The following is a 144179-nucleotide window of genomic DNA, read 5'->3' on the forward strand; positions in this document are numbered from 1 at the left end:
TCTATATAAAATTAGATGCTGGCCTAGTTCAACATGTATTCAATGCCTAACATCTTCACAAGTTGCATCAACATGGGTTGAAAATGAAGATGTAGATCAATTGGGAGGACGGGACATTTTTGTCTTTAATCATACTGGTGGAAGTCATATAGTTCAATATTATTTTAACTGTTATGATCCATTTCAGCATCTGTAGTTATTTCCCTTCGGCGATACTGGTTGGCATCAAGGCATTCAAAGGGTTAATATAAGAAACACATTAATATGTAATGAAACAACCAGATTAATAGATCCTCAGCAATCAATGTCAGCCGAAAAATTACATAGAAAAGAACAACAAGGTTAGTTATAATCTTCCTATTTTGTATTTAGTTTGTAGATATCTAATTTTATAATAATTTATTCCCTCCAACTTTTGTAGCATTGAACAAAAAAAGAAAGGATATAATCGTTTCATATCATGAATATCATTACTACAAATTACAAATAAAAAAAATTGCAGATCAATTTTGTTACTATTTGGTCGTTTATTGCAATAATTTGTTGTTGATATAATTGTTAAAATTGAGACTTCAATATTAGGTTATTTTCATAGAAAACAACAACATATTCCATTTGAGTTATATCAAAATATTGTTGATATCATCATGCTTAAGGAAATTACTGCTTTTAATGTTGGAAAATGGATTATTCTGCATTTGTCTTTTATTGGAGGTCCAAGAGACATGCAAAATAGAAAAAGCAATGCTACATACAGTCTTCATTTGGGGACTGCAATACAGGCATATGTAATTTTATCTTTAAGATTTTTTAATATTACGAAAATATCCCTCCTAAAATAATGTTTTTCCTCATTTAATAAAGTGTCTACACATGTAATCCCTAAGTGGGAATTACAAATAGAATTTTTCAAAAAGATATATGGAAGTAATGACTTTAATTCAGTATTATGGTAAATCAGACATTTTCTTAATAATGACGTGCAATCCAAACTAGTAAGAAATTTCAAATGAATTACATCTGCATGAAGAGATTTAGAATCATCTTGATTTAATTGTTCGAGTCTTCCATACAAAATTATAAGAGTGAAATGATCAATTATTTAAGCGACAAATATTTAGAAAAGTCTCAACATATGTCTATGTTATTGAGCACCAAAAAATAAAGTTATCACATGCACAGTTTTTAGTTATATTACAGAGATTGGAAAATCTATATGCCTAAATCTTTGATATGATTGTATCAGCAAAACTACATGATAAAAATACGAATTCGCACTTGCATAACGCTGTTGTCAGGCATATGATGCTTGTACCGTGTTGAGTGTTGAATCCAACAAATATTTGCATAAAAAAAAAATAGTTGTTGCAAAAACCATTATCCAAAAAACTTTACATCAAATACAACTATTGGAAATGACTGCTTTTCAATATATAGATGTTCTGACAATATAATTACTGTTAAATTCAAATGCCATAATTTGGATAACCGTTAGGCCATTCCATATATTCGGTATTTGGTTGCAACATTTGATTGTCAATTTAATGTCAATATTTGTTCTACAATAAAAATTATCAAATATTTTTATAATTACATTTACAAAGGTCATGATCGTATTTCTTTTAATTTGGTTTCTGAATAAAGCAATTAATAAATTGATGAAATCTAACAATTCCAATCGACCCGATGAATTGCTCCACCTGAAGCTATATGGAATATATGTGATGACCCGTTTTTGAGTGTATTTTCGCTGGAATATTTGTTTTTATTTTAATTAATATATTAGCTATTTATTTTAATTTATTTGCGTTTTAAAAAAATTGGGTTTTAATTTAATTTATTTTATTTGAGGTTGTGTTTTATTTCTTTAAGTTGTTTTGTGGTTTTAATCTTTTTGGCGGTTTGTTTCGTTTTCCCGGAGTGAGGTTTGGACCTCATCTCTTTTCACATCTTTTTCCTTTTTTCTCTTTCTCCTTTTTCTTTTCCCTTCTTTTCCTTTTTTTCCTTCTTTTTCTTTTTTTTTCTTTTTCTTTCTCTCCTCTCCCGCTCGACCGAACCCCCCCGGTGCTCTCCCTCTCTCTCCTCCCTCTCCCCCGCGTCGTCCCTCTCTCTCCTCCAGCCCAGCGTCGTCCGGCCACCAACCGGACCCCCACCGGTCCCATTTTCTTCCCCTCCCTCCGGTGCGCCTCCCCACCGAAAACCACCCCCAACCGACCGGCCATTTGGCCGGAAAAAGCCCAACAAGCCTCCACGGATTTCACTCCGATCCGCCGCCGTCGCTCCACCTCCGGCCACCATTTCTTCACCACTTCATCACCGGTCCCTTGCCGTCCTAACCCACCCATTTCCGGCCTCCAACGACCACCGGAGCAGCTCCCACGAGCTTGTTTTCCGATTTGCTCTTTTTGGCCATTTCCGGCCATTCCGCCGCCACCCACGGCCGTCCGTCACTTCCATTAGCTTCACAATCATCCCTTGACCATCCCCCATCAATCTCGTGTCCTAGTTTGTCCCCGTTCAAAAGTGGGTTTTTCAGACCCACGGCCACAGTGAATTTTCACTGTGACGTTGCTGTTTTTCCGCCGCTTGCAACGCCGCTTGTTTTCTAAAATTGCCGTATAGCGCTGTAAGTATTTTCCAAACCCTATTTTCAGATTTTAATGTATATTGCTCATTCATATATTTTACTGTTGTTGGTTGTTGATTCCGGACTGAGTCCGAGGAGTTTCGGGGGTCGGATGGATGGAGGACGGAGTTGTCTGTTTAATTGATTTATGTTGGTTGGTTAATTTATTATGCATTGATATGGCATTTCATGGTGCATGCATGTGTGTTTTTGTTCATGTGTGAAAAGCCTGTGTATTGGCGTGAGTGGTTTTACGGGTGCGTGTGTATCACGAGCCCAAGCCGGGATGGGTTATTATCTCGGTGGAGCTCCTCTAGTCACTCGGGAGCGGAATAAACTGAGCGATGTCCCCTGAGTTGTCGAGAGAGATGACGGGAGCGGGGCTAGGGGATGCTTGGCTACGAACGCGCCGGGCGCGGAACCGGGCATCGCCCTACTCACCGACTCCATGGCCCTTCGCTGGCGAGGGCTAGAGGATGCTTGGCTACGCACGCGCGGGAGGCGCGGAACTGGGCATCGCTCGTTAGGTGTCACATGCGTGGTGGTACTCTACGGTGTGACACTGGAGCCAGGGTGTGCGGATGACCCCTAGGGGAGGTCATGGTGCATACGGTTAAAATTGGATAATGGTTTATGAGGCCAAATGGGACTTTTGGCGTGGGCCAGATGGACTTCTGGCGAGATATTGGGCCGGATGGACTTCCGGCGAGATATTGGGCCAAATGGACTTTTGGCGGCCAAATGTGACTTTTGGCGTGTTTTTTTGGAAAGGATATGCTTTTGGGCCAAATGGATTTTTTGGCGTGTGTGGAAAACTTGGGTTTTTGTGGGCTTTGTGCATTGGGCATGTTTCATGCATTTTGTATGAGTTTTATGTGTTTTTATCTGGTAGTGTTTGGGTTTTACTTACCTGCGGTACCATTCGTGGTTCCGTAGCTTTTGGTGCAGAGTTAGAGGACGAAGAGGAGGAGGCTGAGCCCGAGGATGCGGCTCCGCCGGGTTGCTGATGCTATCTTTTATACTTGTTTAAAACTGTATTTGTGTTTTGTAATATTTTATCTATGTACGTTTTAAACAGCTTGTATTACGTTAAGAAAAATTCTGGTACTTAATTATGACTTTCTTTATCCGCTGCGTGTTTCTCTGTACACATCTGTTGCCTTGCACACACTCGGCACCCGACGATGGGATGGTGACCCGGGTTGTCACCATCCGGACGTCTCAATTTCCCCGTGTTCGGGCGTGGGGATTTTGGGGGCGTCACAATATATATAGATTTGTTATTCATGAAATGTTTTCAACAGTGTATAACTTATATTTACATCTTGAGGATCAACACCAAGTGGATTTTCGAGCGTATGAAAACTTAATCAATGTTCTCAACTCTAATTTGTCTGCAAAATCGATGTTAACTAAACTCTTTCCATTAAATCAAGTGGATGACAATGTCAAGATGTTTTTGTACAAAAAGTTCACCGAATTTTATGTTTAAAGCCAACAATACAAAATGTGAATTCCTCAAAAAAAGAAAATTGTTATAGGTTGAATTATTACGATAAATCCATTTGAATGTGAGAGATATTATTTGAGGATATTACTAAATCATGTAAAATACGCTTTGTCATTTGAAGATCTTAGAATAGTTGATAGTGTTGTGACTCCAACATTTCGTGAAACAACAAATTTGAGAGAGTTTTGGGAACGTTTTGAACAAGATATGTCAATTAATTTAAGTCAACTGAAGATTCTTCGTTGAATATAAAAAATACAAGTTTTGCGCTCTATGTCTTCTGCACTTCAATCAATGGGAAAAAATATTAATTCATTCCATCTTGTTGATGACAACATTTATTTTAATAAAGATGAGTTTGAATTTAAGAAAATTGATGATGAATTGGTTTTCCAAATTCCAGAAGAAGATATTGGTATATCATAAGCCATGAATAGTGAACAACGACAAGTCTATAATTCAATATTAGAAAAGATTTTTTCAAACCGAACTGCTACATTCTTTCTTGATGGCCCTGGTGGGACAAGAAATACATTCCTGTACAAGGCATTTCTCGTCTCAGTAGTATCAAAAAAATTATTAGAACTTGCAACTGTTTCATTTGGTGTTGCTACATCTATACTACTTAGAGGTTGAACAATACACTCGCGCTTTAAGATTCGTTTGGATACTGATAAAAATAGCAGAGGCTATGTCAGTAAACAAAGTGCTACTGCAAAACTATTGTGTGTAATAAGGTTAATTATATGAGATGAAACTCCTATGTCAAGAAAACAAATCATCAAAGCATTAGATAAAATGGTCCGAGACATCAATGATTCAGAATTAACATTCGGCGGAAAAGTTGTTATTTTTTGTGGAGATTTTTGCTAGATTTTACCTATAGTTCGTAAAGGAAAAAAACAAAAACAAATTGATTCCAGGTTGGTTTCTTCCTATTTGTGGCCTACATTGATCTTATTTTTTCAGATTATGTGTTAGAATTGGACAACGAAATATCACCAATCACAGTTGATGAAATCCTAAAAATGCTTGTTCCCTATGAAAATGACTATACTTCTTTGGATCATTTAACAAGTGTTGTTTTTCATGATATTCAATAAATATTTTAACTATGATGAATCGAGTTATATTAACACCAAAGTACAGTTATTTTGATGAAATAAATGTATTACTAATTCATAGATTTCCTGGTGAGCTTAGGCGACATTATAGCTTTGATAAAACAATAGATGCATTTGAGCAATCAGTTATGAATGATTTTTTAAATACTCTAATTCCAAATAGACTTCCTCCTCATAAATTGTTATTCAAAAAAAACTATCACATCATTTTTCTTAGAAACATTAATCTTTCTAAATGACTATGCAATGAAACACGTCTAATTTGCCGAGATTTTGATAGAAATATCATTGATGCAGAAATTGCAATTGAGCACCATAGTGGAAAAGGAGTGTTTATTCTAAGGATCACATTCTTACCAAATGTTGATGAATATAGTATATTCTCATTTAAACAAACTCAAATTCCTATCAAATTAAACTTTGCAATGAGTATAAATAAGTTACAAGGGCAAATATTAGATTTTGTTGGGATATATTTACCTCAATCTGTTTTCTCGCATCGTCAGTTATATAGGGCTTTACCAACAGCTAAGACTGCATCTATAGTAAAGATTTTAATACAGCCAATTTCGATTGAACAATCTAAAAAAACTAGATAAAAAATATTGTGTATATAATAATATTATTAAGATTAACATGTTTAGATTAATGTTATACAGGTAACTAAATTCAGTTGTATAATTTGAGTTCAACTATTTAAACAAAATTGTGCATTTAATACAATTCTCTTTTCTGTATATTTAGTATTGTGTTATTTAATTTATTGTGTTGTTTAATTCTCTTTGTAATTTTTTATTTAGTATTGGGTTTACTATAATTATACATTTAATATCTTTGTATGTGAATAATTTTAAAGATGCCGACAGTTTATACATCGACAAAAGATATCACTCTAAGGACAACGAATTGAAAAATCAAAATGATCATGGTAGACAAGTCACCCAAACGAACAGACCAACGCTCACCAGTGAAATACCAAAGTCTAATATTGATTGATCCAGAGGTATAATATTTATTTTTATCTATTGTCTTTTGTTATTTTTAATGTAATAAAAATTAGGAATGGATTCTGTTATTTTTGCATCCTATTTTTTTTTTTTTTACTATTGATTTTTCGTGTCTTTTGATGTTAGATTTTTAAATCTTTTCAACTATATAAATGTTGATGATGTTTCATTCATTTAGTTCTTTTCTTGTAACACATTTTAAAAAATATTATTCTTTTAAAACTGAAAAATCATTTAAAATCAAACAAAATTATTATACTTAAAGGTAAAATTATTTTTTGGTTGTTTGCTCTTTTACAATTATGTTTCAGTCTTAATTTCTTACATAATATGTTAATTTTCTTTTTATTCCAATTTTGTAGCTTAAACTTCATATATTTAACTATGTGAGATCGATTTATGCAAAATGAAATATAAAAAAATCTCGAAAATAATTGGGACTAGTTATACTTGGAACAAGCATAAAAGCTGATTCTTATAATGACATTTTTAATAATTAACAATCTGATATTTTCTTTTATATCGTATATGCTTGCATTAATCATGATCTCTATTTCCAATGAATGATTATCTCTTTCATTACGTCCAAAGAGTATATTTATGATCAATCTTCTTGTTCCTGAGGTAACTTCATTGCAAGAGTGATAATTATCACAAATAAGTCATTATTTCTTCATACATTTATGTTACATACTTAAAATATAAGTTTCAGACCACTTGAATATTGAAATCTCCATTTTTTCTTTATTATGTTGCCTTTGTTTTATGAATTTTAAGGACAGTGATTAATGATTTATTACTTGAATGTATTATTGCAAAATGCTTAAAATACCCATCTACATCTCTATCTTTTGTTGGTATTCGGGAAATAATCAAGAATTATGATATTGCTAAATTGATCAAAAGTTTGCAATCCATGGCAGTAAACTCCTATTCTTAATAACAAATTCAAATATTTATACAATCACTTTATCTAAAAAATTGTTTCTAATATAATGTAAAAAGCAAATTTTTAGATAAAGACAAAGATAATTGTGGTTGTCTTGCGCCAACTATTTTTTTACATGTCTTATATTAGCAGTAATAAGGGAACTGTGTATGATTATAATGATAGCTTCTTTTATTACCATTGCAAATACCAAAGCATTTTCCAACCATAGTATATATCTTTCAAATTTTTTATTTGATAATTTATGTGACAAATTTAATGTATACTTTTTATTGATTCTAACTTAAAATAATATTTTTATCAAATTTATAGTTGTCGAGTATATATTGAACTCGACAATGGTATATGAATACTATCTACTATTATGTTTGGTGAAGTTATAGAAGAATTATTCGATTATTCGGTAGTTGAGCTTATGAATCATACTAGCAAGATATGTTTTCTTATTTTCCATTGTTTTATTGTTGCAAGTGAAAAAGTCTATATTAAAATCTTTGACATATTTACTACGTTATCTATAGGTACATTGAGGTTTAAATTAGAAAAAAAAAACTATTAAAAGCAAATTATAACAAAAATCATTTTAATTGATTTTTATATACTTGTTTGTTATGCTAGTTTTATTTTTATTTATAACATGCCAATTTAATTAAAAACATTGCATTTTAAGATTTGTGTTAATTTATAATATGTCAATTTCCAGCATATAAGTTTTTTAAGTTTTTATTAATCATGCAAGACTATTAAAAATTTACTTTGCAAGAACATTTGTCAAATATGAAATATATGTTGTACAAGTTTCACAAAAAGAGTGGATGATTATGAACTTCATGGTTTGTTCTGTGCACTATGTTTTTAGAGAGGAAAATAAAGTGGTAGATTGGTTGGCGAAGATAAGGGCTTCAGGATCAAATTTGATATGTATTCGCTTGGCAGAGACTCCCTAAGTGCTGAGAGGTTTAATTCATATAAACTATTCAGGGATGCTTTCGTTACGTATAAGATAGTTTTTGTCTTTATTTTATTGTTCAGATTTTTGTATAGGGTTGTTTATTTTGGTTATTGTCTTTTATGTTTAGATTATGATTCGGTTATTGTTTAAGTTGTTTTTTGATGTTTGGAATGTTTTTTATTGAATATGTGTAAATATCAAGTGTTCTGTTTATTACCACGGTATTCCTCTGCCATAAGTGAGGACTATCAATAAAATTGAGGTACCATCCTCTCCTCTAAAGAAAGAGTTGATGATTCAACTTTTACCCTGACCGACTCAACCAATAATAGCACAAGAATTTAAATTTCGTCTCTATTGATCTTGTACAGGATGACACAAAATAATGGATTATAATATAAAAATCAAGTGACTAATATTTTGAACTAATGTTTTTGTTAGACTTGTATTAAACTTATCACATGCAACTTTGCTAAAACTATCGATATTATAAATATATATTGTACTATGTTATATTTTGAACTAATGTTTTTATCTTGTAATCTATACAAGCATGTAATTATTGTACTCTACTTAACTATCATTATTTTCAAATATTTGCTAAAATTCACATTTTTTTCCTCTATGCCTTAAATTGTAAATTAAAATCAATTTTTTTATGAAATATATATTATCTTTTTAAAATAATCATTTCACCCAACTAGGCAATCCTATCCTAGTATGTATATGTGTGTATATATATATGGGTCCCAAACACTTGCGTGCCCGAATAGAAATTATATTCACCAGATCAAAACAAAAAAGGTCCTAAATGCATGGATTTCACGATGTGAAAAATAAGTAAAATAATTTCTTTTTTCTTTTGTGGAAGGTGAGAATGATTGTACAATTTGTACTCAAAAGATCAAGTAGTGCTTGGTGATCTAGGCCAGATGCTCTAAATTTTTGTTCTCTCAACTATATATATATGTGTGTGTACACTATTAAGAAAGGTGATGAGGATGATCATCCTGTAGGTAGGATTAGTGGGATATTACAGCATGCACACATGCCTAAAGCTGGGCAGTACAAGGAGCCCAACCCAATTGGATGGCCCATTGGCCAATTAGTGGCCCCCGGCCCAAAACTGAGGTCGACCCCTAGAGACAATCGAGCAGGAAATCCCAAAAAGCAAGGTAGGAGGAGACACGTTGCTCCAGCACTCCCCTATGACACTTAGCCTCAAAGAACCTATGTAGGCACGTGGGTGGAAAATGCGGGGAACCCATGATTTATTGACAGCAAGTAAGGAGGAACCTAACGATGTGCACCTATAAGATAAAAGGGACAAGAAGCCATGTTGCATTAATGACTTCGATCCCATGACTACACACGGTATTAATTGTGCCACCCCAGAAGCCATGACGCATTAAATAATTCTAAATAAATGAAAAGTTGATGGGACATATACTCCTAACACAAGGTATAGATGGTTCCCCCTAAAACCTAGTATAAAAGCAAATCCTCAGGTATGAAGAGCTCTTTCTCTTATTCCTCTACACTTTGATGCAAACTACTTAGGATATACTAACTTAAGTATCGGAGACTTCCAGGCCTCCACCAAGGCCCCTGACTCTTTGTATTTCTCTATGTGTACAGGTGACATACCAAAGACCTGAGTTGCTAGAATCAGGCCCAAAGGTATATGAAACATGACGTTAATGGCACCGTTTGTGGGATCCTTATATACTTCAAGTGTCCTTTGTATATTTGTGACAATCCGTTCTCAGACAACTCGAGGACAAGAAGAAGAAATATCAACAAACATGAAAGTAAGGCTCGCATTAATGGAGTAGCTGGTAGGGAAGCTAACTACCAAGGTGGAGACCTTCCAAAAAGAGAATGAGACTCTCAAATGAGCCACTAACGAACTAGAGAATGATGCAAAACCAAGCAACAACGAGCGCGTGGGGTCCCGAAATGCTAGAAGGGGAGGCAACGCGAAGGAAGAAAGAAAGAGCATGCAGGACGAGCTGCGTAACCTCAAAGGAAAATATGAATAAATGAGAAACATTGGTACATCGTCTTTACTAGACCAACCGCTCACTAGCATGGGCCTACCCTATAGCAAGGAGTTGGTGGTTGTTCCTTGACCACCAAAGTTCCAAGTTCGCCTCGTGGAGATGTACGATGGGACCAGAAACCCCCTTGAACACCTAGAAACAGTCAGAGCATACATGACCTTGCACGACTTCTCAGGAGAGGTGGCTTGTGGAGCTTTCTCACTAACCTTGAAGGGGCCAACAAAAGTATGGTTTGGATCCCTGGCACCTGGGTCCATAGACAGCTTTGGGGAACTAGTTCACCTATTCCTCACACAATTTATGGCGAGTAAGAAAAGAAGACGCCTCACGGCGTATCTCCTAACCATTAAGCAGAGGGAGATGAAAGTCTGAAGACATACCTGACCAGGTTCAACAATGAACGCATGACTACAGTGACCAAGACGAGAAGATAACTTTGGCAGTGCTTCTAGGAGAAGTGTGACTCCGATCCCAGTTCATGGCAAAATTGGAAAGGAGAACTCCCACCACGCTACGAAATTCATAGACCAAGCCGACAACTTTATTAACACCGAGGACACACTTTGGGCCTTAACCAAGCCAAGAAGGGAAGAAATGGAGTAGGCGAAAAAGAAAAGGAAGGCATCAACTAAAAGCTAGAGAAAGGACCACGTGACAACAGGGGAGAATAAGCCCTTACGAGAGACCTGGGGTTTCAATTTGACCGGCCGACGCTTACCATCCAAAAAGACGACCATCAACCCACCCAAGAAAACAACTACCAGATTACCAGTTGCTGCTATTGCACCTAACATAAGTTTGTCATTCATAACATGGAAGATTGTCTTTCCTTTAAAGATGAGAGAGAACAGACTGATCTACTGATGCAACGGTACCCACCCGCTCAAAGGCCAAAGCAGGAGTGGAGAAGGAGACGATAGGAAAGAAGTGTTGATAAGACCAACAGGCCAAGGAGGGAAAGGAGCTCGAGACAAAGGGGAGATGTGCGAGGACCTCAGCACGACTGCCCTTGAGCGCCACATTAGTAAGGGCTACCGTTGGGGGACACAGAATCATTGTAGGTGGATTTTCTGGGGGGGTACAACCTCATCTAGTCAGAAGGCCCACGCCAGGCAAGTGAAGTATCAAGAAGTGTATTCGACTGAGTTTTGCCCCACCCCGAACTGACCCCCATTAATTCCTTTAGCGAAGACGATGAGGAGGGACTCCTCTATCCACACATGACAACCTGGTGGTGAATATGCCAATCACCAACTTCACCATTAAGAGGATCCTTATCGGCAACAGCAGCTCGGCAGACATTTTGTTTTAGGAAGCCTTCACCCAAATGGGGATAGATGTCGCCTGACTCCAACCAGGCCCCATGCCGCTGAAGGGCTTTTTTGGGGGCATGGTCCAACCAGTTGGGACCATCATACTGTTTGTCTTGGAGGACAATGCCCCCTATACAGCTTCTGCCATGGTCGACTTCTTGGTGGCAAAGGCTCATTCATCATACAACATCATAATCAGAAAACCCACTCTCAACTATTTAAGGGCAATGACGTCAACCTACCACATAAAGATGAATTTTCTAACCTCTCAGGGAGTGGGAGAAATTCGAGGAGAATAGGTCTTAGCATGAGAGTGTTACATGTAGGAACTGAAGCCCAAGGGTAGTGGGGTGCATGACCTCTGTCCTCTGGCCGCTTAAGAAGGCGAAGCCGAATGAGCCACTGGGGGTGATCCCTTCGAGCCTGAGCTTCCTGGAAGGGGTTAAACATGCACCTCCCATGAAGCCTTGGCAATTCTTCATCAACAACTCATCCTGCTAAGCTGCAAGGGGAGTAGGGGCGCATATCATTACCGACGGAGGGAATCTAGGCCCTTGATGGGAAGGCCCCTAGGTGGTCATCGCCAACAACCGCCCAGGCTCCTATTGGCTTCAAGACTTCCAAGGGAACGAGCTGCCATACCCCTAGAATGCCAAGCCCCTACGAAAGTTTTATTGCTAAAAGTTTTATGATTTTTAATTTACATTTCCATATCAACGACATAAATCCTATTAATGAAAGTAGGACTTTTTAGTAATAAGACATGTAAACTCCCCATCACCATTAAGGTAACCTCCACAAATGTTATCACCATCAACGTAATCTCCACCAACGTTATCGCCATCAACGTAATCTCCACCAACATTATCTCCATTAACGTAATCTTTATAAATGTAAATCTCCATCAGTGAAATCTCCAACAACTACTTACCTCCCTGCGAGGCACCAGAGGGATGAGTTAAGCCAAAGGTTGCTTTATCCCTTTCGCAGTGGATTGCAAGCCAACCCTCGGCTGCCCGATACCTACCTCCCTCGTGAGTGTCAATAGGCAGGAGCGAGTCCAGTCTCAAACTGCCCGGTAACTTATCTCCCTGCGAAGGGCGATAGGTGAGTCCAACTCTTGCGACAGCCTGACCTCCTTCACAGATGAGAGCGAGTCCAGCCTCTCAGCTATCCGAGAACTTACCCCGACATCTACCATGACGAAGAGTGAGATCAACGCTAGCCTGACCCAATATTTACCTTTCTTGTGATGTTAACAAGCGGGAGCAGGTTCAATCCCAAACTACCCGAACAACTTTCCTCCCTGTGAGGATCAATAGGCAAGTCCAACCCCCGTGGAAAGGGATAAGTGTAACACCTATGGTTGCTTTATCCCTCACGCTGTGGAGTGTGGGCCAGCCCTTGGCTACCTGATAACTTACCTTCCTCGTGAGCGTCAATGGGCAATAGCAGATCCAGTCCCAAACTATTATGTAACTTACGTCCCCGTGGGGCTCTAAAGGACGAGATGAGCCTTAAGGCCATCTTTTCCATCCCGTGAAGAAGAGTGGGTCCAGCCCCTTGGCTACCCAACAACATATCTCAACCTCCACCATGATAATAAAAAAAAAAAAAAAAAGGATGAGCACCAGCTTGACTCAACACTTACCTTCCATGTGATGTCAATAGGCGGCAGCGGGCAAATAGGTGGGCAAACAACCCAACCTTCCTCATGTGGGAGAGCAAGTCTAACCTCTTGGCTGCTCGATCACTCACCCTGCCCCCATCTTAGTGAAGTGTGGACCTGTTCCGCAGCCGTCCTACAAATTACCTCCCCGAAAGGACCAAATGGGTGGGCTTAGCCTAAGGCATCCCTACCCCTCCCCCAGCGTAGTGTGAGTTTAGTCCTTCAACTACCTAACACTACTCTGAGAATGCCAACTCCCACAATAGAACGTCATCTCCAACAATGGAACGCCATCTTCAACAATGAAACGCCAAACAATTAATGCCTCACATCTCTAACAAAGCAGTCTAGGTTTGAAAATATGGCACTAAAGATGAGTTGTCTTAACTTGTTTATTTTTTCCAGTGATGCGTTAAACTCCTCGGCCATGTGAGGACTCATCCCTCCTCGAGGAGGCCAAAGAAAAGGGTTTAGCCCAAGGCATCCAAGTCTCTCCTTGTGGGATTTGGGCCCAATCTCTCAACAACATGGCTTAACTCCCTAAGAGCTCCACTAGATCAGGATTGTAAGACTAACTTGAAGGGTTAATCCTGCTTATGGATTGTTCATACTATAAACGATGTCACCCCTCACCCGATACACTCCCCCAAAGCACATGGACAAAAAAAGTCACAAAGCAAAGAAGAAAATGAACTCGAGAAGAGGTGAGGAATACGCATGAAAAATTTCATTAATATTATCATAGAGTACAAGTAAAGAAAAGCAAAAAATGCATTAGCATGAGGGGGGAGATATTTAGCTAGCGAGTTTACATTGGAGGGGTTGTTTGAGAACATGCTTGGGATCAGCTCTTTCCCTATAAAAGCACCTCGCTTCAATGACGTCAAGTCAGGAGGGAGATCTCTCATTTCCAATGCCCTCAGGTCATTCTGGAGCCGAGTTCAGCAACACGTGATCCCTCATTCTCTCCAAACCCTCCAAAAATGTCTTGACCACATAAGTAGGGAATCCCTACAGCCTTCCATAGAAGAAAGTTATCCCAACCAAGCTTGACAAGAATGTATTAGGTTTTTTAGATGGTTAAGGGATTGCTATAGGTTTTTGAGAAATCCATGGAGATGTTGGTCATAGGTTCTTCGATACCATAATGAGAATAGAAGAGGCGATGAAAATATTATTATCTTGTTGCCAAGTTTAACATGCTTGTCATCTAGTTTATATGCACGTGAACTGAGAACAATTTGGGCAAGGAGGATATAATATATGCATTAAATGATGTACAATTTGGTGTCAAATATTACTTTCATGTAGATATTGTGTTATTCTGTGGTCAATGTAAAGATTGGATTTCCTTTTACTGGTAGTCCTTCTTTGTTAGATTTTTTATTTGTGGGATATTGGGTTGGCCCGTGAATCATGGGATGTAAAGAGATTTTCAACATTGGTTGTCCACCCCGCCATTGTTGTCAGAACCAACCCAGTCCATGCCAAGGTTGCCAAAATCACGCTGGAGTACTGAGTTTTTGACTACCTAGCAGCACCGATCATCACTGAAAGATATTGGCCAGAACTTTTTATTTTAAGACTTGTTCATTCGGGGGGCCGGTCATACTGGTGGCTTGGGGTGGAGGATAAAAATAGTTTTAGGTTTTGGAAGGTGTAAAATTAAGCTTTACACAGCATATGATCATATCAAAAAGGTCTCTACGATCTATTATGCAATAGAGAGTAGAAATCATTTTTCTGAGATGGTAGAATTTTGTATGCATTTGTCTACGATCTATTATACAATAGAGTGAAGGCAAGGGTTCAAGATACCTCTTTCTTGGCTTGGCTCGCAACTCCTTGGACGGTTGAAGGCAACCATCCTGAAAGAATATTGTTTACCACCTGCCAACTTTTTTCAATCCTCCTCATTCTTTACCAACAATCTAAACATGACTTTGATGAATATAGATATAATTAGCTTCATCATTGTTAGTGAAACAAGTCAAAACAATATCTTGGAGGAAGCAACGTGATTGTAGGTTGCCTTAACTATTACGATTTCTCTTGACTTTGGTGCACTGATTCGGTGCCATCTAATTTGCACATAGTTGGACTTCTTCCCTTCTTTATTTCTTTCCCTTTTAATTGTATTCTTTCCTTTCTTGTCAATATTCATTCTTTGTACATACGATGTAATCAAATGTATCAGTATATAAATGAAAGATTACCAACAGGATTTGGTAAGTTGAACCAATGCCATTTTTACAAACTCTTTCATGGTACCAGAGCACCTACAGCTCATGCCTCCAACATTCCTTTTTTTTTTTTTCTTTATTCTTCATCAATGGCTTCTGCTAACTCTACTGCTCCTTTGGCCATCTCTCAACCAAACTTTTCTCAGTTAGTTTCGATTAAGATGGACGGTACAAATTACCTCAATTGGATCTCCCAATTGCTACATGTTTTGCACAGCAATGTCTTGCTTGGATTTGTGGATGGTTCTGAGCCATGTCCTGAGCAATTTGCTTGTGACTCTGAAGGAAAGCCGACCAAGGCTAACAATTCTGAGTATACTCTTTCGAATAAGAAAAACCAGTTGTTTTAGGCTGGCTAAATGCCACACTGACCGATAAGGTCCTCCATTCTGTTTTTGCATAACTTCAGCCAAACAAGTATGAGATTCCCTGGCCAAAAGATATGCATCGCACTCGCCAGCACATGTCAACCGTCTCAAACGTCAACTACAAACTCTTCAACAAGGGAGTGCCACTTGCACCGACTATTTGGCCTCAGCTAAGTCTACTATCGATCAACTTGCTGTTGTCGGCAAGCCAGTGGGTGAGGATGATCTTCTTTCTTATGTCTTGAGTGGATTAAATCCTGTTTTCAATCATTTTGTCACTTCCGTCTCTTTCGCCTTACGTTACAGTCCCATGAGTTTTGATGATTTTCAATCAGAATTATTGTCTTATAAACTCATGATTGAAAGCCAAATAAAGGCCACGAAGCAACCAGTTTTTGCAATGCTCTAGAAAGAATCACAACCAAGGAAGTCCATTTCGCTATAAGTTAAATTTTTCTTCAACTCCCCTCCTAGAAATGGACCACGGCCAGGCCAGCACAAGCCACCTTATTCTAAGCCACAACAATAACCTGTCAATCCTAATGAATCCTCTTCAAACTCTATGTCCAATGGCAACTCCTCTAATCGTACTCCATGTCAAACTTTTGGAAAGACAAGCCACCAGGCCTTGGATTGTTATCATCGTATGGACTATAGTTATTAAGGACGACATCTGCTAGCGCAACTTTCTGCCATGGTTGCTCAAAACAACATTGTCCATGAAGACGAGACCTTGTGGTATGCTGACTCAGGCGCAAATCAGCACATTACTAATGACATTGCTAATTTGTCTTTGTAAGAAACATGTGATGACCCGCTTTTACGTGTATTTTCACTGAAGTGTTGTTTTTATTTTGATTAATATATTGGTTCATTTATTTTAAATTAATGTATTTTAATTAGTTTTTATTTATTTGATGCGGTGTTTAATTTATTTAGTTGTTTTACAGTTTTTAAAATCATTTTCGGCTTATCAGTTTTGGTTTCCGGAGTGAGGACTGGACCTCATTTCTTTTCCCTCATCTTTTCTTTTTCTTTTCTCTCTTTCCTTTTTCTTTTTCCTTTTTCCTTCTTTTTCTTTCTTTTTCTTTCTTTTCTTCTTCTTTCTTCTCCTTTCTCTCCCGCGTACGCCGAACAGTTTCTTTTTCTCCTTCCCGTTGCCGCCCCTTTGACTGCCCAATTCTCCGCCGTCCGACCACCGTTTAGTGCACCACCACCACCTTTCTTTTTCCCTTCCACCAAAGATCATCCCAACCAATTTTTAGAGCCATCGGACCAGCCGTTAGCCACCGCAAGCCGCCGGAAGTCACTGCACCTGCTCTGTTTTTGCCCCTGTCGCCGGTTGCTTTCGCAGCCTAGAACCGCCGCTCGCCGGTGGCGTGGCCTACACCACCCACCCAGTTTTCTTCCCCTCTCACCGGTGAACATCCCCACCAAGTTTCACCTCCATCCGAGCCACCGTTAGCCGCCACGAGCTCCTCCAAGCCATACGATTTTTCACCATTTTCGGCGCCGTCACACAACCTCCGGCCACCATCTCTTCACAGCTTCTTCCCCTACCTCTTGCCGACCTAAACCACCCATTTTCGACCTCGATCCGTTGCCGGAGCAGCTCCCACGAGCTCAACTCCGTTCAACCCCTTTTTGGCCTTCGACCGCCATTTCCACCACCACCCACAGCCAAACTTCACTTCCACTAGCTTCATAAATATCCTTAGACCATTCCCTATCAATTCCAAGCCTTGGTTTTTCCTCGTTCAAAAGTGGGTATTTTACAACCCACGGCCACAGTGAAATTTCACTGTTACCTTGCTTTCCTTCCTCCGTTTCTAACGCCGCGTGTTTTCTAAAAATACCATATAGCGCTGTAAGTATTTTCCAAACCCTACTTTTAGATTTAAATATATTTTGCTCTTTCAATAATTAATTATTGTTGGTTGGCTGATTCCGGACTGAGTCCGAGGAGTTCGGGGTTCGGATGGATCGAGGACGGAGTGCTTGGTTTTGCTTGTTTGTGTTTTCTTGTTTATTTGGGCCATGAGGCGTGAGTTGCATATTGTGTTTATGTGCATTTTGTTTTAATCGCGAAAATCCCGTTTTATTGGCGTAAATGGTTTTGGGTGCGTATGTCTCACGAGCCCAAGCCGGGATGGGTTATTATCTCGGTGGAGCTCCTCTGGTCACTCGGGAGTGGATAATACTGAGTGACATCCCCTGAGTTGACGCAGGGCGACGACCGGATCGCACAATACGGTAACGCTGTCGTGATGACTCCGCGGTCCCTAGAGTGGCGGGGACTAGAGGATGGCCTGGCCAGGTACACGCGGGGCGCGAGTCTGGGCATCACTCGTTTAGGTGTCACATGCGTAGTCGTTACCTACAGTGTGGCATAGAGTCAGGGTGTGCGGGTGATCCCTAGGGGAGATCATGGTACATGCATAACCGGATTGTTTTTATGGTTTTCGGATGTGGGCCATTTTCTGGGAAAATGGCGATGTTTGGTTTTCGAGGCTTTTGATCCATTTTCTGGGAAAATGGTGGTTTGGGCCATTATCTGGGATAATGGCGAGGCTTGGTTTTAAGGATATGTTTTTGTAGGCCAAATGGGTTTTTGGCGTGCGTGGAAAAATATAATTTTATGGGTTTTGTGCATTGGCATCCTTTCATGCATATTGTTTGAGTTTTATATGTTTTTATCTAGTAGTGTTTGGAGTTTACTTACCTGCGGCACCATTTTTGGTACTGTAAATTTTGGTATAGAGATCGAGGATGAGGAGGAGGAGGCTGAGCCCGAGGATGCGGCTCTGCCGGGATGCTGATGTTATGCTTTGTATTTGGTTTAAATTTATATTTGTGTTTTGTAATATTTATTTAAGTATGTGTTGAACAGTTTTGTATTAAACAAGAAAAATTCTGGTACTTAGTTATTGACTTGCTTTTCGCTGCGTATTTCTCGTGCACATTCGTCGCTTATACACACACTTGGCATACGTCGATAGGATGATGACCCGTGATGTCATCATCCGGACATCTCGATTTTCCCGTATTCGTGCGTGGGGATTTGGGGGCGTCACAAAACATATACTAGTAAAGATTCGGTGGCTGTAGGTAACAGATCTGGCCTTTCCATGCCACTGAGTATCGACAGATTGTTGGTGTACTTCAATATTGCACCCTTACACGTCCAGAGATTGCTTACTCCATTAATCAACTTTGCCATAATCTTCACTCTCCCACCACTACTCACTGGACGATAGCTAAATGTGTTCTTCACTATCTCAAAGGTACGGTTGATCATGGTCTCACGTTCTCCAAAGGCACTATCCAATTAAATACTTTTAGTGACTCTAATTAGGCAGGTGATCCTGATGATTGCCGCTCCACCACTGGTTTTGGTATCTTCTTTGGTCCTTGCTTAATATCTTGGTATGCTAAGAAACAACCTGTGGTGGCTCGCTCTAACACTGAAACTGAATATCGAGCTTTAGCAATGACCATGGCCGAGCTCTATTGGATTCGAATGGTCCTTAAAGATCTTCATATCTATCTTACTATGGTTCCTCACATTTGGTGTGATAATCTTGGTGCTATTGCTCTTGCTTCCAATCTCGTTTTCCATGCTCGTACAAAGCATGTTAAAGTGGATGTTCATTTTATTTGAGAGAAAGTTATTAACAAGGATGTGGTGATTAAATTTCTCTTCACGTATGATCAGATACCCGATATCTTCACTAAGGGCCTCACTTCTTCTCAGTTTCTATTTCTCAAATCCAAGCTCTTGGTTGGCCTTACCCCCATTTGTTTGAGTGGGGATGTTAGTGAAACAAGTCAAAACAATATCTTGGAGGAAGCAACGTGATTGCAGGTTGCCTTAACTATTGCGATTTCTCTTGACTTCAGTGCACTGATTCGGTGCCTTCTAATTTGCACATAGTTGGACTTCTTCCCTTCTTTATTTCTTTTCCTTTTAATTGTATTCTTTCATTTCTTGTCAATATTCATTCTTTGTACGATGTAATCATATGTATCAGTGTATAAATGAAAAATTGCCAACGGATTTTGGTAAGTTGAACCAATAACTTTTTTACAAACTCTTTCAATCATCTCATCAAGCATACTTTTTTTTTTTTTTTTAACAATTGAAATCATATAAAATCGTTTGATTGAATGCATTGATCATTTAAATTATACTTGACCAAAAAATGATTAAAATGAACCAGAAAAAAGGAAGTAATTTCACACTCTCCTTTTCTTTTGCAACTTCTGTAATTCGTCCTAATTCCCCCTTCCTCCTCTCCCATCTCAACAGACATAGAAAAAATTATAAAATAAACAAAAATAAAATCCCATTTACGACAAATACTTTAGTATGATGTGATCAGTTGTGTGGTGGTCCAAGCAAAACCAATAGGCTCTCAGAGAGTAAAAGATTCAGCAGGAAGCTGTTGAGTGAAATGAGGACTTTGGAGAGCCTCTTGAAGAAGCTCATGATCATCCCACGAATCACGATATGTCTCTAAGTTGACATCGGCATTTATTAAAGCCGAAATGCAGAGCTGCTTTCTCCATTCTTCTAGGTGTGGGAATCCAACATTATCTCCATATTTATCGCAATACTGCAAGAGACAGCAAAAAGGAATCACATTGCTACTTGGAATGCAAGCTAAAGATAAAGAACCATTACAATTTAAAAATCTTATGAAATCTTAAACGATTCTATCTTGAGTGAAGTCTACATCATGACCTTATAAGACAAGGGTGAAGACTTTTTACCTCAAACTCTGCAATATCGTGAGTATTATGTTTTGGAATGCAAGCTGCATCCCTTGAGCGATAGAACTCCTTAATGGACTGCATCATTTCATCCCTTGATGGCAATGTTCTTTTCCCAGATAGCAGCTGAGATATCCATTTTGCTTGTGATTCAAAGAAAGGGAATCCTATAAGCTGCACTATCACCACACATCACACAAAAGCCAAAATATATAACTCTTTTGAAGGCTTTTGAAACATATGATCGATTATAAAATATAAATATTATGTTTTATCCCATAAAAGTATCAGATCTTTACCTTTCTAGGAACACCTATAAAAGAGAGGGAGGGAGCAAGAGAAGGAGGGAAGGTGTGCTCATACAAAGGACCCACTCTGTCATCATCTACATCAACTATCCCTTTGGTGTCAAGAAATGGGAACGTGTATGAATACCTACACACACAGCCCATTCGGAGCTTTTATTATTACAGAAACAGTGCAACAATTAAGCTTTTTTCTTTCCTTTTCCATGATAATATCTTGAATATGGTCATATTATATATGATAAGGGACCACACAAAATTTTCAGCAGTTTGGTCATGGCACAATATAACTCATCATGACCATTAACATGAAGGTTGAGTAGAAAAGGCTACATAAAAACTTTGAAGTAGGTTGGTCATTGTACAAATATAACTCATGATCACCATTAATTAATGGTGGGTGTCTTACCCTGTGCAGTATAAAATAGAATGGGCAATAACCCAAGAGCCGTCTACAAATAGAACCCTTCCATCTTCATGAAGTGTGTCTATCTGCATACGAAAAATACAATTTTAGATGTTGTTTGTTAACATGTAAAACAAAAAACTTGATCGAGGAAGATGATCAAGTTAAGCAAGGCCAAACGAAAACTTTGGAAGGCAAGCACGGATACCTGTGGATGAAGATGCAAATTGCCATTTTTGGAGATGACTTTTGATAAACCTTCTGAAATTTTAAGAGATCTGGAGCTGAGGTGGACTTCCTTTGCCACTTCTAAAAGCTCCATTGATATATCTTGTCCACTTAAGGAATTTCCAACCACCACCACAACCTGAAAAAAATAATATGCTTTTTGTGGTCATTTAAGTGAGCTACATGAATTAAAATCTCCTACTCTTAAGCCTTTTAAACGATCGAGCAATGATCTACGATAAGAAAAAAAAAAAAAAAAAAAAAAGGCATTACCTCATTGCGATATGGCTCGGGAGTCCTGTAGATGTGACTATGCATCTGCTTCCTTTTCCACGCATCCATTCCTGTTAATGTCGATAAAAGCACGTAAAAAGACAAAGAAACAAAAGAACATAACAAGAACCTGTAATATTGTCTCGGGAATTTCTTTTACTGTTTATTGACATGATGAGCGTGAAACAAATCATGAGTAGATTTTCTTTCCGTGAAAACTGACCCAGCTTTGACCATTTTGATCCTTTGGTTTGTGCATGTGTAAATGTGCTTTTGTGCAGAAGAGACAGAACGAGAAAACATTTCTCACATCGTGCAAACGCACACCTTTTATGGTAGGCAACCTAGGCTTAGAGTAATGGCCAGTGGCCACAACCACTGCATCAAAAACCTCTTCCACCACCTTCTCTGTCTTCTTGATCTCTTTACTTTTAACAACCCATTTCAGATCTTTGCCAATAACACCAGAATAATCCAACATCCCCACATACTCCACCCTTGTGTTAAACCTTATCATATCCCTTAACCCAAACCAGTCACAGAAATCTTTTAGGTACAGAAAAAGTTCTCCATGGCCAGGGAACCTTCTCATGTCCCTACCTTTCTTGACCAAAAATGGAAAATCAGTAAACCCCATGATTTCCCTTGGAGATACGAGCCTCAAAGATCCATAGATACTGCTGTGCACCTTTAGAAAAGTGTTCCTTCCTAGAGGATCCTCGCCCTCCACGTTTGGTTCATACAGCCATTGCCCTCCAACATCATGGTTCTGTTCCAAAACCACCACAACATGCCCTTCTTTTCTGAGCTCCCTGGCTGCGACCAGCCCCGACGGTCCGGCTCCGATCACGCACACATTTTTGGATTGGTTCCTCTCAGAAACCATGGCGGTCCGGTCGAGAAGGTTGTTGGAATATATTTTGAGTAGTTGGGGGAGGGTTAAAGATCGATCGAGCTTTGGTTGGAGATGTTTTTGGAGGTGTAGGAAATGTGTGGGGAGTGATGGGTGGATTTTATAGAGGAATTTTTCACTCAATCTAAGGCAAAGAACAAAATAAATAATAATTTTGGAAATAGAGATGGTTTGCTGACTTGAAGACACACGTGACAGATTATAATCATGGTTTTTTGTCTTTTTGTTTTTATTTATTTATTTTTTTTACGGATTTGTCGAGGTTGAACTAAAAGAGACATTTGGAACATTTAATGCTGAATTTCATTTACGATTTCAAAATCTTATGAGTTGTGATCTTAATGGCAGTTTGATCTACATGCTGCATGGGCAGGGAACCACTTTCACGATGCCCCCCATAGTCGCCCTAGCTGCCTGATCGGTACTCCTAGACAACAACATTGATATTGAAACTGAGAAATTATTTCTTCCGTAGCAAAAGTCTATGCATGGAATAAAAGTGGACACTTTTAAGCATCAAATGTCAAGAATACAACTTTAAGTAAAAATTAGAAAATATTTTAGACAAATGAATTACATAAAAATAAATTTATAAATTGATGTATCTTAATAAATTGTAAAATTATTTTTATTATAAATTAAATTTAACGGATCTCATGAAACTATATTAATTTATGAATTTATTTTGTACGTGTAATATCTTTGTGTATGTAGTAGTTTTCTAAGTAAATTACCTCTTGTCATCAGTTTAGATTTTTTAAACAAACGATAATTTAACATTATATCAAAATAGAAGTCTTGAATCTAAAAAAAAAATCAATTTTATTGGATTTTATTTTCATTAATATTACCCTGTTGTACATTAATATTTCTTAATTTCTACCATCACTATAAGAATTAATAGGTCGAATGATATGATATGAGCTGTCATAATAGATCATGAGTTGAATATGTGATCTTTTGCAATAAGAGATAATTTTAGGTCGAAGTATGGGTCATAATTAAGCTCAATAGAGACAATTAAGTCTTAATTAAGAAAACCAACACCAAATCCATAATTAGATCGTTGCCCTTTATATCATGTCCTATATAAAGTAGTAGTGGAGGTTTCTTTGTTTTTCATTTACCATGAAAGTCAAAAAGATTATGATCTCGAGAATCTTATTATATATTTAAATTAATGTTTAAAACATGGATTAATACGCAGCTTAATTTTTATGTATCACTATAAAATAAAAGAGTTTTATAATTAAAATGACTAATTTTGACGAAAACGTGTTACGTCGGACTTAGTGATATAACAGTATTTTCATGCCAAAAGGGATCGGAGCGAGAATATATATATATATATATATAAATAAATATAAATATAATAATACCACCCACGGGCCACAGCTAGCAGCTTTTTGGATTCCAACGGTGGGAGAATGCCACTTCTTCAAGTCAAGGAACATGAGCAATCATGGAACAGTTTGCATATTCATTCATGATTCAACACATACAATATTTTCCTGTTATCATCTCGACATTTTCCTGTCAAATGGTATGCCTCCTTTTCCTTTCTCTTCCGACACGATGTTGCTTCTGGATTACAACACATGAGAACAAAAAAAGGTGAAAAAGAATCAAAGAGAAAATGAATATATAATATGATTTTGAGAAAAATCATGTTCTTTTTTTTTTTTTTTTTTTTGTTATATATATATATATATATATGATTCAAAAACACCCCCAAAAAAAAAACCCATTTTATATATATTTACTAAATAAATTATATATATATATAGGATGATCTTTGATGATCAATAGCCAATTAAAATGCATTTGTTAATAGCTAGGATGGTAAACTTGCACGACAAATGAAATTGATGATGACCGTACATGGCGATCAATATCTCTCTATCTGAATATATTAATGGAATATAGAATATTATAAATAATTATATATATATATATATAAATCCAACAACTTTCAATTAATAAATTAGTAATCGCAGTAATGATTTGTTGGTCAATCATATAAGAATATGGTTGGAAGTTGGTATAAATTTCAGACCCCAATTCATAACAATGATGGATACTTAATTAATTACTGTACCCTTTTTTAGGTGCATGTGGCTTTCAAATTCATCTAATCCGTCGGCCGGGCAGGCATGCTTTATTTAGTAATTTATAATCAAGGCTACTTTTGCAGATCACAAAGAATTAAATGAGCTAGCTAGCTGGCTGGCTGGCCTGGCCACGTAAACATACATAGAACGTACGTCCAGATCACTTCAAACAATTAATATATATAGATATTTCCTTAATTAATCAACTACCGGCCAGCAGAAAATGGCAGATTATTAATTAAGGCTTCGGGAATCAGTACGTGTGCAAATCTGTACACTAAAATCATTAATTTGCATGGCTATGAGAATGAATTTGTACGTGGGAGATTTTGAACCTTACGTACTTACAGTAGGCGTCCTGATCATGATCTCGATCCACGTACATTAATTAAAGAAATCTTGTAATTTGGGCAGTACGTAGTAGTACTAGTATTGCTTGGCTCACATACATGCATGCTGTATTGCAAGGTATAATCCTATTCATTATCTTCAATATTGATTATACTAGCTATAATGTGTCTCAAAATTATGCTCAATTGCATGCATGGACGTGCATGCAGAATCTATAGATTAATTGGCTGCATGCACGGTCGGTCTTATAAGTAATTGATCATATTAGCATGAAGTAGATGATGATCATCATATATATATATGATATATTAAAAGATCAAACATTAATCTGTGATTAAGTAATTAATTAAGTTCGATCGGCCAAGCTAGCTGTTAATTATATATATCATATAAAATAAAAAAACGCGGCATTGAGTATGAATCAAGCAATATGAGTTTATATGATCAAATTAAGCAGCTGGGAGGGAGGGAGGGCTAGCTAGCTAGGTCGACATTGATGATGATGTGCACTCATGGAATTAGCTAGCCGGCGTTGCATGCCCAATCATGCATGTTTGTTTACCAAACATATTACATATATATATATATATATATATGGTACTACTACTACGACCACGTTTGATCTATATATATATATATAGTCTCATATATAGTCCATCTCATGCATGTACCCTAAAATTTGTTTAATCTATGAAATAATACTCTCTCTCTCTCTCTCTCTCTCTCTCTCTCTCTCTCTCTCTCTCTCTCTCTCTCTCTCTCTCATTTGACGTTATTTTAAACTGCATTCGACTTTTGCATGCGGATCATGACATTTGATCCTCTACTTGGTTGATGATCAGATCTTGTTCAAAAAGGTTGAAAAAACCCATGATATACATAGATCTCAAAGTATCATGCATCCGGATGATGGAAAGAGTGTCACAAACAGTATTAATTGTTTGAACGGATTATTAAACCGTTCAAATGTCAAAGAAAAATTTCCACGAAATATCATGATTTTGATCATCCTTATACATTAAGTACTCTTTGGACAAACAGGACTGCCATCATGCATATTGCATGCATTCATGCCTCTAGCTCGATCCCTAACTAATAATAATAATTAAATGGATGGTATTAATCAAGATCGATCTTGATATATATATATATATAATTTCCATGCAATTAATGAAGTTAATTTAGATGATCAAAGTCCACGAACCTGAATTCATATAATTATAATATATAATAGCTTTAATTATTTATTCTCTTATTATTGGATGATGTATCGTAAATCATAATTAAGATCATGTACTGACCATGAAGACAAGCTATAGCTAGCTAGCTAGCTGTAATATTGGGTATATATATATATTATATGTAGGTAGATATATAAAGTACTGCTTATAATTTGAGTAAAGTATTCTTCCAAGCAAATCATGCAATATTACTTTTTTACTTTACGCTTAGTACTACTATATATATACATGATATATATATAAATTAATACACGTACTTACTCCTCATTCAAAGCCAAATTAATTAATTCGACTTACTCTCTTTGCGTTAAAACTTCTGGTATATATAATATTCATATAAGACGTACAGACGTAGCAATTAATAAAATTAAGGAAGCAGCAACACCACCTTTTTAAGTTTCGATTCATCATGATCCACGCAACTAGCGGCATGTACGTGTATGCTGCAGCCCGCGTACGTGTATGCTGCAGGCCGGGCTGCTTGGGTATGTGTGCATGATGTTTTTTATTTTAGAAAAATAAAGAGCTTATTTTGAGTACAAAAATTAATCAGGCAGTATTGGCTACGTACGTGAAAAGGAATTAATTATGGCCAGGTGAGGTGGTATTATGAAAGGAAAACCTAAAAGCCAGCTAGCTAGCTGTGGATTATATATTAATTAGTTAATGGTAGTGATCATCATGAGATTAATGGAGGTAATTGAAAGTCATGATATATATTTATATATATATATATGGAAAATGATAGTAGACTACTGGCCTATCAAATATGTCCATGCACCACATGTGCCTATTCATATATATATATATATATATATATATTTTTGTCTTAATAATTAAAGAAATAATTATTAGTGAATTTATATTTTTATTTAATGGTTAAAAATGTTTAAAAAATGCTTAAAAAAGAAAAAAATTCATTTGTATTTGGTGAAGACTTTTCGTAGGCACCCTAGCTAGCATTGTCCTATATATATATGTGTGTAGTAATTAGTTGTTTATATGGAGGCTGGCTGGCCATATATAATCATTTAGTTTTCTTCCTCATCATATTTAAAAAGAGTACTAACTACGTTACTTAACTTACTTTTCCCTCACCAAATTAAAAGATCACAAGGTCGATTAATTTGGTAGACCGATCGAGAGCTAGCTAGATTATACACACACACACACGTATATATATATATATATATATATGTGTGTGTGTGTGGCAATTACCTATAGCTAGCTAGCTAGCTGTTAGCAACTTAGCGTAATGAACATACATGATCGATGCTTGAGATTTAATATATATATGATGTTGATGTAGTACAAAAGCGGTAATTTTTAACTGTAAAATATAAATCGATCGATCGATCAAATAGATCACTGGGTCACGAATATACATATAATCATCATATTTTGGATATTGTGAAATACATTTTGTTTTTGTTTTTTGAGGAAGAAATACAATGTTAATGTTGATTACGAATGTTTATGATTTTACGTATAGTACTATATATACTCTTTAATTACTGTATATTAATCCCAAACTAATTAATTAGCTCAATACAAGAAATTAAATTGCTTATTTGTGGTCGACGTTTCAATTATGTGTAAATTAATTTGCCAAGAAGTACTTCAAATCTTGGCACTCAAGTTCAAAGCTGGTCATGATTAATTGGCCCGAGCTTAACAACATTAATTTTTCTCTTTTAATCATGTTGGTCAATGGGCATGCAATGGTCATATATAGTTCATGATCTCTCACAGACCTTTCAACTTACAAACGTGCAGATGGTCAACAAGGAAAATGAAACCAACATCTTCATTTCCAGCCTTTGCCAGCTGGATGCAATGTGTTGTAAACCCAAATTGATATGGTGTATCAGTTATTTTTCCCTCAAATCATATATTTATGCTCATTCTTGTCTTATTTGTGGATATTTGGTTTCAAGTTTGAAAATGATTTTGATTTCGATTTTAACCAATTTTTTTGTAAAATTCTTGTTTCTTTATGTATTTATTTCTAATATAATAATTTAGGTTTTTCCATTTTTTAAAAAAATTCATAATTTCGAATTTTGCAGCTATTTAAGTCTGGCTTACGAGCTTTCAAATTTTACTATTAATCAATATTATTCTTTATGTTTTGGACGAATCTCTTGTCTTCTCTATTTTGATTATCTGTTGAAATTAGTCACAAAAATTAATCTAAATTTTGTCTGACATCACAATTACAAGGACAAATTCTTTGCCCTCACTATATATAAAAACAAATGATTCATTTATCTAATTATCATTTAATCATTTTTCCACTTATCCCACTCCTTCAACTCAAACCATTGAAGATTCGCACATGAACTATCGCAACCTATTTAGATTCGAGACTTTTTGGACCCGAGATCAAGTAGTTTAAGCCCATTTAGATTTGGTGTATTGGAAAGTGTATGAGTACGATCTCCTTGACTTCATATATAGTATGTTCTCATGAATCGATCATCTTAATTAGAGAATTTAGATGATCATCATCACACTCTGAAGAACATTAATTATCTCGGATGATAATCTTATCAGGTCATCATGTACGAAAGATGAACATCTCATGTATGAAAGATGAAGATCATGATGAAATTAATCAAGTAACTTATAATTATCATAGTGGTTCAACTAAAACCCCAAGCCAAGATGGCATCACGATTCACGACTCACTTCTTGAAACACTATAAGGTATTCATCATGATTAAACACCACCAAGATCATAATAAAAGATCTTCATAATCTGTGGATGGTAAGTAACTTAGAAACCTAAGATTGACCTTATATAGGAGGTTAGTTGGATCCCTAAATGGAACTTAAGTGAATTGTTCACGAGATGAAAATGCAAACCCTAGTTTGCGTTTATGGTCTGGTCACTAAGGCAAAAGGTACCGATCAATTGTGGACAGAGAATATTTCAATATTACATTTGGTTTCGGCACTTTCCTTATCATTAACTTGGTTGCTTATTAGATAAGAAAATTGGCATGATCGCATGGTATTGCTTGCTATTTTTTTACCCTTTCAGCTAGACTATTTGCCAAAATTACACCGGCAAGAAATGCAACTATTCGCAGCCTTCCATATTGCCACAAACTAGTTTTTTCGTCCATTTAGGAATGTTAGGAATGAAGATTTGAGAGTGACAGCTAGCAACAAGTTCTTTGTCGAGAATGATTATATATGAATATTTGCTTAATGTGGTGAATATAGCGAAGGAGCTGAAACTATCAAAGCCTCAAAGACAATAGAAGGACATGATGAATGAATGAACTACAAGTCTTATTGTTTAATACATGACTCTCCATGAATTGGATGGGTTCCCACTTAATTTGTTGCTTTACCTTTAATTTTCACAAATTTCTTATCTTCTGATCTACTTTCTCTACTTAGGTTTATCTAATAGTGCCTTTTTATTATTAATAAAATATTTTAGTTGGGGGGAAAAAAAAAAACCCTAGAAAAATGAGAGAGATATTAATGTTACATCTGTGGGAAGAGATGAGCTTTATGTGATCATGATCCAAGAGGGGAAAAAGTTAAAATTCAGACATCGCTTACAAAACACTCTAGAATTTAGGCTCATTTAATTTTCTTCCATTAGTGGCAGTCCAAAGATAAAGTGGCCTACTTGCTTCCATGCAAGTGGGAATGGTGAACAGTGCTGATCACTTTGGCCAGCATGTGAATGCATGGGGTCCAAAGAAAGGTTATAATTCAGCTTTATCAGCAAGAGAAGGCAGTTCATTATTCATTATATATAGTACTCAAATTCCCAGGGAAAGATGTCATTGAGTTTGCTGTCAAATTAAACTAAAAGTTTACATGCATGCAGTACATGATTGTATTTTTCAAGTAATTCTATGTTCTAGTTACTCAAAGATGGTCAAAAGGACTAATAGTAATCTTTATATTAAATCGTCTGGATTTAATTAATTATATTATATTCTGACACTCCTATATATCATATGTGGCTCAGACTCTCATGAATTAAATCAGTTGGCCTGACTCATATTATGGACTAGCTAGTTAAAGTTCAAACCGATCAAGACCTGCTCTACTCGATCTAATACCATGTTAAATCGTTATTAATTCTAAAAATTTAAGCTAGCTAGCTTATGAAAAGACATTTCTAAGACTTTCTACCAAAGTAGATGAAGTACTCTTAGGGTCCTTAATTTATTATCAGTTCTGTATTTGGTACCTGATTAAGAGGGGATTAGCTCTATTGATCAAATAATTACACAATAATGCACACAATATTCTCCGCCCATGCAGATAGATCATGATCGATCAAAGTGTGAAAGAATCTAATAGAATACATAATCCAATACTGGTTAATATATATTCTTTATCATCGTATGAATAGCTAGCCTGAGTTTAACCCCTTCCATTAATGGCATGATGGTTTAACCAGCGTCGATCGATGCTGCCAGCCACTATAGGCAATATATATATATGCATGTTTGTGCTTTCACCGTAAATACTACTGCTGTTTGTTTTCTACACACAAAAAAAAAGGACTAGTGTCACAAAAAGCTTTTAAAAAGAGAAGTGTTAGACCTGCAAGTACAGATCCAGATCTTACAAAAAACAAAACTTGCACAATAATGTAGTTTCATATAATATGTTAGATTTACTTTTATATGCCACATCAATTTTATCAATTTTTAAGTTTGCTTTTGTAAATCTCTGATCATGTCTAGACCAAACATTTTTCTTTTCCTTAATTAATTTGCACTGCTAATATGCTTGTTCTCCTGATCATGTCAATGATCGCCTTGAACTTGGTGTGATTGTAATGGGTTGCTCATTGCCTGTGTCGTATGACTGACTTGTTGGCGGTAGAGGGCTGCAGACATCTTGTTGTAAAGGTCCATATTCACTGGCTGCAGCAAAATATTTTTCTGATTAATACAATCATATATATATGCATGCATATACGTACTGATCATGTGTGGAAATTAGACAACAAACATAAGTGCTTGGGACTTAATTTAATTAGAATCTCCAGAATCTCAAGTAGAATTAGTAGAGATAACGGCATTGCAAAGAGATTTCATCTTAATAAATCTATGTATATCTGACAAGAATCACTTATGATACATGCTTAATTACGAAGTTGAATGCGTCCGTTATAAAATCATGTATGTGTGGTACTTGAAATTCTGTGCACAAAATACTTGTCCTTAATCTTTTATGCGAAAAGAGTGGTGGAATGTTCTTGTGATCATCGGGATATATGATGCAGCCCTGATCTCCGAGCCCAGATTTTATAAAATTTAAAATTTAAAGTTACATGTGAAGGATATTCATATATATATATATAGACACACACACAGTACATATGGACCCTACATGAGCATCGAATTAATACTATATTGCCATGCATCTCTCTAGCTATATTGAGGTTCCTCCTGCATGCAATTCAGTCAAGCAAGTAAAAAGAGGATCCCAATTGATCTATATATTCAACGTACTTGTGCATAAAATGTGCAATATGGATGTGGGAAAGATACAGGAGTAGCATTCATGTTGCCAGGTGGGTTGGGCTTTGCCTGAGCTACAGCTTGTGTTGGAATCAAAGATGGCACCACAAATGGAGGGGAAACAAATGTTGGAGCTGTGGCAGCAACTGAAGCAGCTGGATGGATGAGCGAAGGTGGAAGACCATGAGTTTGAGGTGAATTTCGTGACACAGTACTCAGGTCAAACATACCCATCCCTAGCCCAACGCCCATGCCCATACGTGCTAGGAGAGACATTTGCAGGTGTTGCTGCATGCCCAAAGGCATCATCATTTGAGGCATATTATAATTTCTTACAGTACTCATCATTTGAATTTGTGCTTGAAGTTGTTTCAAGTACTCAATCACCTCATCAAGCATTGAAGCCTTATCAGTCTGCATTAATTTTGATACCCAAATTAATTCAAACCTATACCTTATCAGATCGGTAAGTACTATATATTTATGCAGAAAAATGCATGCATGTAGCAGCTTCAAGATATATAGTACACTAACCTTACTGGCATTTGGCACTAACCTCTGTAGGGCTTTCATTTTCTCATTAATCCTATCTCTTCGTCTCTACAGCAATAATATCAATCATATTTCAGTCATTAGCTATAATTAGCTTGCAATACAAATGAAGATCATTTCATATATGCATGTTTTTTTTTGCTAATAACCATGTTAATTATAAGATCAATTGCCTTGCTAGCTAGCTTTTTCATGTTCTTGAAAGCAATTAATCATGATAATGATAATTAATTAACAGTTTATCATATCACTTCATCTAGGAGGAGGAGCTTAAAATGTCACCCTTTCAGACTGATTATGCATGACAGCAGCTCTATTTCTCCTTGTTGAGTGGGAGCGTTCTGTTTTGTTATTCGTCTCACGCTCTTCATCTCGGTTTCCCTACACAAAGTAAACATAAACTTTACTCGATCCATGCAGAGTACCTCAAGAAATAATTAATTGCTAGTGTTCGAGCTAAAATTAATAGATCAAAAGCAAAATCATCTTTGACTCACTAAAAAATTACATTATAAACTAGAGTTCGATGGCATGGCATACATATATGTTAAACTATGACGTTTGGTTATTGTAAATAAGCAGATGATCTGACATACAACATCAAGACACATTAGTTTTTATTTTATTTTTTTATAGAACCAGCTACGTACTGCTGTTTGAATTGGAATGCTTTTCATCCATGGCATTAATCATGTAGTGACTTCTTTCTACTTGAAGCTAGAAATTAACAAGACATTGATACTTTTACTATCTACTAATCAAAGGTTTCTAGCTGTAAATAAACAAAAACACTGTATATATGCATGAGGAATTTATACCGAGCCACCGTGACAAGACGAATAGTCTTCATCAGTAGTTTTGGTCTTCAAGCTCCGAGTCGATTCAAGGGAAGCCCATGTCATCATAGTTGCATCAGAGTTCCTGCAAAAGGCGGCACTGACATCACTAGCACTAGCACATGCACTTCGATCCACAATGTCTTCATATACATTAGTACTGCCACAAACATGTCTGCCATCCCATTGTTCTGAATCGGATGGTGTCCTTTTCCTCGTCAAGGCCACCGGCAGCTCTTTTACTTGGCCGGAACTCTCAGGACCCCATTTCTTTCCGGAGGAAGCAACACCATTAATGGAGGATGTCTTGGGTGGATCAGGAGTAGCATAGTCTTGTTTGTTGCATGTGGCTTGCTGGACTATTGATTCTAGTGTATCGCCGTCGGCTTTACCCCACCTGGGTTTTGTAGGAGAGGTACTGGAGAGGAGCCCACCAAGCCCATGCATGGCTAGTTGGCCATTTTCCCATGTTAGCTCTGCAACTTGATAATTATTAGCCCTGCATTTCAAAAAATATATATATACATATCCATGAATTCGAGAAGTTCTAAGATGAAATTAAAAGAAATCATAAAATGTTTTGATTTCTCGGAATACCTTGTCAAGGACAAGATCAAAGAAAGATTTAGGATACTTGGGCAACGAGGTGATTTTAAATGGTAGTGAAAAAATAGTTAAAAAGAAATGATAAAATATTAAATAGTAGTAAAAATATGTAAAAAGTAATGATAAAATATTAAATAGTAATAGAGTATTTCCACTGCCCAAACACAGTCTAACCCCTTGCAAAAACATTCTTTAGCCTAGATTTATTTGCAATCTCGTGAGTTAAAACTCGTTACAAATAACAAATCTTTTCTATATGCCAGTGTCACAAATTATTGGTAAGGTACGTATATAGTAGTTGTTTACTTCTTTTATGGAAAAATCTTTTCTGGTAGAACAGTATTTTAAAATAATAGTTTTTGTTGAAGATCAGTGGTTTTGGGCAATCGGGTCAGGTTGAGCCAGAAAGCTGGTTTTGATGACTCAAAGATCATCAGATATTTGAGGGAGGAGATCATGAGTCAGGGGAAGAACGCCGGGGGGCATGCAGCCCTCGATCGGCCGATCAATATCTAATTCGATCGCTCCAACAGACTAGCATGGTTCCGTAGTCAAAGCAACATATATGATATTCGGAATTCTTTTTTTTTTTTTTTTTTTTAAAAAAAAAAAAGAAAAAGAAAAAACGTGAACATGCAGTTATTTTTTCGAGGTTTTATTATAAAGGAAATTCTATAAAAATTAATTTTGGTCCCTTAAGGGTAGATAGCTCGATCAAGCTTCAGAACTACATGATAGGTATATAGAGTTACTACAAAGCCCAAAACGCATTAATCAACATGACTTCCAAAAAGCAAAAACAAAACAAAACTTATGTAATGATGAACTGAATATCAAAAATAAGTACTAAAGATACAGCCAATTGTTCAGCCACACAGAGAGAGAGAGAGAGAGAGAGAGAGATCAGAGGCCGGAGTAATGGAACAACCGATTCTAAAATGAAGAATGAAACATACGAGAAAGAAACAGAAGGAAAACATGATGATACTCCTCGACCAAAAAGAAGACATGATGAGTATATATACTTGTAAAGTACTAAGGCTAGATATGTTGTTTTACATTGGAAACGAATCAAATAATTAGTTATATATCTTGTATGCAAATAACCAGACGAAACTGAATACAAATTTAAAAAATGTGGGTCTCTTATGCTGCATGCTGCCCTCTATATTCTTCTACTGTTTTTTCTTTTGAAAGTACTACATGCAAGACAGGCAACACTCCTTAGATTCCTAATTTTCAGTTGATGAAATCCTCTCTCAATATGCCATTATAAGCAGAAACAATAATGAAAACAAACACGATTAGAAAGAAAGAATTACAAGTTCAAAGGAATTAGAAGCAAATATATATGCATGCTAAGATAGATCTAGGAGATTATACATATATCATGTGCACCAGAGGAGAACCACCAGCAGCAGCAGCAGCAACAGTAGTACTAGTATTTCGATTATGGCCGGACGTTGTACTACTGCACGTGAGATCGATCGAAGATGTGTTTCTCTCGTCTACAGCTTAATTGGACTTGTTCTTGTCTTTGGTGCCTTAGATTGATAATGCATCCAGTCATATATATACAAGAGATTACTCCTGCACACAGCTGAGTACTACTGATCATATATAATAATCCATGATGAATCTCTATCAGAATGAACAGGAGCTTCGGATTTTGGATACGCTCTTATAATTAGGAAGAGGAGGACTTTGTTGGGTCCCTTTCTTTTCGATTGTAATGCCACGTTGGTTTGATAGAGATCTTACACAATATATGTGGTGTCTAGTTAATATATATTTATATATATATATATATATGTATATATATGACCATGAGGGACTCGGATATCTATGCTTTTTTTGCCCTCGGCTGGCCTCCTTCGATGATCCATCTTCATCCCCGGCCATATATGCACTTGTATTTATGTCTTTAATTAATGCTTTGATGCATGCATAACATATATACCTCATGGGTATATTATACGTATGATCAGGGTTATTTATTTAAAGTCTACGTGCAGGCTAGCTTCATCAAATTTGTCGAGCTAGCCAATTACAAATTATTTAAGGCCCCATTTCACTACAAGAAAAACGGTTTTTTGGTTGCTAATAGTCTTTTCGCCGCTATTAATTGGCCGCAAAAGGCCATTTTTCTTATAGTGAATTTGAAGGTTAAGCTCATGAGTTGAGTTCTTTATAAATAGTAATGAAGTGAGATGATAAAATGAGTTTTGTAAAAGCCTACCTAAGATGAGTTTATATGTATTTGAATGTTAACATGAGTTTAGATATTTATAAAGATGTGTTAAATTGAAAAAGGTTGTGGGTCACACGTGTAAAGAAGTTTTGAGTTGGGATGAGTTTAGTGATTTGAGGGTTGAGTGTTTAGATATTAGATTCAGTTTAAAATTATACTAAATTGAATTGATCTCAATTCAGTTCAAGTTCCAAATTAGGCTTCTTAATTTCTAAGTTTCTAAATAGAGAAATGTTTGATTAGGAAGAGATCTCACTCATCCAAATTAAAGGTTAAATTTACAAACTAATATGGTTATAGTTATGAAAAGAATCTAGTTGCAAGTATAATTGTGCACTAATTTGCGTACCAATTTAATGTGATCGGTCAAAAAGTAGATTTTATTAAAAACGGTTTTAATTTAAATTTTAAGTATAAATGAATCAATATCGATACACAGATTAGTACATAACTTTGATTGTATGTAGCAAAACTCTATAATTATATATCATATTGCAATGTTTCTACTATAAAATAAATTAACATACTGTATCAATTCACGTCAACTTGTGAGTTTTATTTTATAAAATTTCTTTGTGTAACTAATTATATTTGAAGAAGAGAAGTCTCGCATGCAGTCACAAAAAATGACTATGAAAATTGATGTGACATGATGTATATATGTGATATATATGTTAAATTATAAAATTATTTTTATTATAAAATAGATTTAATATTATATCACATAAAATCAGATTAATTTATAAATTTAATTTTATAAAAAAATTTTATGACTAAAATATTTTTTTTGCCTGTTGAGTAGACAAGTTGTATCACTCCTGGGATAATATATATAGATGATTCTAGACAGTCAAGATAAGAAATAGAAAAATGACTACAATATCCTAATTGGAAGATATAAAGCTAAAGTCTCCAATCATTTAAATTTTAAATGTTACGTCCAGATCAGATATGAGCCAGACATTAGAAAATGGAATTCCTGCATCAGCAGTGCACACGTATTTACACTCAGCTCTTGCCACGTGGCTATAGAGCTGTACATGGTTCTCAATATCCACGTACCTACGTGTCACCTCCCAATCAATTCCTGTCACCTGATTCCTTCAGATGGAATCATTTCCATTTTTATGTCGTTTTGGGGTTTTTTTGTCCTCCTCTTCTTATGTAGCAACTCTCACTTGGTTTCAGAAGTTAGAAATAGATTGATAATGGTGTGAATTTAGGATTTTTCATCTCATGAAGATATTATATACAATAATTAAATAAAACTCACAAAAAATTTATTAAATAGGTTTATGATTTCTTTTTTCTTCTTTATCTGGGACCATATATTGAAGAAGAGATCCAGAAGTTTTATTTTATTTTTTTATTTTTAGAATTTTTTAGAGACCATGCATATTATATGGCACTCCTCCTTCCTCTATCTTTCTGGCTAGTCTGGTCCCCTGCCTATGCCCCCAAGTGAGTGATTATTGTTACAACCCTACTTGTTGTAAATGATTGAATTAATTTAATTAATTTCCAGTTCTATATATGTCGATTGGAGAAATTTTATGTGTAGTCAGTACTTTTGCGTACTCTTTAAACACTCGGTAATGTAATAAACTGTATTATTATTTTTAAATATAAAAGAAAATAATGCAGCCAATCGTGTGTAAAGAATACACAAAAGTGACTGTATGTAGCATTGTTTGTTTTAATTTGAAATAAGATTCAAATTTTAAAATTTATCTTTCAAATCAAATTATGTCATATGGATGGTGTGTAGTGTAAAGGCTTTTCAAATGAAACTATTCATTTGAATTTAATATTAAATTTGGATTTCAAATCCAAGATTTTATAAAGTTTAAAAGTTTATTTAGCTTTAGTTCAAATTAAAATCTAAGTTTTAAATATGACCCAAATTAGGAGTTTGGATTTCAAAGACTCAAATCCCAATTTCCCTCCAAAAAAATCCATGCACATCCAAAGTCTCCATTGAGGAAATCTAAGCTTAGATAAGATAAATTTTCAGGATACAATGGTACACTTGCTAGAGATTCTGTCGTTGAAAGTAAACAGAAACCAAGGACAATTGGGTTTTCAACTTTCATTCATGCTGGCCTTTAAAGACACAATACCACAATACTTGTTGGATAAATGAATGGCCGATGCCCTCTGACAACTTAAGAGGCCTGCTTGGGAATGGCTGGTGATCATGTTCAGGACTTGTCAGTCAAAATACATGTCTTCTTTACTTTAAAGTGTGGATTGAGAAAAGCAAAAAATAAAAATTTCATTTTTCTTATCTTTTTCTGTTGTCCAGATTCCATGCGTGATTGGTATCTGCTAAAATGTCTATGTGGATTTGACTGCATGTTTTAATGCAATCAGACTCACACTTTCGTAAAACAATCTATTTACAAGTTTTTTTTTTTTTTTATTAATATATCTAACACAGTATCGATGTAAAACTCTTCCACATCAACTATCATAAAAAAAACTATTACTCTTTTAAATTTTTTTAAAAATGTAATGCTCCAACACCAAGATATAGGTGTCTGTCTCGTTTATTTTCACAAAAATTTTCATCTTATTTTGTCTTATTTAATCTAATCATTACAACTTTTTTAAATTTTTACATAAAATAAAATAAGCAATTTAACTTTTTTAAATTTCAATATAAAAATAATATTAAAATAATATATTCTAATAATATTTTATTTAACTTTTAATAATGTCAACTCATCTCTAAAAACAAACAAGGATTAGTTTAGACAGCTCTGGCAAGTGTTATCAATAATATGGCATGCAGCTGGGATAAGTGCTCTATGCAATTGCCGACCGTTCTTGTGTTGGGGTTTGAAACTGGTCTAGTGATGCTAAGTTGGGTGGGCACCTCTATTACTTATTGGCTCGTGTGGGCTCCCTTTAATATTGGCTTGACATTGACTTTTGTGGTACTTGTGATATTACATATATATATATATATATATATATTATGTGGTGGTTTCAGAAAATTTAATTGAGTTGCTATTTGACAAGTTTAATTTTAGATAAGAAAATTAAAAAACAAAGTTAGTTTCTACCTTGATGCTGGGAAACTAAGAGTACTGTCTGGTCCTGTTCCTGTCTGTTTCAGAAGCTGGGCCATTCTTGGAAGCTTTGGACAGTTGCCTTGCTACTTCGAATTTTTATTAGTTTAGCCTCCAAATATGGAACAAAATTCAATCTTATCTTGTGAGATTAAGCTGGATATATTGCTTTCTATCATTAATTCTGTTCCTACTGAAAAAGGGAGCATGCCGACTGTTTTAGTTTTTGTTGGGGTGTATCCACAATACCTCTCAATGCAACCGATCTAAATCCAAGTCTAAAGGGTGCGATGTTGAATGATATAAATATGTTGGGTGTGTCTTCCCTAACACCAATTGATTTTAGGTAGATTTGCAGCTTATGATCAGGTAAGTAGTATTAAGGCCAGAGATTATAAATTCGAGTCACTTGGGTACGTCTTTCCTGATATCAATTGATTTTTAGTAGATTAGTAACTCATGGTCCGACAGTTATTAGAAGTTGCTGCTTTATCTATCCATTTTGCTGTATAGATGAATATGCATAGGCATGAGGGAGGCATCTATAACACTGCTAGAGGAGAGGATGGAGTAATATCTAAACTGGATAGTGGCAGGAGAAGTTGGCATTTGAAAGGGTGGCCAAAACTGGTGGGAGGGTATCTGGTTGCAGCAATCTGGCCCAGTTAATTAATCTAGAATTCCCTTGGGAGGAATTTATGAAATAGCATGTCCCTTTTAACAAATCCTGATAAAGATCTGCTCTAGCCTGCTTTAGTGCTTACTTTTTCCTCTAGTTCACACAGTTGTCCATTTCAATCAACATCTTATTTTGTAGAGCAATTAAGATGAAGAACAAAATTCCAAGCCCCTACTAGCTCGGTAGTGTAGCTCCAAGGATAGGGTGGGATTGTGATGTTATGGTCCTCTGGAAGATTTTTTTTGTTTGTTTGAAAGTTTGAAGCCCGGTTTCTACCTCCTAAATAGTATTCTACATGATGGATGTTAGGAATCATAGGCCTTCACAATTTTCCCACAGAAAATATCAATTATATTCCTGCTATATATACCCCAAAATCAGAGAAATAATAGAATTTTCCTGGATCGTGAATGAACGATGGAAGATCTCAAGAAATTCTTTATTAACACTCTTTCACTTTGCACTGTATCCATAAATTTTAATGGATTCAATTTGCATGGGTTTTTGGTATCTTTCACATCTTCTAGATAGATGTCTTTCTCGTATAGTTGTTGTGTGCTTCAGTTGTGTCTTTTTTGCATATCAATTAAGTTTTATCACTTATAAAATATATATATGTGGAAAACTACCGTTGGAGCTTTCTGAGATTACTTATGCTTGGTTCTCTCATAATACATCAATAGGTGATTTTACACATGCAATTGAAAAACCATCCAACCAATGTGAAACTCACAATCCAAGTTATAGTTGATGTATAAATTTCATACAGCTTGCAAAAGGAATATGATTGCCATCAAGAATCCTACATATAGATCTTTCTTTCACACATTGGGTTGGACTTTTGGTTTTATCCCCAAGGTGTTAGTTGTAACCATAGTTTTTCGTCACCACAGGCGAGAATTTTCTAATAAAATTATGGGATAACGTACTCTTTAGAGAAAAAAAGGTATCTGTAAGAAAAATTGCATCACCCCTTTGTGTAATCTTGATAGTGGTATGCCTATAAAATAATATCAATAAAGGCTTTGAGTGATTTTATAAACATGTCATACAGTTTCCTGCCTGCCATGAGCAGGAGCGCACATGAATAACAGTAATATATGATTCCATTTAGCCCGACAGTTTACAGTTAACATTCCTGTATCAATTTAGGAGTTTCAAGATTTCATATGCTGCATGCTTTGGTGCCACCAGTGTGAAAACCCTTTGAGTCCAACTGCATTGCATTTCTAGTGACAATTGAAGCAGAGACATCTGATAGGAAACCTGCCTGTTAACCTTATCTTCTCTGCCTTTTCTCTCACCCCATTCTCTTCATTTCTCCTTTTCTCTTCCGCCTCTCCTCTTGCTCCTCCTGCCATCTGATTTATCCTTTCTATCTCGCTTTGATAGTGATGTAGGTTTGAAGCCCTTTTCTGCTCCAATTCGCCCTGCAATTTCAACAGTCCGGGAGTGAATCCAATATCTTGTTTTGGTCACCATTCAAGAATTTAGCAAGCCAATATCATAAGTTGAGGCAAAACCCTTCTCTTTTCCATCTTAAGTTTGGCCTGCATCTTCTTCTCATCCTCCCAAGCAAGTATTCTGGAATTCTTTTCCTCATACCTGAAATAATTTGCGGTTACCATAATTTATCAGTGCAGAAGTTTAAGCACATTGTGGACTATGCATGCAAAGCCTCTATAGTTTTAAGATTTGAAAATGATAGCGACTTTTATCTTGTTTAGATTTCAAGAAACCAAACCATCACAAGTGGTGATTTTCAGCTTTTGGAACAAGTGGTGATTTAAACATGTTTAAATCACCACTTGGTCCAAAAGCTTAAGCTGATAGGAAATGTGAATTTAGTCATATGAATCATACTATCGAATACTAGCCCTCACATGCAAGACCGGAAAGCATGTGGATCCACCTATTAAGTAAGGAATTTGATATTTTAATTGGGAGGTAGAGTAGAGTCGGAAAATTGCTGCTCAGGCACTATGTTAAATTACTACTTGTTCCAAAAACTTAAAATAATAATAAAAAAAATCTGTTAATCATTTGAATTATATTCTCTAACAAAACATTTACCGCTCCCTAATCTTTTCCATCTTATCTCTCTCCCAAGCATATGCTTTGGTTCCCACAAAATCCTGTCGTGATGAGCTATCCGACTGGGCCCGGTATCCATCAGCTGAGGATGTAGGTCTCAAGGAGTATCCATCAGCTGAGGATGTAGGTCTCAAGGAGGATGTATGACTTGGAAGCCTAGTTGGGAAAGCCCTCTCCAGTGCCTCCTTCTGCTCCATTGAGTTATTTGTCAAAAGTTTCTCTGTCATATATACCAAGTTAATTCTTTGACAGCATTTATCATTTAAAAAAGATTGAAAACAGTAAAATTTACCTGCATTCTGCATGTTTGAGAAACTCCTAATTGCTCTACCAGAATTTGGCTGGCCAATTGTGAGCATAGTTCTTGAGGGTTCAAGGTCCTCTCTCATCTTCATCTGAGTTGCCAATTCAGCTTCTTCAAGTGAATCAATTGCTAATGCAGCTGCTCCAACAGCAGCTGCAAACTCAATGTCTCTTGAATCATAGTCCTCATTCACATGGCCTAAAAAATGGGTCTTGAACCAGCCCCGCGCCCTGTTGTCTGGAAAAGCGGCTTGTCAATCAGTTTTTCTTTTCTTTTCTTTTTCCTTTTCTTTTTTTTAACTTATCTAGCATTTTCTTTTGCCTGTGATTCTTTGATTGACCCCAGAAAAGAAAAACCAAAATCTGCTTTAGCCAAAGTAATTCACAGAAAAAAAATGGATCTTGACAAGAAATTGTAAGAAGAGTGTCAGATAGAGCAGAAGTTTTTCTTCTTATAATCCCCTAACTTGTGCTCCATATTTATGGAGGAAAGTCATGTAAAATGTGCGGATATACGTGTATTTTGAATCTTTGATGCTGAGAAAAAAGAAAAAGCAAAACTAGTACCTTCATCGAAGGATCTTTCTCTAGTGCCATGGATCTCTTCCTGCTTTTCTAGTTCTGGCCTTGCAAATCTCACTCTAACAAAAATTAAAGAGGTCAATAATTCTTTAACAAAGATTGGAAATATGGGAGATCAGTAGGCAACAACAGATTCCAAGTTGTCCCAAGTATATATCAATGAATTCTAACTTTGATGTCTTCTTTCTGGTATGATTCTGTACTCGTTTGCAAGACAAATATATTGATTTGTTGGTTCTGAATCATTTTTTTGAGTATAAAACAAAACTTGGATCAAGACTTTCCATGAAATTACAGATTTTTAGTTGGGTTAGAGGTACCTCTTTTGCTTAACCAAAACTTCCATTGTCCAAAAAGCTCTGTTGTTGATTTCCTCGATTATTCAATGTGGGAAAGAATATATGTTTGTGAAGAAGACCAGAAGCATGGATTGGTTTGAATGCTTGAACAGGAGAGGGGGGGAAAGCAAGGCAAAATATGCTTTGCATTCAAGTATACAGGGAAGCAAAGAATTTTCTTTCTCCATATGCATATGCAGCATGCAGTTTATCTGCACTGCAAGTTGTTTCCATTTTCAAACTCTTTCTTGCTCCCTCTTTGTTGAAAGTGGCTTTGGACAAGAGTTCTTATTCTTACAAAGACAATACTTATTTGAGAAATGCTTACTGTACAAGAAATTCTAACAAAATAAACTTCCACTTTAATTCTAAAGTATATTTGATGTTTCTATACTTTTTTATGCTCGCTGATATGATATGCTTCCATATCGGTAGAAAAAATTATTAGGTACTTCGATAGTATGGAGATGCGGTACTCCAATCCAATCAAATGATGACATGCCATTAAAATTACTTACATAAATGCTACTTTTAAATGATATGTCATTTTATGATAGGTCGAGAGTAACACATATCCGTACTCGGGATCTAAAGGCTTGAATTGCAAAGCCATCTATTAGATATACCATATTCTATATGTTCAGTATTGCTGAAGCTTGCAACGAATGTAAATGGAAATGGAACCTAGAAAAGGATTCTATGATATTTCCAATTGGTCATTTCATATGAGCATTTATTCCAATTGAGTGGATTTGGGTATAATCTTGCAAACCTTGTCTTGCAAACCTTGTCTTGCAAAAAGATGAATTCTGATGGCCCACCTGAGCTAGCAAATACAATGTCACCAAAAAACCAAACCCTAGTCTCACTCCTATTCCCTTTGCTTGTCAAGGTGGGAAAACTGGAGAGCTCATTGTTTAATTTGGAGCATCCTGGGTTGCTTGGACATAGTCACATAGGGGTACTTTTTTAACTTTTTTATTTATAAATTGGTTGCACCTTTGAATAATTGGTCTATGTAGAATTATTTGTTTCGAGTAATATTACATACAGTTACTTTTGTATAATTTTTGTGTATTCTATTAATGTGATTAGTTGTATCAATTTTATTTAATACACAATCAATCACATTAGTAAAGTGCGTAAAAGAGTAAGTAAAAATGATTGAACATAAGATTTTTGTTATTATAAAGTATATATGATAGATCATATGAAACTATATTAATTTATGAGATTATTTTTAAATTTTAAGATAATTTTTAGGTACACATATATAGTAGAGTTAGTTCGAAGAAATTAAACTCAAGAATTGATATATACCAATTTTATAAGACGAGAGGAAATTGGCATCACCCCTCTAACTATAGGCGTGAATAATATTAAACAAAAATTAAATTAGGTTGTTACTTCAATTATTTTTTACGAGTTATTTCGAATTAAAAAAATTTTTAAATTAAAAAAGAAAATGAGTTGCTTATTATAGCCTTAGGTTTTAATTAAATCTGGACACACATGATGATCTTTACCTCGTGGATAAATCCCATAAATATATCATGCTCTTCCTAAAACATATCGAAAGGAAAATTTTATACACAATAATATAATTTTACTATATAAAATGTAATATATTTATCATTATTGAATAGTTATTTTTTAAATAATTATATATCATTCAATTATAATAAATGTGTTATATCTTATAGCATGAGATAAAAGTAGAATTTGTAACGCTCCAATGGAAGATCTTAAAACCACATGGCCTATATTCTAAAAATACTAGTTAATGATATAATTGGAACCCTATTGGAACCTTATAAAAAGTAAGAATTTCTCATTTCTAAGCAATGTGGGATCTCATACACCATTTACCATCAACTTATTATATGGGGTATCACAATTTACCCCCTTAAATTCCCGACATCCTCGTTGGGTCTATCTGTTGTATGTAGCACGGCTCAAGTCCCATATTTCTAATTGAAATAGGCTCTAATATCATCTGTAATGCTCCAATAGAAGGCTCAAATCACATGACCTATATTCCAAAAGGACTAGTCAATGATACAATTGAAACTTTATAAAGAGCAATAACTTCTTATTCTCAAGTAATGTAAAATTTCATATACCACTTATCCTTAATCTTATCATATGGGATATGACAACAAAACAACACACCCTTACCATTAAATCTTATAAAGAGTATGATGTAGTGGGACTGGCCCAAAATGAACTCCCAATATTGGGCTTGAACATCAAAAACTTTGCCAAGCTTCAATAGTCCATACCAAAATGATTGGCGCGTAGTTCCACGAGCAGAAATCCCGCCCAGGCTCTACGTTCGTTCAAAATCTCTCTCTCTCTCTCTCTCTCTCTCTCTGTATGAAAGAAACCCTAAGCTATGGATATCACGGAAGAGCAACGAAAGCGAGCGGAGGCGAATCGCCTCGCTGCCTTAGCAAAGCGCAAGGCTATTCTCGAATCCTCCGAACTTCAACAACAGCAGCAACAGAGGTTGCCACAAGACCCCTGGAAGCTCTACAAGTGCCGAAAGATCTCTTCTGAACGACCTCCGATTGTCTCCGCAAATTCGGTTTCCAAGACGCCTTCGCCGGAAAACTTCCTGGTCAGGCTTGAGATATGTTCTCCTGACTCTTTCTCCGTCGCGCCGGAGGCCGTCAAGGGGTTAGCATACCCAGGAGAGGAAGAGTGCTTGCGGGGACTGAGCAATTGTTTATCCGATGTAAGCGTTGATGTGAGCGTTTCTCATTTGAGTGGTAAGAATATGGCGGGAAGGAAAGGAAATGGAGTTGTAAGTTGTATAGTTTGCAACTTACAACTTACAGTAAGTTGAATTCCGTCATTTTCTTTCAGTTGATCGGAAAGAAAATTCCTGTCTTCTTTCCGTTCATTTCTGTCGCAACGAACTGCTTCGGGACTGTAATATCCTTTTTGGGTCAATGAAAAAAAATTCCCAATTTTCTTAGAAACCAGTATTAACTGTAATTTGAACCAATGTTGAGATAAGTTTCACACTGGTCCTCAGCACTGAATCTCATTGATTTAAGTTATACTTCTACCTGTGCAATTTTCTAATTATTCTTGCTTTTATGGTGGATAACACTCTACCCATACGGTTTAAATTTGCCTTCTGGGATTCTCGAAAGTAGCACTTTATCTGATGTTAGATGATTTTATTTGCATCGGATATAATTTTAATCTAGCATGCATAGGCGACACTCTTGTATATGCCCCATATACTCGGGCCTTTGTCTATTTCATGCTCAATAAAATTTTGTTTATCAATAAACAAAATTGATCATTTAATGCTGAAGACATGGTAAAGAATGTGATCTCAGCTTACATACCTTAACTGTGTGGGGGTGATGTGCTCTTAAGTTTCTGTTTTCTGGAATCTCTTAGGTCATGCCATCACACTACACACAAAATCATGGGGGCAGGAAGGCATGTGTTTATAAGCTGAGGGATTACAATTCTGTTTTGAGATGTTTAAAGACCTGGAAAAGCATTGAGGTTGAAGAGATACCTTGGGCAACGCTTAATGTCATCGAGAGGCTATCTCATTCATTTATTGCGGGGCGTTGGATACCTTGCAGGCCAGAACACTTGTCTGATGAGAAGGTTGATGAGTTGGTTGGGAAGCTACCAAAGACGTTGGTGGACACACTCTTGCCCTTTCAACTTGAAGGGGTGAGATTTGGTTTGCGTAGGGGTGGTCGTTGCCTTATTGCAGATGAAATGGGCCTTGGGAAGACACTGCAGGTATATCAAATAGGTAATTTACCTTTATTTATATGTCATTAATGATGCCACTTTTCATGAATATGAAGGATTTTGGAGATAGAATCACCTCATTTCTTTTTAACATGATTTTTCAATGTTCGAATAATTTATAAATGAACCAATGCTCACATAATTTAGAAATGACATGTGATTCGGAGAAATCTTATTGTTCTAACAGTTTATTCAGATTGAAAGGCCTACTTCGTGAAGATTTCTTTGAAAATGGCATGATACGATTAACTCCTTTATATGCTTGATTTCTTTTCAGGCTATTGCTATTGCAGGCTGTTTCATGAATGAAGGTTCCATACTTGTTGTTTGCCCAGCCATTTTGCGCTATTCATGGGCAGAGGAATTAGAACGTTGGCTACCCTTTTGTTTGCCTGCTGATATCCATCTTGGTAATACTTTCTCACCATATATATATTTTTTTTTCTTTTTTCTTTTTTGCGGATGGTAGGAAGTTGAAGTTCCAGGTCCATGGAAGTGGGGGAGTGCTATATTTTGAGCTCAGAGAATATATTGTGATCACGTGACAAACTCTAATGTTATATTTCTGTCAGTCTGGTTTATAATTGCTTAAATTTATGGCACATCGTTGATAATAGAGAATGCAACCATCTTTGTTTATTTCTTTCCTGTGTTGACTCCCAATCCATAATGAATCAAACTAGTCCCACACAGTAGTTCTGTCAGTGTAATGGCAACTGTAACTAAAGATGAAAAGGGTTTGTTATTTCAGCATTTGTTATGCTGCATCCTATTTTGCAGATATACAGCTATGAAACCGTCAAAGTACATGTTTTTAATGGAAATGAAGATTATTTCTTTATTATCACTTATTTCACTTATAAAAGAAAAGAAAGTTTAGATGGTACCATTTCTCTAAGATGTCAGATCTTCAAACAGGAATATTGTGTTATCCCTAGTTGCTGACATGTTCCTTCTGACCCCAGTTTTTGGTCATCGAGATAATCCTGCCCATGTAAAGACATGCCCGAGAGTTGTGGTTATTTCTTATACAATGCTTCATCGTTTGCGAAAGAGCATACTTGAGCAAGAATGGGCTTTCTTGATAGTTGACGAATCTCACCATGTACGTTGCTCTAAGAAAGCATCAGAACCAGAAGAGGTACAAAATGTCTCCTATTTCTTGGCATATGGGAATGTTTATGGGTGGATTTGATCTCTTCTTCATCCCTGTTTAATAAAAGCCTTTGTACATGGAAAGTAGGTTATGAAATTGTCTTTGTTCTAGCTCTGCAAATTTTTGAATTGTTGTTTTTATTTTTATTCTGATAGGGGTTCTCTTGTATTCTTCACGTGTACTAAGGTTTTGCCCCTCTATGCTTTTTAATGAGATTACATCACTTCTTAAAAAAGAAAGGATAAATACACTTTGCCCTGAACCACAAGCGATTTTTCCCTTTATATCCTAACATATCAAAGCTAACATATTGCAATTTCAAAATACCAAAAATTGACACTTGCACTCGCATTAAGATTGATTATCAAAATTGTGCAATATCACCTATTTTTCATTATTCTTAACAGTTAAAACCATAGGAGGGTGCAGAATGAAATGTTCTGGCAGTAGGAGAGTGCAATGTGTTAGTTTTAGTAGGGTGCAAAGTCTCTTTTTCCTAAAAACAATTAATTTTCATACCTGAGATGATAGCCAAAGATGATCAAAATAATTTATGGGACTAATGGAAAACATTTCAGACAATTGACAATTTGAGAAAGCGTGGAATGATTGTCATGGAGTGTTGCTTCATGTGTAAGAAAGTTGCGGAAACAAGGGACCATTTACTTATACATTGTGATGTGGCTAAAGGGTTATGGGATGGTGTGTTTAGAAGATCCAGACTGTCCTTGGTTATGCCAAATTTAGTGGTAGAAGTACTTGCATGTTGGCCTAGACTTCTTTCTTGCTCTCAAGTGACAGCTGCATGGAAAATGATTCGTTTGTGTATTACAGGGAGCGCAATGTAGATGAAATCTGGGAATTTTTTTTTTTTTTGGTTCTTTGTTTAGTTGGTTTTCAGCTATTGTAATTAATGGTGGAGCAGTCCATGAGTTGCTGTCTTCGTTGTTCTAGTCCTAGAATGTATTTAGGTGTTTCTTTTTTATACTTCCTGTATACATGGGCTTCGCCTATTGCATTCGATGAATAAAATCTTTACTTATAAAAAAAAAATCCCATATACTCTTCCAGGGAAAGCAATGATTCCAGGGAAAGCAATGATAATTAGAAATCCCAAAAGGGCCTGATAATAGGAATGCATTGAAAATCTTTTCCTCCCAGAAATCCAAGTCATCCTATCCTCCATCTCATTACCAAAAGACATAGCATACAATGAATCAAAGAAATCAACAAATGTTCCCAGCTCCCAATGGATAGAGCCAAGCCATTGGAACACACCAACAAGTCAGACAACACGGCCTCTTTGTTACTAGAAATCCAGTAAAGAGTGGGAAAAACATACTTAAGAGCAATTTCACCACACCAAACATCATGCCAAAAATAAATACCATGACCTCTCCTAACCTCAAATTTGAAAAAGTTGCAGAATCTCTCCCATCCAGAACGAATATTTTTCCACAACCCCACATCATATGCCCCCCTGACTTCACTACAACACCCCCCCCCCCCCCCAAAAAAAAAAAAATCTCCCGTATTTTGAATCTAAAACTACTCTCCACTGAGCCTCCTTTCCATGTGATATCTCCACAACCACTTTCCCAAAAGTGCTTTATTGAAGATCCTCAAGTTATGCACCCCCAAACCACCACAAGTCACCAAAGAACAAACTTTATATCCCAACCAACAAGATGAAACTTGGCTTTCTCACCCAATACCTTCACAAAGAAAATTGTAGAAGGTTTTCTCAATACAAGAGGCCACACTTACAGGTAATGGAAATAAAGAAAGAAAGTACGGAGGTTAGATAGAGTACTTTTGATTAGAAGGATTCTACCACCCGTTGACAAGTAAATTCTTTTCCAACGTGCCTACCTTCTATCAATTTTTTTCTAACACACCCTCCCAAATAGATTTTGCCTTGAAAGCAACTCCTAATGGACGACCAAGATATTTCAATGGAAGTGAAGAAAACTTACAGCCCAAACTATTTGCCAAGCATCGAATGTTATTCACTGAACCCACAGCCACAAGAACCATTTCAGACTTTGATAGTGTAACGCCCCAATGGAAGGCCCAAACCACATGGCCTATACTCCAAAAGGACTAGTCAATGATACAATTGGAGCCCCATTAGAATCTTATAAAGAGCAAGAACTTCTCATTCCTAAGCAATGTGAGATCCCATACACCACCTACCCTCAATCTTATCATATGGGGGTATGACAATTTACCCTCCTTAAATTCCCGACGTCCTCGTCGAGTCTGTCTGTTGTAGGTGACACTGCTCAAGTCTCACATTTCTGGTTGAGATAGACTCTGATATTATTTGTAACGCCCCAATGGAAGACCCAAATCACATAGCATTTACTCCAAAAGGACTAGTCAATGATACAATTGGAGCCCAATTGGAACCTTATAAAGAGCAAGAATTTCTTATTCCTAAGCAATGTGAGATCCCATATATCACCTACCCTCAATCTTATCATATGGGGGTATCACAGATAGGCTCACCTTCAGTCCTGAGACAGCTTCCACATAGCAATAGAGCCCTCAAATTTTGAATATGACAACCTCCATTGTTCTTTATTGCCATATAGGGATTTTATGAGCCCTCAATTTCTAAAGAGGAAAGTACCTAGGATGACAGAAGCATGAGAATCTGCATTTATTAATGGAATTTTTTACAGCAATAAAAAGTTTCTTGCTCAATCAAATCATGTCAATTTGGAAAACGAAGGAACTTATCAAAAAGGGGAAAAAAAAAAAAGCAGAAAGAAAATGAATGAGAATCACTTATTAGGAGTGATTTTGGGTTTTCCTAAGCAACCTGTTAATGACTTCTTCTTTAGAATTTGCCAGTATGAGGGTTGATATTATCCTAAAGAATAATAAGAACTTGCACCCTATGATGCTGTATAATTTATGCCTTTGTTAAACTGATGCTTATTGTGGTTGGTTGATTATGCTGCCCTTTACAGAGGCCCATTACCACATTATTGTTTGGTATGTGTTGACAGATAAAAGCTGTCCTTGACATGGCTATAAAGGTCAAGCGCATAGTTCTGCTGTCTGGGACACCTTCTTTGTCGAGGTTGTGGCACGTTTGAAAAATGTTATCGTTCATTTTCTGCTGAGCTTCGATCCTGCTTAACTTTCTAATGTTTTGCATTGGTTTATTTTCAATTTGTGTTTAATGCATTCTAACATCTTGGTCACATATTTCCTAGGTGATCATAGGCCATACGACATTTTTCATCAGATACATATTCTATGGCAAGTTTTCTGCACACCCTTACATGTTACACAATTGATTCTCTTCCCGTGGCTTGTTCATTTATTTTATTTTTCTTGTGAATATTCTGCTGTGGATAGGCCTGGTCTACTGGGAAAGAACAAATATGAGTTTGCTAAAACTTATTGTGCCGTCCAAGTTGTCCAGAGTTCTCAAGGGAAGTTTTATCAGGTACTATTGAGAGTACAGTTATAAGGGCACTATGTGATTCCGGAAATTACTTTTTGCACTGCCTTGTTATCAACTTTTGTTTTAAGAATCCATAAAAAAAATCATACTGATGCATGCTGGGTCATGAAGAGATAAAATACCATGAGGCTTAAACTCTTCTTGGTAATGGCTATTGATTCAATACACTTCTTATCCAGAGAATTGTGGATGAAGATCTTCCCCTGTTACAAGCATCAGCTTTTTTCACATATTCTGCTCTGGCGATTGAAAGTTTTACAACCCTGTATCTTATAAAAAATTTTTTTACAACACCTTATAATGTTACTGCAGGATTTCTCAAAGGGAATTCGCTTAGAAGAGTTGAACGTGTTACTTACGCAAACTGTTATGGTTTGTGTTCTTTTTCTCAATATGCTCAGTATGATGCTCCTTTTATCTATACATTGTATGATGGGTTGTTCAAATAGTTTTTACTCAAAAGGCCCAGCCACTGTCAGGGTCTCAATGGCAATGGCTAAATGGAAACTTAAGTAGCACTTGGCCTTGATTCTTGTGGAGAAAATAACTATTTATAAACTCTGACCCATCTTAGACATCTTTTAGGTTTTTGCCAACAATTGAGCGCAGCATTGTAAAGGCTTATTAACTATCTAAATATAATTTTTTTCCATCAATCTAATCATTTTTTTTATAAGTTTCATTAATCTAATCATGGAGCAGAATATGTTTCATTTTATTGAATACTACAAAATAATATGTTTTTGGAAAGATAGTCACATAGGCCATTGTAACAATTGAGAAGTTTGAGTATGGATCTAGGTCAGTGACTGTTGAAGGATCACAATTTGTTACCTGCATGAAAGAGCATTGTATGTAGTTTAATTTTCTCTAATTTTATGGGTTATTCCAAATCCATTAGTTAAGAGCAAGTTTCCATATATATGGGTTTTAAAGTTTTTTTACATCATATCCATTGATCTGAGTTACAAGTGTGTTGACACTGTGATCCAAAGGGATAGTTTCAAGGCAATGCTGTTGCTATGACCAAGCATTGTTTGTACTGGTGTTGTTTGGTTTGTATGCGCTGAAGAAGTGGAGAATTTGTTGACCATTTATTGCTTCGTTTTGAAGTGGCGTATGCTTCAATGAATTACTCTCAGTCTACTTCTAGTGGTTTGGGTAACACCTAGTAAGTGTGTTGGATCTTCTTGTGTATTAGAAAGGACACTTTGGTCCATCATTGTGAAGTTTTATGGAAATTGATTCCTTCTTACCTAGTTTGCTGTCTATGGCAAGAATGATAGGGTCAGTGCTTTGAAGGCTGAGAAATCAGTGGACGGGCTCAAGTTTTTTTCATCAAACATCTTTTTTCATTTTGGTGGTCACTCATAATTGTGATGCTAATCTTTGATATCATGATTTTCTTTTAATGTTTAGGTGTATCTATTGTATACTCTTTTGTGCTATTGGATCACCGCTGTTTGAGACTGAATAAAATTATATAATGTGAAAAATTGAGATATCTCACCTCTCTTTTGGGGACATTTATTGTTCTTTGATGCTTGTTTCACTGTTGTAGATTAGACGTTTGAAGGAGCGTGTGCTAAAACAGTTACCACCAAAACGTCGGCAAATTATAAGATTGTTATTGAAAAGGTCAGATATAGTTTCTGCCAAGGCTGCTATAAGGGTGGTCAATGGTGATGCATCTGAAAAGAGTGTTGCTGACGACATGAATTCACAAAATTTAGATGAATACGATGGTAATTTGGACATTATTTTCAATTTTAAGATAATACTCTGTAAAAATTTATGTGGCTTGTAGTTAGGAAGAGCTTTTTTTTATTGATTTTTATTTAATTTTAAAGTCAGTTTTATTTTGGTAACTTCCCGATTTATAGAATGGGATGTAGTTCTGGTCCATTGGGTTGTATTATGGTTTTCATTATGCTATTTGATCATTTCCGTGTTTCTAGCAGTTATCCAGTTTCAGTTTAGTAGTTAAGGTCCATATAGTTCAAGTCCTATAAAATTTAGGTATTTGATGCCCGTCTATGCAGATATAATTGTTTCTATTCAATGGTGATTATGTTTGAATAAAGTTTTAAAAGCTATGAAGCATTTTGTAAAGTTTGTGATGCAATCCTTTTTGGTGCCGAAAAAACAATGTGTGATACATAAGAAGTTTGGTTGTGATGCCTAGAAGCTTATCGTCTTCCCCCCCCCCCCCCCCCCCCCAACACACACACACAAACACTTCTCATAAATTCCAGTCCATAAGAACCTCAGATGGTCATCGGAAGCCTAAAATTTCTATTACCAGATTACTTTTCACGACCACAGAACGGTTGCCAAAATTTTGAGTTTTCCACTTTATTTGCCCTCTAAACCTAATTCCTTTTCTCAACATACTGAAATCTTAAATTCATATTATCTTCCATACTTTTCCACCACCACTGCTCATTCTAAATCCTATGATAAACCTGCTGTGAATAAATCTTGCAATCTGACCTGCACATTGCTTCATACTTTCAGCCACTTAAAAGCCATCAATCTCTTAGTAAATTCAAATTCTTTATTTGGAGGACTAAGGTTGGCATTGAAATAAATTCTTAGTATTTTTCAAATATGCCAAAAACCCTATATTAGTTTCCCAAACCTCTAGAACCTCACACTTCAAGTATTTTTGGGTGAAGTTTGAAGCAGATAACTTGTGAACATCATGTCTCCGTATCCCAAATAAAAGTTGATTTTTGAGTTCTTTTTTTGACATCATCATATGTCAAGGAGTCCTATTTCATGACTCAACAATTGGGTTATGGATAGTACCATATCCATTTACTGTATCCCATCATTTGACTATATTCTGTAACGGATGGTGCCACAGGCACCGTTGGTGGCTCCCCGTTAGGCAAAAATTTTTTTTTTTTTTTTTTCAAATCATTTTTCAATACTTTTAAATATTTTAAAAAAATATAAAAAAATTATAATAATATTAAAAAAAAAAAATTCCTAACCATTAAGGAAAAGAAAAAAAAAAAAAAAAAAAAGGGCCAGCGGTGGCCTTAGTGTTTTCCATTCTGTAACAGCTAAATCTCACATTGGATACATATTAAGTGAAACTGGGGGTTTTATAAGTGATTCTAGAGAAGTGTCAAACTGACTAGTCCTTTTGGGGTTATAGTGGAGATGTGGTTAGCACTTTCCCTGGGTCATTACGTATAGCATCAATGCCACCTATTAAAACCAGATACGTGATATTGAAGCAATGAATGACATGGTCCTAACGAGGACATTTGGAACCTAAGAGGATTTCCGTACACATGGTACATACTTCCTCTCTTAAATTAATGATGTTCTCGTCAGGTTCATGCTATGCAGTGCTCCAATATCACATGGTTGACCTTACTAGGTGGCTTGATACCATATGTAACTACCTTCATAACCTATGCACGCTTTGTTGGTTATTCATATTCCCAATGGGCTGGGGTGTTTCATATTAATTTCAAGTCTACCATTCCACTTCTTACTACGAGTTTCAGGTCATTCCACTTATTGGATTGGGTGAATCTTTACTCTTTGGGGCAGCCTTAGCTTATAAGCTACCTTCCCAACTTTCTTCATAACTTCAAAATGACCACCATAACATGGAATGAAACCACGGTGCGATACCCTTTCTGGACATTTTCCATATTTGGGAAATAAGTTAAGCATAACCTTATCACCTACTTCAAATTCCTGGCCCTTCTGTTGGGCCTTTGCTAGGCTATCTTGTGCAACATGCAATAACTCGCTTTTTTTTTTTTTTTTTTTTTTTGTTTTTGCAAGCCAACAGAGGCAGGGGGGAGTCATTGTCCAGTTGCAATCTCAAATGGAATAATTCTCGTAGATGAGGACTTTTTGAGATTGTATGCAAGCTGTATAATGTATCTAACAATTCCAGTCAGGTCCTTTAACCCGTAGTCACATAGTGCCTCTAGTTTTTCTTTGGTAAAACATGATCCTCTGTCTAATTATCGATTTAAGAAGTAATCACTGATTTATTACTTGAATCGATGGTCTAAAATTCTAAATATGCATCACACTGGATGTGTTATTTGAGCTGTTTCTTTCCGTGATTTAAAACATTTTTGGTTTTGGCTCTTTAGTATTCCTGTTGTACAACACTATGAACTTGAGTTGTACACTTATAATAGATTTTACACTCATGTATAGGAAAAGGTGAAAAGATGCTGAGGTTGCAAGTAATTATGGATTGTTACTTGGTAAAAGTGCTTTAAAAGTAATTCTTGATTGTTGGGTGAAGAAGCTATTTGAGAGTTTAGAATGTAAATACTGTGTTTCCATGTACATTTATGTCTCCTTTTTGCCTCTGCTTTCAGACTGTGGGGATTTCTGCAGATCAGGGAAGCTCTCCTACCAAGAACTTGGAATTGCAAAGCTGTCTGGGTTTCGTGAATGGCTTTCCATTCATCCACTTGTTGCAGAGTCAGATAGTACAGAAGTTTTGGATTTGCACTCCAGTTCTCATAAGATGATAATTTTTGCACATCATCATAAGGTCCTTGATGGAATACAGGTGAGGTTCTTTCTCAGTCGGGTTCTGTTAACTTTGAAATTTGTCTGAATCCACATTTGGTAACTGCCCCTTTGGAAGTTAATTGAGTATGTTGCTTAAGCTTGGAGATTACCAGATCTCATATGCTTTAATCCTCTCCCCATCACCATTTCTTCTACCATTTACTCCCAAAGTAGAAGTATGCTCACTTGGAACTTTATTAAAGAACTAATAACAGCTCATAGTCCTGCAATGTCTTTGTCTGAGATTCAGTGAAGGGTACTCTAATAAATGATTAGTTATGGCTTCTTTATAATACTCTAATAAAATATAGAGAGTGGACGGTGAGAGATGGATGAGACAGATACCATTTCCTAGTTATTTCCAGCTGATTTTAATTCAAAGACTGTTTGTTGAACATATAACATCATGGATCTAGATTGACTTGTTCCTTATATCCTTCATATTGACCTTTTCTGTATATTTATTTCTCATGTTGAGGATTTAATGTACTGCTTATATTTATATTTTTGGGAGAGTACCGATAAAAAAAAAATATTTTTGGGAAGAGTAGTTCTAGTGGTCGACTCGCCTCTTTCAAAGAATAAATTGAGTGAGTTCAGGTTTGGTCTCCTGTCATTTCCTTCGGAACTAAGTATAAATTTTCTCTATCAGTAATGGAAATAGGCTCAATAGGTGAAACTCTATCCAAACCAATATAAAATCTAGCTTATGAATAAAATACCTTGATTACCAATAAAAAAATCTGCTAACATTTTTCTATTTTTAGCTTAAGACATGACTTCTTATTGGGATGTGACTTCTGACTACAACTGTTAACATGGGAAAGTTAATTTAAGATTAGAAAAGAACTAAGGACTGTTAATACCTTATCCTTTTTTTTTTTTTTTTATCTTTTGATAAGTAAGAAATCTTCATTAGAAAGCACAAAAGGAACCCTATCCTTGAACTATGCTTATTCCAAATGGATCCACATCAGTGAAGATGGTGCCATGTATCATATTTACCATTTAGGACAGGGAATGGAGGGTGAGAGTGTAGGTCCAAACCTGCATGTGTATTGTTCCTTCCAAAAAAAAAAAAGTGAAAACCAAAAAGAAATCTTCTCTCCAAGACAGACTATATAATATTTGATTGATGATGTCTTAAAAATGAAACTCAACCTCCTGGAAAAGCATAAAAAAAGGCTCGGATGGTACGATCCCTCCATCACCCTAGAATGAAAGGGGCGATCTCGTAGTTCTTGGTCTATGAAGATACATTGTTAGCAATCTCTCATTGAGGCTTATCATTATCAAATCTGCGATGGAGTGGATTTCCTATATTTTTAAATGGAGGTGCGTATTATGGAGATGTATAGCTTATATCTTCTCAAGTTAAGTGTTTGCAGATCTGCAGATTACTTCTTACTTTGAGAGAAGTCATTCTGAAGCAAAGAGTTAGTGAAAATTAAAATGTGTTTAGGATCATTTGACTTACTATTAGTTTTAAATTTAATTAGAACCTTAGAAAATTGCGATTTTCTCTATGAACAATAATTTTTTTGATAGGTAATTGAGAAGTTTTATTCATAAGTGCATTTTCTCTACTAGCATACAAAATGTGAAAACAACAATGAAACATATACGCAACATGATTGTCATGTAACCGCATCGAAAGCGACAATTTCTCTGTGGTCTCTGGATCATTGCAAGAAAAGAAAATTCAGGAATAGGGTCAAAGGGGAGGGAGAGGTGAGAGAGAAGTCTCGTGGCCATCTTGGTTTCCAGAGTATGGGTGTGGCGAGGGGGAGGCTTTGGGGCCATCCGAGAGGTCTTTTCTTGCTGAGGACAAGATAGGGTCGCTGATGGCATCGCAGTCATCAATGGAAGATCATGAGATGGATGTGGAGCCCATACTGCTAAAGGCTTTACCACCATTTGAGAATATATGATTTCGGACTGGGTTATGAATAAAGTGCAGGAGATTCTGCATTGTGTGGGGCTGGAGTATGAAGGATTCGAAGAACAATTTATGGCTTTGCTAACGACCATCGAAGTGGGAAATATGTAGATCAAGAAATCTGGTTCAAAAAAACAGCGGAAGCTCAAGAGGTTAACTTGGCCAATTAACTATGAGGGCAATTCAATCTGTGAAAGATCTAAAGGGAGGGGGTCAACAATTTCCTTATGAAGCATAAGATTTTATCATGGAATGTCCGAGGGCTAAATGAGGTAAATAAGTGCTTGTGGTTAAAAAATTTGCTCTGAGAGTGGAAGGCGGATATTGTGTGCTTGCAGGAAACCAAGATGGAGAATATTTCTAGAAACATCATCAGAAGCTTATGCAGTTGTTCATATGTTGATTGGGTCTGTCTTGCTTCGATAGGGGTGTCAGGGGGTATCCTAGTTATGTGGGATAGAAGGGTGGTGGAAAAATTGGAGTATATTGGAGAATACACGGTGGCTTGTTCTTTTCAAAATGTGGAGGATAATTTTCGATGGGCTTTTGCTGGAATTTATGGGCCAAACTTGGACAGCAGCAGAAATTGTCTATGGGAAGAGGTGGCCGGGTTCCACGGTGGGAACTTCCTTGTTCTGATCATTTCCCTATTTTGTTGGATTGTGGGGGTATTCAAGGATGAAAAATGTACTTTAAATTTGAGAATATATGGCTAAAAACTGATGGATTTGTGGAACGGGTTAGGCAATGGTGGTCTTCCTATCAAATCCAAGATACCCCTAGTTTAATTCTGGTAGGTAAATTGAAAGCCTTGAAACAAGATTTAAAGATTTGGAATGTTTTGGTGATATAGGCAACCGTAAGAAGTCATTATTGGAGGAGCTCCATGAGGAAGAGAAAGCACATGAGGGACAGTCCCTCTCACCAAAGGAACTGACTCAAAGAGGCTTACCCTATTGGAGGAGATTTCTTAGTGACAAAAATATCAAGCTTTGTGGTTGAAAGGGGGTGATCGCAACACGAAATTTTTTCAAAGGGTGGCAAATTCCCATAGGAGAACTAATGCCATCGAAATGATGAATATTTCCATTGGAATGTTTGAACTGGCTATTTTGAGCAGTTACTTACCGAACCAGAGGGGTGGAGGCCGAAGATTGATGGGTTACCATTTGAGTCCATTGAGCAGTGGAATGTCATTTGGTTTGAGAGGCCGTTTGAGGAGGCTGAGGTTCACAAAGTGGTAAAGAAGATGGTTAAAGACAAAGCACCTGGGTTGGATGGTTTTTCTATGGGCTTCTTCCAAGTTTGCTTGGAAGTGGTAAAGGAGGATTTAATGAAGGTATTTCATGAATTTTTCTCAGTTGGGAAATTTAAAAAAAGCCTTAACGCTACTTTTATTGCTCTTATTCCCAAGAAGATTGGGGCATCGGAGGTTAAGGATTATCGGTCGATTAGCCTTGTGAATGGGGTGTATAAGATCATTTCCAAGGTGCTCACAAATCAATTGGGTGGAGTTTTGGGGTAGATCATTATGAAACCCCAAAATGCATTTGTATGAGGGACAGATACTAGACTTAGTACTCATTGCCAATGAATGCTTAGATGGTAGAATCAAATTTGGCAACCTGGGTCTTGTGTGCAAGTTGGATATGGAGAAAGCCTACGATCATGTCAACTGGGAGTTTTTGTTATACTTGCTTGGGTAGTGTGGTTTTGGGGAGAGGTGGTGCAAATGTATTAGGTAGTGCATATCGATAGCATGATTCTTAGTTTTGGTGAATGGCTGCCCAGTGGGTTTTTTAATAGCTCCCGAGACTTGAGGCAAGGGGATCCTCTGTCCCCACTTCTCTTTGTCATAGTCATGGAGGCATGTAGTAGAATGATATTAGCGATGGTTGATAATGGGTTTCTGACAGGTTTCTCGGTTGGTGACATACATTGAGGTACCATTCACATTTCTCATTTGTTGTTTGCAGACGATACCCTTATTTTTTGTGAAGCAAAATTAAGCCAGATTCAGGCTTAGGGCATTTCTACTTTGATTTGAGGCTGTCTCTGAGTTAAAAGTGAATTTATCCAAGTTATTTGGGGGAAGGTAGCAGAATTAGCTTTTGGGATGATGTGTAGGTGGGAGATATGGCTCTTAAGGATGCTTATCCTAATATTTTCAGAATTGCACGAGTTAAGGAAGTTTTGGTGGCTGATGTGAGGACAATTAGTCATGGTTCTCAGGTATGGAATATCAATCTCACTAGAGAAGCTCAAGATTGGGAAGTGAGTGTGCTAGGGGAGTTCTTCAACCTGCTGTATAACATCTCCATTGGGGTTCCAGCTGAAGACAAGATGGAATGGAGACCTTCTAAGAATAGGAAATTTTCGGTACACTCTTTCTATGACACACTTTCAGCTCAAAATAGGCCCAAGTTTCCATGGAAGAACATTTGGAGGAGTAAAGCACCTCTCAAGGCTGCGTTCTTTGTTTGGACAGCAACCTTAGGAAAGATCCTCACCATTGATAATCTAAGAAGGCGGGGACTTATAATGATAAACTGGTGTTGTATGTGCAGAAATAGTGAGGAAACAGTAGACCACTTACTCTTACATTGTGATTTCGCAAGAGAAATATGGAATTACTTTTTCAGCAGCATGGGACTAACTTGGGTAATTCTAGGAAGGGTGATGGAACTACTAGCTATCTGGAGAGGGATCATAGGTACATCACAAATTGCAGCAGTGTGGAAGATGGTTCCTATTTGTATTTTCTGGTGTATTTGGAGAGAAAGAAATGATAGATCTTTTGAGGATCAGAAATGATCCTCGGAGGAATTTAGGAGATTTTTTTGGAAGACTTTATTTATGTGGGCCATTGCTTTAGAGTTAAATGGTCTCAGCTTCCAAGACTTTCTTGTAACAGTCTCTAGTGCTTAATTTCGTGTACTCACATGTATAGCTCTGGTGTACTTGGGCTATGCCTATTTTTATCAATACAATTACTTCTTACTTATAAAAAAAAGTTAGTTCCAATTGGTAAAGTTCGTAACATCCGGTTGCGGGCTAACCCCCTTGGTTGTATGGTCTCTTATTTCCCTATGAATTATCTTGGTCTTCCTCTAGGGGCCGTCTCCAGGGCTAATACTATTTGAGATACAGTAATTGAGAAAATTGAACGAAGATTGGCAGGTTGGAAGCGGTTGTATATGTCAAAAAGTGGTAGGATTACACTAATAAAAAACATTCTTTACAACCTACCTACCTATTTTTTATCGTTTCCAATCCCTGCGAGCATGGCAACACGTTTTGAGAAATTGCATCGCGATTTTCTTTGGAGCGGACTCGGGGATGAATTTAAATTCTTTCTGGTCAAGTGGGACAAGATGTGCTCCCCAATTTCTTCTGGTGGCTTAGGGATCAGAAATCTGAGGGTGTTCAACCGGGCTTTATTTGGGAAATGGCTTTGGCGTTATAATATGGAACATGAATCTTTATGGAAGTCAGTAATTGATTACAAATATGGAGCTTTGTTTTGTTTTTTGTTTTTTTTTTTTTTTTTGGGGGGGGGGGGGGGTGTACTAAGGAGTTTAGTGGGGCTATTGGTGTGGGTCTATGGAAGCACATTAGACGAGGGTGGGGGGTCTTTGTCCAGAGAATTGTGTTGGGAGAAGGCTTATGAATTAAATTCTGGCACGACATATGGTGTGGAGATTGAGCTCTTAGGAACTCATTCCGCATAGTATTCATATTGACACGTGAGAAAGAAGCTTCATCGGTGGACCTTATAGTGAGGGAGGGTGATCTACTACAATGGAATGTGAGCTTTATTAGGGCGGCCCAAGACTGGGAAGTCAACAATTTTGTAGACTTCTTCAACTTTTATACTCTATGAGACCGAGCAATCAAGGAGTTGATACTCTACGGTGGTTACCTGCTAGAAAAGGTTTTTCACTTCACTCTTTCTATAAGGCCCTCACACAACTACACAACAATCTCTTCCCATGGGAGAAGAATTTGGAGAATTAAGGCCCCTCCTAGGGCAGCATTTTTTGCATGGACAGCATCTCTAGGAAAGATTTTGATGATGGATAATTTACGGAAGCGTGGGATGATAGTGGGGGAATGGGGTTGTATGTGTAAGCATAGTGGTGAGATTGTGGGCCATCTTCTACTACACTGCGAGATCGCTAGAGTATTATGGGCCAATGTTTTCCAACTGGTAGAGCTAAACTGGGTTATGCTTGCTACAATAGTCGAACTTCTGGCTTGTTGGCCAAACCTTGACGGTATTCCAGAAATTGCAGTTATGTGGAAGATGATCCAGTAGCCGAACTTCTGGCTTGTTGGCCAAACCTTGACGGTATTCCAGAAATTGGAGTTATGTGGAAGATGATCCCTATCTGTATTCTATGGTGTATTTGGCAGGAATGAAATGACCGGACTTTCGAAGACAGGGAGCGCTCTTTGGAGGAGATTAGATTACTGTTTTTAGAACTCTTTTTCTTTGGGCCAAAGCTGTAGAGTTCAATGGCCTTGATTTTCAGGCTTCTCTTATTTTTATTTCTTCCCCCTAAATAGGTGTAATCTCTTGTATACTAACTGTGTACTTGGGCTTTGCCTATTCCTATTAATATATTCTAATTGTTTACCTATCCAAAAAAAATCTCCAAAAGGCAACCAACAATTAAGGAATTGAAAAAGAAGCAAGAAAACAGGATGCTTTTGATAGATGAAAAAAATAAATTAAACATCTCATTAAAAGAAATGTGTTTGGAAAATAACTTTTACTACTATGAATCTATGATCTTTAGCATCTATTCGTCGCTTCATGATTATAGTGATATTATATTTTCCTTTGTCTTGGCTCACATCGTTTGATTTTTGTCTTCGTCTTGGCATCTTTTGACTCCATTAGTTTCCATCAAGATTTGGATGTTAGAACATTTTGAAATTTGTAATTTCTGAATTATCAGGAGTTTGTATGTGAGAAAGGGATTAGTTTTGTACGCATTGATGGAAACACACTTGCCAGAGATAGGCAGTCTGCTGTACTGTCCTTCAAATCATCAACTGAGGTTCTTATCCTCTCTTTCTCGGCTTCGTTTTTCTTACTTGATAATGTTACCGTCCTTTTGTCACCCTTTTGGTTGCTTGTTGGTATTAAATGTTGTCTAGGATTGATATTTAAATAAATTATTAACACTTTGAAAGGTTTGATCCTGTTAAGCACATCAAGTTATATCATTTGAAGTGTATAAAAATTTGATAGAGTGGGCTTTTTTGAACATCAGGAATGAAAAGGAAATAGTTAACTCTTGGAGCTCTTTAACCCTATTTTGTTTTTGATTAGTTTATTTTTGCTCTAGTTCCCTTTTGTTTGTTTAGTGGATCCATGTATACTACATGTGTACCAGGCAATATCCCTTTCTATAAGCAATAAAATTTATCTTACTAAAAAGATTGCTTTAGTGGATTTTTTTACCTTCCATTTTCTTCTACTAAATATTTTCTTCTTATGCATACATTTGGTGTACCTGGGTTATGCCTATTGATATTATTAGGACTTTTACTGATCAAAAAAATATTTCTTATTCAATGAAAGAAAACTGTGGACCTTTTCGACTGAGTGACTTCCACAATATTTTGAACTAGCTATATTTTCACTCGTGTCTCTATTTTTTTTTTTTTTTAATAAGTAAGAAAAACATTTTTATTCATTGAATGAAATAGGTGAAGCGCATGTACACAGGGAAGATACAAAAGAAACACCTAATTACATTCTAAAAGCATAAATCGAAAACAAAAACTCATGAACAGACCCTCAATTAAGTACAATAGCAGAAAACCATTGAAGTAAGGAGAAAACAAAAAATTTCCACATTTCCTCTACAGTACGCTTATTATTAAAGCACCACTCATTTCCAACCAAATACACTACATATTACACAAAGGAATTATCTTCCACGCAGCAGCCACTTGAGGACAACTATGAAGCCCATTCCAACACTCAAGTAAATCCACTACTCTTTCAGGCATTACCCAAACCAGCTCAGCTCTACAAAGCACACCATCCCATAAAGCCTTAGCTACCTCACAATAAATGAGTCACTGATTCACCATATTTCTTACACATGAAGCACCACTCCATAACAATCAAGCCATGCTTCCTCAAATTATCAATTGTCAAAATATTCCCCAGCGATGCTGTCCAAATTAAAAAAGCAACTTTGGACGGCACGTGAACCCTCCAAATGCTCTTGCACGGAAAAGAAATGCGATTTCTGAACAGTAAACACCTTATAATATGACTGAACTGAAAACTTTTTACTCCTTGTATGCTTCCATAACATTCTATCCCTCTCATTTCCTCTAATATCCAGAGAATACAAAAACCTGAAAAAATCCACAACCTCATCAAGTTCCTAATCCTGAACAGCTCTAATAAAACGAACATCCCACTGCACAGCTCCATTAGAGCGAATCAACAAATCTGAACGGATACCTGCTGATTAGCTATCACACGAAAAATAGCTGGAAACACCCTAAAAAAAGAGCACGTTCACCACACACACCACCTCTCCCCGAAACCGCATCTCTTGAGCATATAGAAAACGAAATCCCAACTCACATGATCTTACACCTTTTCTATGTCAAGCTGGCAAAGAACTCCCGGGACACCCTCCCTCAACCGACTATCTAAGCATTCATTAGCAATCAGCACTGAATCAAGTATTGGTGCTGTTGCCTTATTTAAGGGCTACATGCATTCTTGGTGTTGTTGCCTTGGTATTGGGATTCTTCTTTCTCTAAATAAATAACTCTTATAACTTTCTCTTGCTGTGGTGACTCGTCTATTTTTGTCCTCATATTGCATTTGGCTGGTACAGAAGTGTTTTTCTTTATTTCAACAATTTAAATAAGAGCTTGTTTTTCAGCTCATACCTTTAGGGAACAATCTTAAAATTATTTAATTCTTTCTTTATTTTTTTACTTGCTGATTTTCCTACCTATATCAAAGCACATATAAACTTCTCCGCAAAGTAATCATTGTTAACACCCCAATCTGAGCATCATTCTCATCTAGAGTTTAGGGCATTTTAGAACTATATATTGTATCAAACATGACAATTTTGAGCCCACTTCCGCGAATAATTATTTGGCTATATACATTTAGAAGAAAATAATATTTGGCTTAAATTTAATGCATGCATGTCCTGTCCTTCTTCATCAGGTTAAGGTTGCAATAATTGGTATAACTGCTGGTGGCATTGGACTTGATTTCTCATCAGCGCAGAATGTTGTGTTCTTGGAGTTGCCTAAGTCCCCATCTTTGATGCTTCAGGTCCAATAGTAATGAATTAATTATTCCGAATTCAAACACTCATTATTCAATAGAAGACATTAGTGTTTATTAAATTATTCCTCTGTTTTATCTGAATTCAAACTCTAATTATTCAATAAAAGAAGTTAGTATTTATTAGTTTAAAAATCTATTTTTTTATTCCTCTGATTATATGTTCACAAGTAATTGCTTTGATGCAGAATATTTTGGTTTAGTGTGCATTAGGGATCTTCGGAGAGTGCCATGCGTTCATATAGGGTAGTGTGTACATAAGAGGAGCCATGTCAGTATCCGATATGCCTTATAACATATCCAATGCATATTCAGTCAGTCCAACATTGTAGAATGTAACTTTTATAGATATGCCGCCATCGTGGGCTGAATATTCTGAAGACACATTTCAACATCACCATATTTAGTGTTGCATGTTTCAAGGATGAGTCCATGGCAGACAAATCACAGTTTTTTAATTACTTGGTGCATTATTTTTTCTGTGCGGCACATGATTTGTTCGTGTTTTAATTGGCTGTATCCAATCAGGCTGAAACAGGATGGCAAAGGCCAAACTAAGTTTGGCTCCATCCAGAAGAGCCATGTTTGTGGCAAGGCCGTTCCATAATGCTTTCTTTCCCCCAAGATAGTACTCATTCTCCTTGTAACTGTGTTTGGGTGTTGAGAGTACCTCAACACTTCTCAACATACTTCACTGTTATTCATTATTTATTATTACTTTTCACCTACTTTTTACTTCTATTCAATATTCTATTATTACTTTTCACCTACTTTTTAACTACTATTCACAATATACCTCAACACCCAAACCCAACTCTGCTCCTCTAAGAATGGCTTTTCTTGCTTGGATTTCAGCTTTAGGGAAGTGTGATGCCCCATACTGATTGATGAGTGTAGGTGGTGTCAAAAGGTCTGAATGCCTTTTTCCCTTGGGTTTCTTTCATTATTTATAGAGAGTTACATATCTGTTGCTAAGTATTTTGGCGCTAATTGCTACCAAATTTTCTGTACACGTAAAGTATTTCCCACGTTAACTACAGCCCATACGTTAAGTATTCCCATGTTATCTACAACCTAATTGTATGCTATATACAGTCTAGATATATATATACCTAAATTATCCTCGTAACATCCCCCTCAAATTGATGCTGGTAGATCAAGAAGCATCAATTTGTCAACCAAGAACTGATGTCACATATAGAATGACAATCGACTTCGATATGTTTCGTACGCTCATGGTAGACAGGATTAGCAGTGATCTGAATAGCACTAGTATTATCAGCATGAAGAGGAGTGGAATGTAGCTGAGGAAAACTAAGTTCACCCAATAACCCACGAAGCCATGTGATCTCAAAGCATGCGGAAGACATAGCATGATACTCAGACTTAGTGGAGGACTTGGAAACTCTGTCTTGCTTTTTACTCTTCCAAGAAATGAGTGCATTGCCTAAGAACATGCACACAAGCCAGTAACAGAGCGACGAGTATCCGCACATCTAGCCCAATTAGCATCACTATATCCCACCAACTGTAAGATTCTTTAGTAAAGAACAACCCACGTGTAGAGGTGCCCTTCAGATATCGGATAATGCGGCGAACAACGGCTAAATGAAGACTGTTATGAGGATAATTTAGGTATATATATATATCTAGACTGTATATAGTAGACAATTAGGCTGTAGACGTGGGAATACTTAACTTATAGGTTGTAGTTAACGTGGGAAATACTTTAAGTGTACAGAAACAATGTCGAGAGTGGCAGTAAGTGAGATATGAGGAAAACCATACCTATCTGGTGGATGTGTAATTCAGGTGGAGTGTCGAGGTATAAGAACTGCAAAATCAGATAATGGATCAGTGTCTGTAAGGGGCTTGGAAGAAGGTACAGAAGAATCAATCAATAAAGTACAGACAACATCTAAGAGATGACGATTCTTACACTCAACGACTCCATTTTGTTGAGGAGTATAAGGACAAGAACGCTGTGAAATGATCCCCTTTTGCTAGAAAAAATCTGAAAAGAATGAAACATGTACTCCCCGCCTGAGTTGGAGTGTAAAGTTTTGATACAAGTATGGAACTTTGTCTTGACAAGCCCAACAAATTTTTGAAAGATAGAAAATACGTTAGCTTTATAACGGAGAAAATATATTTAGGTGAATCAACTATAATCATCGATAAATGTCACAAAATAACGATATTGACCATGAGAAATAACAGAACTCACACCCCAAACGTTAGAATGCACAATCTCAAAACAATTAGAAGTACGACTACCATGCGCAGGAAAATGTAAAGTTTTACTTTTACCAAGACGACAAGTAGCACAATCAAAAGATATAGGAGAAGAGGAAAAGAAATCTTTATTGCCCAAAAAACCATGTTCATAAGATGAGCCAAGACAACAGAATTAGGATGACCTAATTTCTTATGCCAAACTTCATTAGTATTGGCAGTAGCCATACAAGCAAGAGAAACAACATTAGGAAATAGAAAACTGTAAAGGAAATAAACGTCCCACTTTAGGCCCCTTCACGATCACCGTCCCCAACACCTGATCCCGCACAAGATAACCACCACGAGAAAAGTGAACCTCACAATTATTATCTATCAATTGTCCAACAGATATCAAATTGGTAGATAATCCAGGAGAGACAAAAACATCATTAAATAAAGAGCCCAATTTACCAACAATAGTAATAGGAAGAGTACTGTCATCAGCGATCTGAATATTTTACGAGCCTCTATACTTACGAACCCTATGGAGACTTGTCGTATTTCCAGTCATGATTAGAAGCGCCCGAATCAACAATCCAGGAGGTTGAGTTAGTATCCGTCCCTTGCAGGCCTAAGGCCGTAAAAGCAGACACAATCATTTGTTGGACCATTGCTGGTGTGAGAACAGATGAATCAGAGTTTACAATAGGTGGCACAGAAGAAGAAGGAGAAGAGGACTGAACGGCAGCCTGAAAAGCTTGGGATTGGTGATTCTGAGGCCGCACTCAATAGTCTTTGATGATATGACCCCCTTTCTTGCAGTAGCTACAAACTTTCTTAGGGTAATTTCGGGCAATATGACCAAATTCCTTGCAATTGAAACGCTGCACCTTGTTCCTCCCTCTCCCTTGTGCTGCACAGGCTACATTCACAGCCTCAGAAAAGACTTTCTCAGAAGTCATACCTATCTGAGTGGATAACCGCTGTTCTTCACATAATAAATCTCCTAAACAAATATCCAAAGAAGGAACTGGACTACGGTTTAATAAATCAGCTTGAACAGGCTCAAATTCAGAGTGAAGCTTCATAAAAAATTGATCGCGTTGACTCTCAGTATGAACTGCTTGAAGAGCCGCGAGGGCTGTAGGGGGAACCTTAACATAAACAATAGCAGAATACTTGCTCCAAAGATTAATAAAACCAGAATAAAATTGTTCAATGGTCAAATTACCTTGAGTATAATTGCTAATTTCCACCTCCAATTGGAATTTCTGAGCATTGTGATTCTGGTGATAAATGTGATGGAGATAGTCCCACATAGCTTGAGCCCTAGTAAAACAACGAAGATTGGTCACAAGGTGAGACTCAATCGTCCCCAATAGCCATGAGATCATCTTAGCATCCTTGACCTCCCATTGGGCAAATTCTTTTTCATCAGTGGGAACCGTAGCAGAACTATCAATATGATTTGATAATTCTTTCCCTTTCAAAAATATCTTAAATTGAAATTCCCATGTAGGAAAATTATTTCCAGTAAAGCGAACAATAGTATTCTCAATAGACATGATGAAAATCACAAAAATCAAATAAGCAGTAAATCCAACCCAAAAATAGATCCAAGTCAAAATCCAACCCAAAAGTATTTCCCGCAAACAAGTCAAAATAATAGTCCAAGTCAAAATCCAACCTAAAAGTAAATCTCACGGCAAAGTGACCCACTTGAAAACATGTGGCCCACGGCAAACCAGAATCAAATGGCCCACAGATATATAAAAAAATATGATAGCAAATCAGAATCAAATGGCCCACGGCAAAAGAAATAAGAATGAAGTCCTACGGCAAAAACAATTTTTTCAGAAACCAGAAAGTGCCGACACAACCCCGGAACCGCAAAGCAAGCACTGGAAAAAATAAAAAACACTGCCCAGAAACAGAATCACGCAAACCAGAGAGGAACTGAACCTGCCGACAGCTACACAGAAGTGGTCGACCACCAATGATTCCAATGGGGCTCCAATTATACTATTGACTAGTCCTTTTGGAGTAGAGCCCAAATGTGGCTTCAGCCTCCCATAGGGCATTATAGGAAGATTCTTATTTTGGATAGTTTAAGGAAGAGACGTGTTCAAAAAAGTAGATGCAAAACAACAAATTTAGGACCTATGTTTTTTGAAAGAAAAATCAACTTGCAAAAATAAATTAGAAGAAAAAGAATCTTAAAAAAACTAAATTAGAAGGAATCAACTAAAACTAGAAAAACAACTTGAATTAAAAAAAAAAACTTAAAAACTTACACTAAATTATTTATAAAATAAAAAATAAAAATAAATAAATAAAAACTGTTGTTGGAGGGTAATACTCTCCATAGGTTGCTGCAGGGTTGATCATGTCCACCCCAAGGTGGGAAGATAACCTCTTCAGGTGACCGTGAGCCTCCCTGTGAGGAGGACAGAAACTCCTCTCTTTTCATGGGGTGGGGACTGCCACTCGTGTGTTGGCTGCAACCACTTTGGGATGGGGAGTCTTCCCCTCAACCTTGGGTACAATGCACAGGAGGGAACCTTGATCCTGTGGCCCCCATTTTTCGATTAATTTAGTTAGTGTTAATTTTTAACCTTTGCAGAAATTTTGTAATTTACTTTTCAATTGTTCTTGTGATTATGTGGCATTTTTAAGCACTTGCCACATAGTTTTGACTAGTTCTGATGCATTTTTTATGCACTTGCCGTGGATTTTTTACATGTGACGTGTCTGGTCATAATTTTCTGTCAAAATTCAATATGTTACCCGATGATTATCCCTGCATCTTATTCTATTTTTTACCACAAGGACCAATTGGTAATTAGGATGAACTTCAAGGAGTGATGCAGGATTTTTTTATGGCAAGAAGCAAGTTTGTGCCTTTATTCTATTTTGTTCTTGTTTTTTTTCATTCCTAATCTTCTGTCTACATCTCCTTAGTTCTCAGATGTGACATCGTTTGATGTTTTCCACAATTGTATATCAGTGACTGTTTGATTGATAAACTTCCTTTGAACTAATTTGAAGGCTGAGGATAGAGCTCACAGGCGAGGACAAACAAGTGCAGTCAATATTTACATTTTCTGTGCAAAGGTTCTTTATCTCTTTGGTAATAAGATTTTGTTGACATTTCTCCTTTACATGAAAATTGATGCTATGGTCACCTTGCAGGGCACCTTAGATGAGTCACATTGGAGCTATTTAAACAGGAGTTTACGCCACATTTCATCTACAACAAATGGAAAATATGATGCCATACAAGAGATACAGGTATGCCCACCTTTATTCTTAAGCTACATAGATGACCATTTCAAGGAATCTGCAGATCTTAGTCTTGATAATCGCCTTAGAAATTATTCAAAAGTACAGCATATGCTTATTTCATTTATTCTGATGTACTTGACAGCAAATGACATGTGTTGCTTGGTTCCAAGACTCACTAGAAGTAATAGGTTACTATTTTTGATGTATAATTTATTGCTTAGCATACTAGAGAACTAGTATATCTCTCTCTCTCTCTAATGGCTACCTTCAATTTTTTCACCAGAGATAACCCTTCTTCATCGTTAGTCTTTTCTCATCAATATTTCAATTTGGGTGATAAGATACTTTGAAATCAAGCCTTCTTTGCATAAGTTTGCTGATCTGATAGAGTAGAATGGGTCTGTCAAAACATCTTTTGACCAAGTCGAAGGTGTTCAAGTTCTTGGTTGAGGGTGGCAGCCATGTGCTATATATGACTGAGAGGAGTAGGATGCTTCTTAGAGAACCCTCACTGGACAGAATTGTGTAAGTTTGCTGATCTCATCATATCGGCAACAAAGCGAAAATCATGCAATAATGCTCTAATGCTCACGTCCATTACCTGGTGTTAGAAGAGTATGATGGTGGTGGGTGAGGGATTTCATACACTTACCGAAAGGCATGGATGGGAGGGGCTGGGAAGTTATCATAGAGAAACTGTGGAAGTCAAACAAGTGGAGGATTCTTCAGGGTAACCTCCAAATTGCTGCGGTGTGGAATATGATTCCCTTATGTCTCGTGGTGTAATTGGGTGGAAAGGAATGGTCGGATCTTTGAAGATCAAGAATGCTCTTTGGATGATCTTAGATGTTTCTTGTTCTACACCTTATTGCTGTGGGCTTCTGTTATTGTCCTCAATGAGTTTTCATTATTTTCTTTGTATCCATATCTAGCTTTTAACTTGTAATTAGGTGTTCTCTTTTTACACTTCCTATGTACCTGGGTTTCACCTATTTCTTGATTCAATAAAGCTCTATTTTATCTATTAAAAGAAACATATCACCATCTCTCTCTCTCTCTCTCTCTCTCTCTCTCTCTCTCTCTCTCTCTCTCAATTAAATGTTTTGCATTTGATCATTGAAGGAGATACTTGTGGTAGATCATTGGGTACAGATCTCTGTCTTTGCCTCTCTCCATTAAATGTTCTGCATTCAATCATTAAAGGAGATACTTGCGTGGATCCTTGGGTTACAGTCCTTGTTGTACATATTGTGATAATGTAAGGTTTTTTATGGCTAATTGGAAGCTTTAGTGACTAACATTGCCTGCATTAACAATTATGGTGGTGGTCTGTTTGTTGGATAAAATGCTTGCGGTGATGTGTGATTCTGGAAATTGGACTTTGCCTGAAAGTGATGTGTTGTATAAGTTGGACATTAAATCAATGTGTCGCCTTCATTATATAAGTTATTTTTTGAGGATTTTCCCAAAGCACTCTTATCATTTTATTTTTCTTCAACGGGGGCTGGATGGAGAAGGTGCATCATATTTTCTTTTTGTACAAGTAATTCATTTTTATTAAAACACACAATGGGGTGCCATCCAAGTAGACATGGTGTATACAGGAGAGGCACCTAGCAAGGGAGATGAAGGCAAATAGACAAACAAAAAATCTGAATAAGAATAAAATTGGCTAGAACAATTATGGGCCGACATCCAGATACAAAGTGTTTGCCTTGTAAAAATGATATCATTGACTATTCCTTCCTCCCTCTCTCTCGCTCATGTCTGATTTCCAGGGTCTTGAGGGCCTCTGTTGTCCTTTAGTTGTCTTTGATTTACAATCATGGTGTAGAATGCAAAATGAGTCTTTTGGGGAAATGAAGCTGATAGGAGATTAATGATAGTCGTTTTATTGAACTAGGTTTCCCTTTGTGATTGGATAATATTTTTTGGCTTACACTGTTATCCTTGAATAGAAGTTATTCATTATTTTCCGAACATATTAGCCATTGTTTTTGTTGTGAACGAGGTCTGGACTTTAGCTGGTTCATTAATCTTTATTTATGTTGTTGTTGCTAATGTTTTCTTACTTCCATATACCAACGTATTCCTTTTTGTTGGCAGGTTGATGGTGTCTCTTATTTGGAAACATCTGATAAAACTGATAGAAGTTGTAAAAATCAGATTATTGCAAAATCAGCATCTTCTAAATTCTCTAGAGGGACGGATAAATTGTCAGCTAAGAATTTGCAGCCATTTGATGCATCTGCCGAAGTAGCTACTGAAAAAAATGGGAGATTTGAAAGACCTTGTAGCTCTAGTGGTGGCATTCTGACCCAAAAAGATGATCTTCATACCAGTGTAAAACTTTTAACATTGAAGAAAATACTAAAAGAATCCATTTTTTCCTTGTCTTTTTCCTGTTCCACTTCTGCTAGAAATTTGCTTCTTTAGTTTGCTGATAGACAATTTTTATTGGAAGAATAGGCTCATGCAGTTTCTGGTGAAGTTATCACCAAGGTTCTTGTTTCAAACCAAATATTGGAAGGAAATGATTCTGAAGCTGAAATTGGAAGAACTGGCGAAATTTCACCCTGTAAGTTGAATGAGGGCAGTGAAGATAACCATAGACTTCAAAAGGTACTACTGGAGTAATTCTTGTGCGCAGACTGATTCACTAAACCAATTAATTCATATTGTGGAATATTGTTATAAATGCAGGAACTCACATTACACCCACCAATGATAGATTCGAATGGTCCTGTTCAGCCAATTGAATCTGATGAAAGTTACTTTGACCAAGTAGATTCTTTGCGATTTGAGGCAAGGCATTGATACCTAGTTATTCGTTTCCTGTCCTTAACAATTATGATGAGGATAAGTTGTGGTCTTTATGTGTCGCGAATTTGACGTGGTAGTTTGTATTCATATTTCTACAGGAACGCACAATAAAGTTGCTAAAAATTGATGTCTGTTGTCCTGAATGCAATTTTGTCTACAAGATCTTTGTGGTAGAATAATAAACTTATACATTAGGCAAAGTCAGAGATTGATTGTAACTTGTTTCCCATTTATGTACTGGGATTCAGAATGTCCTAAAATTGAAATGGTTAGTATTAGGCATCAAAATGTGAACTCAGTATGATTGTATGGGATTTAATCACCATTCTTTGGTTGACGCTCAAGATCTTTTACTTTGGAGGAAATGTTTGTTTACACCTAGAAACTAGAGCTTTTTTCTTCCTAAGAAACTTAAAGGTCTGTCAGCTGGGCTTCAAACTAAGCTCAATCTCTAGTGCTCTGTGTATTCAGGCTTGCATTACCCTGGATTGTATCTTGATACCTAGAATTTGGATATATTACTAAGATGGCTGTTTGCTTCATAGCACATCACCTGTGCCATCTTGGACCTGGGCTATATCTGATTTCTGTTACAATCTACAAGTTGGTGAGTACACAGCGTCCATTTTGAATGTTTAATAAATGTGATCTGCTTTACTTACTCTTCAGGTGAGCCAATATACTGAGAGGATCCACTTGTATTCTTGCGTTCCTGGGACTGATTCGAGACCAAGGCCACTTTTTGAGAATTTCCGACCAGAGGAACTTGAGTCACTAAATTCTCCAGTTGAAGAGGATGGCAAAGGGGCAATTGTCAAATCGTTTAAGGACAACCCAACTTATAGGCACATTCTTGTGGCATTTGTGAATGAGTGGAGTAGATTAAGGCCCATTGACCGAAGAAAGTTACTTGGGAAACCGTTACAACTTCCTTTAACTGTTGAGTTGTGCTGCTTGAGCGAAAGCAGTAACCACAACAATGGGGTCTGTCTAATTGATAATTTGGACACTGATTCTATGTTGAAGATTATTATCTATATGATTATTATCTATATGACTTGGTAATAATTCTATACATTTCTTTACCAGGGACTGCTGAAAGGCGGAAGCAAGCGACGCAATACACCTTTATATGAGATTAGTCAGCCTTTACCATCAAATGCTGTGTGGAAAAAGGTTAATTTATGCAAAGGCTATGGCAAAAAGGAGAAAGAATACATGCAGGGTTGGACCCTGACAGATGAACCTCTCTGTAAACTGTGTCAGGAACCATGCAAGTAAGTCCAGATAAATTATCTTGGTATTAACTATATGGATTACTTGATTGATATTTATTACTTTCAGGGGCAACAATGCCAAGACGCCAGAATATTTTGAGGATCTTTTCTGTAATCTAGGCTGCTATGAAGAATTCCGTATAAGAACTAGCAACAGGTCCTTGCGTCAGGTTAGAAGATGAATTATACATTTCAATTAAAATGAGCTTAATTTCGTCTAAGATATCTTATCTTCACGTACATGGGGCATTATAAATTAAATATATTGGGTGATTTCTCAATATATATCCCTTGGTTTTTGCTTAATTATATTTATCTCTAGTAACCTTGAATCTTCAGGAACTTTTTCAAATAGAACATGGTATATGCACTATCTGCCAATTGGACTGTCATAAGCTTGTGAAGGACATAAGACCTTTATCATTATCAAGACGACAAGAGTACATTGAGAAAGCTGCACCAAATGTGGCTAGGCGAAGGAACTTGTAAGTTGATAGATGGAAAGTGCTAGTGTTAATTTTATTTATCATATACAAGTTGAATGGTGTGTTTGTTTGGCTGCATTTAGATAGGCAAGAAATCCTTGCTAAGTTTATGTTCTTTTATTGTGACAAATTATGTTCTCCATCTTTAGAATAAATAATGTTGTCCATTATTGAACAAGTTTTCGTAGACTGATATTTCTTCATTCCTAATCTGTTTGATATCCTGATCATCCAAAACTTGACAATATCTGTCTGATATCCTGCAGCCTTGATAAGCTTGTTAATGATCCCACTGAGGGTAATGCATGGCATGCAGATCACATTGTTCCTGTCTACCGAGGTGGAGGTACATATTTTGTCCAGAAATTATTGTTTAGGGTTTCCTCTCTTCTGAAGGGTGACCTATCTACTTTATGTCTGTTGTACCGGTTTATGTTTGCAGAAAGGATGACAGTTTGGGAGGTGAAAAGTGTGCGTTCCCCTAAAATCATGTATAGAGTTGCCTCGTTAATTAATTGAATGTAGTGGAATTGGTTTTACTTCGTAATACTTGCCTTTGGGTCACTTCATAATTTTTTCCCATTCTTTCACGGGCTTCCGAGGACGTGCAAGTATGAGGTCAGCCAGAAGTAGCACAGCCACACTCCACACAGTGTTTGGCCAAATCAGATTTGTTGCACTAACCTCCATACAGCAATCAGAATCTTGTGCCACTTGTGCAAAACCAACAACATACTCATTAATCCATTTCTGAGCAAATCAGCTTTCCTAAGCCATTCATAATGGTTCTGGAGCCCTTACATTTGTTTACAGGACTACAATCTGATTGGAGCGTAAATAATACTGATTTGTCTCGGATGATATCAGCTATACAATAGACAGTGATAATCAAGAAGTCTCTTAACTGAATTAGAGAATAACAGTTTCTGGCGGTGGCCTTGCTTCCACTTTTTTTTCTTTTTTACTCTTGCCATAATTTTGGAAAGGGTTAGTATCTTTTATTACAGCCTCTTTTTGGCTAGGCAATCCAATTCTTTCACAGCCTGTTTTTTTATTTTTGATTTTGGTTTTGATTACTCTTATACTGTATAGGCTGGGGCTGGTTACATTTAAGATTTCATAAAAACTTTTCTTCAACTTCTGTAGGTGAATGCAGGCTAGAGAACATGAGAACTCTCTGTGTGGCATGTCATTATGATGTTACGACAGCGCAATGTGCAGAACGACGCTCGACAAGGGCCAAAGCCAAGAAACAACTCAAAGTGATTATGCATGGCCTTAAACACGGACAGAACACTAAAGAGACCGAGGATAATGTTGAGGTCATTTCTTAGACTACAGATTCCTGTTTTCATGCAGTTTTCCATTTAGGCAAAATATAGCTAAATTCTTTGCAACTTAATGCATTTTGGTATTCCAGGATGCCTTATATACATTTGACCATAAATCTGGTTGCTGCTAAGTTCTAACCTACAATTAATAATGGTAGTGATGACATGCTAATGCTAGATTTATGTTATATCACTGATGATCATATATTATAGAATGCAAGACCATATATTCTGACTGCACCTTTTGGTAAATGGTTTGAGATGTAAATATATTAGTGAATGTGCTTGAACTTACAACCTGATCAGACTATTCAATTTCAGGAGCAAGGGCATTCAGAGAAACAGAACATATTGGAGAGTGAGCTTTTAGTGAAGGTTCCCGGTAGTGCGTACTCTGTAGGAAGAGCCACAGGTACTGGAAATGAAATATTAGAAGAGCCTGAAGCTAAGTAAGAAGATTCGTACGTTGTAAAAGCAACTTGCTAGCAGCATCTAGTTTGAATATGCTCCCATTCATGCTAGATGAGTTTTGTACAATGTTTGAACAGTTATGACTAAATTTTTTAGAGAAATTTTGCCATTTTAGTCTATCATCTTTTAGCAGTTCCCTTGTGGCTTCTCTGGAGGATGATTCCTGTAGTGTGAAGCATCTGCAAGCAGAATCCAGTTCAGGTGTCATCCAACCAATCCACCTGTATTTCAGCTGTACAAATAGTTGTAATTAATATTTTGATAGAAGTATCTGTAAACTGAGCATTCCTTGCTACTCAAGGAGATAGGGTTGTCCGGTTGTCCTGTCCTGTCTTGACATTCGCCATCGTGCATCCTATTTGTTTCAAGATAAAGCTGTAAATATCAGATTTAGAAAACCTGTAGATGAAGGAAAATGCCAACTAGCATCTTGCGTTCGGTCTGACAGCAAATTTGTCCACCCCGGCTGTTGGGAAAATTTTAAATCTCAACGTGAAATGTGCTTCCTGTAGCATCGAAGAGTACACAGATTCAAATCAATGCAGATGGTATTAGCGGCTGGTTATGTAAAGTCAGTATATCACTCAAGTTTGGGAAAGATCAAATTTTGTTCAAGTTCTCTTGCGCTCATTCAGAGAAAAAGAAAGCAAGAAGTGTATATAATGTACAATACAAGCATATGTTAAAATTGAGACGTTAACAAGAGACGAGTAATATCCTTTCCACCCAACAAGTGTTCTTTGGACACCTTGTGGCATTTTAAATAAGTTAAATTAATTTTAGAATTCAATGCCAGCTTTAATACAGATCATTGAATTCTCACTCTATTTCAGAGCTCTATTACGGTCCTCAAAACAGGCCCAACGAAATCCATCTTTTATATATATCGTCATTGAGTTGTCCCAAAAATGCTTCCTCTGTCAGTGATGCTCATTACTCAATATGGTAAAGATGTATGTATACCTGCCTCAATCAGCTTCAGTGGAAGCTCCAGAGTCCTGTGAGAAATTCAGATTAGAATAATATCTAAACAGGCCTCAGAAAATTTTGGGTGCGCACAGAAGAACATGTCCGTCAGAAAAATAGAGCTCGATCGCAGGTGAACTCATGCTTCATCACCCTCATTGAGGCTGCCAGCTGAAAAGAAACGCTCTGCTCTATCAATGAAGCTACTAGGGAATCTACTGTACAGCATAACAGTGTTAGTTTCTGAAGCAGGTAGGTTTTGCTTTAGAGCCATTTCTTCACTCGCCTTCGTTGTTTTCCCATCTCTTTGGTTCCTCATCTTGCCATTTCTAATGCTGTTTACCAAACCACCAGCTTTTCCGAGGTAAGCTCTAGCACTCCTGGCATTGTTGCGGCTAAACCTTAGGGGACTCTCCACTTGAGGTTTTTTACATTCAGGACCCGGCAGATTAATTTCACTAGAATCGTCCCCCATTGAATTGTCTGAAGTTAAATTGGACTGAACAGAAGGCAAAACATTTCTGCAAGATCTTAACAAGGAAAGTAGCATATCTATACTGATTTCTAGCTGAACCACACCCTTGTTCTGCTCAGACCCGTAACAGGCAGCAACAAGTGTTCCAGCCAAGACAGGCATTAAATCGGGGTCGCTGAAGAACACAAAAGGAAGATCGCACACCTGTCCACATCTCAACCATTAGGTTTTACCTGTATAATATAACGATGCTAGAAAAGTTCTGTGAAATGTTTCCCTTACCTTGTGAAGGACAGTAGGACTCTTTCCCCATCGCAAGACAGCTTGATTCTCGGGGTGGAACAATGCAAAGTGACTAAGAAGCAATAGAGATTCAAGTAGAAGCAAACCAACCTGAGACACATTAAATCAAATGCGCACATATATTAGTTTAAGGCTGCCCTAAATGCTCAAAACCTAAATTAGCATGCCTAAAGCCATACCTAATGCAGCCAAAATTTCATAAACACTGAGTTCAATACATGTTCATAAGTTGTTGCATGGAAGAATACATTGCTAAAACATGGTAATCCACAAATTAATTGTAAATGTCCATACAGACCATTCAAGAAAAATACATGGAACCTTCCTACAGCAGTTGTAATTCAAATATTCTTTACATGTATTGATGGCCGACTATTTGTCAGCCATGAATATAACCATCAAACAGATGGTAAATCTTTTTTTTTGTGACCTTATGTCCTCGGAAATTTGTTTGGTACCATCAGTTTATTGCATAAAGATTCAACCAACTTGTCCATGGAGGTCCCACACAAACAAGTAACTAGGAGACTCATGTTCATGGATCAATTAAGTGGCCAGTGAAAAGTGAGTGCGAAGAAAAAATTGTTCGGACACATCTGTCTTGGGCATGATTAACATTCACGTCCTTAATATGGCACCAAGCATCAAATTACCTGATCATTGGCTACTTTCCACTTGCTGGTGCAATGGGAGAGAAGGAAACTCGTCAAATGGAAGAATTCCATCTTCAGGTCTGACCTTGCCTGTGAGCAAAGCAGAAGAAAATAAGACAGTAACTTTGAAATGCCACAATTTTTTAGCAAAAGAATTCTTAGGGATGAATATTGCACAATTTTTTTTTTTTTGAGAAAAGTAAGAAGATATATTCAAAATTTTAGCAAATCATAATGAACGTAACTTTGAAATGCCACAATGTTAAAACAAGTCCATAAGTCGCAAGTGATATTAACAAACTTACCAGCATTCTTTGCATAAATTTGAGGTCCAAAATAGCCAAATTGTTCAGTACCTTCAGCACACCAGTTGCCACTTCTTCAAAATTAGACGGAAGGACATATGAGGCCTGAAATAGAATATAACTTGTCTTTAAATAATTTTCTTAGATTACTTCAGAAAGAAGTTCTAGGGACAATTGTTAGGTACAATGGAAAAAGTCCCCAGCAAGTGAATGGACAGCTACTTCATGCAAAACTGCTGGACGGTAGGACGGTATCCAAAGCCGCCACCCCCACCCCCCCAGGGAATCTGTATTGTGCAATAAGATTTTAACTTGAAAAAGTTCTCAAAATCCTATTGGCCACAAAACGAAACTCTGGGAATTGTAGAGAGCCTTATTATACCCATTAAATCAGCAAATGAGAGCTGGGGAATTTTCTCACCATATATTGCAAAATTGAGGTAAAATATATCAGAATGGTATATTACAGCTTAATCCTAACGATAGGTTCTGGAGTTGTCAATAATAATTACTAAATATCAACTGGCCAAAAATTTTAAACAAACCCAACACCAAAAAGGAGAGCAAAAATAATTCTGCAAAATATGAGCGGTCTAGCAACTTTTCAAAGTCAGCAAAGTTACCTGTTCGTTGGACAATCTATTGTTGGCCTGCAGTAGCACAGCTGTTAACAAAGAAGGGAGACTGACAAGACCCGTTTCGGATATTGCAGAAAGAAGAAAAGACAATGGTTGATCCAATCTCAAAACGTTTTCACTCTTTTGTTCTGCAGTGACCGAGTGTTTCTCATCCTTAAGACCTGCAAAAGGCTCCACAATCTCATGAATTTGAGGTTCATCTGGAGCATCTGTCTTGTCAGTGTTGGTCTTATACACCTCAACTGAACTGTCATTCTGCTCCTTTTCAGCGTCCTTGCCCATGGATACTGACACATTTTTTTTAGTTATCTCAGACAATTCATCTAATGGTCTATCCTCTGGTACATCTGGAAGATATACAACCGTGCTACCATTTAGCACTGATAATGGAGGCCTATAATCCCCACAAAAGTTAGTTACAGAAAAATATCCAGAATCAACAGAGTCTAAAAGTGTAGCCTCATCACTCTTATTTCCTAAAACCACTTCACTAAGACAAGATTCCCAGTCAATGGAACTATCAGTCTGAGGTCGGGATGTTAAAACCACCAACATATAGATGCTTAAGAGAATAGAAGAAGGAAAAGGTGAGCCTTCCACCTGTGGCCGATCATAAAGTGCAAAGAGATCCCGCAGCCGGTGAATAACTTGGTAGGCAACCAGTAGCTCCAACAAACCATCCCGCATTTGGAGTTGTCTTTCATCACTGCTTATATGTCCAAGTATTGTCGTAACAGTCCATAAAAAACCATCTAGTACTTCAGAGATCGATTCAAAATTTTCAGTTGATGTTTTACTCGATGGAAAGTTACTATTACCCGGCACATTTAAAGAGGCTGCAATCTTTATATAGTTCTCAAGCGCAGCTGATAGCATTGGGATGATTGGGGGTAAAAGGTTCTGTGCAAGAAAATAGCTCCTGTTTGCAGCCACAGATAGAACCACCCTGAGAAGCTTCAAAAGGTGTATTGTCACCTGGCAAGCTTCAGGTTTTGATGTATGAGAAGCAGGCAAGGCAGAAGCAATAAAATCAAGTAAACCAGCTTGCCGAGAAGCTTGCAGCTCAGGGTCTTTTCCCTCCAAATACTAATCACAAAAATGTGACCATGTTAAGTTAGGGGAAAAACTGTAATGTATATTTATTACACCACTATCTTCATCAGAATTAATGCATACATTGAACAGATTGCAAATTTTCAACAAGGTCCAATGGAAGGACAGCGTTGTCAACCATAACCACAGAAGGGAATAGAAGGAGCTGCCACAAGCAACTTGGGACATTTTGAATTTCACATCAACCAAATATATGAGCATTTGGAATATATGTATCTCAAGGGCACAATCAACCTCACATTAGATATATAACAAGAAAAATGTTTCGGTGAAGTTTTACTACATATCCTTCACAAATTGGCGAGGCAGCCCATGTGGCAATACCATGTCAGCCACTAATCTAACACGGAGACTTGTCTTAGATATCATGTAAGCTCTTAAACGTTAAAACAACCCTTACCCAAACTAAAAAGAAGCCTCACAGCCACTCCCTCACCAAACAGGGGGAAGGCTGTGCTGCCATTCCATCCTTAAAACAGGAGTGTGGCTGCCACCTACCTTTTCTTTTAGGTTTTTTATTGCTTTAATTTTTTAAAATGTCTGTAAATAATTTTTTTATATTTTTTTTAAAGCCCACATGGCATCAAACCCGTGGACTCTCTCCCCATGTCATAAATTCCCACGTGGGCCAACACGATGTTAATTTGCAAATGATATGTAGTATAAGTTGTACCCCTAACAACACTCATTAAAAAAATTACATCGGGAATGGCAGATAAGGGTTCCAGCCCAAAATCCTAGTAACAAAGCTCTACGTTTGGATGCTGAGGTGATCTCAAATGATCTGTGAATAGTGGTGAAAAAGTAGTTAATTGTTTGTGAATAGTGGTGAAGTAGTCTCAGCCTACTTCACTTACCGCTATTTAGGTCGTACTAGACAGCTAAGGAGTCAAATTTTTTATATGAGTGCAAATGAGAGAATTTCCTCTAAAAAACTCTGATCTCAGCAATTTTACTTTCCCAGCTAGGAAACATCAAAATAATCACGTGTATGGCTGTATAGAGTGAAACACTACTCTTAGACGTTAACAAAATCATTTCAATTAGTACCTTGATCATTTCTGCAATTATTAACCCTATACTTGCAGCTCCTTCTTTTCTAGCTTGCCGAAGTCTTTGAAGTTCTTGAAGCCACCTCCCAATTTTCATTCTTGCAGTTCCCACAGCCGTTCTATAACCAATACCAGCATTTTCAGCACCAACAGGAGGCTCAGAAAATTCATATTTAAGAGCCATAAGCCTTTGTCTAATTCTTTTAATTCTTCGCTTCAAAGAATGTTGCATTGTAACATTTCCCATTGCAAGAGCAGAACCTCCTAAGCCTGTAATGATGTTTGCTTGATAGTCTTCATTAACTCTACCCAGCCCATCCTTGATTACAGATCGGCGCGACAAAGGTGAAGGTTGATCCCTGAAATCCATAGAAGCTCTCTCTCGGATTTGCTCCAGGTAAAACTTGCGACGTTGTTCACTTTCACTAAGTCGCTCTGCTAGTTTCTGCGCCAGAAGTTCAGCTTCCTCTTGCTGGGCTTTCACTCTTTCCTCCTTCCTCCGAAGTTGTTCCATGGCCCTTGCTTCACGTGCTGCACTGGATGCTTTGCGCTCCTCTTCTCTTCTAATTTGAGCCTCTTCTTTCTTCCGCTGTGTTTCAGCAAGGCGTTGTAATTTCTCAGCTTCAATGAGTTTCCTGCGTTCTAACACAGCCTCTTCTCTAGCCATATCCTCTTTTTGTTTAGTTTTTATAACTTGAAGTTTTTCAGCTCTCCTCAACTCTGAATCATGAAGTTTCTGGCGCAATATAAGCTTTTTGTTTTCTTCATTTAAGGAAGTAATAAAACGAACCTCGTTAACTTTACTGCTTTCATCACCAGCTCTCTTCACAACTTGAGCTAGAAAAGCTTCATGCCGAGATTCACCACGTTGTTGGCGAGCATACATTCCCTCTCTTAACTTCATATTGCGAACAGCTTGCCATTCATTTACCCGATTTAATTTTTCTGAGTTACGCTGAAGTTTTTGAACTCTCTCATTCTCCAGCTCACTTCTAATTCTCATTGCCCGGGCATGCTTTTCTTCTGCTTCTTTTTTCAGATCGATAGCAGCTTTCTTCTTCTTCTTCTCAGGAGACATTAGTTTATCCCGCAATATACGTGCACGCTCCGCACTTTTCCTGCTCATACCAGGAGAATGTGATACACGTGTAGAGACACGGAAAGGAGATGAAAGTATTTCCTCCCAGTTCCTTTTCTCTTTCCAAGCATCCATGGATTTCCAAGGAGCTGCATTCCTCCTTTCCTTCTCCTTTTCTTTCTCTGAAAGAGGAATTTGTCTCTTAAATTGATCTGTAGATTTGGAATTTTTTTCAACACCACTTTCTGCCAAAAATTTTTCTTTTTTAGAAAGCAACCTATCTGCATCAGATCCAGGTTGTTCTCTCTTACTCTTTCCAGCAGTAAAAGCAGCAGAAATATCCCTAGGAGGAGGTCTAGAGGAACTAAATTCGGAAAAGGATGAGTTATGGGGAGGGACACGTCCATTTTGTACTAAGTTTACTTTGCAAGACCTGCCTGACTCAATATTCCGCTTTTCCCCAGTAATATTTCCTTGAATGAAATCTGTACTTGCACTCTGTCTTCTTGACTTTATTTGCGAATCTTTAGCATTGGATGTTGCATCAGTTTTCTCAGATGATTTATTCAGATTATCACCAGACTGAAAATAACACTCAGACCCCAGGATTTTTGCATCATTAGACGTACACATACTAGCTCTTTCTTTTTGAATTTTCTTAAAAGCCTCAAGAGATGATGACAATATCTCTGCTTTGTGTGTTGAAGTAGTCATTCTTCGTACCTGCACTCAACATCAAGTGGCTAGCCTTATTGTATTGCAGAAATAGGTGGACAGAGACTTTTTGATGCTTACTAGGAAGCATTAAGGACCTTACTCCAATTGAAATGCCAAAATAATGGTATGATCTTTGAACCCAATACTTGCTCTAGTCCAAAACTACAGTTCAAGCAAGTAAGCAGGTGCGAATGCAAAGACAATTCAATCAGAAATTGAAAGAACATTCCATCACATTCATAGATGCAATTTATTGGAAAAAGATTACAAGACACCGTATTATTACACAAGAATATAAGGTCAGAAAACTTTTTTCCATAGTATAAAAAATTATAAAAATCATTTTTACTTCTGATCCTTCTTGGGATTTTGGACTTGGCATAATAGACCTCGAAGAGATTCGTTAAACGTAAGCACTAGCAAAACGCCATCATAGCATCAAGATTTTAGATATACCTTCTAATAAGTTTCTCTTGTTCTTTTCTACTCCAGAAGTTTTTTTTTTTTTCCTCCCCAAAATCCTTAAGAGAGAAAGAATCAGCATATATCATGCCCAATAACAGACCTCGATGTTGTTTATTAACAGAATCCATAGTGACAGGAGCATCCAATGCTGTTATGTAACATAGAAATGAAAACACAAGCATGATTACCTCCCATGAAAGGGCGTGTGGCCTGCGATGGTCACTCTTCAATGTGATCGGTGCCCCATCAATTAGCTGAGGAGAGGACCTCTTCACATTCTCAAACTCCTCCACTCTAGCATTTAGTTCTTTAAAATCAGATGCAGCCTCTTCAAGAACAAGAATGGCCTCTTTCATCTGTTCTACATCACATTCTAGTTCACACAGAAGATAAAGTTCATCTACAGCCCTATTAAGATTCTCAAAGAGAAAGCACCAAAGTCGCTGCCTAAACCTCTCTTTGCTTTCACCTGTTTGACCTTCTCCAAGGGAATTCCCAATCTGAATGCTTGAACTATCATCATGTATTGTATCTTCCGATGGAGCCCCTTGATCTTCAATAGGGTCTGTGACAGTAGAGTCTCCTGATATTTCAGATCCACTCTTTTTGGGGGGAAATAACTCAACATTTTGGTCAATCGCTGCTGTGCTTGAACCACCGCTTGTCACCGGTATTTCAGAACTATCTGTGTCATCTGCGTCAGGTGTAATGTCAGGTGCCTGAAGTTTGAACTCTATACCCACCGCTTCAGCACATGAAAATCCAGTACTAGAAAGATCACCATTTACAGATTTCACGTCTTCAGTGTGTATATCCTTGCAGTTCGATACTTCATCATTTGGATCAAGCTTTTGATCATTCCCAATCGGTACTTCTGCATCTTCTACAGATATACAGTTCTTTTCAGAAACCTCATTTCCACATATATCTGCATCTGCAGTTGCCACCAAGTTGTTGTGTTGGGGGTTAGCACAAGAAGCAACAGAGGAAACCAAATAATTATTATTCACATTCTTCCTACAGGCATCCAGGTTATGACTTCCAATATCACCAAACTTTATACCTGCTCCATCGGTGTTTTCATGATGCAGGAGTAAAGCATCATCCTCTAGATCACCCCACTTGATTTTGTGAACAACATCAAGCTTGTCTTTTTGAATAGTTTTCTCAATATCTCCAGTTCCGCCATTCAAATTTGCAACAGGCGATGGAAGCAAATTGGGAGACTCATTATCTTGTTGGACTACACATTTGTCAAGAAAGAGAACGCCTTTTTTGTCTTCATCCAGGACAGGAATAGAATTTATAACACTACTTTGGCTACCTATAGCATTATTTCTCCCTGCCTTGGGAAGCTGGGATCTGCGCTTACCTCTCGAATTTCCATTATTTTCATTCAATAAGGGCTGAGTATGCAAAAAATCCGAAGCATTCTTTCCCGAGAATCCCCCAACCCAACTCTGTAGAGAGAACTTTGAACTACTTCTATGCTTCTGTACAAGAAGAAATTATAATAATATATATTGCAGCTAAAGTATGAGAATCATATATAATGTGAAACCTTTAATAATGTAAACAAGGAAAAATGTAATAGAAATCGCACAGAACACAAAATAAACACTTGTGATAAATAAAAAAAATAAATAAATAAATAAGCACTTCTCATCCAAAAAGCAGGTAATGATAGTGCAATCGTGTACCTTGGAAATACAAGTCGAGTCAAACACATTGCCGGCAAGGTTAAAAAGATTGTTTGATTGTGTTCCGTGCATACAACAATCTATTTCGAGTTAGACTCCTATATTTAGGGTAAGCCACATTTGCAAAACCCTCTGTTTTGTAGAGGAAGAAATCACATCCGGGCCATTTTTGTTCCTCTATGACGTAGACAATGTCAAGGGCTTCAAGCTCAAATAAATCAATGCATAACTAAAAATCTCACACCAAAAATACTTATAAAAAAAAGTTTACACTAAAAATGAAAACGAAAAGCCCAACAGATAAATAAAAATTTGAGATGCAATTGAGCAATTCGTAGTTACGAGCGGAAGTCACCACTTTCGTATCCAAGTCCCACTCGCTAATTTGGCTTGAGGTGTTTTCCCAACTTTCATAACTATCAAGCGCAATCATTCACACTGATTTGGTTAATGAAATCTGCGGTAGTTACCGGGACAATGCTTGAAAGAAAAAGTACATCAAAATTATAATTTCGCATAAAAAACTAGCTAAAAAATAAATTTATTCAACCATATGCACGCCTTAAGAAATCTCATCTTTCTGTTTCCTTTTCCTTTCCCCCAGCTTTCTAAGAAAACCAAACAACAGCTAAATATATATTTTTTACAAGGGAAGAAAATTATTAAAAAATAAAAAATAAAAAAAATAAAGAAAACGCCAAATCAGAATTATGCTGATGACATTCATGGAATAAATTGAATACAAAAGAACACCTTTTTCACTTGGAACCATCCCGAGCCCTGATCATCTACTGCTTCTCCACTGTTCTCCATCCCAACTTGATCAGATATTCAAAAAATTTCTTTCACAACACCCCCCCCCCCCCCCTCCCCTCTCCCCCAACCCCAAAAAGAGTCAATTACAGCAACAAAATATCAGTTATTCCCAAAAAAACCTAAATTTCACAAACCGCAAAAAATAGTTTAAGATAAACAAATTGTTTAATATACAAAATAGAAAATGCTAAATTTCGAATGATAGACGATCACAATTATTGAGATCGAAATGGGCATTCGGAAAATTAGTGGTAGACTGGGGGAATCCGGGCACAATATTAGAATTTGTATTTAAAGAATCGGGAGGAAACGATGGGTTACAGAAAATCTTGCTTGAAATGGGCGCTAGAGTGAGACAAGGAAGTCCCAGATAATAGAATTCCACTGAAACAGAGACAAAATACGGGAAATGCTAAGTGGGAGAAGGGATTTAAGCTGTAAAAGGATCTTGAGGTAGAGAAGGTTTTTCTAGGGTTTTTGATTTGGGGAGAAATGGGAGGGAAAGAAGGTGATAGTGTAGGGGGAAGAGAGTTTATACATGCGAAAAGAATGAAGAAGATTGTGAGTTGGTGACAGAGTAAGTGATTTTACAGATCTGTCCTTTGTTTTTCTCTCATCTTTTAACTTTTATTTTTTTCCCTTTCATTGTTATAAAAGTTTGTGCCGAAAGCGGTAACTTTAACTTCAAAATGACATCTTTACCCCCATCTTCAAAGAAAGAAGAATGGGAATTATGAGTAGAAAGCGGATCAAGCAAAACAAAATGATGATGATCATTTAGACTTCCTTTAAATTCAAAAATAGTGTTTCATTTAATTTCATTTTATTATTATAAATTTTTTAATTTTTATATAAAATATAATTAATTATTTAATTATTTTAATTCTTAATTTAATTTTTTTAAATTTTAAAATAATAATAATATTATTAAAAAATAATATTTTATTCAATTTTTAATTTTAATCTAAAACTATCTAATCTCATTTTTTAATCTAAACGAGCGTTGAAGATTCATGAACCTTATTATTTTCTTTCTATTTTAAGAAAATTCTTGGAGATAGATTGTTTTTGTAGTTTTATGAAAAATGATAGAATTCATTGAAAATATTTTGACAAAAGTAAGAAATATTTGGATAGAGAGTGAAAAAATAAATTGAGAGAATTATAATAAAAATATATATATATGTGTGTGTGTATGTATATTCCATGTTGCCAATCACCAAGAAAAAGAGAAGGGATATAATAATAGAGTATTTTATTTTTAGGTCGATATGTAGAGTATATCATCTACATCATTAAAATGATAATATTTGACTTATAAGATTCAAATTTTAAAATTGATATTTCAAAAAAAATTATATCATATAAATATTTTATTATATATGATTTACACACCGACTTATGGATATAGTTTTTCATAATAACAAGTCAATTACATCGCATGAACAACTTCTTAATAAAATATTACTTTTTTTAAAAATCAAAATAAACTTTTAGTTATTATTAATTTATTTAATAGTTGTATAAGAGGCATCACTTAGTTATTACTTTATCATTTTTCAAAAATAAACTTCTTTGAATTATTGGAAATAAAACGATAATGTGCTCTTCCATCTTGCAAATTCTTCTATTTATCTAGCACAAGAACATTAGTTTCATGACAATCCAATACTTTAGATTATCACAAAAAAAGGGATGTTATTCATCATTTTATACCACATATTTTATATATTTTAATATTATTTTTTATTATTTTATTCTTGTTAAGTTAATTAAGTTGTTCTACTTATCATCCATATACCACATATTTTTGTAGAAAAAATGAAAAAAAAAAAAATATGTGTGGTATGTAGAAGTGGCAATATGTGATACTACCCATTAATCTAACATGAACACGATACGATAATAGCGAGTTTGGATTTAGTTTTAATGGGTTCGGATAAAAAACGGGTTGACCCGTTAAGATACGATTGCTTAACGGGTTGATAATGGGTTGACTCGTTTTGATACATTATAACTCATTATGACCTGTTAAGAAAGTTAAAGTTACATTTATATTTTTATACCTAAAAGTAACATTTTTAGATTTTTAATCTCGATATTTTTATTATTTGAATTGTAATTTTAGACTTGTAATTAATTTTATAATTTTTATAAATATTATGATTTTAACATTTATATAAAAATTATATTAACTTTAATAAGGTCAAACCAATTAATTTCAGGTCTATTCAATTCATTTACATAAACGGGTTGACACGACACAACTCGTTATATTAATGGGTCGTGTTAAGATTTGATATCTTGACACGATAAGCTTAATAAGTTTAACTTCAAGTTTACTCATATAATATAGTATATATGCTTTGACACAACATGAACATGATCTGTTAACATGATTTGACGCCTCTAGTGAAATGTGGTATGTAGAGATGATAAATATAATTATTATTTTTTATCATATTTTTACTTTTTCTTAAGTTATAATTATTAATTTGAAAATAAATAGTAATTTAAAATGCTATTAAAGTAGAGGTGAATGATTCCTTGCTATAAGAAACTGTGAAAAAATATAAAAATACGGAAAAGAAAATGATAAATCTACAATTAGTTTGCAACTATTTTATAATTTTATTTAAAATGAAAGATAGTCATATAAAATTGAAAGGACAATGTTAGAGAGACCAAGAATAATGCCCTTGCATTATATCGATAAGGCGATAAGTGTAAGGGCTGGTTTGGATACTCAAATTTAAACGAGTTTTGTTACGTACAAACGAATTTGTGTACTAATCTGTATATTAATACTAATGTATTCATATTCAAAATTTAAATTAATATTATTTTCAATAAAGTCTACATTCTAACCAATCATATTGGATAGGTGTACGTATTGGTGCACAGAATCGTTTACAATTAGATTTTTTCAATTAAAACTATCTCATCTAATCTAATCTCATATAATTTTTATAATTTTTATAAATTTTCACATAAAATATAATAAATAATTCAACTTTTTCAAATCTCAAAATAAAACTAATCTTAAAAAGTTATATTATAATAATATTTTATTCAATTTTTAACAAAACATCATATCTCATCTCATGTTAACTTTGTAATCAAACAAGGCCTAAATCTATTCTTTTTTTTTTTTTTGTTTTATTTTCGACCATTTTTTATATTTCATTAAACATTTTAAAAAGTATCAATTTATTAATAATCAATTTCTTAACAATTAAATAAGAAAAACAAACAAACAATAGGTTATCTTTCTCGATCCATTAAACATTTTTTAAATTGAAATTATTTTTTAATGAAATTGCACAATTATATTAATTGATATAAAATTAATTATAAATATATCATTATCTATATAAAAATATCAGAGTTTGGGCAGAGAATTTTTTTTTTAATCATAATAATATGTCTATGAGAAAATAAAATAATAAAGTAAAAAAAATAAAGAAGAAGAAGAAGATAAATGGAGAAAAAAGGGGACAAAGACTGTGAGAGTATGGATGGAGGAGGGAGGCCCCCAGACAAGACAAGCAGATGTGAGAGACATGAGGGTTGAAGGAGAGACAGAAAACACTATTTGTTTTTTTATTTCCTTTTATGAAGAAAATATTGAATTGGGTTAACAATAATGTCAAGAATATCAAAAGTGCTACAGAATTGACCACGTTAACCTATCACCACATAGGTTGTAGGTATTGCAACCACACACACTTTAGCCTTAAAGCAATTGGTTGATACGTATCGATCGTAGAAAATTTTTCAATTACTTTTTTAACCTAAGTTTTATATTTTTTTATCTATTGATGTGACATGTATTTTTAAAAAAAAATATTTTGACCAAGATGGCATAAAAGTAAACACCTAAACAAATATAATTTGATTTAATATACTAGATTATAAAATTATTTTTATTATAAAATAGATCTAACGTATTATATAAAATTATCAATATGTATATTTATTTTTATGATATTTTTTTATAATTATAATATTTTTTTTAATCCAAAATTACATTTAATTATAGTTAAAAATACAAGGAACAAAAAAAAAAATACAAGGAGAATGATAGGAAACTGAATATAACTCTCGTTACAATGAATGCGGTGCAAACAATAAACTAAAAAAAGACGGGCAAAATATGCAATAATTTAGATTCGGGTCCTTGTTTCTTAGTTGAGCCAAGCAAAGATTGCTAAATTATAGGAGAAGTATTACAATTACGAAGAGATTTTATAAAAATATACTGTTTGGTTATAAAGAATTTTTATCTCAAACATAAAATTCTCATCTCATCATTACAATTTTTTCAAATTTTCATATAAAATATAATAAACAATTCAATTTTTTTCCTATTTTTTCAAATTCTAAAATAATAATAATATTAAAATATAATATTTTAATATTTAATTTTAAAACTCAAAATTCTTATTTGAAAAATCTCAGTGGTCAAACAGTAAATTAATATAATTTCATATGATATGTTATATATACTTTATAATCTAAAATGACTATATCAAATTATGTCATTTTTGTAAATTTATTTTGTGACTAAAAGATTTCTAAAAATTGTATTTGAATTATATTTTCAGTGTACATTCAAAATGTAGACTATTTCTAAAAGTATTTTTTACGGGTTTTTAAAGAGAAGCAACAAATCCTCTAGTCGATGAGAGTAGTGGGTTTCTTTTGGTTTTTCTAGCGAGAAGGGTAGAAAAGAAACCTTTTAGAAAGAAGATATAATCATCCGACATGTATCATTTTCAGTCGAGTAATACTATATATAATCGTAAAGTATATAAATCGCATATAATCATTTTAAAAAAAAAAGTGAAGTTTACTATTAAAAAATTTATTTTCTTTTCATGTAGTCCCGTATTTCAATTTTTTTAAAGTGATTGAGTAATACTTACACATTCATAATTATAAATATCATTTCTATTTTCAATCATATTAGTTAATGTCATATATTTTATGCAATTTTATTTTTCAACCACTTAAATGGTAATCCCTTAAATATGTCGGATAAAAAAATATAATTATAAATAATAAAACTTGAGATAAAAATCAACATGAATTATATTTCGCTGATAATATTCAATCTAAACAAAAGATTAAAAAGAAAGCTTAATTGAGTTCATGGGGATGTTAATCCTTATTTAGGCCATTAAAATGTATGTAAATTGCATGCTTGATTAGATTTACAATTTTTAATTTCTTTTGTGTGAAAAGAATAGTTGAACAATCTCAATGTTAAAAAAGAAAAACACACACATCGACATAAGTAGTTTGAATTTTGCTCACAAGATGTCGGTCATGACCAAGAGGAGTGACAAGAATTTCAATGTGTTTGGTATTTTGAACTTATGAAAGGGGGTTAGGTTTGTCATCAATTTGGGTTGACATCACATATACATATAGGTCCCACAAACCCCACCTAGTCTTAAAAGATTGGTTGATCCATGTCAATCCATTTTAAATATGTGTACTCTTAGATTTTGGCATTATCAAACAAGTTTTTGGAGATCAAAACTTATTGGTAGAGGAGTTTAATGAGGCTTTGGTGATCTAATTGTATTGTAGATTTTTGTTATATACAGTTATTTTTATATATTTTTTATACATTTTATTAATGTAATTAGTCAAAATAATTATTTTATATTAAAAAAATGACACAGCCAATCATATTAATGAAATGTATTATAAATACGTAAAAATAACTCCATGTAGAATTTTGGTTATATGGTATCTTTGTACTTCATGGAGTGGGTACTCCACCACAATGTGAGATTTACAAAGAAATATAAGTTTTTTTAATAGGAAAAATGCTATTTATTATCATTTCAATCATTATTTTCTCATCATTTATTCATATGATATCAAATGATTAGAAGCTAAATAAAGGTCGATAATCATACTATACTACAATATGATAATTAAAAAGATGATAAACGAAACTTATCTTTTAAGTTTTAACAAACTTTCCAAGGCATTTTAGTATTAAAATAGGTATATATTATGTCTCCATATCATTTTTATACTAATGTGACTTTGTCGACCAATGCTTAGACAAGATTTTATTTACAAAACAAAAATAAATTGAATGATTGATGGTCAATACTATATCAATATATAGAGATGTGGGTAAAATGATAATTTAAAATATTATATTTTTCTCTCATTGTTTTTATTTTATTTTATTGATTTTAATATTTGAGAAAGATTTGGTTAATCGACCAATAAACTCATTTTTCGTTCATAATCAAGTTTTAAGAGTATCGCGTCAAAGGAAAAGTCCTCCAAGGAGGTGTCCAAGAAACAACTCACTTCTTTATGTACATAGAAATAATATTTATAATTATAAAATATATAAGTATCTCGTAATCTCTTTAGAAAAATTGAGTAAATATGTCATACAAGACTTATATGAAAAAAAAAATTTTAAATAGTAAAGTTCGCTTATTTTTAAAACGATTATACGACGTTTGCACATCCCACAACTATATATAACATTATTCTGATTATATTTTTACCTTTATAGAATGTAAACCCACACCTTCATTTATTATTATATTTAGAAAAATAATTTATGGTCATTTTTAGGATGTGCATACTACAAACTCCATTCGGTCTCTTTGAAAACTCAGTCTCTTCTTTAAAAATAAAAAAAAAAGTATAGCACACATGGTATTCATGTGAAAAAACTTACTATGAGCTCTCTCTCTCTCTCTCTCTCTCTCTTTAATTTTAATTTTTTATAAATATCTTAAAATTATATACAACATTACTTTTAAACTTATATCATATATGAGTTTCGGAAACTTTCTCTAACCTATTTATAAATATGACAAGTATATATTAAGTATGAGTCAACACATGTTTTCTTTTTTTTTTTTTAAAAAAAAAGAGAAATAATATTTACAATAATAAAGTGTGCAAGCACTGCATATACTTTTTTAAAAAATGAGTATTGCTACATCTACAAAGTAATTATAAAAAAGTAATTCCACAAGTTGATGTGACTTCATCTGATCCGTTAGATCTACTTTACAATAAAAATAACTTTATAATCTGACGAACTACATCAATTTGTGAGATTATTAATCGAGTTAAAAGAAATTAATTGAGTTAATGAGGATGTTAATCCTTATTTAGGCCATTAAAATGTATGTAAATTAAAGGCTTGATTAGATTTGCAATTTTTAATTTCTTTTGTGAAAAGAATAGTTGAACAACCTCAATGTAAAAAATGAAAAACACACATCGACATAAGTAGTTTGAATTTTGCTCAAAAGATGTCGGTCATGACCAAGAGAAGTGACAAGAATTTCAATGTGTTCGATATTTTGAACTTATGAAAGGGGGTCAGGTTTGTCATCAATTTGGGTTCACATCACATATTATCATATATAGGTACCACAAACCCTACATAGCCTTAAAAGATTGGTTGATCTATATCAATCCATTTTAAAAGTAACACTACATATAATTTTTGAGTGCATAAATACTACACAATTTTTTTTAAAAAAAGTAGAGTCTATTATTAAAAACAAGTAATTTTTTATCATTTGAATTGCATATTTACTCAATTCTTTCAAAATAATTACGTAACACTGATTTATTTTATAATTATAAATATCATTTCTAAATAAATATGTGTACTCTTAGATTTTGGCATTATCAAACATCTTGACAAGTTTTTAGAGATCAAAACTTATATGGGTAGAGGAATTGCATGAGGCTTTGGTGACCCAATTGTATAGTCATATCTTTATACTTCATGGAGTGGGTACTATTCATATGATATCAAATGATTAGAAGCTAAATAAAGGTCGATAATGATACCATATTACAACATGCTAATTAAAAAGATGATGAACGAAACTTATCTTTTAAGTTTTAACAAACTTTCCAAGACATTTTAGTATTAAAATAGGCATATATTATATCTCCATATCATTTTTATACCAATGTGACTTTGTCTACCAATACTTAGACAAGATTTTATTTATAAAATAAAAATAAATTGAATGATTGATGGTCAATACTATATCAATATATCAAAAATATCTCGTAAATTATTTTGAAAAAGTAAGTAAATATGTCATATAAGATTCAAATTAAAAAAAAAAAAATTAACTTTTAATAATAAATTTTATTTTTTAAAAATAATTATCAGATATTTATACACTCTACATCATATATTAATATTTTACGAATTATTTTAAAAAATAATATTAGATAGAAATATTTGTCAATATCAAGAAACACGTGTCCATATTTTAGACTTCTCCAATTCATTATTGAGAAAAACTCTTATCCATTTGGTCAAGCGATGGGTCAAAATCGTAACTCATACCAACTCTTGTGAATTTATTCATAGCTATTAAGCATTTTAGAGCTGCCGACAGAACTGATACCAATATTAATTAATACTCAAGGGTCATAAATTGATGTAAGGATTATGTTGTACCAATAATTAAGTTGTATAATGCTGAGATGGCATCTCATTATTGGAGGCTGTTAAAAGCTCTGAAAACAGCCCATCCGTTTCAAAACATTTCATTAAAATAATAACGTACAAATTATTATGATTAGTTATATTTTATAATAAAAATAATTTTATAATTTAATATATTATAGTTACGTTAGTTTGTAAGTATATTTTTAAAAAATATTATTTTTATTTTTTAAATAATTAAAATAAAATTAATGTGAGAATTGCTAATGTTAGTTAATATATATATATATTAAAAGGAAATGCCTGGACGTAGAAATAACAGATACGAAGGGGAATGGGTCCTGTATAGACAGATTGTACTGTTTAAATCCCATTTACGTAAAGAAATAATCAAATCCCAAAATACATGAGAAAGATTTGGTGCAGGGATAACTTGCAGTCAAAGCTAAGATAATGGCTGAGAATGGAATCTCTGCCAAATATCAATTACACACCCAAAATATGCCCCCACGAGAAAGATTCTCAACTGTTTCCACATACCTAACCTAACCCATGACTAAATTATGCTTATCACTAAAACCTCAGCTAAATTTTAGCTGTTAACTTTTAGCAAACCGACAAGTATGATTTCCACCAATTTCACCCCCACATGGATTAGCTGCTTACTGTGGTGTCAGAAACGCCAATACAGGAAGACAGAGAGCAAGTTCCGCACCGGAAAAGAGCAACATTATTTGAAGTACTTCGAAAGAAAGTTGCTTCCGAGTTGAGCTTCACTGTTGCCATTAGTGGTGAGTTTGTGACATTTGAGGTTGGTTTTCATCTGGGTTGGCCTTATTTTATTGAATTCTGTTTGGGTTGCTTTCGGTTTTGTTCTTTATGTATCCACTACAAACTGATTTCTGATGCATGCCGCCGAGGAAAGCCACTTTTAGAACTGAGCGTCGCCATTTATTACCATCCATGGCGGTCTTTATATCTGGTTTAGTTTTATTGAAGGTAATTCTCATTTGGGTTGTCCATAATCATCTTACATCCTCTCTGGGTAGCTTTGGGTTTATATCCCAACAACCGATTATATTATGGGTGAAAAGTCTTATTTAAAAAAATAAAAAATAAAAGCATGAAAAAGCAGGCATTTTCTGCGTCTCTTCGTGGATCTAACAAGAATTTCTAACACAATACGTGTTCTTGATTACAAGCATATTTGTTTCCTTGGTGTTAATTTTGCTTTGTACTCTCTCTCTCTCTCTCTCTCTCTCTCTCTCTCTCTCTCTCCCCTCCCACTTTTGTTAAGGATTTTTTTTCTTTCTAGACATTTCTTCTGTATTTTATAGATTGAAATGAATTTTAGCTTTGATTCTTTCAAATAGCTGGTTGGCTAAAAAGATGAAAGATGATTAATGTAGTTTGGGGCAAATAAGAGTTGTAACTTCTGTAATTCCCATCCCAATGAAGTAGAAAAATCTCAAGTGTCGTGTAATTCTTTTCTAGAAACCTGTACTAGCTCTACACATTGTATAAGATCTGCCTGTCGTTAAGGAAATACTCTTCTTGTTGCAGTTAACTTGTATAGGCTGAGGTGGTCTTGAGAGTATTTACATCATGGGATTCTACCTCAATCTTTTTCTCATCCTGGTTTCTATCCCTGCAATTTTGGCTCAAGAAATTAGAGTTGCTAAAATTGTAGTAGATGGGACTGCAACAGTAGCTGAAACTGACGAAAACTTCATCTGTGCAACTCTTGATTGGTGGCCTCCAACAAAGTGTGACTACAACCAATGTCCATGGGGGAATGCATCTGTTACAAAATTGGTGAGGATCTAGAAGTTTCTACCACACAAGTGTATATTAGCATTCAAGGAACAACAGCACACACTTTTCATTAAATTGCTGGAACGCAGTGAAGCAATTTGAATCATGGCTCAGTGTAGTTTGCTTTTTTCAGGACTTGTCTCATCCGATACTTGCCAAAGCAATCCAAGGTTTCTCTGTCTGCTTCAATAAGCTTACTCCTTTTTATAAATGTTCATAACATGCGAATACTTTTCAGACTGATAAAATTGTTTTTTTATTATTTCGACTAACAACATAGTATTACACTTTCAATATTGGTGGGTTGATAGCTTTCAAGCATATGAGGATAAGAATTGGAGGATCTTTGCAAGATCAAGTATTGTACAATATAGGAAATTTGAAGTCTCCTTGCCATCCATTTCAAAAGATGAAAGATGGGTTATTTGGATTTTCAAAGGGTTGTTTATACATGAGGAGGTGGGATGAGCTGAACCTTTTTTTCGCCAAGACGGGGTAAGCTTTATGACATTTGAGCAATTTATTCTTCCAATTTGTGTCTACAGTATTTAGGAAAGGAAACTTCATCCCCCCCCCCCCCCCCCCCCCCAAAAAAAAAAAAAAAACAAAAGAAACAAAAAAAAAGAGGCGGAGGTTTTGCATGTATTCTTACCCGAATCTTTCATTTGTAGGGCAATTGTGACATTTGGCTTAAATGCACTTTATGGAAGGCACAAGATCAAGAGGGGTGTTTGGGGAGGAGATTGGGACCCTAGTAATACAAAGGATTTGATGGCGTATACCATTTCTAAAGGATACCAAATAGATTCATGGGAATTTGGTATGGACCGATAGACAAAGCTCTTAACCTTTTGCCATTATCTTGTTCTGCTTCATGATTATCTTTGCCTCTGCTATTGTAGGTAATGAGTTGAGTGGAAGTGGCGTTGGTGCAAGTGTTGGTGCTGAACAGTACGGGAAGGACTTGATCAAACTTAAGGATGTAATGAATGAGTTGTATAAGAATTCCACCTTGAAACCTTCACTTGTAGCACCTGGAGGATTCTTTGAGCTGGAGTGGTACGCTAAACTTCTTAAGGTTTCAGGTCCAAGAGTAATCAATGCCATGACTCATCATATATACAATTTAGGTGCAGGTGAGCTATTTGATAATACAAAATGCTTGTTCTACCTGGAAATCAGGACTTGAATATTTGCTAGTGGTTTAATTTGAAATTCTCATACATGGGAGCATTTCAGGATAAATTATTCCAGTGTCTACTTTGCGCATTCATTTTTCCCCTCAGAGTGGAACTCTGTCGTGTATCAGCCACAATGAATGGTTACTAGGACATGGAAAATAGTTAAATGTGTAATTTTCTTGACAAGTAAAATGCATAAAACACTTTCTTCTTTGATTCTCATGAAATGAATCCTGACAGGTGATTGTTCAGGATTTAGTTCAAACCCCCCCCCCCCCCCCCCCCCCCCGCGGGGGGCTACTACTCATTGACAAAAAAAAAAAGAAAGTATGGCTTGTGCTTACTTCCAGTATATCTAAAGGTTATACCAACCGACTCAAAGACATTAAACAGTTCATTCCACCTGTGATTCCACACCCAATACTAAGAAAATTACATTTTTGTGCGCTTTACAACAAAAATATAGGTATAATTCTTTGTCTCTTATCTTCTGTCTGGGTCTGTCAAATCTCTCTCCCTTTCTCACACACACAGTGCACAAATATGCACACTTTCAAAACTGGCATGGAGGTTAAGATCAACAAAACAAATAGGCGAGCGTAAATGTTTCTTTCATTCATACATAGATTACTTTCAACTCCTAAAGACTGCACTTCAAGACTGCTAGTTTCGTAATGATGGCTTTCTTGAAGGAAATAAGATCTGGCATGCCGTGACACATCCAAAGGCGCACTTATATTTTTATCTGTGCCCTCATGCTTCTGCTTTTACAATTCCTCTCTCCATTTCAGGTGTTGACCCCAGTCTTGAAAGTAAGATATTGGATCCCTCTCACTTGAGCAAGATATCAGAGACATTCAACAATCTTCAGCAAATTCTGCAAAGGCATGGTCCTTGGGCTTCTGCATGGGTTGGAGAATCTGGTGGTGCATATAACAGTGGTGGTCACCATGTGTCTGACACTTTTGTAAACAGCTTCTGGTAATTTTGGTTCTCACTTTCACATTTTCTTGTCTTTTGTCCATAACTTTTTTATAGTTTAAGCGTTTTATGATTTACTACTGTTCTATATTATTTGCGTCATCAATTTTTCAGGATTTCTCTTTTTCCTGTTTAAATTCTAGGTACTTAGATCAGCTTGGAATGGCATCAAAATACAATACAACAGTATACTGCAGGCAGTCTTTAGTTGGTGGGAACTATGGTCTCCTCAACACATCCACATTTGTTCCCAGACCTGACTATTACAGGCAAGAGCATAAGTTATTGTTTTGTTTTGTTTTCTTTTTTTTTTTTGGGTGGGGGGGCATTGCCCACATTGGTCATTTTTCTTTGCCAGTCTTATCTAATTATATATTGTTGCCTTTTGTTTGATATCGTGATTTGAGTAGTGCACTTCTATGGCATCGACTTATGGGGAAGGGCGTTCTTGCTGTTGATACTGATGCTTCATCATATTTACGCTCTTATGCCCATTGTTCAAAAGGAAGGGTAAGGCGCAATTTTGTGCTGATTTTGTACTGACTTATTTAGAAGGAAATAATTGTGGGAACATTGTAGGAGTCTCAAGGAAATTTTTGGATTAGTAGGTGTAGGTCATATCTTTTTGTGGTGAGGTTTTCATAACCAACCTTTTCATTATTACTTTCTATCATTAGTCATTTTTGCTTACTCCTGTGACCGTCCAAACCCGAATCTCTGGCATCAATATTCTCCTTGGCAGATCTAGATTTCATTACTCGTTTGGTTACGCAATTCAGATGAAATGAGATGAGATGTTTTGTTGAATAAAATATTGTTATAATATAATTTTTTAATATTAGTTTTGTTTTGGGATTTGAAAAAGTCGAATTGTTTATTATATTTTATGTGGAAATTTGAAAAAGTTGTAATAATATGAGATAAAATGAGATGAGATAGTTTAGTTTTGTGTAACCAAACCAGTTGATTTGCGAATACTTTAGCTTTATGGTCTAAGGTCACAACTAGGTTCTGGCGCTCGATTGAGGCATGTGGCTTCGTATATCTTCAGCACAACTTTTTGGATCAAAGTTTTGATTTCAAAACTTAATTTCGCCTTATCCCCCCTACTTCTTCCTCCACCTGGCTACTTCTCTTCAATTTTTACTGCAAGAAGATTTTATATAGAATGAGGGTCTCTCTTCCTCCACCTGGCTACTTCTCTTCAATTTTTACTGCAAGAAGATTTTATTTAGAATGAGGGTCTCTCTTCCATAAGTCCCTAAAACTTTCATATACATGTGAAGATTGCTATTTCTGCAATATGGCTTCTTGTCATTCTATAATATCTTGCATAAATTCCCTATTTCTTTCTGCTAACTTTTGACTATTGTCATCACATTTTTACAGGCGGGTATTACTTTACTGCTGATTAATTTAAGCAATCAGACTGATTTCATAGTCAAGGTTGAGAATCGTATGAATGTAAATTTTCATGCAAATGGGAAAACAACTCAAGGAGAAGGATCACTGATGCATAATATTAAGAGAACAGTTTCTTGGGTTGGAAGGAAAGCTTCAGATGGACCATTATACAGAGAGGAGTACCACTTGACTCCAAAAGATGGCTACACTCGCAGTGAAATCTCCCTTCTAAATGGGATTCCATTAAAGCTTACAGATGAAGGAGAAATCCCAAGTTTGGACCCTGTTCATAATGGCGTGAATTCTCCATTATATATCGCTCCGTTGTCTCTTGCTTTCGTAGTATTTCCCAACTTTGATGCCCCTGCTTGTGTATAATTCTTCTCTGCACTCTTTCTGGAGCTTCATTTCACTAGGTTGTGTATAACTGCATGGCATAGTGATTATGGTAATTGTAATTTGTATGTTGTGATGTATTTACAGCAAGTTGAAGTATCTTCTACTGAGAATAAAAACAAGAAATTTATGATAGAATATGCATTGTAATCTTTGCTGTTTGATATGGTTACTATTTTCAATGAAAGTCATCAATTTTCACGATGATTTAAATGAACATATTTCTCATATGAAATTTCTGCATTTCCTGGATCGTTTCAACTTGTCTTCTTGTGATAATCATTACCTTATAACCCAGAAAATTTATAAGGACGGAATTGGATTCTTTTTGAACAATTCTTTATGGAATATTCAATTAAAATGGATGAAAGAGTGGAGCCATGATTTCAATTTGAGGTCAGAGGTCATCGTTTTGATACTAACTAAATCAACAATGAAAATAAATGATTTTAATAATTTAATCTATATTTTGACACTTCTTATGTCAACCCATGTTTGACAAATAATGTTGTTTTGATTTAAGCTTTATGAATCTTGTTAATAGAAAAATTTAGGGCTTGTTTGGGTAATAAGATATTCTAAAATGTTATCAAAATTTCTAATAATTTTATTCTCCAATATCACTAAAATACAAAATATGTTTATAGATAAAACGGCATAGGAAGTAGGTTTTCTAAACATTTGTTCTAGCGGATGTCGAGCGAACAATTTGTTTGAAATTCGCTAGAGCCAAGGTCAAGTTTGGGTCGAGTCACAGTCAAGCCAAGTCTCTAGAATGGAGTTTTCAACATGAAATGAAATCATCATTCTAACAAATCTCCACATTGGCTTGAATTTATTCTAATTTCTTTCTTTGCCTAATTCAACAAAAAATAATTGAAAAACAATTAAATACATAATATAAAAAAATTAAACTTAAAAGTTAAAGCATAAAACATAAATTCAATCCTAAAAAAAAACAAACATAAATTCAATGATATCTAATAAAGTTACTAAGTTCTAAGTTCTAACTAGTAACTTCTAAGTTGTGACTAATAATTCTAAGCTATTACAAATTAATCTAAAAATATTACAAATTAATTTACAAATATTAAAAATTGTCAAAATAATTTTCTAAAACTGAAATACACATTAAAAAAAATGAGATTATAAGCTTATAGTTGTAGGCTTATAGCAAGATGAGATCATTGAGACTAGGGATGAGCAAGTGAGATTATAAAACATGAAAAAAAATTAGAATCACAAACATTATATACATACGTAAAAAAGTTAAAAAAAAAGTAAAATTACAAATAATTAAAAGACAAAGTTAACAAATCAATGGCAAGATGCGATCATAAGCTTGTAGTTGTAGGCCTTTCTGTCAAGATGAGATCATTGAGATTAGGATTGAGCAAGTGAGATTATAAAACTTGAAAAAACATAGGAAATAAAATTAAAAAAATTAGATACATATGTAAAAAACTACAAATAATTAAGAGACAAAGTTAATAAATCAATGGCAATGGTGGATCAAAGTCATTTTGCTACCAATGTAGATTGAGACATAGCCTCATTTCTCGAAGTTGTCCCCATAACAATTGAATTTGAAATTAAGTGTGGTCAAATAAATATAACACAATATATTATAAGTAAAAACAAAATAATGAATTACGAGTGATTACCAAATCTAGGTTGATCACCAATCTCTTCTTCGTCGGCCTCCACAAAGTCTACCACATCCAGAATATGAATTAGCTTCTATTTGATCCAATTCTGAGTTCAAATCAAAGTTCTCCATAGTGGTAGGAGATAATGAACTTCGGAATGGGGACAATATGCATTCTGGTGCTAAAGGCGGACTCTGAGGCTATAGTAGAAATATGGATAACCAAAATACTGTTAGCTATCTCTCCAATGATGGGATTACTTGATGACATTGACCTTCCACCAAGTTAAGATATCAAACTACCGCGAAGAGCATCCACATTGGCTTCATCAAAGCCATCTTCAAAATTTGATGAAAAGTACATATTTTCCATAACTCCGAAACCTTCCTATCCATAACCCCCACATTAGATTAGTTATTGGATTCATCAAAATAATAATATAATATTATTTTTTTAATAATAATATTTTTAATTTTTTTTTCATATTTTACAATTACACTAACCATATGTACATTAATAATTTAATTTGATTGATTAAAAAAAAATTAATTTGATACTTAAATTATTGATTTCCAATTAATTTTTTTCCTCAACCTAATTGCCCAACAAACACATTTTGCCAACTCATCTTCTACATAATAATCATATATACAATAATTTAAGAAACCAACAAACACATCTACAATTTGTTCATCCAACAATTATATTATGCCAATATTTATTCTAACCAATACTCACGTCTACAATTCTTGAAACTAATAAATACTTTCACAAACCCTTCTTCTCTACCCAAACTTTACATCTATAATTCTTGAAACTAACGAATACTTATACAAATCCTTCTTCTCCACCCAAACTTCATATCTACAATTCTATCCTCAGTCAAATACATTCATTCCACCATGTACAATACCCAACATTTATATCCATAATTCTTCAAACCAACATGTAGATGTAGCCAACCGTTCTTCTTTTGCCAACATTTTTAGTTGTAGCTAATAGTCTTGGATTAAGCCCTATAAATAGATCCATTCTTTAACTACTTCACACTCATCAAAAACCAATCTTTCTTATTCCAATTCTTCAAGAAATTTTCTCTCAGCTCCCTATGGATCCCTTTCGGAGTATTCTTCATATGTTAGATAAAACTTATTTTGATCATGAGGATCTTATGATAGAATCATAGAAGCAATGACCCCATGTAGCCGAGGGAGCATCTGCTTCATGTTGTCCTAATTCTCAACCTCGTATGTTCATATGACGTGATCCATTGGAAGGTCATGAGCACCTTTGGAAAGATTACTTTGCTCAGCCGCCAATATGTCCACCAAATGTTTTTAGGAGGAGGTTTCGAATGAGTTGTGATTTTTTTTTTTTTTTACGCATACATTCTATTGTTGAGACTCATGATGAATATTTTGTCCAAAAGAGAGACACCAGTAGGAGGCTTGGATTGTCTTCCCTTCAAAAGATGACTGCAGTAATTAGGATACTCGCATATGGGGTAACGGTAGATCTTATGGATGAGTATGTAAGAATTGGAGAAAATGCCGGATGGTTGAGTATGAAGAAATTTGTAAAGGTGATCTTGTCAATCTTTTGGGGGTGAGTACTCGAGGTCTCCAACCAGCAATGATATAGCGAGGTTACTAGAAGTTGGAGAAAGGCATGGATTTTCAGGAATGTTGGATAACATTGATTGCATGTACTAGAAATGGAAGAATTGTCCTAGTGTTTGGAAATGTATATACTCTGGTCACGTAAATGAACTAACTATTATTTTGGAAGTTGTCACCTCTTACGATCTTTGGATATGGCATGTTTTTTTTGTTTTGCCTAGGTCTCATAACGACATTAACATACTCGATCGATCTTTTGTTTTTGCTATGTTGGTCGAAGGTCATGCTCTTCTGTGTAACTATACAATCAATGGTCATGAATACACAATGAGATATTGTCTTACTAATGGTATATATCCTTCGTGGGTAACATTAGTGAAAACAATTCTTGCTCCACATGGAAAAAAGAAAAAACATTTTGCTGCTTGCCAGGAGTTTGCAAGGAAAGATATGGAGCGTGCCTTCGGAGTACTTCAAGCTAGATTTGTAATTGTATGTAGACCTATTAGGTATTTCTAACCTGAAGTTATAAAAGATATTATATACACATACATTATCTTACACAATATAATCGTTGAAAATGAGCATCATCTATATCTCGGAGCTGACCAGTTCAATTATGAAGCCAACGATGATACTCCATTTGAGCCTATTTCACGCAATAATATACCTGAATTAATGAAGTTCATTGCATAACATCATCGTATTAGAGACAGAGGTACTTATTCTCAACTCCAAGTCGACTTTATCGAGTATTTATGGAATATGCATGTTCGAGCATAATTTATGAGCTAGAATATGGAAACACCTTGTTGTGTATTGTAGTACTTGTCAGAATGTGGTCATATTTATGATTTTCCTTTTTATTGTTTTAATAGAAATTAATTTACCTTGTTAATTGCCAGATTTAATACATTTTAATTTTCTAAGCTAGGAAGTGATCTCTCTCTATTCCCCATTACAAATATGTTTATTTTTTATTACTATTGGAAAGAGCTATATTCTTCCATTAGTCATGGAGTTGATGATCACAACATTGCATCATTAATTTGCTGATACAACCTGCAGGATGACCAATACTTGCAAACTACCACTTTAATCTGCTTATTGAATTGAATGTAGCCAAGCCATGTTTGTGGATATTTTTCCATGTTGAAAAACAGATTCGGGAGGGGCTATCACAATCTATAATATACAATATAGGTACCCTAACAAATTTCTACGTGGACAAAGTTCATATAGAACAACTATTCTGACATTCACAAATTTGACAAATAATTTGATAATGCATGCTATAAACTGAAATTATCTGGAAACTAATCTAATAAATAATCTCACAAATATTCTGATAAATAATCCAGTGAATAACACAGTTCTAAAATATAATCAGGCCACATAAAGTCACAGGTCCAAAATACAATCAGCCCACATAAGTAATAAAATATTCACCATTCATAGTGGATGTCCAGCCGCATGTTTTATAAGAAATTTGTGGCTGGTCAGCTACTAAAAGCTGGAAATTTGAAATCATTCGGATGTATCATTCGAAATATTCATGGACTTGTAAAAAATTTTCCTCTGAATATTATCGAAGTAGGCTTGCTGCATGGCATTCATGCTAGAAAGATCCTTGCTCATGATCTCCGCCTTAGACTTTCTCTTATCAAGTTCCAACTGTGCACTTCTATCGTGATTTGCCTTCGTCACCCATTCTCTCCTCTCCACCATGAGCAACTGTCAATCCTCAGTCATTTCTCCTACCGCCATGTTGAACTCAGCATCAAATGATTCTTGGGCCTTCCGCTTCCTCAAGTTTTCTTTATCAGCTTTTTTGCCAGAAGGCCTCTCCTTGTATTTAGTGTATTCATGTGTTGATGTCATTTGGGTTGGTGTCTCAAAAAACACCAAGAATGCTCCAATGTAAAGTTCCCTCGCTCCATCTCTTTATACAACATTTTTGACTTTTCAATATGAAAAAAGTTAAGGAATATTGTCAGAAAATAAATCTTACATAAATAAATGCATTAGTAAAAGAAAATGGTACATACCTTATCTTACTCGGTCGCACCACTTGGGTGCAATGATTCTACTTGCGCTAGATATGCATAAATAAGTCATTTCTGGATCATGGACCAACAATTGATCAATGACTCTATCGAACGGTTTACAGTATTTGATTTTTTATACTCGTGATAAAAATTAGAAATCCTCTCCACATTTGAGTGGATTTTTTATTAGTACCCCGAATGACATCAATGCTAATGTTGAGCTAACTGAAGACAAGCACATTATCCTCCTCTACAGTGAAAGATGCACCTCTTTAAACATTTTTTAGTGGAGGCTTATTTTCACCATGAAGGGTTGCTTGGACCACAACATTAGAATGTTGCGTGTATGTTGGAGTGCTATTAGGACCTATGCCTCCACTTTGTAAGAGAATAGTGAAGAAATGGTCTTCCTCGAATGGATTGTCCATTCTTTAAGAATCATAATTATTAAATTGTCAGGCAATGCAGTACATACGATGTAGCACAACAAATACAATACAAGACAATATAATTCCAACATATATATAGCAAAACAGCAAATGAAAAACGATTTAAAAAGAAGTGCCTTCAGACCATGTTTTAGCACATAAGCATGCATGAGAGAACGAAACAGCAAATGAAAAATGGTTTAAAAAGAAGTGTTCTGACCATGTTTTAGCATAGAATCATGCATGAGAGAACAAAACAGCAAATGAGAAAAAGGTTTAAAAGTGTGTTCAGACCATGTTTTAGCACTATATATATGGTGAAATAAAAATGCAATCATCCATTTTCAGTCGTGCAGGATAGTCTGACAAAATGACCTATAAGGATGTATATTACAACTTCATAACCAATCATATAAATTCAATTTGCATATATTTGATCAAACATATACCAACAATATATATTTTTTAAGGACTGTATGAGATACTGCTCTGTATAGAAGCCCCTTCATTTGTATATTTGTGCCCCTATTTTCTTTTCTTTTTCATCTATATTAAAACTTCATAACCAAGGTTCTGTTGGCAATGCAGTCTCATAACAGAGTTTATTCAGTAAGATGTACCTTTTTAGTGATAACCCCATAAACTCTAGAAAATAGAATGGGCAACTTCTTTGGAGTATTGTGTTTACATTACAGAAATGAAAAATATACTATGATAACCTCATAACCTCTGCCCCTATTTTGCATATACATTACACTCTGCTCAATCTTATACAATCTGTGTTTGTATGCTCAATCCAATACACTGGGGATGCAAATCGTGAAATATACTAACAATAGATTCATATAAATTATCACACATTGGGGATGCAAATCGCATGCATATACCATCAATACATTACATACACGATTAGCCAAAAAAAATTAAGCCAAAGTCAGAACAATGTATTCTAGGTAGAAAAAATTTAACACAATACTCCATATTAAATAATGGTTCATTGGGAGCAAAAGCTCCTTGCATTTCTTCTTGAAACTACGGTTGTAGGAGATTCAGAAAGGAGACAAACTTGAAAGGATGCAAAGGTCGTACCAAGTTGAAATAATACACTAGTATGGAGCCTCACTCTGATTCTACGTGGAGAAAAGAGGAGAGGAAGAATCGGTGCACTGCCATTACAGAAAGAAAGAGAGAAAGGGGGAGAGAAAAAAATGCAGGGAGAAAAAGGAGAAGAAGCTCGATGAACTTGAAAGGAGAGAAACTGATTTGTTCCACTTTGATTTTGCATGAAGGATTTGAGAGATGAAGAATTGGTGCACCGCAAAAACGATAGAAAGAGAGAAATGGGGAGAGAAAAGACACGGGGAGGAAAAGGAGAGAGGAAAACGAAAAATAAAAGGCCGTTCGGTATTAAACTGGAATAAAATACACAGTTGATAAGTGAACAGTAGCTCTTCAAATTTGAAGGAAGATCAATATTTACTGTAACTCAAAACTTCCCATAGATGTCTTTAGCTAATCCAATGCAGCTGTATTTTGAGTAAATTCATCAAATTTTGCATTTGGCTAGTCTTTTGATGAAGTCAATGCCAATGCTCTAAATGGGTACATCTTCTCCGCCAAGTATCTATCCAACCCTGATTGACCATATGAAGTCTTTCAAAATTCAGAAACGTGCTCATAACTCTAAGCCCACCTAGGCTTTTTCACCATCTTGACTTCGAGAATAGGTGATGTAGTAGTTGATGTAGTATTTACACCCCTGAATGCGGCATACTCATCATACAATCTACTGAGGGTTTCTTTAACCCTTGTTGCAATATGATCCACCCATACCTTCTCTCTGGTGCTTTCCAAGCCATATACTATGCCATCGATTTTGTACTGCAGGTAAAGAATAATAACCACATATAGGAAATGCTGATCATACTCAAATCTCTCCAATACTTTTCATTCTTGAGCCTCATGCTCATTGTCATATTTCACAAAGTAGGATCAACACTCCCGCACATTCTATCCAATTATTCTTTCACCTAACAAATTTGCTGACAATATTCATTGGATGTAACTTATAAAGACCCATAAATGGTGCATGTCACCTCGTACACAAGTCTAAAAAATTCTACAAAAACCCGCACTACATCTCAATCATAATCCTTGGGCTGCCCCGGTCTCCCATCATCCTCAAAGTGTTAGACATATTGTATGTCCTTGTCACCCATGAGGTCAAAGGCTTTTCTATACTGTTGGGCCATCTCCAACATTAAGAAGATTGAGTTTCATCTTGTAGGAATATCAAGACGCAACCCCTCATCGCATTCAATACCAGCAGCACGAACATACACTTTAAATTTCTCAGGCCTAACCGGTGAATATTACAAACCTCACCGCACTTATAAATCTTGCAACTGAATCATGAACATCTTGCCAATTGTTGGTCATAATAAATTTGAGGACATGTGCAACATATCAAACATGTAAAAACTCATAACTCATGATTGACATATTGTCATCTCGAAACTCATTCTTAAGATACTTAAGTGCAACATCATTAGATGAGGCATCGTTAATCATTACTGTCACAACCCGCTCTTAACCCCATTCTTTTATGACGGCCTCCAAAGGCCTTTTCAATAGTCTCACCTTTTTGAATGACAATTAAACAAAATTTGAGAATTTTTTTTGTTTAATTGCCAATTATAATCTACAAAATGGCTACCTCAAAGGCATATAGTTCAAGTTTGGGACCGCTGTCCATATGTCAGTGGTGAAACAAACTATTTGACCCTTTAATTGATTTTTCAACAAATATTCATGTACATTGTATTATTTAATAATATCATATACCACCGTGTGGCGACAATGAGCGTTAAACCTAAGTTCCAAGAACTTAGAATATGCTGTGAATCTTTCATTCTCCACAAACCGAAATGGTAGCTCACCTATTATAACCATACGAGTTAGGTGACCTCTACACCCCTCTGGAACATACTTGGTATACCCTTCACCGTTCCTCTAGTACTACCATCTGTTATTTTTTTTAAGTCTAATCTATAATCTAAATTGACTCTTTTCTTGTAAAGAATGTCTAATTAGACTCTTCTTGCATTGTTCTTCTATGTAGACATTCGGTTGGGATGTATCATTTCTTTTGTAGTGACATCCATATATGTTGAACTCAAGATTTCAAGTTTCATATAATTATATATCTACATATGGATTTTGATGATAACAAACAAATACAAAGAATAAAGGAGTCTTAAACTCAAGTTGTCTACACAATGGAGTCAAGCACATCAAGAAACCAAGCATGAGCAAGAAGGGAACAAACTCACATTAAAACTCATAGAGTAATATTGTAAATCTCTTAAAAAATTTGAAATTAGGATTAAAGTTCAAAATTAATATTTTGTAATAAAGCATTAAATTATATTTTTCACATGTGAATAATATATTTGAAAATTAAAGTTGAATTTTTGAAAGATAATTGATTGTCATCCTTCACATGTGCATGGCATGATTACAAATTTGAATTTTAAAAATATTAAAGATGATTGATTGTCATCTTTCACATGTGCATGTTTTATTTGAATATTTTTAAAAGTGATTGATGCTCTTTTTGACTGGTGCAAAAGGTCGATAATTTTGTTTGAAAAATTTGCAAAGTAAATAATATTCCTTTTGTCATATGTGAAAAGTAAAAAGATTAAATTTGAAATTTTTGAAAAGTGAATGATGTTGTCTTTGATATGTGAATCTTTTCAAATTTGAATATGAAGTTTTATATGCATATAAATAGCTCAATTGAGATCTTCAAATTCACAATACCAAGAGCATACGCATATCATTGCAAGTTTTCCAACATTCATTCAAAGTTTTCAATCTCTCTTTTCTAAGAATTGAGCCTTAACCCTTGTTCATTTTGAGAGAGATATAGTTTGCACTGTATTGTTCTTATTTCACTCATTGAGGAGTGTTCTCTGATAACCTATTCATTATCAGCTCTTACATTAGTAAAATGATGTGTATAACCCTTGTGTCTATAGAAAGTGTTCTATATAGATAATAGTTGAATTACCACGTGTAAAGTGATTGCAAGTGTAGAGGGTGTTCTACATGAATCCTTTGTAGCTGTATTGTTTAAAGGTGTAATAGGTTTCTATCTCCACCTAAATGATGTTGAATAATGAATTTGGGAATCGTCAAGGGATAGCTTGAGGTGAGGAAGTAGGCAGTTGGGTCGAATCTCGTTAACATATTGAGTTTGTTTCTCTCTTATCCTTACTCTTTATATTTATTGCTATTTCGTATTTTGTTTATATTTATATTGTGTATTTAATTTATAATTGTTAATTTTTAAATACAACCCAATTCACCAACTCTTATGTTAGTCATCTGGGCAATAATACATTTCACCACAATGGATACACTTGGCTTTTGGGTCATTGAGGTTAACACCCTCTAACTTTGGTGGGCGCATGGGTTTAGGGATAGGGGACCTAACACTAGTGCTATTATTCGGATTTGACCCATTATCCATGGAGTTGACTCACAAATACTTGACATGATGCAAAAATTACATAATAATTAAAACCATCAAATTATACAAATCAAAATTGAAACCCCTAAAATTATTTGGAGTTTCAAAATTGAAACCCCAAATCAAATTAGGTTAGGGGTTTCGGTATGAGCCCCTAACCTGATTTAGGGTTTCAATAAGAAACCCTAATATAAATTAGGATTTTTGGATTGAAATCCTAAACTAATTTTGGGTTTCAATTTGAAACCCTAACTCAGTCCCAAATTAACAAATTTTGATCAACGATTCATATAAATACACACAATCCAATCCTTCACAGCACACAAAACACAATCCTATTCTCTATAGTCCAATCCATTGCCAAAAAACAAAAGAAATATTGAGACTAAGGTTTTGAAATGCTTACAGAGATGGAGAGAGGAGGTTTGGTGCTTGGAGATGGCTTAAGCTGTGGACAGCGACGAGAGAGGCTAAGACTTGAGAGGAGAGTGAAGGGTGACGGGGTGTGAGTGAAAGAGACAAAGGGGTTTGAGAGAGTGAGAAAGGGTTTTGGGTGTGGGACTTGACAAAGGGAGACATTAGGTTTAATGAAATGATGCCGTTTTGGATGGGTAGCTGTTTCATTATAAGTACATATACATATATATATATATATATATATATATATATATAAGCGGGTGGACGGATGAAGCCTCTGTCTCGCCCAAGTGGGGGCCGGATTGTGGAGGGCGGGTGGATGGGGACCAGATAGGGGCAACTGCCCCCACCCCTAATTTTTTGAAAAAAAAAATAATAATTTCCTTAGTTTATTTTAAAAACTTATAAAAAAAATTATTCTTGACCAAAACTTTTATGTACTCCATAGTTACAAAAAAATATATAATAGCTTTATTTGGTTTTGAAAATATTACATTAAATTATCATTTATTTCAAAATTTTAAATTGATAAAAAATAATAATTTAATTATTTGAATTACATTCACTGCTACCTTGGGTAGAGTTGAAGCTAAACAATATGGCAAAGATGTGATGAACCTTAAACAAATTATGGACAATTTGTACAAGGATTCTGGATTCAAGCTTGAAGTTGCAGAGCCAAAGGATTCTCTGACTTTACTTGGTGCAGCTTGCTTCTTCAAGTTTAGGTTCAGGGGTGGTCAATCTTATGGCATATCATACATGCAATTAGGATTTAGGTGTAGTCAGGGACAAAGCCATGATTATAATTTTGGAGGGGTGAATACTTTTATGTCTAGAATAAATAGTTGAATAAAAGTTTTTATGAACACATTTTACAAATTGATAAAAAGCCGGTAAAATAAGAAAGAAAAATATAAATTTCAGACTTGCATTCTTCCATGAATACCGGTAATTTTACATCAAAGTTGTTCATACATTGCAATTATGAGAAAATGTTGAACTATGGTAATGATCTATATGGGAATTATAAAAAAATAGGTAATATACGTAAACTATAAACTAAGTTTTGTATTTTACTTAATAATATATAGTAGTAACATGACTAACATCATATATTTGTAAGTTTTTAAGAAGTGCAATTACATACTACTTAACCAGCTATCCAATAAACATGAGGTTTTTTGTTAAATATGTTTCACCCAATAATTACAAACTTTAAAAGAGAAATAATTAAGTATTATATTTTAACTAGATTTCTTGAAATAAAACAGGAAAATAAAATGTAGTTATCATAAAATTTTAAATGAGACCAAATTGTAATTTGATGTTATATAAATAAAAATCTATTAAAAAATTGTTGATAATTTGAAAAGCATCACTTAAAATTGACCATTAAGAGCATTGGCCAGTGCCAATTTTGAATTGTAGACAAGAGCAAGAACAAAATATTAAAAAACTAAAAGAGAGATATGTAAATTAGATACAAGATTATAAATATTATATATATATAAATTATATATGCAACCATGTTTCTAAACATTTTTGCCTATTTAGAGCATAGAGAAGAGTTTGTGATACTCCATATCGAGTGAGTGTAGGTGGCAAATGGAGTCTCGTTTGCTTTAGAGAGAGAAGTCTTACTTTTATTTTAATTATATTATCGACTAATCTTTTTGAAGTACATGACTACACGTGGCTTGGTTCACCTTTTAAATGTTACAAATATAATATTACAATTTGTACTTATATTATATTCATAATTAACATAAGACATATATATGTACACACATAACTATATTTATATAACATGTTTTTATGAATATACATGCAGCTGATTTGTATGTTACAATACATACGAGTAAGCTTATGAGTTGAGCTGAATTTTATATAAGCTTATTAATTGTATAGTTTAATAATTGATTGTAATTTTATGCTCACGAATGGATTCATTTAATAAACCAATCGATCACAAATCAAGTTAATTAATTGAGTCAAATTTAAACTATTTGTCAAATAGCTTGTTTAAATTACACTCTTGCGTATAATAACTACTGCATTTTTAGTAAATTCCCTATGTGTTTTACCTAAATTAGCCATAAATTCACTTTAGACTCTGATCTCATAAAAAATATCTGATTTAGTGCAAACCATAGTAAACAAAAAGCTCCCCGTAAGGCTAGCATATGGAACATGCTTCAATTTTCTTAGTGGCCTTATATATCCAACAACCTTGCTTGTTTACTCGGGATCTTGATTGAAAGTAGACCAATCAGGGTATGTTTGACTAATGAGATAAGGCATTTTATTGAGTTTTGAAAAAAGAGAAAAAAAAATTGAATAAAAATACTATAAAATTAAAAACTTATTTGAATATTATTTTTTAATATTAATTTTTTTTTTGAAATTTGAAAAAATTATTTTATTTTTAATGTTTATTTAGAAATTTGGAAAAGTTGTAATGATTAGGTCAGTACAAAATATGACATGAGCTTGGTCCTCCCGATACACTCGATCCAACCCAGCTAATAAATGCGGGTTGAAATTAGATGCGGGTTGGACATCATACAACCAACTGTCTATCGGATGAAACCATAGCCTGTTATCCCCTTCAACTCTCAGTCTTTCTCCAGCAACTTCAATTAATCAATTTTCTCTAGATTGGAACACTCAACATCGTTGCTTCCATTTGATTCTCTTCCCCTATTGCTTCCATTTTCCCCCCATGTTAGCTTCTCTCTTCTTTATTGAAACCAACTTCTCTTTGTTTGATGAAACCCATTCCCTAATTTTCTACACCGAATCATAATAAAATTCTCCAAATCTCAAATCTCCCAAATGCAAATTTACTTTGGAGAGCCAAAAAAATACTTAAAAAAGACAAAGAAAAAGAAAAAGGATGTGCAGTGACCCACCGATTTCTTTCTCCTCAAACCCTAGTTGTCGTTCTTCCTTTTCTTCTTCTTCACTGCTATACCATCACCCACCAAAACTCATATCCTGCGAAAATGAGCTAAAGGGAAAGGATTCCATAGGCTGTGGATATTAAGTTCACTTTTTAGCATGTGTATTTGTATTGATTTTTGGAGTATTTTTTGGCATTGGCAAGATTTTTGTGGAGGGGTTTTTTGCTTGGACAGGTATGGATATATGGATCCAACCCACAACAAAAAGTGATTGCTCATTTTATGTTTCAATCTACTTTCAGCCTGTGTAGTTGTATTGATTTTTGGAGTATATTTTGGCATTGCCAAGATTTTTGTGGAGGGATTTTTGGCATGGACAGGTATGGATATATTAGGAAAACTCACACCACCATTTGCAAATTCTTATAAGTTTATATGCCCGATACAAAAAATGAGTCTACTAATCTAGGATGCTTGACATGAAAATACCAATATTACCATAAAAAGAGGTTCTGAATTTGCCTTTCAAGTTGGTTCCCATTTTTGGCATGAATTCCTTTTCCGCTCAAACTCAGCAGGACTTATTTGGATGATAATTGCCCGGTTTTAATATCCATGTGAGAACACTCAATGTGAGATGATTCATGATTGGAAATGGATGAAGGGGGGCATATGCACAAACACATACAAGAAGCCTAATGAAGTTTGCACTCTACTTAACATAGAAGCAAGGGCACATGCACAACCAAGAGGCAATTACCCACATCGTACTCTACACTAAATTGCCAATGAATTCCTCAATCAAGCCAAACCGATAGTAATAGAGCTATGAAATCAAGGAAAGCACAAATTTCCAGAAAATGCCTATATGCCACGATCCAAATCCATCCACTAGGGGGAATATCCCAAATAGTAAAATTTGAGAGAGCATTCATCTAGATATTAAGTAGTCCATAATGCATAGAATATTCTATATATTAGTAAAATGGGCTGGTTGCATCATTCTGGTGCACTTGGTTGTTGCCTAACTTTACAAGAAGAAAAGCAAGGTTCTTCAAATATTTTACTACTCACCAAATATCAGATTTTAAGAGTGCATTTCAGGAAATTGGGTTTCTTAGAAATCCAATTCTCATTGCCCTTAATGATCATGAATGATTTGGTACCTGAAGACCCATCAAACATATCTCCTAAGGCAGACATAATCAAATAAAAAAATCCTAGGAACAATACTACAGAAAAATAAGCAGGTAAAATACTCGTATTGATCCAAAACACACAACTTAAAAAAAAAAAAAGGTACAATAACTTAAAATCAGAGGCATTCATTGGCTGTATATAAATTCATCAAGTATGATCCACTTCATATACAAACCTATTCTCCACTTCATATACAAATCTATTTACAAACTTCTCAAGATTCTATTCAAATGATAACTACAAAATTCAGCAAGTGGTTATACAAATTCTGATACAAAATTCATCTTCGCTTGAATGATCTGTGTCAAAATACCAATGTTTCACACCTTTACAATTTCCAGAGAGTTGATCAGGATAACCCATTTCCAACTGCAAGATGACCAACAAGTCTAAATTAAATGCAAAGATAATATCATTTCAGGAACAATAACACATATATATGTAGCTTTAACAAATATTTAGACTTCCACAAATATAGAAAGCACAGTGGATGCGAACGCAAGCTTCTAAATCCGCGATAAATATAAGATATAATCTCATTGGTATGTTATGTTTCACTTCATATGGGTCGGACGCCGAGATAATATTCGCTACACTCTCCACAATTCAATGGTAGAAGATCAAGATGATGATGATCATTCTCTTCCCAAAATACAAAACTGTATGTACACAACTACAAAGATGTTAAAGAGCGGAAATTCTGGTTACCAACACCAAGGGAGTTCCTGGATGTGCCAAAGACAACTTGGATTATATATATATAAATATATGCATAGAAAAAATAAAATAACGCATTGCGCCACATCTAATTTCCTTACCCACCCAATAATGCATTCATAGAAATTCGTGTGGTATGTGTTATATCATCAGTAGGAAGTTTAAAACAAGGAATTATTCTCCCAAGTTCTGCTGAAGAATGCTCAGATCTAAAAGAAAAAAATAAATGAAGTCGTCAGCCTGCTCCTAAAAGTGGTGCTAAATAACATAAAGAAAACCGATTAGCAATCACATTTCTTATCTAAACTATGTGATACTGGTGTATTGAAGAAAATTAAAATAGTATGCTACTAGTAATGGAGCAGATGGTAGAAATAAACATATTCTCCCAACTTCCTCTTACTTTCTCCCACTTGCCAACTTTGTAAAACTTACCTTTCGTAGCAACATGGATACTACAAGTTAGGTGAAACTAGTAACCAAAATGAGGTTAGTATCTATGCTAACTTCCATGGGGCAAGCTTGGCGTAGCCTGAAGATATGCACAATGATCAAAATTACTATAATATACATTAATTTTGGATAATTGTAGGAAAATATATAAATGAATGCATATGTGGAAATAACCTCACACCTCATCATTGGCTGGATGCGTTACTTGTGTTAGATTATTACACTGGGTTGGGATGAGAACCTCGTCAATAGTAGCACCAACTTCTAACACTGGTTAGGGTCAATATTTTGTGATTTGTCGTCAAATATTCTCCTATTAGTCTAAATTGGAAAATAGAAAATAACATATATTAGGAACAAATATTTATGGAATCAAATATCTACACAATTCTAGAGAGTTTCCCATAATGTAATACCTATTTCTTCTTTCGCTTCCTTTAGTCTTCTCGACCATTGGGACCTTTCTTCGAGTTGGCGGTCTTACTTTCTCCCGAACAACGTGTGAACTTTATATTTTCTTAAACCTATTGGCACCCACATTCTCTTTCAACTTCGTTGAACAGAACTTACGCTGTAATCCTACTGTTTTCTGCTCAAACTCATCCAATAGATGAAAGAATGCATTCACATGCTCATCATTCCATGGTACACGTGTCACAAATATTAGACATCTTTTAACAACAACGTCATGCAGCCGTATATCCGCATTGACCCGAAAATTATCATAGTTACTCTTAACTAGCCTGTAAGATCTCTTTATGTCTTTCCTCCATCGATCCAACACATATTTATCTGGCACGTCATGAATGTACTTCATTTGATAGACTTTAAATGCATGCCTAGAGATAATCCCCCTTATCTCAAACAAGGCACAAGTGCATTTAACTTTGAATTCCTCTTCATTCAAGTAAACTATGTACTTCACAATTTTGGATTGTCCATCGGGGGTGGAAATTTCTTCGAGAACATCGAAAGTGGAAATGCTACATTGTGTGCTGATAAGTGGAAGGTTACATAAAAGCATCCCCCAAACTTTGGATTGGACCTCTTTAAATTTTGCATTTGTGTACAATGATTGAAACTGCCTCTCAATTTTGAATGGCGAAACACATGGGATCGTTTGGTTACACGATTGGAAATCAGTTGCCGTCTTCGTCTCCACCTTCTTCCTCAAAGCATTGTCAAATTGATCGAAAAATTCTTTTAATGTCATACAGGAATGCACAAAATCTGTCGAAGAAGGTGTTCATGCTTTTAGACCGCTGGGTGGTGCTCATATCAGCCCAGAATACACATTTCAAGTAAACCAGTACCTAAAATGACCTACCCATGTACAACCCTTGCAACCATGCATTCTCAGTAAGGTTATACTTATGAATTAGCTGCCCCCACTTCTCCTCAAATTCTTCACAATTTTGTGTATCATAGACTGCATTATGAATCGCAGCCTTCAACCTTGCGTCGTATTTCGAGTGGGATCCCAATTTTTCTGGCAATTTTCACATTATATGCCAGAGACAATATCTATGCCTTGTTTGTGGGAATACAATGCCAATGACATTCTTCATTGCATGGTCTTGGTCTGTTATGATGGCTTGGGGTGCCCGTCCATTCATGCATTCTAGCCATGCTTCAAACAACCACATGAGCGTACTTGTATCATCGCTTGAAATCAAGCCTGCCCTTAAGAGTATGGACTGTCGATGATGGTTGACACCAACGAAGGGAGAGAACGACATTCTGTACCTATTTGTTAAGTACGTTGTATCAAACGTGATAACATCTCCAAAATACTCGTATGCCGCTTGACTCCGTGCGTCAGCACAAAACACATGCCTCACTCTAAACTCATCATCCACATCCATGACAGACACAAAGCCATCATTCATTTTCCTCATTCTCTTAAAGTAGTCATTCAGTGCTTCACCATTCTTAAATGTCTGATTTTATCAATAAAATTCCCACAATCTTTCTCTTGGAAATCTAAATTCTCAGCCCCCCCCGCTTCAGTTACAAGTGCTTGGAAATTTTTATTCATCCGAATACCCGCTCTGTCATTCAAGTTGAGTATCCTCTGATTGTATTCATCTAAAACTTTGTGAGATCTAAAAAATCTAGATTTTTGTGGGCTAACATTACTATGATTGTGAAGCAGATCAACACTGGTCAACACCCATTCCCCATTCACAAAGCGAGTATTTACCTTTACCTTACAATCCGTTTTTGTAGTTGGTCGTGGCTTTGATAAATTACTATGGCTAGTATAATACCTGCCGCCACGTGCACAACCAATTGTCACATACTTGGCATTTCCATCTAGATCTTTCTTTGTCCTTTTTATAATAACACCAAAACCCTTTCGTTTGACATATCGTTTGTAATAGACTAAAACCTCTTTCTCAGTAGCAAATTTCATACCAGCTTTTGGAGAGTCAACTTTATCATCATCATCTGATACTTCATTCATCCCCTCCACATCTGGCGATATATTTATGTCGGGTTCAGTTTCTGAAAAGGAAGATTGCATGGTTAGCATGTGCATTTTTATTTTATATGGCATGGATGTTAACTCATATGGTTAAAAGTGTACCTCTAACATTCTTTTCACTTGCGCAATGTGGGTAGGGGTAGTTGGTTCGCATGGTGGCATTGCTGAATGCTGCTTTTTCCTTACTGTGTTATTCAGTAAGGAAAATACAGAGGTACAAGAAAAAACTATGAAAAGAGACTCAAGTTAACTACCTAGGTTGTATCTTCACCTCATCTCAACTCCTCCGGATTACTTGATGGAGGGGATGGCATGGTTGGTCCAAAGGGTGACATTGCCACATACTGGAATTACTATCTGTGTTAGAATAATTCAAACCCACGAACGCACTAGAAAAAATTAAATAAAAAAATAAAAATAAAGAAGAGACTCAAGTGAACTACCTGGGTTGTATCTTCATCTTGTCTCAACTCCTCTGGATTACTCGACGGAAGGGATGACATGGTTGGTCCAAAGGGTCGCATTGGCACATACTGCAAATATGCATTATGTTAGAATAACTCAAACCCACGCATGCACTAAAAAAAATTAAATAAAAAATAAAAATAAAGAAGAGACTCAAGTGAACTACCTGGGTTGTATTTTCACCTCGTCTCAACTCCTACAGATTACTTGACGGAGGGGATAGCATGGTTGGTCCAAAGGGTTGCATTGGCACATATTGCAATTACACACTGTGTTAGAATAACTCAAACCCATGCATGCACTAAAAAAAATTAAATTAAAAAAAAAACAAAGAAGAGACTCAAGTGAACTACTTGAGTTGTATCTTCACCTTGTCTCAACTCCTCCAGATTACTCGACGAAGGGGATGACATGGTTGGTCCAAAGAGTTGCATTGGCACATACTGTAATTACCCACTGTGTTAGAATAACTCAAACCCATGCACGCACTAAAAAAAATTAAATTAAATTAAATTAAAGAAGAGACTCAAGTGAACTACCTGGGTTGTATCTTCACCTCGTCTCAACTCCTCTGGATTACTCGTCGGAGGGGATGTCATGGTTGTCCAAAGGGTGGCATTGCCATATACTGCAGTTACCCACCCATTGTGTTAGAATAACTCAAATCCAAGCAAGAAAACAAATATATATATATATATATATAGGGATACTAAAATAACTTTACCTGGCTACCCCAAGCATATGGATATGAAATTGGAAATGTATTTGGAGGCATCATATATGGCGGGTTATATGGATTTACAGTACCATAATATTCTTATAATATACAAATAAATAATGGATTAACTAAATGCTACAATATATGACAATGCAATAGACTAAAATAACTAGTTTGTATCATACATGGGTCGTAGAAATCGACGTAGAAGGCCTGGGTGGCCTTCCATCTTCCTCTTTGCCCATCATGATTGTTGAACTAAGTATTGAGAACAAGAATATCATATCAGCATAAGAAATCCCTCAACCTATACATAACACTTATCAGGCAACTGCAACGTGCATTCACAAGGTATAGTTTATATACTAAAAATAAGCAAGAAATATGCTATATAAACCTCATAATTAATTCTCATAATTAATTAGGCATAGCCCAAGTATAGAAAAGAAAGAAACCTAATTAGATGTTAAAGAGATGGAACAAAACTGCATAAAAAGCTCATTAAAAGTAGTCCCATTCAAGAGTAAAAAGGCCACTTGTAAATGCGAGAAGCAAGCATACAGATCTCCAAGGCAGTAGCTTTGCAAGTAAAAATGATGAATTTCAAAGGATGATGGTTATTATCAAGGCCCAATTATTTTGCATGAAACAATATATAAAATTTGTTGGAGCAACTCTATTTATATCCTTATCCGAATGATTAAGCTTAAACAAATTTTTAATGGCTAATCTGCTGCTAATTTACAACCTCTATCTGGGTCAACCTATCCGGCAGGTACACCTCAGTTGGCAGCTACCACTGTGGTCAACAACGTGTCAAGTAACATTAAAGGCCTAGAGTTTCTTAATTGCTTTGAGAAAGAGATATTTGTGCCCAACTTACTTAGATTCAACAAACTGTAAAAATATTTAAACTTTTCATCACACACTCTCCAACTCTTATCCAATAAGGTTAATGGAGTTGTTCATTCACTGTCCAAACTTTCTTCCAAACCAACCAAAGAAATAGAAACTAAATAGCAAATCGACAAGTTGCCCTAAGTCTCGATCTTGGCAGCATGTTGCTTGCTGTTATATTGGTTATGATGGATTTTATTACTGCATTCGTTTAATTGCCATTTTTGAGTAACTATCCAATCTAAATTCCTTGCCCTTGTAACTCGTTAAAAGAAAAAAGGCCAATAAATTAGGTATTGCACCCACGAAATAGCCACACGGATATATAGTACCTAATGCAATGCCACCTTTGCCTAAAGTTGTTTTCTGGTGCATGCTTATAGTCTTGTTATTTAAGGAAAACATACGGGAGGTTGGCTTTTTGTTATTACATCTGAAGGACAACTAAACTTCAATGTTCTAAACAAATTGAGATTAGTGATCAAAGGAAAAAGGAGATCAAAACATGACTCAACAAAAGTGGAGTACCTATTGTGAAGGAGGAAAGTCATGCAGCTGTTTTTGGGGATGCTTTATTTGGTGAGAAAAGGGATGCTCAAGTTGAGAATGAGAGTCATTGAATTGCTACTGTTGAGAAAAGAAAACTTGATGATTAGAATTGGATCTGATGGTCTTTCTTAATCTTTTTTTATAATTTTTTCTTTAATTAGTTATTGCATTTCTTTACTTCCTATTCTTTGTTTGGCTTTGAAGCTTTATTTAGTCTTGTGATCAAGATGTATATTTAGTCTTGTGAATTTCCTTTTATTACACTCCTTTGTGCCTTTGTAGATGAAATATTTTTCTGATGTATTTATTACACCAGAGTTACTTATAAAAATAAAAAATGTTTATTTACACCAGAGATGTAAATAACATCACTCTCACTAATTCAGGTTATATCAAAAGCGCATAATGTTCTTTATGGACAGTAACAACAAAATCAATTAAGAAACATGGTTAAGGTGGTTCAAAAGAATAACTTGAACTCCCCAATTAAGAAGATCTACATGAAACAAAATTGCTCAAATCAACTACACCTTAATAAGCATAATTAGCAACATATGATTTCAAGTGAATGGGGAAGAATCGTATTCTATATTAAGTATAACAAAAATATAGACATAAATGATTTATCATACGACAATTAAATTGGGTCACACCTAACAATGTAAAGTCACTTTGTTTATATAATTAACATTTGTTTTTTATAAGTTTAATTGATGAAAAGGATGTGGAGTCCTTGTTCAAGGACACAGGGAGTGTAAGGTATATCTAATTAACATCTAACATTTACCAATCTCATGCATCAACAGTCACAAAAGCAGTATCATGATTATCACAATCAAATTCATTTGGTAAAAACCCAAATGATCCATACTGACATTCATATCTTAGAAAATAAAATCACAAACTACAAGTTAAACAAGACCTACAAAAGCATACAACTAAGTGCATACATCACGTAGAATCTCCAAACCAGTAAGGTGCAAATGAGCCTCAAGAATTTGAGTTAAAAGCCATGCCTAAAATAGATCACAACATTTATAGAAGTAAATATATTGAAATGGCACACATTGTTAACCAAAATATCATAGTTAAAAGTCATGCAGCTAAGAGAATTAACTTCAAATAGCAAGGGAATCACCAAAATTCTATAAACATGAAGCAAACCCTAAAACAATTATAAGCAGAAACTCATATAATTTCGCATTCATCACTTAAACACCAAAACATCTAACTCTACGAGAGACCCAAATATTTAGATCCAACAAATATAAAATTCAAAAACATACTAAAGGTAATAACAGAAGCTTGACAGTCCCAGAAAAATGTTTCCTTGATATATTGAATTAATCAACGGTCGAGGAGGGACTTACGGTCAAGGAGGGACTTACGGTCCTAGTCCATGCGAAACTTGGTGATTACCACCTTCGATGGATTGATGCCGACGTTGACAGTGGACCCGATTCACTTCTCGCGGGTGTTCCGCTCAATGTGTATGACCCACTTTCGGCGATAGACCTGGACCACCTTGCCAACGCGACCCTTGTACTGCAATGGTGAACCCAAAGGACTTTCCTTACAAGGTGCCGGAATAATGGAGCCCCATAGTGCCGAAGTGCTAGAGTCACACGGTTCTGGAGTATTTTTCAACTGCAGTGTGGGTAGAGGTTTGAGTTCAGTGCGGCGAAAGGAAACGACTGGGGGGGGGGGGAGAGAGAATGCAGGGGAACGCAGAAATGAAGAACCCCGCCAGGGGGGGTTGAAATCTACCTTTTAAACAAAACGCATGCTTTTTCACTAAAAAAAAATAAAATGCCATGTAGGTAGAGTGGAGAGGTTGCGTGAACAGTAGGTATCTGTATAGAAGAACTCTTTGACGTTTACCTGTCAATTGTTATCCAATGTCTGACACGACCAACTCCATCTTGTTTAGTAAAAATTTATATATACGTGTGTTTTTACAATTCTAGTGCAACACCAGATTGGACCAATTCTAAATTGGGATAAAAGTTAAATTTATAATATTTTATAAAAATTATGCATCATTTAATCCAGTGTATTTACTATGGTTTTAAAAATAAAATAAATATCTAAATAAATATTTTTTTGACATATATGTGTATTTTTAAGATTTGTATTAAAAGATATTATTGAGTTTCTCTGTAAGTATATTTTTAAGACTTATATTGATATTAATTTGAAATATAGTTTATATATATATAATCTATTCATTTAATATATATTTCGAAACGGTACAGATATCGAAATATTTCGTTCTATTACCTTAATCAAAATGATCCCCAAAACGGTATTAAAAAATTTGATCACACCAACTAGACGGCAACACTTCATTTCTTTCCAACGCAGCATTTCTTCAACCTCCAAAACAGTTTGCTTCAAATTTATTCACAGAAACGTCGTCCTGAGTTGCTCTTTAGGGTAAGTTTGAAAGATACATCTCAATTCAAAATTTTGATTTCACCTTAAAATTTTCATTTCATTATTATAATTTTTATATAAAATATAATAAATGATTTAATTTTTTTAAATTCTAATATAATTTTTTTAAATTTTAAAATAATAATAATACTCAAAAATAATATTTTAACTTTCATATCAAGTCAAAATTTTTACTTACCAAATCTGCCCTCCAGTTCGTGATTCCCTTCACATACGAACTGGACACTTCAGTTGCGTTTCTCCGCCATTTTCCTGTAGGGTTCATAACAGAAAAATCCTCTCTCTCTCTCTCTCTCCGGCCGCAGCTCCCAGATCAACTCGATTTGCTGAGGTTTGTTCCTTTTCTCATGCGCCTGGTTTTGGGATTCCTGGTTTTGTTCTGGGTTTCTGGCTTTCCTGGTAATGGTCTTTGTGAAAATAGGAGCACATGTCGTGATGGGGGAATTGTTAGTGTAGATGTTGGCAAGAATGAGAGCGATAGCAAAAGAGGACAATGAAATGAGTGTCTAAATTTCAACAGATATAGCTCTGTTACTCTGCGAATGTACCTAAAACAGTAGTTCCCCCAGACAATCCCAGAAAAAGATAGAAAAAAGACAGTTCTTCACAAACAAATCTTCAGGTTGTAGATTGAAAAAAGCTTCAAAATCACTTCTGGTTGAAGATGAGGTCTTTTTTGTTTGTATTCCAGAAGTGGCAAAAAATTTCATTATGCCCTTTTCGTCCCAATCTGACCTGTTTTACGTTTTCCCCAATGATTTCCTTGTGACCAATATTGCAACTGGGCCTGAATTAAATATTGGAGTATCGCGTGATGAAGTATGTTGGAGCTGTCCAAGCTTCAATGACACCCTTCCAATAATTTTTAACCCAAAATAAAAATTCAATTGAGTGACAGTAGGACTTAGAATTTGTAGACCTTTGTATTTTGTATTGCGTGCCCTTGTGTGCTTCTGCAGGAGCTCTCCAATCACTATCCAAACCAGAGTATAAAATACAGTCTGAATCAGGACCAGTTGGCAGAATAAAAGGACCCCAATTAATTGAGCTCCATTTTACATGTAGCAATATCAGAGATTTTGATTTGGGCAATGAAGTTCTTTGCAAAAAGGGGCAAATTATGGACTTTGATTACCTTTTCTTATGGGTTATGCTTTATTGTGGTTTCGTGTTCGTTTATAATATTCTTACCATGTGAGGTTTGGTGGGTAGCAAACTCTCTAAGGCGTCCTCTGCTAATTGAATGACATGAATACAACAGGCTGTTCACAAATATTGAATTACATGAATGCTGTTCACAATGTGTAAGCTGTTGTGTATCTGTTTTGCTGGGTTCTAGGCATATAATCTTAGATAATGCATGAAAAATAAAACGCTTAGCTGTAAATGAAATTTTTAATAACATTTAAGGAAAAACCATAAGAATGTATTAAGTATGGACCCCAGATGCCATGGGCAAAGTATCTATTTCTCTTTAGCATTTAGAAAAAATTGAATTTCCATTGTTCAAAAGAGTATGGTATTCTTTATAACATGGTTGACCGTCTTAGGGAGCTGGGAACAAGAATTCCACTTTATCTGGATGATAAACATGCAGCTTGGTTTATTTGTTACTGGTATTCTAAGAAGTTTCTAATCAAAACCGAAATTTTTTATGTTCTGGGATGAGAATTTTCTGATAACTTTGTCTGTATGAATCAGTTAAGTTAGTGAGTTTTCTGACATGCTGACTTTGAGCTTGGATGATAGTGTTAATGTACTCTTAAACTAAAATTGATCGGATCAGTTATCTTAACCAATGATTTTTATCGAATCTGCAATCTGAGTCGAATGGAAAGTTGGGTTTGAGCATACTGCGTTAATTTTACGTTCTTAAGAAAAAAAAGCCGAGTCTTACTGCATTATTTGCTTTCTTAGTCCTATCAACAAAAGAAAAACCGGGTGACCTATTCAACCAACCCTTTTTTATGCAGACGTTTTTGTTTTGTTGGGGGGAGGAATTTTAAAAACCCGACCGGAATGGGTTGGGTCGGTTCAATCTTACTGGGCCGGGTCGAGCCCAAAAGTGTCTAGGGCGGGTCATGTTGCAGGCCTATTCTCAAGCCCGCGCATTCACGGTTCTCTTCACTGGGAACCATGTGCCCCGATTTATAACACATTTAACATTGCAATCTAGGGATCCATTTCACAGCATTTGTCTACTCCAGCTTCCACCGTCCCACAGCAGGGTACAAGGTATTGCCTCACTGTTTTATCCACCGTCCCACAGCACTTGACATAACTTTCTGTGCTCTCTCTTTCCATAGCCAAATGAGTCAGTGGCACCTATTAACGATTTTTCCTTTCCTCTCCTAGCCTGTAATTCAACCGGTTGGTTTTCTTTCAAATTAACGGCCAAGTGAAAAACATCCATTAGGTGTCAAAATCTATTTTTCTCGCGGTTCTCTTTTCAAATATAAATTAATGGCACCCTTTTATTAACACTATCAAATCTTTTTCTAGCCTTTTGATGCTAAAAGGTAGAACCTTATCTAATTGTAGTGCTTGAGCTGAACGAGTGACTGCCTTTCAATTCGTTTCCTCACGGGAAGCAGAGAAACGCTGGCAAGAAGAGGAAATTCATTAGGTCGGTGCCGGTGAGAAACGGGCAAGAAGAGGAAATTCATTAGGTCGCCAGCTCGTCCTCGTCTCCAGCTCTTCCTCGTCGCCAGCTCCTCCCCATCACCTCCTTCTTCGTCTGTTGCAGTTTCAAGCCCCAAAAAAGGCCCTTCTCAAACTGAAGTCCCGTCATAAGCGCGCTCCTTCAAGCTCAGATCTATAAATACTCTCTCCCCCTCTCCCCCAGCCTCTGTACTTTCAGAGCCAGGTTATTTCTCCAAGCCCACATTCAATTTTGCAACTGTAAGCTATGTTGTCCCTCTCTTCGATATGTACCTTTTGGCACCGGAGTGTCGCTTTTTGTTTTTGCTTTTGTGTGTGTGTGTGTCATCTTCTTAATTTAGTGCATCTTTCTTTGTTACATTTTCAACTTGGTCACATACTGTGTATTCCATCTGGGTTCAGGCTGAAAGGATCCTAAGTATTCGAGCAAAACTAATTTCCCCTATGGGTTTTTGCTAAAATGCTCATCTTTCCCATTTGGGTTTCTCAGATTTAGTTCGGCTAATTTTCTGGTTTTCCTTTTTCTTATATTTATAAGATATGTATAGCATTTGATTTGTTCTATTAGTTTGAAACATGTTTGTTACATTTTTCAAAGAAAATCCATTTCACCGCCTGGGATCTTGAAGAAAAAAAAATTTTAAATGAAAATCTGGCTTGGAGCTTTAAATTGTCCCCAAAAAATTGGCTTTGACAGGATTGAATTTCCATCTTAACTAGCGCATATAAGGCTTGGTCAAGTGAAATTTTAAATACATTAGAAATTTTAGTTCCATTACTTTGTTTCCATTACTGAGTATGTCGATGAGATGTTATTATTTTGACTCTGTTTCCATTACTGAGCAAGCTGTTTGGTTGGGAAAGGGGGCAGGGAGGTTTATGGTAGTATGAGAATATAGTAGCAAGGGAGGTTTATGGTTTCATTGGTTTGAGTGGGTTACAAAACCAGGGGTGAAATATTTTAATGGAGGAGTTATATATGAGAAGTTGGTGGAATTCCTGGGCTTTTTGTTATTCACCTGATGCTGTTATATGTTGCAATGTGTGAACTCCAGTAACTCAAACCAATCTATATGCTGCTGTTATATTTTGTGATAATGTGGTGATAGTGGTACTGCTCCTTTGCATGTTGTTTTTCTCCCTTTGTCAAGCTTTTGATTTGATTTATAGTTGTCTTAGATTGGTTGTTTTGGGTTTCAGGTGGAAAGAAAATTGTGTCCATATGTTAAATCACTGCTCATGAAGTTTAGGAGCAGTTCATGGCAATTTTAATGTGTTTTTTTGGACGTTTTTATTCCATACCTGATTGTTGGGTTGTTTTTTTGTTTTTTGTTCCTTACCACAAAAGCACTACCCTAAAGCTTGAAGTTGTTTTGACTGGAAGTTGTCAATGCTTTGTTGGATTGAAATGATTGTAGGAAATGAAAAATGGCTTTAAAAAGCTCTCGTACTATTTTTACTCTACCTTGAGCAATGTATTGTGTTGGGTGAAATTTGGGACTGCATATATGCTGCTGTTATATTTTGTGATAAGGTGGTGATAGTGGGACTGCATACATGGGACTTTATATGCTGGAATCTTGTGAATGTGCTGTTATATGCTGTTATAGTCATGCTGTTGTATGAGTCTGGACTGCTGGCAATTGCTGGAAATTGCTGAATTGTATGAGTCTGAACAGAAGATTGAGCAGTCTATTGTTTACTCCGAGAAGTCAGCTGACTTCTTCCAAAATGAAGAAGTTACAACTTCTGTGCAAGTAGAAAGTAGCACAATTTGTTGCTCAACTAGAGATGCTAATTATATAGATTGTTGGATTGTGAAAATGAAAGTGAAAATGATTGTTGGAGATTATGAAAATGAAAATAAAAAATTATTTAAAAATAATTGCATTAAAAAATAGATAAAAATAAAAAATGATAATATTTTATTATTATAGAGAGTGGAATAGCTAATCCAATGTGGAGTTGAGTGATTAGCCAAAAGCCAAAAAGTGACATGTTAGCCAAACTTTGACTTTTGGGATAGTTAATCCAATGAGGATGCTCTTGAAGGCGAAGAGAGTTTCTTAGAACCACGAAGTAAAAATATGGTTGGAAGATAACAAAACTCCCTAAAGAGTTGAAATTTTAAAAATTAGGTCAATAGTTTCTTTTACAATCTAATCTTCTAGGTCCTCCACGTTTGGGCTGCTTTGGGGTTAGGCCCAGCCCAAACAGAAGGAAAGTGAGCCTACATTAATCTCTATATGTATCTCTCTCTCTCTCTCTGTAGAATCGGTGGAGAATAATGGCTGCGGCAGCAGCAGCAGCAAGAGGGGTTCCGAAAAGGTCGGAGGTGCTATGGCTGTTCCGGTCTCTTCTACGCACGGCCCGGCAGTTCAGTGATTACAACATCAGGGAGTACACTAAGCGCCGAACCATTGACGGGTTCCGCCTCAACCGGACCCTGTCCGACCCGGATTCGATCACCTCCGCCTTCTCTGACGGCAAGGCCCAGCTCGAGGTCGCGAAGAGACAGTCTATCATCTACTCCCTCTACACCCCCAAGGTCAAGAGCATCATGGAGCTCAAATCATGAAAATCCCCATAAGTTATGATTCTATCTTGCTACAGCTCTTGAGGACAGTTGCCTTTTTAATTTATTTTTGTATTTATATATTAATATATGGGTTCTGACTTGGGATTTATGGAGGTTTAGGAAATAACTGGATTTTGAATTTCAGTTATTGCCATGCTTTTTTTAGTAAGTAATAATTTATATGGTTTTTATGGCCTTGATAGCTTAATTCTGTGATCCATTTTGAACGAGTTAATTATTGATACTTGGAAATTTGTCTATGATGATAGAATTTGCGGGGTTTTTTTTGTGAGTGATAGTTAGATTGTTTATAGTGTTTTTTGAGGTTTAGGATGATGATACATATGTATGCATGGTAATTGGAAACTCAATTTGTTGAATAAGATGGTTTGTGAGAATTCTAAGCAAAACAATCAAGTTTACATCTCGTTTGCTGATGAAATTATAGGAATGAGATATGTTCAAGTAAATATTACCAAGGCAAAATCATTATTGTTAAGCTATACAAGAAGTTTTAGGCTAACTGTTTACTGAAAAAGGAATACAGGGTTTTTCATTTTTCTTCTTTTTCCTTATAATATGGTACTTTTTTGTTTATAATTGTGGATGTTGAACTCTTAGGGTTAAGGATTAGACTCTAAAGCTGGTAGTTTCAATCCTAAGTAAAATGTCCTAAAACATTGGAGTGTCATAGAAGTTAGATGAAATATCCGTGGACTCAGTTTGGGCAAGTGAAATACTGCTGCCATCTGATTCATCATTTGTTGCCGGCCGTCCAGTTACTGTACACTAATTACAAAAACAACAAGTGGCACATCCACTTGAGAGATTCACTAATTGAACAATTTTGTGCAGTTATATATACTGTTTCTGTTTGTGGTTGAACAATAGAAAACCCCAGCTTAAACGCAAAAGAGAGAAACAGGTTCTTGTGGTAGAATATTGCATGCACTTTCATGGTTATTTGGTGTCCCCTGTAAATAATGCCATCTGAATGTGTGCCCGACCCTAGGTGTTGCAACTTGCTACTGTGGCAGAAATTAAGATGTATTTTGCATATACAAGCGTAAGATGTTTCTTTGATTAATATATCTGATGTTATTATCTCCAAGATTTGGGTTCCATGTCCTGGTTTCTTTATGGCTTCTGCAGATGCCAGGAGATGGAAAGGTAATATTAGATGCTCCTTGTTGCTACTTGTTCTGATGATCTGATCAGTTCAGCTCCTAAACTATATTTAAATTGCTGTTAAATAGATCTGCAATTTTAGTACTGACTTGAATAGATCTGCATATATCATATTGAAGAAATTATCAGAGGTTTTTCCATGACTATTGAGACATGGGGAGGCATATGCCTGGCCTTATTATTAGGAAAGTATTTTAGACATTACATGCGTTGTGAGTAGAGTTTTCACAATGTGTTGCTTGAATTTTTTTTATCCTTTCTACATGAGATCTAACTCGGGTTAGATTGGTTTCCCACCTTCCAAAACCAAGACCATCGGCTATTTTTCGGGTCAACTTGAACCAAACTGACAGCTGATGAAACCGCACTTTAATTGGTTCTAGTTGGCTTGAGTTGGGCTGGCTGGTCGGATTTTTGGATTTTATGCACAAGCCTATCAGACGCTTCATCTTGTCCTATGCTCCATGTTAGACACTTTTTATAGCAGAAAAAGGGTAGCGGCGGGAAACTGGAGATTGCTTCCTTACCTGGCGTGACCGTGGTAGTACCTTACTCGGAAACTAGATAGTAAGGGCGTTTGATGGTAAGAAGTTGCAAGCGCTTCCTCAAGTTTGATTTATGTCATAGTTTAGATGCCCACACCACTAGAGAATTCAATGAATTCTTAGGTGGTAAATGTTATAGGTGAATTCATATTTGGATTTGAACCCAAGACTTAGTATATGGCAAACCTGATGACCATTGAGCCACCACCCTTGGTAGTTGGCTCCAGTTTGATTGCAAGTAAGGCTGTAAATAAATAAGACTAGGCCAGTGCAAAAGGCTTGAAGACCCGGCCCACCTGAAGAACCCAAATAGAACTGTCCCTAAAAATTGATTAGGATTACATTTCGAGTCGAACCGTTAACTTCAACCCAATCAACCCCAATAACAAGTAAAACGTTTATACACGCATATCAAACCTGGCTGCCTTGCCCTCTCCATTCTCTTCGTCTGAAATCTCACCTCGTCAAGTGAAGCTGAGTGCTAGGAGAGGAGGAAGTTAGGGAAGAACCATAAGAGAGAGTCAATTGAGACTTGAAATGTTTGAAGTCGGGTTGTTGTTAATGGGTCGGGCCCAAACCCGGCTCGGGTTGGCCAGGTTCAGCACTAAATAAGACTACTTGACAAGCCACTCAAAATTGGTTTAATTAAACTTTTTTTTTTTTTGATAACTCTTAGGAAAATTGGTTTAATTAAACTTGAGTTTGGCTCGATTTGCTTATTAAATGAATTGTTTGTGAACACAAAATTATGATCGATTATTGAATGATACAACTAGTATAAAGTTCAACTCAACTGGTATGAATTTGTGTAAACTCAAATAAAGTCATATATATTATTTTTATTTTTTATAGTATTATCTTTGTATTTATGATAATAATATTTTTAATATTTAAAAAGATTAGAGCATGTTCTTAATACTAAACATGTTACTCGAATCTTTATAAATATAATCATTTATAATCTTATATATAAATTTTATAGAGATATTAGTAAAAAGTCAAAATTTGTTTGTTAAAATTTATAGATAAAGTTATAAAATACAAAATAAATAATCAATTTTATCAAAATGAAGTAGCACTCCCTCAAATATCAAATTAGGTATTTATGAACATAGAATTTAACTCCATGAAAGCTCGAGCGCAATTCGTTATTCGAAAAGATTTGAAACATGCCTAAGGCCACTGGTATTAGAGTTGAAATATTACATCTAGTTAAGCATTGACAATGGTCTAGTTATTGTCAAGTTTAAAATTTGACTAAAAGTTGAAGTTTTGGCAATGAAGATATTAATCTATATCGGACTATTCATCTCAAAATCAAAATAATAATATAATATAATATAATATATTTTAATAATAATTTTAATTTTTTTTATATTCTGCAAATGCAATCAATATATTAATTAAAAATTTAATTTTTACTTAAAATTATCCAACTATTTTTCTTCTCAACCTAATTATCCAACAAACACATTTGAGAATATTTTTAAAGTAAAATATTGTTTTGGAGATGAATAGTGACTCACTAAATTTGGAGAAAGAAATAGAATTGAATTACTATAGCTCGAGAGTGAAACCATAGAGTTCTGATTACTCCAATACAGACCACTTTTATTTAAGTTAGCCAAAATTTAACTAGGTACTGACATTTGGCTAGTACTCTTACAATTTTATGATAAATTTATTTGTTACTTTATTCCAAAGGAAAGGAAAAAGTATTGTATTGGAGTTTTGTCAAAATCTTGAACCCAGTCAACTTGCCACCGCTAACCCAAAGTCAGTTGTGTTTGGTTAGTCAACTCAACTCATCTCATCTAATTATTATAACTTTTTCAACTTCTAACATAAAATATAATAAATAATTCAACTTTTTCAAATCTCAATTCAACCTTTTCAAATCTCAAAATAATAATATTAAAAAATAATATTTTAAATTTTCATTTCAACTCATCTCAATTCAACCCACACTATCCATTGCAATTTTCCAAGCAACCATTGCAATTTCCTCCAAGGTACTACTCCACAAAACGCTGTTTCTATTAATATTCTGACTCACTCTTTCAAGCTTAACTATATCACTGAGCCTTCTACTGAGTTCAACTGTCCACATGGAAAATACTTAATGACCCAAAAACCGAGTTCTCTCTAATGCTCATCTACCTGATAAAGTCCAGCAGTTAAACTCCAACAATAAATCCACTGCCTCGAGCCTTCCATCCCTAGTAAACATCCGCTCGTCTGAAATGAAACACTTCAACTCAGCCAAATCTCTTAACTCAACTTGAATCACCACGCCAACTAGATGCTAAGAAGGTACACAAACCATAGTAGAGCCATTGCAGTCTCATCAGGAATCATTGATACGGAATTCTCTCTGGAATCCTCTCCCGGTAGCAAGTATTTCTGTCCCATTACAAACTGAAACCATCCAAGCCCAAACAAAGCCCAACATCGTTTCAAGTGTACCACAAAAGTAGATCCCTTCTACAAATCGATTGTACTCCTTCCAAGCCCACCAGCTTTCTTCCCCTTGGAATAAAGTGCTTAGACTCCAACTAAAGCCCATGAGCTTTCCCATTTCAACCCAATCCGCTCATGGAAACTTTATACCCAAACCAAAACCATCAAAATCCCTCAAATCACCTTTATCAAGCACGTACAACAAAACTCCCAAATGACAACACCCTCTAACCAACCTAGAAGAAGTGAATGGCTAGAAAAACCAGCCCCATCTCCTCCATATGTGCAACTCACAAGCATGATAAAAGTTTCCTCTACAACAAATTTCTTCATTGCAAACCTCATCAACCAAGAATCCCTTGAGGAAGACACACTTGTAGCAATACTTCTGGATGTCCACTCAAGGAACCTTGGCAAGACAAGAAAAGGCAGTATGAATTCCCATTTTGCACCATATGCAAAGACCAAGCCATCCATCTAACAAGAAGCATCCAAGGAAGTAGAAGAGGCAAGCTGTATTCTACCTCCACCAACCAAATGAGGATCATAATATGAAATTGTCGGGGCCTTGCCAGACTCCAGATACTCAGAAGCCACAAGGAAAATTTCAAAACTCATAATCCTGATTTGGTTCTTTTGCCAGAAACCATGGTGTAGGATAAATGCACCTTATCTATTGTAAATAGGCTACTTTTCCGTCATTATGTACATATTCCCTCTACTGTTAAAAATGGTGGACTTTTGCTTGTATGGCATCCTAGTGTTGACTTCGAACTTGTGCATATTAATATTAACTCTGTCTCTTTTAGTGTACTCAGATCCTCCGCATAACCCATGGTTTATCACTTTTGTTTATGCTTCAACCCATGGCATCAAAAAGAAAAATTTTGGCAACACTTGGAAACAATTCATGGAGCCTATCCTGATGCATGGCTTTGCATTGAGGACTTCAACTCCATCCTAAATCACTTAGAAAAATTTGGAGGTCACCCAGTAACCTCCTCTTCAGTAGGTGGATTAGGCCTCTTCATGGATAAACATGGCTTAGTTGACATTGGTTTCACTGTCCCTCATACATGTGGACAAACAAAAGGCAAGTTTGCACTCTTACTAAAGAAAAGTTGGATCATGTGTAGCTAACCAGCAATGGAGATTTCTATTTCTTGATGCAAATCTCCACTATCTCTCATCCTCAGCATCAGACCACCATCCATTGCTGTTAATTACATCCCCACAAAACCAACACCAAAGCTCCTTCAAATCTAAAGAATTATGGATTAAAAAACCCATAGTACATTCATAGTTTAAGAAGCATGGAAAAAACTAGTCAATGGTAACCCAACATTTGTCCTCTGGCAACCAAGGAGGTCTTGAAAATATGGAATAGAGCTCGGTTTGGTAAAATTCAAGACAATATCCAGAGGTTAGCACAACCTCTATTGCACATTCAAAGTCTTAATCCCCCCTCATAGAACGAAATGGGAGAAGAGCAGCTCAAGATCAATCTTCATGAATAGCTCCACAGAGAGGAAGACTGTTAATCCTTTTATCATTCAATCTGGATTTATAGATCACTTTCAATCTATAGACTACTCTTCCTCACCAAAAATCCTAGAAGATATTGAAAAAATCTTTGAATCCCAAGTCTTGGCCATGGATGACAATTTTCTATCTGCTATCATGGATGAAATTGAAATGTTAACCATCCTCTAACAAACTCCATCTCATAAACCCCCAGGCCCAGATAGCATAACATATTTATTTTATAAAACATTATTGGGTGATAATAAAAAATTAAGTTGTGGTGGTAGATTGCAGTCCAAAATTTTTTCATCAATGGTAAACTCTCAAAACAGATCAACCATACTCACATAGTCTTGATTCCAAAAATTCAAAATCCAAGCATTCATCAACACTACCATCCTATTAGCCTAACCAATGTCATCTATAAGATATGTTGAATCTAAGATTTCAAGTTTCGTGTAATATATATCTACACATAGATTTTAATAATAACAAACGAATTCAAAGAATAAAGGAGTCTCAAGTTCAAGTTTTCTACACAAATGGAGTCAAGCACATCAATAAACTAAGTATGAGCAAGAAGGGAACAAATTCACATTAAAGCTCATGGATTAATGTTGTACATCTCTTGAAAAATTTGAAATTAGGATTAAGGTTCAAAATTAATATTTTTTCATAAAGCATTAAATTATATTTTTCACATGTGCATAATATTTTTGAAAATTAAAATTGAATTTTTAAAAGATGATTGATTGTTATCTTTCACATGTGCATGACATGATTAAAAATTTAAATTTTGAAAATATTAAAGATGATTGATTGTCATCTTTCACATGTGCATGCTTTATTTGAATATTTTCAAAAGTGATTGATGCTCTTTTTGACTTATGCAAAAGGTAGATAATTTTATTTGAAAAATAAATTATACTCCTTTTGTCATATGAAAAAAGTAAAAAAATTAGGTATAAAATTTTTGAAAAGTGAATGATGTTATCTTTGACAATTGAAAAAGAAAAAACTTTTATTTGAATTTTTTTAAAAGTGAATGATGTTTATCTTTGATAATTAAAAAAGAAGAAATTTTTATTTGAATTTTTTGAGAAATGAATAATGTTGTCTTTAATATGTGAATCTTTTCAAATTTGAATATGAAATTTCATATGCCTATAAATAGCTCAATTGAGATACTCAAATTCATAACACCAAAAGCATATGCATATCATTGTAAGTTTTGTAACATTCATTCAAAACTTTCAATCTCTTTTCTCTAAGTATTGAGCCTTAACTCTTGTTCATTTTAAGAGAGATATAGTTTGCGCTATATTGTTCTTATTTCACTCATTGAGAAGTGTTCTTTGATAACCCATCCACTATCAGCTCTTGTATCAGTAATAGGATGTGTATAACCCCTGTGCGTGTAGAAAGTGTTCTACACAGAGGATAATTGAATCATCACGTGTAAGGTGATTGCAATTATAGAGGGCGATTTATAAGGATCCTTTATAGCGGTATTGTTCAAAGGTGTAACACGTTTTTATCTCCACTCGAAGGAGGTTGAATAGTAAATTTGGGAATCCTCAAGGGGTAGCTTGAGGCGAGGATATAGGTAGTGAGACCGAACCTTGTTAACATACTGAGTTTGCTTCTCTCTTACCCTTACGCTTTATATTTATTACTGCTTCGTATTTTTTTTATATTTTATATTGTGTATTTGATTTATAATTGTTAATTTTTAAATACAACTCAATTCACCTCCTCTTGTGTTAGTCATCTGGGCAACAATTGGTATCAGATCAATGGCTCTGTTGTAAGATTAATTATCTTTTGAGTTAAGATCTTATGGCTAGCATTGTAGTTTCATTTGGTGAAGGTTAATCCAGCAGTCGGCCTTCACTCTTTTATGGAGACAATTACTCATTTTGGAAAGTTAGAATAAGAATATTCATTCAGGCTCAAGGTCGAGAAATCTGGAAATGCATTGTAAATGGACCTTATATCCCAATAAAGGTCAAAACGGAAGAAAAAGAGTTTGATCGTGAAGATAATAGAATTTCTACATTGAATTTATCGACTATGAATTTTTTATATAATGTTCTTAATAGAAATGAGTTCAATAGAATAATGACTTGCACTACGGCAAAGAAAATTTGGGATAACTTAGAAGTTACTTATGAAAGAATTTCGTAAGTCAATGAATCAAATATTTATATTTTTACTCGTGAATATGAAATGTTTAAGATGAATGATGATGAATCTATTTGTAGCATGTACACTCATTTTACTAACATCATAAACAACTTGACAGCTTTCGACAAAATTTATTTTAAGGTAGAGACAGTAAGTAAAATTCTCAACTTTCTACCAAAATACTGAGAATCAAACGTGATAGCGATTTTTGAAACTATAGATCTCAAGAAACTCGAAGTGAATGAACCCATCGGGTCACTTACCATCCATTAATACACATTGAAAAGATGAAAAGAAGAAAGAAAGCCAAAAAAGAGCTTGTCACTTAAAGCTATTCCTCATGAAAGTGAAAGTGATGAAAATGAGGAAAGTGATGACAAAGATGAAGAAGTTGCGATGATAACAAGAATAATTAAAAGGTTCTTAAAGAAAAATAAAGCTTATCCAATGAAATTTTTCAAAAAGTTTTCTAAGAAAGATTCAGTAAAAATGACTCTTTAATTTGTTATAAATATAATAAGCCTGAACATATCAAGGCAGATTATTCTTTACTAAAGAAAGATCAAAACAAGGGTAATAAAGCAATGAAAGTTATAGAGATGATGATTCAAATAGCTCATACAGTGAACCAAGCAATGGAGAATCAACAAATTTTTGTCTTATGGCTAAAGATGACCTTGAGGTAACAAATCTTGATAATATTGAAAATCTTTCATATGAAAAGTTGAAAAATGTTTTGGAAGAGGTATATGAGGAACTTGAAAAACTGGGTATCAAGTATACTACTACTTTAAAAAAGAAAAATTCTTCTTTAACAAATGAAATTGATGTTTTAAGAAAAGAAAACATTGTTTCGAAAGATGAAAATCTTGAGTTAAAAAAGAAAATAACTGATTTAGAAAATATTGTTGAAAACTTTACGAATAGAAAAAAAAATTTTAAAAAACTTCTTGATAGTCAAAGATGTATTTTTGGCAAGTCAGGCTTAGGATACATGCCAAAACAAAAATACAAACCTTATAAAAATATTTTTAATAATCCTTCTACATCAAAGTCTAGTATTCAAAATTCTTTTCATAAAAATAAATTTGTCAAAAAACGATACTATAACAATTACTCAAGTTCTTCATAGATGCCACAAGCTATTTTCAATTTTTGTAATAGAAATGGTCATAATTATCATACTTGTTCTATTAAAAGAAAACATACAATAACTATTAGGATCATATGAGTAATTAAAAATCATGTTTTTTTCTAATACTAATAGATGAAGGACCCAAAGAATTTGGGTACCAAGTAAAATCATTTTAATTATTTTTATAGGTATGCATGAAGTCCTCTACAAGCAAAAACAAATGATTTTTAAATAGTGGATATTCAAGACACATAACGAGAGATAAAACTAAGTTCTTTGATCTTAGATCTAAAGAAAAAGGATACGTGACATTTGGAGACAACGCGAAAGGAAAGATCGTGGGAATATGTAGAATTGGTAATGAATCTTCTCTCATAATTGAAGATATTTTACTTGTTGAAGGCCTAAATCATAATTTTTTGAACATAAGTCAATTATGTGATAAATGATTTACAATTACTTTCAAAATAGATAAGTGTATTATTTTGAATGATTATAATTACAATGTTTATTTTATTGCATTTAGAAGCAATCATGTTTAAACAATTGGATTTGAAAAAATTGTCTTACAAGATGTTATTTGTTTTTCAGCTCAAAATGAAAATAGTTAGTTATGACATAAAAGACTATGTTATGCCAACACGGAACTTATTTCCAAACTTTGAAAAAATGATTTTATGAGATGTTTACCAAAGAAAAATTTTCTTAAAGACAAAATTTGTGATGCATGTTAATTTGGTAAATAAACAAAAACTTTTTTTAAAACTAAGAAACATATTTTCACTACTAAACCATTGCAACTGATACACATGGATCTTTTTGGATCAAATAGAGTTGTAAGTTTAAGATGAAAATATTATACATTTGTTATTGTTGATGATTTCTCTAGATATAGTTGGGTCATCTTTCTTACTTATAAAGATGAGGCACATAATGCCTTTACCAAGTTATGTAAAAAAATTCAAAATGAAAATAGTTATACTATTTCAAGTATCCGAAATGATAGGGGAAAATAGTATGTTAATAAAAATATTAAAATTTTTTGTGATGAAAATGATTTTGTGTCTAATTTCTATGCTCCTCGAACTCCTCAACAAAATGTGGTAGTAGAGAGGAAAAATAGATATCTTCAAGAGATGGCAAGAATAATGATTAATGAGAACAACTTGCCTAAGTATTTTTGAGCCGAAGCGGTAACTACTGCATGTTATGTTATAAATCGAGTTATACTAAAGTTTAAACTAGATAAAACCCCTTATGAGTTTTGGAATGAGAAAAAGCCTAACATTAGTTACTTTTATGTATTTGGATGCAAATATTTTATTTTGAATGATAGAGATAATTTAGGTAAGTTTGATGCAAAATCTAATGAATGTATCTTTCTTGGGTATTCTACTAATAGTAAAACTTATAAAGTATTTAATAAAAAGACTTTGACTGTACATGAATCTATACTTGTAGTATTTGATGAATCTAATTCTTTACTCTCTAAGAAATCTATTGATGAAGAAATATGAGGTATAAATAACATGGACAGTCTCAATCTCAACAAAGAGAGCACAATAGAAGAAGTCCAATATGGAGACATCAAGAAATATCATCAAAATTTAATACAAGATCCAACCAGACAGTAAAAATTTGTAAAAGATCATCCAGTGGAACAAATTCTGGGAGAACCTTCACAAGGTGTAACTACTCGATCATCTCTTATAAATATTTGCAATCATACTGTTTTTCTATATCAGATTGAACCCAAAAATATTGATGAAGCACTTCTTGATCAATTTTGGATTCTAGCTATGCAAGAAAAGCTGAATCAATTTGAAAAAAATGATGTTTGGACACTTGTTTCTAGACCAAAAAATCATACTATTATTAGAACAAGATGGATTTTTAGAAATAATAAAGATGTGTCCAGAGTCATTACTAGAATTAAGACTCAACTTGTAATCATTTATGAGACATATGCACCAGTTGCAATATTAGAAACTATTCGAACGCTATTTGTATATGTTTGTTATAAAAATTTCAAACTTTTTCAAAAAGATATTAAAAGTGTTTTCTTAAATAGTTTTATAAATGGAGAGGTATATGTTGAGCAATTTCCAGATTTTGAAAATTATATCTCTCCAAATCATGTTTTCAAACTCACAAAAGCACTATATGAATTTAAACAAGCTCTTAAAGCTTGGTACGAGATATTCAACATTTTCTTTATTGAAAAAGGTTTTTCAAGAAGAAAAATTGATACAATTCTTTTCATCGAACACAAAAATGACGATATTCTTTTGATTCAGATTTATATTGATGATATAATATTTGGTGTTATTAATGAAAATATGTGCCAAGTTTTTGCTAAGAGTATGTAGGAAGAATTTGAAATGAGTATGATGGGAGAACTTACCTTATTTCTCAGATTGAAAATCAAGCAAGCAAAAAATGGAACATTAATCAATCAGTCAAAATATATTAAGGAATTACTAAAAAATTTTGGGATGGAAGGTGCTAAAGAAATTGGAAAACCAATGAACTCATCCACTAAACTTGATAAGAATGAAACTGGTAAGACAGTTGACTCAAATGTATATCAAGGTATGATTGGTAGCTTATTATATTTGATAGCTAGTAGACCAGATATTATATTCAGTGTATGCTGATGTGCACGCTTTTAATCATCTCCACAAGAATCTCATTTGATTGTAGTTAAATGCATTCTTAGATATCTTATTGGTACAATTGACCTAGGGTTATGGTATCCTAAACACACATATTTTAATCTAATCAGCTACACGATACAAATTATACTGGTTGCAAAGTTAATCGAAAAAACAGTAGTGGAACATGTCATTTCTTAGGTCATGCACTAGTTTCATGGTTTAGTAAAAGTAAAATTCTGTTGCATTATCTACTACTGAGGCAGAATATGTTACTGCGGGTAGTTGTTGTACTCAAGTTTTTTACATGAACCAACAACTTAAAGATTTTAAACTCATGTATATTTATATTCTAATCAAATGTGATAATACAAGTGCTATAAATCTTTCAAAGAATCCAATACAACATTCTAGAAGTAAGCATATTGAAATTAGAGATCATTTTATTCGAGATCATGTACAAAAGAGCAATATAGTACTAGAGTTCATATGCACACACGATTAGTTAGCAAATATTTTTATAAAACCTTTGCCAGAAGATAGACTAAGCATAATTAGAAAAGAAATATGTATGATATATGTTATGAATATCTCTTAAAAGATAGACCAGAGTCAATAAAAATAGAGAGATAATTTTTTATAAATGTTTTTACATAAACTTGATGTTCTTAGCCTCATGTTTGAGACGCTCATTCTTTTCGTACAATATTATGCCATCCCTATTCATGGAAACTGGCAAGCGAAATGAAAAATTTAATAGGGATTTCAACTATTTATTCTTCTACCGAATGATTCATTCACTTGTGTGAGACTCTTGAATAATTCGCTGGAGTATAACAATTTGTTCATTAATCTTTTCAACCTCATGGGTTCTAGCTTGTAGCTGCTGGGAAAAAACAACTATAGAGGATGAGTGGTAAGTCCTCTATACTTTGTTAATCAACTAAGGGAATTACATGTAACAAAGTTTGCTTTCCTTCAAGTGCATTGGAATGAGATTAGAATTCCAAAATCGACTACCAAGAGGCATTAATAGTTTCAATCACAATAACTAATCTGAGATAACCACATGATATTATTCTAATTTAAAACCATTGTAGTGGCGGCTTTCACGCTATTATACTTTAAAAGGCACATACTTTCTTATTTAGTAAGGACCCTGGTAATAAGCAGTCTTGTCCAATACATAAATATAAACTATGTATGAAAACTTTCTTATTTCACTTCTTTTTTTTTTTTTTTCCTTTTTATCTTTATTTCTGTTTTTTTGATTTTTTGATCCCTGGCGTATCCGTTTTCTCATTAAATTCACTTCAGATTTCTTCCTAAACCATTAGGTTATGGTTGATTAGAGTCCCAAATAACCGAAGTGTAAATCAAGAAATAATGACCAAATGTAGTCTTTCTAAGCATTCTGGGCATGTATTGTGTGTGCTCTAGCAAAACTTTTTTCATCTTTCCTTTGGTTTAACAACTAAATAAAATGGATAAGTCCCCATTTGGACCTATACTCAGATTTGCACTACCTTCTACATGTTCCATGACCTCAATAAATCATTTTCCAATTAAAAAAAATTGTCGGTATTTAAAATTTAAAAATAGGGAATTTAATTTGCTTTGAACTCATTACTAGTACTCCCCCAAGATGGACCAACATATGTCACGCAAACAAAAAAAATAAATTCTCTTCCACCCCTGACTAGATAGTGGAATTGTCCTCAATGATGCAAGAGAAATGAAAGAATTTACAAAGAGA

General features: G+C 35.2%; 7 protein-coding genes across 25 annotated transcripts; 3 read left to right on the forward strand and 4 right to left on the reverse strand.

Moving 5' to 3' along the window:
• Window positions 1-19969: 19969 nt before the first annotated feature.
• LOC122280664 (flavin-containing monooxygenase FMO GS-OX-like 9) lies at window positions 19970-22824 on the reverse strand. The gene is made up of 7 exons (XM_043091641.1): window positions 22137-22824; window positions 21810-21880; window positions 21517-21675; window positions 21312-21394; window positions 20897-21032; window positions 20598-20771; window positions 19970-20440 (listed from the first exon to the last, which is right to left on the reverse strand). Exons 1-7 carry the CDS (start codon window positions 22693-22695, stop codon window positions 20240-20242), a joined length of 1383 nt encoding a protein of 460 aa, XP_042947575.1. The 5' UTR covers window positions 22696-22824; the 3' UTR covers window positions 19970-20239.
• Window positions 22825-30959: 8135 nt separating this feature from the next.
• On the reverse strand, window positions 30960-35616 carry LOC122280609 (transcription factor PIF7). Of its 2 annotated transcripts, none has more exons than XM_043091577.1 (6): window positions 35310-35616; window positions 33303-33819; window positions 32767-32865; window positions 32467-32532; window positions 32002-32346; window positions 30960-31332 (listed from the first exon to the last, which is right to left on the reverse strand). In XM_043091577.1, coding segments are annotated over exons 1-6 (1149 nt in total). In that variant the 5' UTR covers window positions 35312-35616; the 3' UTR covers window positions 30960-31212. The 2 variants fall into 2 exon arrangements, with proteins under 2 accessions (XP_042947511.1, XP_042947510.1); XM_043091576.1 differs by having other exon boundaries at window positions 31924-32346; window positions 35310-35604.
• A 5322-nt stretch (window positions 35617-40938) lies between these two features.
• LOC122280721 lies at window positions 40939-43589 on the reverse strand. Its single transcript, XM_043091723.1, has 6 exons — window positions 43230-43589; window positions 42895-42968; window positions 42317-42565; window positions 42004-42244; window positions 41454-41535; window positions 40939-41360 (listed from the first exon to the last, which is right to left on the reverse strand). Exons 1-6 carry the CDS (start codon window positions 43253-43255, stop codon window positions 41160-41162), a joined length of 873 nt encoding a protein of 290 aa, XP_042947657.1. The 5' UTR covers window positions 43256-43589; the 3' UTR covers window positions 40939-41159.
• A 1933-nt stretch (window positions 43590-45522) lies between these two features.
• LOC122281166 (DNA annealing helicase and endonuclease ZRANB3) lies at window positions 45523-77813 on the forward strand. Of its 6 annotated transcripts, none has more exons than XM_043092477.1 (24): window positions 45524-45984; window positions 46665-47024; window positions 47314-47446; window positions 48002-48177; window positions 51210-51283; window positions 51430-51465; window positions 51565-51655; window positions 51986-52045; window positions 53235-53418; window positions 56038-56234; window positions 63140-63241; window positions 65398-65508; window positions 70786-70851; window positions 70930-71028; window positions 73129-73365; window positions 73492-73644; window positions 73726-73827; window positions 74515-74829; window positions 74935-75122; window positions 75190-75292; window positions 75462-75607; window positions 75874-75953; window positions 76754-76929; window positions 77260-77813. In XM_043092477.1, exons 1-24 carry the CDS (start codon window positions 45643-45645, stop codon window positions 77389-77391), a joined length of 3663 nt encoding a protein of 1220 aa, XP_042948411.1. In that variant the 5' UTR covers window positions 45524-45642; the 3' UTR covers window positions 77392-77813. The 6 variants fall into 6 exon arrangements, with proteins under 6 accessions (XP_042948413.1, XP_042948414.1, XP_042948411.1 ...); XM_043092481.1 differs by having other exon boundaries at window positions 45840-46018; XM_043092479.1 differs by lacking the exon at window positions 73726-73827 and having other exon boundaries at window positions 45523-45984.
• Window positions 77385-88264, reverse strand: LOC122281165. 5 transcript variants are annotated; one of them, XM_043092474.1, is made up of 10 exons: window positions 86875-87729; window positions 85363-86667; window positions 82913-84715; window positions 80735-81835; window positions 80112-80216; window positions 79807-79896; window positions 79133-79243; window positions 78373-79054; window positions 77809-77915; window positions 77385-77641 (listed from the first exon to the last, which is right to left on the reverse strand). In XM_043092474.1, the coding sequence occupies exons 1-8, from the start codon at window positions 86944-86946 to the stop codon at window positions 78515-78517; spliced, it is 5127 nt and encodes a 1708-aa protein (XP_042948408.1). In that variant the 5' UTR covers window positions 86947-87729; the 3' UTR covers window positions 77385-77641; window positions 77809-77915; window positions 78373-78514. The 5 variants fall into 5 exon arrangements, with proteins under 5 accessions (XP_042948408.1, XP_042948410.1, XP_042948409.1 ...); XM_043092476.1 differs by having other exon boundaries at window positions 77385-77915; window positions 85363-86108; window positions 86238-86667; window positions 86875-87728; XM_043092475.1 differs by having other exon boundaries at window positions 77385-77915; window positions 87628-88264.
• An 8324-nt stretch (window positions 88265-96588) lies between these two features.
• Window positions 96589-102160, forward strand: LOC122281678 (heparanase-like protein 1). Of its 5 annotated transcripts, none has more exons than XM_043093411.1 (11): window positions 96589-96977; window positions 97092-97165; window positions 97730-97981; window positions 98115-98151; window positions 98293-98476; window positions 98653-98801; window positions 98884-99117; window positions 99954-100143; window positions 100287-100412; window positions 100554-100653; window positions 101533-102160. In XM_043093411.1, exons 3-11 carry the CDS (start codon window positions 97772-97774, stop codon window positions 101923-101925), a joined length of 1623 nt encoding a protein of 540 aa, XP_042949345.1. In that variant the 5' UTR covers window positions 96589-96977; window positions 97092-97165; window positions 97730-97771; the 3' UTR covers window positions 101926-102160. The 5 variants fall into 5 exon arrangements, with proteins under 5 accessions (XP_042949345.1, XP_042949343.1, XP_042949341.1 ...); XM_043093409.1 differs by having other exon boundaries at window positions 96589-96957; XM_043093407.1 differs by lacking the exon at window positions 97092-97165.
• Window positions 102161-125663: 23503 nt separating this feature from the next.
• LOC122281036 (LYR motif-containing protein 4) lies at window positions 125664-130938 on the forward strand. 5 transcript variants are annotated; one of them, XM_043092232.1, is made up of 4 exons: window positions 125699-125822; window positions 127465-127726; window positions 128033-128392; window positions 130425-130938. In XM_043092232.1, exon 4 carries the CDS (start codon window positions 130440-130442, stop codon window positions 130728-130730), a length of 291 nt encoding a protein of 96 aa, XP_042948166.1. In that variant the 5' UTR covers window positions 125699-125822; window positions 127465-127726; window positions 128033-128392; window positions 130425-130439; the 3' UTR covers window positions 130731-130938. The 5 variants fall into 5 exon arrangements, with proteins under 5 accessions (XP_042948165.1, XP_042948169.1, XP_042948166.1 ...); XM_043092233.1 differs by having other exon boundaries at window positions 128033-128357; XM_043092235.1 differs by lacking the exon at window positions 127465-127726 and having other exon boundaries at window positions 125676-125822.
• Window positions 130939-144179: the final 13241 nt, after the last annotated feature.

Source organism: Carya illinoinensis, chromosome 11 (assembly GCF_018687715.1).
Source record: "Carya illinoinensis cultivar Pawnee chromosome 11, C.illinoinensisPawnee_v1, whole genome shotgun sequence".
In the NCBI taxonomy this organism is placed as follows: Eukaryota; Viridiplantae; Streptophyta; class Magnoliopsida; order Fagales; family Juglandaceae; genus Carya; species Carya illinoinensis.

What these genes read in the sequence shown, in the direction of transcription:
- LOC122281678 (XM_043093411.1), top strand. Translation starts at nt 97,772, where the DNA reads ATGGGATTCTACCTCAATCTTTTTCTCATCCTGGTTTCTATCCCTGCA. An exon ending in AATAGATTCATGGGAATTTG is followed by an intron (nt 98,802 to 98,883) that starts GTATGGACCGAT and finishes CTGCTATTGTAG; the next exon opens with GTAATGAGTTGAGTGGAAGT. An exon ending in CCCAGACCTGACTATTACAG is followed by an intron (nt 100,413 to 100,553) that starts GCAAGAGCATAA and finishes TGATTTGAGTAG; the next exon opens with TGCACTTCTATGGCATCGAC.
- LOC122281166 (XM_043092477.1), top strand. Translation starts at nt 45,643, where the DNA reads ATGGATATCACGGAAGAGCAACGAAAGCGAGCGGAGGCGAATCGCCTC. An exon ending in TACTTACGCAAACTGTTATG is followed by an intron (nt 52,046 to 53,234) that starts GTTTGTGTTCTT and finishes TCACTGTTGTAG; the next exon opens with ATTAGACGTTTGAAGGAGCG. An exon ending in AGGTCCTTGATGGAATACAG is followed by an intron (nt 56,235 to 63,139) that starts GTGAGGTTCTTT and finishes CTGAATTATCAG; the next exon opens with GAGTTTGTATGTGAGAAAGG.
- LOC122281036 (XM_043092231.1), top strand. Translation starts at nt 130,440, where the DNA reads ATGGCTGCGGCAGCAGCAGCAGCAAGAGGGGTTCCGAAAAGGTCGGAG.
- LOC122280609 (XM_043091576.1), bottom strand. An exon ending in TGCATAATCAGTCTGAAAGG is followed by an intron (nt 32,533 to 32,766) that starts GTGACATTTTAA and finishes TTATTGCTGTAG; the next exon opens with AGACGAAGAGATAGGATTAA. An exon ending in TAGTGCCAAATGCCAGTAAG is followed by an intron (nt 32,347 to 32,466) that starts GTTAGTGTACTA and finishes AAATTAATGCAG; the next exon opens with ACTGATAAGGCTTCAATGCT.
- LOC122281165 (XM_043092474.1), bottom strand. Translation starts at nt 86,946, where the DNA reads ATGCACGGAACACAATCAAACAATCTTTTTAACCTTGCCGGCAATGTG. An exon ending in ATAGATTGTCCAACGAACAG is followed by an intron (nt 80,217 to 80,734) that starts GTAACTTTGCTG and finishes ATTCTATTTCAG; the next exon opens with GCCTCATATGTCCTTCCGTC. An exon ending in AATTTATGCAAAGAATGCTG is followed by an intron (nt 79,897 to 80,111) that starts GTAAGTTTGTTA and finishes CTTTGCTCACAG; the next exon opens with GCAAGGTCAGACCTGAAGAT.
- LOC122280664 (XM_043091641.1), bottom strand. Translation starts at nt 22,695, where the DNA reads ATGGTTTCTGAGAGGAACCAATCCAAAAATGTGTGCGTGATCGGAGCC. An exon ending in TAGGTTGCCTACCATAAAAG is followed by an intron (nt 21,881 to 22,136) that starts GTGTGCGTTTGC and finishes CGACATTAACAG; the next exon opens with GAATGGATGCGTGGAAAAGG. An exon ending in CCGAGCCATATCGCAATGAG is followed by an intron (nt 21,676 to 21,809) that starts GTAATGCCTTTT and finishes TATTTTTTTCAG; the next exon opens with GTTGTGGTGGTGGTTGGAAA.
- LOC122280721 (XM_043091723.1), bottom strand. Translation starts at nt 43,255, where the DNA reads ATGGAAGTTTTGGTTAAGCAAAAGAG. An exon ending in AGAAAGATCCTTCGATGAAG is followed by an intron (nt 42,566 to 42,894) that starts GTACTAGTTTTG and finishes CCGCTTTTCCAG; the next exon opens with ACAACAGGGCGCGGGGCTGG. An exon ending in CTCAAACATGCAGAATGCAG is followed by an intron (nt 42,245 to 42,316) that starts GTAAATTTTACT and finishes TATATATGACAG; the next exon opens with AGAAACTTTTGACAAATAAC.